The sequence below is a fragment of the Amphiura filiformis genome, chromosome 7 (assembly GCF_039555335.1).
Source record: "Amphiura filiformis chromosome 7, Afil_fr2py, whole genome shotgun sequence".
Taxonomy (NCBI): Eukaryota; Metazoa; Echinodermata; class Ophiuroidea; order Amphilepidida; family Amphiuridae; genus Amphiura; species Amphiura filiformis.
The window spans coordinates 48,840,554-48,984,732 of NC_092634.1; the positions used below are offsets into that span (position 1 = coordinate 48,840,554).

General features: G+C 37.7%; 5 protein-coding genes across 5 annotated transcripts in view; 3 read left to right on the plus strand and 2 right to left on the minus strand.

The window, feature by feature from the left end:
* Positions 1-1,219: 1,219 nt before the first annotated feature.
* LOC140157265 (lysosomal amino acid transporter 1 homolog) lies at positions 1,220-29,218 on the minus strand. The gene is made up of 9 exons (XM_072180394.1): positions 29,092-29,218; positions 20,016-20,194; positions 17,634-17,846; positions 13,200-13,329; positions 12,198-12,306; positions 8,933-9,192; positions 7,288-7,374; positions 6,079-6,249; positions 1,220-4,691 (listed from the first exon to the last, which is right to left on the minus strand). The coding sequence occupies exons 3-9, from the start codon at positions 17,804-17,806 to the stop codon at positions 4,560-4,562; spliced, it is 1,062 nt and encodes a 353-aa protein (XP_072036495.1). The 5' UTR covers positions 17,807-17,846; positions 20,016-20,194; positions 29,092-29,218; the 3' UTR covers positions 1,220-4,559.
* Positions 29,219-32,132: 2,914 nt separating this feature from the next.
* On the plus strand, positions 32,133-64,293 carry LOC140157909 (uncharacterized). Its single transcript, XM_072181156.1, has 6 exons — positions 32,133-32,530; positions 56,419-56,668; positions 57,867-58,094; positions 60,285-60,399; positions 61,026-61,300; positions 64,230-64,293. The coding sequence occupies exons 1-6, from the start codon at positions 32,133-32,135 to the stop codon at positions 64,284-64,286; spliced, it is 1,323 nt and encodes a 440-aa protein (XP_072037257.1). The 3' UTR covers positions 64,287-64,293.
* A 178-nt stretch (positions 64,294-64,471) lies between these two features.
* LOC140157261 (eukaryotic translation initiation factor 4 gamma 1-like) lies at positions 64,472-117,045 on the plus strand. The gene is given in 23 exon segments (XM_072180390.1): positions 64,472-65,141; positions 78,263-78,366; positions 78,792-79,221; positions 81,309-81,436; positions 83,779-83,907; positions 84,638-84,832; positions 95,748-95,945; positions 96,615-96,755; positions 97,305-97,373; positions 98,377-98,550; positions 99,137-99,241; positions 99,926-100,183; positions 101,008-101,186; positions 102,144-102,520; positions 103,418-103,539; positions 107,183-107,355; positions 108,107-108,311; positions 109,873-109,971; positions 110,538-110,657; positions 111,016-111,097; positions 111,793-111,933; positions 113,055-113,086; positions 113,088-117,045. Coding segments are annotated over 23 exon segments (4,125 nt in total). The 5' UTR covers positions 64,472-64,621; the 3' UTR covers positions 113,232-117,045.
* Positions 117,046-131,797: 14,752 nt separating this feature from the next.
* Positions 131,798-133,021, minus strand: LOC140157267 (uncharacterized). Its single transcript, XM_072180395.1, has one exon. The coding sequence runs from the start codon at positions 132,968-132,970 to the stop codon at positions 131,993-131,995; it is 978 nt and encodes a 325-aa protein (XP_072036496.1). The 5' UTR covers positions 132,971-133,021; the 3' UTR covers positions 131,798-131,992.
* A 1,944-nt stretch (positions 133,022-134,965) lies between these two features.
* The window catches only part of LOC140157263 (cationic amino acid transporter 2-like), a 174,442-nt gene continuing 165,228 nt past the window's right edge, over positions 134,966-144,179 (plus strand). Inside the window, exons 1-2 of the mRNA XM_072180392.1 lie at positions 134,966-135,251; positions 136,444-136,941. Of these exons, the coding sequence (XP_072036493.1) occupies positions 136,713-136,941 (229 nt within the window). The 5' untranslated portion in view covers positions 134,966-135,251; positions 136,444-136,712. The remainder of the gene's footprint in view (positions 135,252-136,443; positions 136,942-144,179) is intronic.

Consider the following 144,179-nt stretch of genomic DNA (forward strand, 5'->3'; position numbering starts at 1 on the left):
ACATGCCAACTCATATACCTAATTGACCACATGCACTTGTAATATGTAATATACATGTTGTAAGTAAAAATTAGTAAAATTAGTTCCAACTTGCTTTCAACATTTTGTAATCACTAATGTCTGAATATTTCTACTCATCAGGTGGTTGTCTGTGTTAGACTCTTGCTCTGATACAAGGAACAGAAGTTGCGTAGTTTAAAATCATAAAAATCAATGTATACAATATGTATACAATACACACTGCACATTGCACTTGTATCCATACAGAGAAGAGAGGTCCTTACTTAATAAATCATAACAGTAACAAGCTATCAGTGAAATAAAAAGATATAAAAATAAAAACCTATGGAGGTAACACGATATATAAAATTATGCCAATACCATTTTTTTACATTTATTATAGGAGTAAAATATAACTAAATTTGGAGAATTAGAAAAAGCAAAACCTATGTTAATAAAAATTCCTTTCACCAGATATACATATATTCAGCATGATGCTTTGTATCATCTAGCAAAGCTGACTCTCTGCTTATATCATGACATGTGATCAGTTGGCTTAGTCCTAAATGCCCATAGACATTCTGAGCAGTTTTAGCAGTGATGCAGCCAGGGGGTAGCAAATTTCCCCCACCCCTATTTTTTTTGGATAAAATGTGGATTACTAGTAAAAATGGGATTAAAGTTTGAAAAATCATACAAAAATGTGGCAAATGGGGACAAACATTTGAACAATCAGGACGTACAGATCCCCTCATACTATGCTGCTGAGTTTTAGTCTCAATCTGTAGACAGTTTGTGACTCCTTTTGTCACCCAGTTCATTAAGGCAACAACGGAGTTACAAGCTGCTGGGATAAGAATAATGAATAAGCCCCCAAAGTTGAATGACCCCATTGTCACATTTTTGTATCATCAAAAATCAGACCTTAAGCAGCTCAGTGTACACCAGTGTGCCTCAGCCTAGCGAACGGAGTGTCGTATCTCATTATTTCATGACATACCAGCCAGCTGACAAGCATGATACAGTGCATGCATATGTTTGGTAAAAGAAATTTTGATAAACACTCTGAAACAAATACAAACATAACCATATATGAAATGAAGGCAGCATATGTACAGGACTGTAACCTTTAAAAAACATATTCATAAAACATAATTCCAACTTATAAACAAAGTTAGTTAAAAGTTCCTCCCATTACTTGTTTTTATATTTGTAAATACTGTGAAGTATTTCTAAATTTTAAACCAGTGCATTATTTGAAATGATAAGAATATATACAGAACAATTTTAATATAAATAAAAACTTTCCTTTTTACAAAAGATCCTTTCTCTATTATTGCATGCCCTGTTTCAAAGTCAACAATACTTTTTTTTCAAAGAATTACAATGAACATATATTAAATTTGGAACCCATTCTTCAATGGTTGTCTTAAGGGTAGACAAGGTATTGTTGGTCAAAGCAGCCAAAAAATATAGATTTTCATTATGTAAATCGATATATTATTGAAAAACAACACTTTGATGTTTTGCAAAAGTTCATTCTACAAACCATATACTTTCAAACCTTGCTTGACTTATCGTTGTTAATGAGTTATGTTTGTTTATGTAAGTGTTGCAGGCGTTTCAGCCCTTCTGCAACATAACTCAAGAACCGCAGGACCTACAAAAGTATATCTGTGATATTTGAATTCCTCTACACACTCGCTATGAAATGAGCAATGCGATTTTTGCCAAAGCTGACTACCATTCGCAAAATGCTGTGAACTACCAAATCGCAACACTTTAAAATAGTGTCAAACCTTAAAAACATGCACAGTTGTAGCTATACATGTCCATCGCTAAAAAGAATGATATTTTTAATGTTACCACCAATCACTCAAAATTCAAAAACGTGTGTACAACACTAAAGTATTGAAAATATTCAATGGCAGAAATATGCTTTAGCACTAAATTATTTAAAATATATATGATAAAAATATATGTACTGTACTAATTTATCAAAAGTTAAACAGTTACAATCATTAGTTTCTTCTGTACATGTATTGGGCTAATGAAAGTCGATTCCTTGTTTCCCGTTACCCTACTCCACTCAAAACAATTTGCTGGCCAAATATTTCATTATTTTGAATAAAATGTTGATTTCTAAAACTTTAACATACAAATAAATAATTGTGGTTTTAAATAATCATAAATCTCTTTCTGTTGATTTTCAGGGATTTTCTTTGCAGAAGCATGGTATATGGTTAATAATGAATTTATATAATGAATACCTACTCAATTCTCTGTCCACATTTTTTGATCTGCTTTGATCTCATCTCATAAAAAATATTGTGAAACTTTGATAAATTGTACAATCACCTTCATATGGTTGTAAACTACATCTGTAAACTACATATTGTGATTTATCACATGTATACATGGGTAGTTATTGGTTTACACCTGTAACAGATGCAATAATGAAATGGTAATGTATAAAATAATGAATAATGAATAATGAAATAGTCACCTTCACAGTCATGAAAAATTATGTAACAAGAAACAAGGAATCGACTTTCATAAGCCTTATACCCTTATGTTACGGAAAACCATACAACCTCAAAAGTAGCAAGCTACAATTCTGAAAACATGTTCTTGAAACTTGACATCCATCACAAGAAATCAACTGCTCAGTGCCAGAAGTGGGTAAGCGCAATAGCTGCCTTGTATAGCAGCCATGTGCAGATGAGTACAATATACTATGTGTAAATTGCCAAATGTTCACAGGGCAGCCATTGTACTTACCCACTTCAGGCACTGAGCCGTTGAAATGATTTCATATGTCTGGTTTGACGTTCATGTAAGCATCACAAAATGTTTATATCCCTAACCCTAATTACTCAACTTCGAATTGATAATGCTTACATAAAGGTAGAACCGATATGTCTATAATATTTGTGATTAAAACTGGATTTGGTAATGAAGACATTTGAAAACAACTTAAAATACTGGTAGAAAAAGCATGTCCTTATAGTTGCTACTCATGCTATCTACCATATTTCGTCAAATAGTCGCCCCCCCCTCAAATAAACGTCCCCACCACTTTTTTCAACCAAGATGTTTCAAAAATGCCGATATTTCCATGCTATCTTGTGTAAGCTTACCAAATTGCCCACATGGTCGATAATAGCGTCAATAATCGAATCTGGATTGGAAACCCGGAAGTGAACCAGAAGTCAGTGTAGTTCTAGTTCGTCATTTTAGCGTGAGTTTTAAGTTTTCCTAATGATTTTAACAGGAATTATCGTTCTAAAATTGACCTTGAATAAACGCCCCCCTTGGGAAAATGTAACGCCCCGGGAGCGTTTATTTGACGAAATACGGTATGATATACTCCTTAGCTACCAGCAGCATGTACTTAGTCTATGGTTGGTAATAATATACAATAAGATACAGTAAAAGAAATTACACATCACTGTTAAAAAAGAAAGATAAAGACATATATTTACAACAAAAAACCCATATATTTATATATATATCAAATAGCTTTGAGCCTTGAAACCACTGCAGAATATAGGGAAGACTGGGTCCAATCAGTCTTGTTGGTAATCTGAATATCACAACAATGAATGCATGAAGCTGATTCACACACAATACACAGAAAATATTGCTGAAGTATTTTGTCTCTGTGGTCTACATTGGGGTATGCGCAACAATAACGGCAAATCACAAGTATGTGGTAACAAGTAATAAATTATGCAAGGGTGAAAATAAGATTTTTTCTACCAGTTTGGAAAAAAAGTAAGTGCTGTTTCACCTGAATTTAGTCAGGACCAGGACTTTTTGGTCCAAACAGAATTCACCTTTTCCAGTAACAGTCAGAATTAAAGCCAAAATGGTCTACTATCCTACTTTTAATAACAATACCTCAAATACTGACCTCACATTGCAGAGTTAACTGGCCAATAATTCATATGACTTCAATTGTAACGGAAAGAAAATCATTTGATGACTTTCAGTAGCAAATATATGGTTGGTGATAACAAGTGCATTTCTTCCTGTACAACCTGTTCAAATTGTTCTTCTGAGTAACAAATACCCAAACAAATACCCAAAGGTTGTGGCCCTAGGGGTGACTGAACTGAACAGCAAACAGCATAATAATATGCTGGTAAATCATATAAATTAAACCTCCACCACCACCAAAATTCCACATAAAATCACTTCAATTTGTATAAAGAAGAAATGCACCTTGTCATCTAAAAATAATACTTTTCACATCTGAATTAAAAAACATTTTACACAATCACTTTAACTGTGCTGCCATATTTACAAAGACAAAGTATATGCAAGTTTAAATAAAATTTCCAAAAATACCCCTCATCATCAACTCTCAACCACCCATGTATTCTCTGTCCGTACTGCCTTGAGTTAGATGTCATACTAGCCCAATATGATGGTGTTCACAGCTTTCACACAGTATAGTAGAAGTAATGAGGTAGTCTCAACACAAGATGTATAAAATTACACAATGTGTGAACACATCTTTAGAGTCTCTTCAATCAGTTTTTGCAATCTCGTTTCTAGCTATAGATGGCCGAGTTAATTGACTCGGAAGGCACACCTGAATTCAGCAATCTTCTAGCCTCTTCCTCATCTTCAGTTTCTTCTTTCACATATCTATTGCCATGATATAACGCAAATTGAACAAGAAGCTGTGAGACAACTAGTCAAGGACAAATTAACATAATTTTCATTAATTTGTAATGTTGTATCTAAATATTCAACTGTTATGTCCCACTTTGATGATAAACATCGTTCTTTTCAGATTCAACAGATACTAATGGTCTACATCCACTAGTCATAAGATTTGCTAATCTAAGGTGGGCTAGTCGGAAATGCTTGCTGGTACCCTAACCCTAAACCTGACACTAAACCGTACCCTAACTTTCGGACCAGCAAACTTGTTTAAGTTTCGGATTAGTGAACCATGTTTTCAGACTATACCAGACGCTGCATAGATGCGTAAGCGAAACATTTGCTTTCAGACTAGTAACCTTAGGACTTAGTACCTGCACACCCACTAAATATCCCTCTTTCAACTTCTTTTTCAAAAGAAACAAACTACCGCCCCTGGCCAGAAAATAATACAAAATGAAAATTAACCCTCATATGGAAACAGATTTGCTTTTTACAAAGTTTTGAAGATGGCAATATGAGAATAATAATGATGTTCAACAGCGTTGGTTTAGCTGCAGATATATGCAGCCATGCCACCTATGCAACAATTTGTTCCAGGGATATACAGCCTAGTATGGTCCTTGCATGAATAGAGATTTCGTATATCTGATGATAGATTACATGGTGCAGAACCATCATCAATTCATTGATAAATGCAAAACAATCTTAAATTAACCCAATGGCAGACAGGGAGCCAATGAAGCTTTAGCAAACAGTCTACCCTCATGGCCATATTTCTGACAGCAAACCCATTTGCTCTAAAAATTGAGGACCTTTCCCTACCCTTAGAATTAGATTATCACTCGATTTCAGATAAGTTTCTTATTAGTTTTTTATTTGAACAAATCAATTTTGAATCATGATTGGGCTATTCCATTTAAAATCCACACTATCCCTGTGGTAGATTTAGCTAAAGCCTTCCACAGAGGGAGTAGGAGTTTTGAATATATTAAACATTTGGGTAACTTCCATTTGAAATACTCACTCCAGTTGTGGAAAATATAGGTAAAACCATAATACAGGGGAGTATGGGTTTCAAAATGATTAACCCTGACCAATTACATTTGAAAAACATACTCTCTGTGTAAGATATTTCCAAAATCTTCCACAGGGGTAGTGTGGATTTCAACTGGAATAGCCCATTTTGTGTTAGTCTGAAGGTCTAAAAGTTGACTGGCCTGAAGATTTACATCTTCTTTTGTATTCAAAGACCGATATACATGTATACATTCTTTTAGTCCTATATAAATGCACCTTGATTTGTACAGGAAACATAATTATTTATTATTTTTATTTATTTATTTTTAAGCTTTAGCAGAAATATTTCAAAAATAATGACCATTCATTGCAAGAAAAGGATACACAGCAGTCAAAGGTAAGCGTTCCTATACTGCCAATGAGCCAAGGCATATGAGCCACAATGAAGACAGGTTGTAGGTCCTCCATCAGTATAGACATCCCATATAATGTGTTACCTAGCACCGTTAAGATGAACATCAACAATGATAGTCCTTCTACTGATTTACGCTGAAACTAAACATGCAAATGCATAGATAATTATTATACAAGCTTGTTAGAAAAGGAAGTAAATTAATTATTATGGCAAGATTTTGTAGGATTTCAATCATTTAAAAAAAAAAAAACTTTTGATTTTTAGTATTCTTTTTTAACACTTACATATGTACAAGACAGTGTCTTAAAAGACACTGCCTTGTAAGTGTTTTGTGTAAGCAAAAACAGATTACTGAGGGAGATGTTTCCATGGTTTATAATCCAAATGCCTTAGTTAGCCACATGTCCACCTGCCAGTTTGCTCCATGGACAGACAGTATAAATGTCTTTGAAATATATGCTTAATTAGAATAACAGTTATTGCAACAGTTTTACTGAGAAGGACCTCGACTATTGGGAAGAAGAGCTCAGTTTTGCCAAGTTTTGAGGCTGCCAGGCCGCTGCTCAGCAAAGCTGCTTGCCACCGAGCCTCACTACTTAGTTGTTAACCTCAGCTGAGAATCTTCTTGAAGGAGTAAACTCAAGAGTAGATAGTAGATAAATTCATAAATGAGGGCCATAGTAATGCATATGTACATCCATATCAAAAGGATGCACTTGTCAGCTGCTACACCTGTCTCTTTTTACATAACAGGTAGTAATGAATACCAGACTCATCTCAAGTGCAGGTCACTTCAAATCACCCCCATGTCATGATTTAGGAATACAGAGAACACTCCTAAACCAGCATGTGACTTGAGGACGATTTTAAGTGATATTTACTTGAGATAAGTTTGGTATTTTATTCCTAGCTATTATGTAAAAAGGGACACATGTAGCAGCCGACAAGTTCATCATATTGATATAGATGTACACATATTTGAACTTAATGATCCCCATTAGTCTACCAAAGTCTGATTAATGTTTTAATGTTCATTTACTTTCAACTTTATTTAAATATTTTCTCATCGATGGAGAAACATAACAGTGGATCTTAAATCATCGACAACTTCTTAAAAGAAAGTAAAACCTTTAATTCCTCAAAGTTAGCTATAAAACATTAAATACATTTATACTCACATTTCTGATAATTTGTGGAAGACGTGATCCTAAATAAAATAATCCTGAAAAACTGCCGATGCAATATCCTATAAGCTCAATCTCATCCTGGGGATAAACATAAATCACAACAGATTACATTTAAATGCTTTCATTAAGGCCTAAAAAAATTGTTTGATTGGCGTAACAAAAAAAAAAATTAGGGTCGGTCGGCAATTTTTTTTTACACACATTTTATGCTGTAAATTGCTTCTTTTTTTTCTTTTTTTAAATTTTAAGTTTTTTGGTTTTTTTTCAAATTTAATTTTTTGGCAAACAAATAAGAAAAAAAGTCTAGGGTCGGGCCTATTTTTAGGGTCAGTCGGGTTACGCCAATCAAACAATTTTTTTAGGCCTAATTATGTATCATATCCTCACAAGGTGTAAGTTCAAAAATTTATCACATCGTTATCACATAAGTAGCCAGTTGGTAAAGTTATGAGTACTGTACTCCTTATGCATCATAACTTACCATGCTATAATACTTGAGAATTGTGACATGTCGTCAGTGTTAAAGAAACACACCCCAGGTTTCTAACCTAATAGTAATGATAGTATATATTTCAGGGCTTCATGAAGACACTTTTTTAATGGATGTGTCTTTAGATGTATTAATGGCACTTCATAATGAATGCAATTCTAAATGCCTGGTGATTAAAACAATATCTCTTTTTACGAATACCCAGGCAATCAAAACAGGTGGTGGTCAGTACAATAATACCACATGGGTAAATAAAGCTGCCAAACCCAACAAGTGTAGGCCCCTACTCAACACAAAAAGTAAATAACCATGATTGTTTCAAATATCGCGGAATAAGATTTTTTTTCAAACTCCAGCCTGGACCTAGCTTATAAACTCATTCTGTAGCTCACATTTATGTGACATGTCATGTCAAAAACAGACACTTTTGAGCAGGTTATCAATTTTGAGGGTTTTACATATCTTAAATACAGGGATATTTGCTCCACAACACCGTTTTCCCGCAATGAAATCAGACATTCCTAAGGGAAGATATTGAGCTCGTAAGTTATGGTATCATAAAATTGGAAATTGAGATATTGGCCTTTAAAATATTATTGACAATGTTGAGAGTAGGAATTACTTTGAAAAATGTCTCAAAAAATACAATATGCCAGTTATATTCCGGTCTGAAACTATCAGACAATATTTTAAACATTAATAGCATCACAAATTCGCAACAAACCCAAATTGTGAAAAAATCACCCCAGCAGAAATTTTTTGGCTATTTCTCCATTAACGATCCTGCCCCCAGTGTATGCTTTCGATATGCCATGTCACATATAAGGCCAAAAAAAAAAGGTTTGTCTCAAAGCTCACGAGAAATTTAAAAACAAATGCGAAATGCAATTTTTTAAATTTTTTTTTTCCCGACTTTTTTTCATGGTATTTTGAGAAAAAATTCTGATTTTCGCCGATTTAAAAAAAAAAAAAACTATAAAAATTTTTTTTTTTGAAATAAAAAAAATGTCCGCATTTGTTTTTTGTCAAATCGTGGGATTTTACAAACGCGCGCGCAAGTTTTGAGATGAACCTTTTTTTTTTTGCCTAATGTTTGTGCTGCTCATACTTATAAGAATCTCATTTTCAATCTTAACAAAACCTCACCTGAAATAGACACTCCCCAGTATCACCAAAGTAAACTCTACAATCTTCATCACCTGCTGAAGGCCCCTGAGTTACTGATAATAAAGACCGTCCAACTGATCTACTACTATGCAACTCAGTTTTAGACGATCCAAATGATTGCACTGAATATAAACATGTGAATAGGTATAGTCCCCCAACACAGTATACTACATGGTTTGGTTCTTTTCTGGCAGGAATTGAATTATAATCTTTTGGTGTTGGTGCTGATCCATTTGAAACTGCAAAAAAAAAAGTCAAAAACAAGGAAACACAGAGGTTTGTTATTTACCTCTACCAAAGAGATATACTTAAGGGGTGGGGTATGAACGTTTGGACAGTATTTATGGTGGGGCATTAGAGCACATCAGACATATCGAATTGCATTCTGAATACGAAGAATGTCCTTCTGATATCAAATAATTTTGATTTTTTTTTTAAATTCGCAATGTAATACACATTTTAGGCAAATGATTAAAAATTGATATTTTTGATATTTAACAGTACTCGAAGTAAACTTTATACATCTGATGATTTATACTTAAAGTGTATGTAGGTGGGATGAAAATCCGACGATCAATTGAAAATTTTGACCTTTCGTATTGAAGATATGGATTTTTTACCCCCAAACACCAGAAAAAATTAGGTCTTTTGGGGAAAAAATCCATATCTTGAATATGAAAGGTCAAATTTTCAATTGATCGCTGGCTTTTCCTCCCAGCTACATACACTTTAAGAATATATCATTAGATTTATAAAATTTACCTCGAGGGCTGTTATATATCAAAAATGTGTAAAATATCAAATTTTAATAATTTGTCATAAAATTTGTATTATATCGTGATTTTCAAAAAATGAAAATTATTTGATATCAGAAAGACATTCTTCGTATTCAGGAGGCAATTCGATATGTCTGATGTGCTCAAACAGTACCCAAAATTGTAAGGTGTGTAAGGAAAAGCCATTATTTTGGTTTGTCCCTCATAGTGGGCAAAATGGTGTACCTCCAGCATTTTTTGGCAACAGCCCGAACTGAATGTAAATTTGCATCTTTAAGCTCGAGTGTTACAAATATTTGCGTACTCAGATCTTTGCGCATAGTTCTGGCACAATACGGTATATGCAAAGTGCAAACAACAACTCATTATGAATCTAAGTCTGCCAAGCACATAGTGAAATTATCTGTAAGTACACTATTTGCCCTCTATGAGAACACGCAAACATGGTGGAAGTGCTACTCTTTGCTGCTACCTCCTTGACCTCTACAATTTAGGACTGGCACATTTATATCACTTGTTAAAGGCCATAACTTGGGCAAACTAGTGATGGGTAGGTAGAGTTGACTGGGCAAACTTGTGATGATCCTCTTATATCAAATTTATATTCTGCCTTAATGGTTAAGGCACAGGTCTCTCAACCCTGAGGTCCTGGGGTTGATTCTTCGATAGGATCAATTTTCTTGTTTTCTCTTTTAAAAATATGCTACAACAGTGAAATTATTGAAATTGCATCATTTAAAGTTTAAAATTGTTGTTATCATGTTGATCTGTTATGTATAAGAAACTGTGCAGAGAATATTTTTAGTGATAATTTTGTTATAAAAACAGCAAAAAATCATGTGTTTTTTTTCTGCTTGTGTTGAAATAGTTTAATGAATGTGTATTACTTGTTGCACGAGAAATTAGACAAAATAATGCACTTGCACTAATGTTGATGTGTCTAATGCACGAGCCCCCGAAGCATGCATGCATTATTTTGTCTAATTTCTCTCCCAACAAATAATGTGTTCATCAGCGTATAAATATTACTTGGGAAAATATATGTTATGTGGCAAACAACTCATTCTGCTTGATTGCATAGCAAATGTTTTATATTTTGGTGGTATTATTTTTCAGATTTTCACAGTTCTCAACCGTTTCAGTGTGTATTCACTTCCAGCATTAATGAGCTACATATGTGACCATCCTCCACAACTGAGCCCGGATGTCGCCAGTGCCACTATTGAGATATGCTCCACTGAACTTAACAATAAACAATAGGAAACAAAGGATTTATTGAATGTTTTATTGATTTTTCACTACTTAAATGTCAAGTACTATAGACATGATATACATCATTTTAAAGCTAATTTCAAGCAGAATATTTTGGTTGAATATCTCAAAAATGATGATTGGCGACTTCAGGGCTCAGTTGTGCTGGATGGTCACATATTATTCCCTTTGCATCAGAAAAATTTTTGCCAGTTTTTAAGTTCTGAATTTAACTACAAAAAGTGTTTTACCGCTACTGAACAATTACTACAGCAACATTGCTGCTGTGTTTGTTCCAACGGCAAAATGCACACAAGACGTCAAGACTTTATATAATACTCTCCTTAATTTCAAACCACACTAACTTTCAGAGAAGAACAGCACTCTCTTGTCCGTGGTGAGGGAATACAGCTTGAATATGGAAGTAGGGGTCTGACCTAGACTAATTCCAATCAGCCGTCTACACTTCGCATGTACTGTGTATGCTTCGTAGTGACGACTGATTATCTTACAGGCCATATCATGACGGACTTCTGAAAACTATTCAATGCGACTTTGGTTGTGCGCCAGAAGCGCGACTGACTAGCGGCGCCCGTGTACCGCGTCGCTGTACTGCGCCCGCTGTGACAAGATCGCGCTCTGAACTTCTAAAAACAACAAACTCGGTCAAAAGGTCAATTTGGACACAACTAAGATGCTCTATGCCACAGGAATCCTGTTGCAAAATCCGTCACTTTTTTTCCATGTAGTTTTCTCAGTCGTCAATCCAGACGGTTGACGACTGAGGGCAGCAGTCTAGGTCTGACCCGGGGGATCTGATTGGGTCTGAATGGCAGATCCAATCATGTCCAGTAGCATTACATGTTAAAGCCGAGTTCAGCGCAGAGTGCTGCTCATGAAGGCCATGTGTATGTTGTTCATTAACAGGGGTGAGTGTGTCAACCTGTGCAAGAGAGTGCCAACGTTCTGTTCTGAAAGCTAGTGTAGTACCGTAAATGTTCGCCTAATGGCGCACCTGGGCTCCTTTACCTTGGAGTAAAATTTCATGTACAAATAGAGGCCCCTCCTCTAAAAATCCCAACAAGAATTAAGGGTATGTGCCCTTATTTGCTGATGGGAATTTTATGGGAGGGCACTTTTAGTTTATGTCTAAAATTCCAGTTATGTCAAGGGAGCCCATAGCGCCATTAGGCGAACATTTACGGTATATTACTTACCAACTGAATCCAGCCGTAATCTCCTCTTCCTCCTATTTGTGATAACATAATATAAATACTGCATTAAGATAAGGACATCCATGACTATATAATAATAAGCGGTGGCAATCTGAAAAAGAAACACCAGACATGATGTTATTATGACTACTAGTCAAAAGCCTTATCGTTTTGACATAAATCAGTGAATCCTTTTTGCAAAATGAGATCCACAAGAATAGAATTAGAGCTATAAGAATCTAAAATTTCAAGCTGATGAGTACATGTAAGCAAGAAGCCAATCAGATTGGAGAGATCTCCAAATAATGAGGGTTAGAGTCAATCAGTCAATATTGAGTAAGCAACCACCAGACTGGAGTTACATTCAAACAACCTGGATGAAAGGGTTTTTTTCAGTTTGGAAAGACAGGATTACAACTGTCTAGCTTCTAATGTACTAACCCATGTTCCAAGCTGATCACCAGGATTAGCTAAAATTAAAAACCTGTCTACTAACCATACCAAGTTCCAAGCTGATGAGTCAACAAACAGCTACTGTAATCTGATTGGAGCGATCTCCTAGTAACCATAAATAACTTGGTTTAGAACTGTCTACTAACCTTAAACCTGAGTTCCAAGCTGAAAAGAGAGCTAACAATATGATTGGAAATATCTCATAACTAGGATTAGGGCTGTCTAATAACCCAAGTTCCAAGCTGATGAGTGTGCAAACAGCAATTTGGATTGGAGAAATCTCCTCACCAGATTTAACTAGGTTCAGAACTGTCTTCTAACCAGAGTTCCAACCTGATGCGTGAGCAAACTGCCAATCAGACTGGAGAGATCTCCTAAAAAGTGTAAAGTGTTCTGAGGCTTGTGGATTAACATCACTTTTTTTAAACATGGATTAACTATGTTTAAAACTGTCTACTAACCCGAGTTCCAAGCTAATGAGTGAGCAAACAGCCAATCAAACTTGAGAGACCTAATAACATGGATTACCTAGGTTTAGAACTGTCTACTAACCTGAGTTCCAAGCTGATGAGTGAGTAAACAGCCAATCAAATTGGAGAGATCTCCAAGTAACCATGATATAAGAAAGAATGGAGAAACTGCATCATCCAGATTACCACTTCGAAAACTCAGGACAAATTGTCTGTAATGAACAAAAGTTCAAATTTAATTGGGTAAAAATGTTGAAGTTTAACCTTACCTTCTACTTCTACCAAAAACCAAGAAATCTATATTATTTTCCTTTATTCCTGCATTTTGTATAAAATAATGAATATAAATTTATTATGAATGATCACAATATAGATATTATCCTTTACAGCCATAATGTATGATTTCTGTCAGTGGCGATTGAACACGGGCCTCACAATTACTTTTTGTGTTTGAAAAATTTAAATGTTGTCAAGTTACTGAAAATGATGAAATTTATTAGTAATAACTGTCAGGAAGGTTTTCTGATCACTTTAAGCTGAAAAGAATTGGGTAAAGTGAAAGAAAACACACTGACTATCTTTGGAGTTTAACATGGAACTCTACATGTATGGGAGATTTATCCAGCAAACACAACACATTTTAGCTGATTATTATTATTATAGTTGGGACATGTGTAAATATTACAAATAAGCCACAAAAATTAGGTTTTGAAAAAAGATATCACAAGGTTTCCTACAAGTGATAGTGTCCAGGAACAATGGAAGGTCACAGGGGTCATGAAAACTATTTCTCTGAATCACCACCGATATTGTGTGAAGTCTTGATGTCCCAACCTCATTGCCCAAGCTCTTCTACAGTAGGCCTACTAAATAAAACAACTTCCAAATCTGTTGAGCAATTATCAGGTTAATTTCATGAACGTTTCATTTTAAATCAATATCCCTACATCTACATGATCATGATCATAATTTTTTTTTTCCCTCGAGTCAGCCATTCCTCGAGTCAGCCAAGGAAGAAACATTTTAATCCTTGCCAAGGATTTTAACTTCCTGTCTTAGTCACCACAGTTTTTCTAATTAATTTTCTAGTAAAAAAAAATTGGAACTTTTGGCCTATAGTTAAAACTACCATTACATTTCTATGGCACTGGCTTTGTGACCAGGGCTTTGTCACGGATAACAAAAATCTTGGCTCACTGACAGGTAAGAGTTATTCACCTCCTAAAAGTATTAACACTTCACTAATTGCAACATCCTTACACCATCATTAACATTCAAATATTTTGATCACCCTGTACATGTATGTACTGCTGGTAATCTTGACCAGATATAACCCTGCTATTGTATTTGTTTGAAGGTTGACTGATAACCCACTAATCTAAAGTTATGTTACACATAAGCTTCCCCTGACCTTGCAACAAATACTACTGTCAAAAAAAATAGTATCACCACACAATAGGGCAAACTGTGTTGGCTACCCGGGGTTGGCTATAAGCCGAACCCGGGGCGTGAGGGGGTGATAGGCCGTAGCTAGTACCAGGGGGAAAATAGTGATCCTACATGTATATCCCTGAAAATACATAGTTTGAATGACACCAGTTCCTAACATTTAATAAACAAAACCCGGGGGAGGGGGGGGGGGTACTCAAGTTTGCTTTTGGTAGTGATGACGTCAAATTCTCAGCGGATTTGAAAGTGGACCCATAAATATACAATTTTTCGAAATTTTGACCCATTGATATACCAAAAGTCAGGCCGCGACAAATTTTATTTTTTAGCTTGCCCGATCGGGCAGGCAATATCAAAAATTGGTTGCCGAAATTGCCCGAAATTAACCCATATTCCGGCAACAATTGTTGACAAAGTCACATACCGTACTCATCATGCAGTGCAGTGCATAGTACCGTAAGTGTGCGAATTTGGCAGTTTCATTCTTACGGAAATCAATACTTTTCTCAGTTAAGTTGATAAATAAATGAGTATTCATGAAATGCATAAAAAATGAACATTTCATTCAATTATTTCACTCTTTGTTTCTTACATGTGGAAAATAATGTGTATTTTATGTGAAATTTTGTCAGTAAAGTCACGGCGATTTACGTATTTCGCCAACCACTAGTACATCTCAATCTCAATTATATGCAAATACATGGCCAGCTGACGTCATTGACGTCATGATATTTGCACGAAACAGGTTCTATAATTGGCCAAACTTCCAATACGTCACGTAACGGCATGATGTTCATTAGCATATGGTCATTTTCACAGTAAAGGGTGTAACATTTGATTTTTAGGGTCAAAATTTCAAACCACTTAAATATGTTTCTGTTTACTGATATCATGCATAGAAGCAACTTAAATTCCAGTAAAATAATGTTTCAAGGCTTAAACCTTTTGATTTCTAATAAAAAAATTGACATTTCCATAACATTTTGGTTAAAATCCAAGAAAAATGTATTTTACATAACCTCAGAAAATTATGACATGAAAGCTGGAATACATGTGAAATCCCATTCCAAAGTAAGTCAACAGATATAAGTTAAATTTTATACCATGTTTTGCTATGTTTGTAATTGCAGTTTTGAAAATTTTTAACATCAAGTGTCATTTACAATGGAAATTTCCAAACCTTAAACATATTTTTTAAGTTTTATTGGGTTCCTAAAATAATTTGAATGTCTAACTTCATGTACAAATACTACTTGATGAAAGGAACCTCCCAGCCAAGTTTCACAGAAATTGGAGTTATTTTTAGAATTGGCAATTCAAGCGATTTGTGTTTCGGAGGCTTCAGTTAACAACACAGGTGATCATTAAGTAAAATATTTGGCTAACTACTACAAGTTGACATAAAAAAATAGGTAAAAAATATCACAATTACCAATTTTCATGCTTTGCTTCTAAGTATTGAATTTCACTTGTGACAAAAATTAAATTATCACAGCAAGTCATTTTTTTTTGTTTGGAGGCTTCATGTTAACAATTGTTAAACATTGCAGAAGTAGTTTTTTTGAAAACAACAGTGTTGGGATCATCTAAGCTGTTATTTTCTTGTGTGTATTGAATCAATGATTCTATGCGGCAGATATTGGAGATTTATCACATGTTAATTTTTTCACCCATTTGTTAAGTATGGTGTTTTTTGCATGTGAAGCCTCCGAAACAGGCCTTTTTGGGTATCAGCATATTTTTCAGCCATTAACCATAATGTCAAAATATTTTTTAATTTATGACATTCTGCACATATCAAGTAATAATTACAATGCAGATATCAGTATGAAACACACCAATTTAGATATGCATAGATGATAATTAATCTTCTTGTTGTTTCGGAGGCTTCACTTGTTTCGGAGGCTTCAATTGTTAACGGAAAGTTTGTACTGGGTCCCATTTTCAAACAGTGATATATATCTCCACGATTTAAAAACATGTGACTTGAGGATCTACTTTGCTACATTTTGATAAATAGATTGGATGAGCTCTTTTATTTATATTTGCACAAGCTTGCTGAACAGTTTGTTTGGAGGCTTCAAAAAGTTAACGGAAAAACGGCTCTTTGAAGTCAAGATTTTATAAAAAATTTTAAAAGCTTGCAAATCGACTAATTTTTGTTACCCATTTCAAGTTAAGATAACAACTGTTATGAATCAAGAAGAAGTGAAGAAATAACCAAGAATTATGAACCAAAGCTACACCCACAAAGTTTGTTAACAATTGTTAACGGAAAATGAAACCTCCGAAACAACAAATATCGAAGTCTGGTTCTCAAAAATACAGGGCTGTTCACAATTAAATCTAATGTGGCAGTGTTTACTGAACATATGACTGTACTTTCAGGATAAGAAAAATTATCCATGAACTAACTGAAGAAAACACAGAGTTTTACAAAAAATGTTACTGTTTTTTATAGTTTTTCAAAATGGCAATATTAAGTACATTTAAGCCTGCTAAAACTAAGCGCAGTAACTCCCAAAGCTGATTATGCTACCCAAGGTAGCTGCTAACTAGATGACTTATGTGGCCAAAAATCATGGAATTCTGTGGCTTTATTAGAATACTACGGATCAAAATGTTAAAAATCCAAAGTTACACCCTTTACCGTGAAAATGACCATATATACATGTATATGTCTGCAAGTCTGGTGTGGGATACGAGTGCCTAGCGAAATTTGAGTTCCATTTCAAGAAGTTTTCTACTTTGTTTTGGCGTTTTTTACTTCTGTGAACACGCCAAGTTGGACAGAAATACTCCATTTTAAATCATCAAGCTTTAATTGGTTTAACTTTAGACTTGCCCGATCGGGCACAGCTCTTCAGAGTTTTAATTGCCCGACAAAAATGTGATTGCCCGGGCTATCGGACAGGCGATTTGTCGCAGCCTGCCAAAAGTCAAAATTTTCGGCCGAATTTAACCAAAATTGTCAAAGGGGTCATTGATATACCATATTTGCGGCACGTCCCGTATGGTCATTTGTACTGAGTACCCCGGAAACAAAATGTTATGTTGTTCAACTTACGGTATGAATACAAACATCCAACAGAGAATTGAGAGCAGACCCAGCATAAATCCTGCATACTGTACATTATCTGTCACACACTCATGGAAGATATCCCATGCCCAGTCTACATGGTCCATGGAGCAGTTGCCCGACTCAGAATGGTGGCCTGGATGATGAAAATGACTAGCCATGATGAAATAAAGGGCGCTTTAGACAGTCAATTGCTTACACCTGAAATAAAACAAGACAAGTGTTTGCATTAAAATCTAGCATATGGTGTAGATTGGTGGCCTTCATGGTTAACAGGTGCCTATGCCAATAAAAAAAACCTTTAGAAGGGTTAAGCATGTGTCAAGGGGTTATCTTTGAAATGTTGGAAACTGTGATGATTCAGTTTTTTGGGGGAGGGGGGGTGGGGAGATTGACTTTATGAGGTATACAAACCAAAGCAATAACGTGTTGTCATGAATGTTAAGTTTGTTAGGATTCATGGTTTATCTTGTTTAGGGTTTCTGTACACTTTTTAAAAACTGCAACAAGGTGTTTAATTTTTCATTTACACATAAAAGTATATAGGACACCTAACACCAAAGTAAACACAAAGTAAACACAGAGTAAACACATGAGAGTATTTAGATTCTAAACATTCAACATGTTTACTTTCATATTGTTTGGAAAGTAAATGCACAATGTGTTTACTTTGTAAACATTTGGTCGGTTTAATTTCTAAACAATTTTGAAAGTAAACATGTTGAATGTTTAGAATCTAAATACTCTCATACCGTAAAACCTTGTCTACAAGCATATGCCTCTAAACGAGGTTGTTTTTGACGAAAGAGACGAGAGGCAGACACTCTCTACAAAAACATTATTTTGGAGTTTCAACAACTATATTACTGATATAGGCGCCTGTAAAACACGTATTATAAGACCGATCTATTGTAATGTGTTTGTGGAGGTTATCTGCCTTTCATCTCTGCCTCGTCAAAAAAAAACCTCGTTTAGAGGCACATATGCTTGTAGACGGAATTACACGGTATATCATGTATGTGTACTCCTTTTGCTTATGTGTTTACTTTGGTGTTTATGTGTTTATGTGTCCTATACCTTTACTGTGTAAATGAACAATTAAACACCTTGCCGTGTTTAAAAAGTGTTAGAGAAACCATAAACAATTGGATTTACAGCGTATGTTTTAACCGAAATGTTGGGTATTTAGGTTTGTGTTACATAAACACTGCTTGAAGTGGAAGTAAATAAGTTAAGGTATAGGCCTATACTGTAAGAACACTTTTTAGTTTACAAAGTAATTGAACACAGAAATTGTACTTCGTATGATTTTATTTGGTGGAATAATATAACGTTCATATGTATGCCTACATATAACAATATTAGTTACTTGCAAAAATAAGTCTGTGTTGAAAGGTTACATGAAATCTGGTTATAAGTTAAAAGTTCAACGGTGACGGGCGCCTATGTTGAAAATAAGTGCTCTGCATTAACTTGAGTCAAACACACTCATAGAGTTTGCATGCTTTGACTAAAAACAAAATCCACAGATTTGTAACTTTGAACAATGATTGCAATTGGTTGAAAACAGAGCATACAAGTAGCTTTAGATCAAACGAGATACAGTATTTCCTAAAAAGCAAAATACTAACCCAGTATTTTAAAATTAATGACAGTATTTAAATATACTATAACATACATTTTGTAATCACTCGCACAAAGAAGAAGAACTCCATACATAAATACCACGGATAAATACATGCAGTTATCATTTAGCAAAATGGATATTTAGCCACAATTCATGTACATGCATGTATCAAATATTCCGGGGGGGGGGGCACTCCAACTTTGGAGGTGATGTGTATGTACATGTAGGGCTGTTAAGACCCCCTTTTTCAGCATCGCTGTCACCCAAAGACCCCATATTTTTTTACAAACACATGCTCTGTCACCCAAAGACCCCATATTTTTCCATTTGATCTGTCACCCAAAGACCCTTACAAGTTCAATTTGTACAGCAACTTCCATTTATCACTGATTTTGTTACTTATTTTGAAAAAACAAAGAAATTTGAAGCCATTTATAACTAGAAATTCGATTTTCGAGGTCTCTGTGGCACTGTTTCGGCTGTCACCCAAAGATTCTATTGAAAAAAAGGGTCATGTTCTCACCCAATGACCCCATATTTTTGACATTTTGCTCTCACCGAATGCCAAAAATCATGCTCTCACCAATGAACCATACTTTTTACATTTTGCTCTCACCGAAAGCCCCTTAGTACGAAAGTGCCAGCCCTACACCTATATCCATTTCATATTGAAGTGCCCCCAGGTAAATATTGTACATAGTATGTACGGTACACCTTTGTAAAATATTAATAAAGAATCTTACCAGAGATTAACGCTCCACCATGTGCTACACCCCTCCTGAATGAACCAGCGGCTAGCAACCAGCATACAACAACCAGTACAGTGAATGTTAATCTTACTATTGGTACACTCTAATCAATGCCAAGGACCTGTTGTAGTGGTTCCAAGGGTCAAAATAGATACAATCACTGTGTCACCAACCTGCAAAATGGAAAACAATGGATACCAGTATAATCTCAATCAGCTGAATTTCATAATATCAGTAGTTTTGCAACATTGAACTTGGTTTAACCAATTCATTCCATTGTACTTACTACTTTATAGGATATGATAAACATGTTGTGATTGCAAAATGGGTATAAGGGAGGTGTGTCACTCATCTGATAAGCTGACAAACTTTTTTTTTTATTTGTTTGTGTGATTTGTTCAGGTTTTGACAACCCTGGACAACCCAAGAAAGCCTCTATTGAAGCTTATTTCCATTGGGCCATTTGAGCACCAGGACAGGTTGGGAACAGTCAGGGTTTTTAAAAGTTCCGGTTAACACCCTACTCTTTTTTAAACTGGCTGTGAGATACATACAGGTATTGCTTTCTGTACATGGGACCGACGGCTTAACATCCCTTCCAAAGGACAGAGTACTTTCATGATGATTCATTTCCCAATTCTAAATGAACCATGGCAGGGGTTATTTTAGGCGGAAAAACTGCACATTAATTGGTATAAAGTGCAGTGGGCTTTGGAGGGGGGGTCGAAATTTCTGATCAAAAGTTGTAGTATTTATGTGCGAGCTGCTTACCGCGAAGCGTTAAATGGGTGGGGCCCAGGGCCCGCCTTAGTGCCCCTGGTGGGGTCCAGGGGCAAAGCCCTGATGGAGTTTCAGGGTAGCACAGGCTCTGTGCTATACTCTGATACCTTACAGTATGATGGTCCAAGATATTCCCCTAATAGCTATTGCGATTTGTGAACGGGCTAGTTCTAGTGGCATATTACAAGCTAAAAAATAAGTGTTTCAGAGTACAAATTTCACAATGAAAGTATAGTATAGATTTGTTTGAAGCTGCACTAACATTTTTACAACAGTTATCTTCCCTCTTTTTCTTTCCTTTCTCTTCTTCCTTCCCATTTCCTTTTTCCTTCTTCTCCCTTTTTAATTTCCCTTTCTCTTCTTCCCTCCCTTTTTTGTCTTCTCCCTTCCCCTTTTTTTCTTTCCTCTTTTTCTCTCCTTCCCCCTTTTTCTCCTTTCCTATGTTTTGCTCTTCTTCCCAGTTTTTTTTTGTGTACTGGTTACACCACTGAGCCGGGGTCGAGGAAGTAGTCCCCCTCAGAACAATTTTAATGAATGCAGAGTTAATAAAAACCATTCGTGGACATGTTTTCACTTTTATTGTTTTTAGCTATTGCTTTTTAAGTGAAAAGGAGGACAATTTATCAAAATTGGTGCTTAAAATACAAATGTGCCCCACCATGACACATGTTCCCCATGGCCCCTATGTATCAACTATCATGTGCAATGCACCCACTGGTAAAACATGTATCAATCAATAAAATCAATCAATCAATAAATAAATATGTATTTTTTTAATTTGAAGTCTGGCTGAACCAAAAGTAAGGGACCGTTCACAAACACTTGTAAGGGGGGGGGGGGGGGGTTGAGGCAAAAAGGGGGGAGGGGCGGAAAAGGTTGACCCTCCTAAGGGGGGGGCCTGAAAAAATGACCATAAATTTTCCTGGAAAAATTAAGTTTATAATAATATGCTTTTCTATGGGGTTGACCCATAATTTTCATGTCAAAAAGGGGGCCCTGAAATTTTTGAGGTCTGTTTGTGAGCGGTCCCTAAGACCAATACAAGCCAAATTGATTCCATCCACTTCACTTGACTTGATGAGAGTGCCCTCTTGTGTAATACTTCTTCCTAGAATTGTGACTGTATCGACTAATCCAACATTCATGACTTCATGTGCATTGTGCATTCATCCAATTTTCAGCTTATTGGTCTTATCATGGAATTTCCATGGTCTTAAAATTTGAACAATTGCTTTTGCATCAGCAGCACTCATCTACCCTATGATGCGTTCACACTGTATTTGAGCTTCTTTTTAAATTGGTCTCCTTCTTTTGAGTGTTTTCTGTTGTCAGCCACTAATCCCAAATTCAACCAGGGTATTAAAATAATAAAGATGTTTCCCATTCAAGACATTATATAGAAGAATGGATTTTGTATAATTTTATAAACCAGCTTACCTGGCAAGAGCACTATTGAGCAGCCTGGTTGAGCAGTCACTAATTGCACATTATTTACATGCATTAAATGCTGGCACATTCCCTTGCTTTTTTTTTTGTGTGTGTTTATTTTTTTGTAACACTTTGGGTTGGTAAACTGTTCATTCTTTCTTTAAAAATATATTCAGTTTCTTCTTGTAGCGAGCAATCGTTCCCCATTGTGTTTATTTGTTCTTGTGCAGGATGCATATCCCTATTACCTACTTTACTTGCATTATATTACCTTATTTTAGATGTATCATAAAGACCACTTGACATCATTGTTTATCATTCATAACCTCATTAATTATACGTGAAACCTGTGATCCAATCAAAAAAAATTGATTGCCCGACCACGCACTAATTGCGAGGTCATTAATAACTCACAATGACTCCTGACGTGCTACAATGACTTCTGCCCGCGCGTGCGTGTATAAAGCTAAGCGTTATTGCAACGCACGCGCCTACGCGATGCCGCCGCGTTTCTGTGATTGGTAGCTTTTGTTGTCGGCGCGAATGTTAAATTCGCCTGGTCGATTTTTTGTAGGGTAGGTTACAATAATAATTAAACTGGTTATATTTTAACAACGTTTTAAGGCATAAAATAACATAAAATGCTATTTTGATTTGTTCAAATTATTAAATACGACGGTAATGAATGACAATAATAACTTTGCACCATCTATTTTGAGTTCATTGTGTGAAATTAGCCGGGTTTTGTTTTGGGCCTCGGTATTTTTCCTCGGGAGCTACGTACGCTCCCTCGGAAAAAATACCTCAGCCCAAAACAAAACCCTCCGATTTCACACAATGACCTCAAAATAGATGGTGCGCAGTTATTATTATCTAAACAAAGGCGAGGGACTCGTCTAACGATATGCTCGAACGAACCACTACACTATTCAATGCACTAGGGACCACAATAGCCTCATCCCAATGGCATAGTTCAATAAGGCCCTTCGCATTTGATTATTAGTTTCCTGTTTACCGCCCGCGTCCAAAATTGAAAATCTCAAAATAATTAATTATTTTATTTTTATTTCTAATTTTCTCCTTTAAAATAACTTTCAACTACTTCTACTTGCCATTTCCTGACTTTAATAATATCAACAATAATGATGAATGAACAAAGAGTACAACTCCACCTTCACTTATTTATAAAATCAAATATTGTTGTGAAATAATTAAATGCCCGCTCTAGTCAAAACGAGTCAATAGTTGCTTGTAATAGTTCAAATTAAATTAAAAAATAAAAGATAATTAATAATTAAAAGTCATCTCGTCCCTTTTTCAAAATAAAACAGGAAACTAATAATCAAGTGCGAAGGGCCTAACCTCAATAGTGCAAAATTTGACCTCAAGTTGCAGACTATGAGTTTTTGTACTCAAATTTTCAAAGGTCATTCAATGAATGTGCAAATGTATTGGGGTTAAATAACCGTGCCATGATAGATGAGCATGTTGTGGATCCTAGTGATGTATTCATCATCAGTTGACTTTTCACCATGTCAAATTCTAGACAATATTGTGAACCACATTTAAATTTAAATTAGATAGCTATATGTAAATTCAATATAACGCCTATTTGTCTAACCGTTTAAACGGCCCAAAATCCGGTCGGTTAACCGTGTAAAGGTACATGTAAAAAAATGTTTTAAGTTTTCAGGGACTGAGCTTTGAGGCATGTGAGTGCTACCGCATTATGAGAAGTGCGATTAATCATACATGGCGCTCACGGCTGTTTGATGTATATAGAATTGGCTTCATTATTAACTAAATGCAAACTATAGATGGCGCTACTTATCCTAAATGATATTTCTTTATTTGCAAGGGGTAGGTGATTAATACTGCCATTAAAACAGCTGGAATAGGTGAAACAAGCAACAATGAAATTTTATAAACATATTTTATCAAACAATAAAAGGAGTTGTTTGTATTAAAAGCTTGAAAGATCAATTTCCAGTAACTAAATAGCGCCACCATTTTTGTCATTCATAGATACATTTTGTATCCGAAAAAGCTATAAAGATGTTATAAAAGTGAATAATTTTGCAAAAGAGGGAAAATTAAAGTTGAGAATGACTCAAAAGCATCTGTATACATTAGCATGATATCACATTAGCTGTTCAGGCCTAAAATTTGGTTGTACATGATGTTTTGTTTGAAAAACTAATAAATGATCCCATCAAACAACCGTGCGCTGTATCTGGCTTCGTTGTATGTAATTCCATGATGCTACACAAATTTTCTACATTAAAATGTGCACACACGTGCAGCGTGTATCTCTCTCTATGTACTGTACACTTTTGAGGTACGTGAGAAAGGTCAAATGGTGTTGTCGTCACCGTGTCGTCAAGACTATTGATCAGCCAATCAGCGTGATTGTTTATTGGCATTGCTTTTGCGTTTACGCTCGTGTACGTGATACGCACAGGCACGACCACGGAAGTTTAAAGAAAACAACTTTAGGTGTGTGCGAATTCTCATAACTGGTGCAGATATCATGTTTTGGAATGTAAACAACTTTGACAGCTTGTCCACCTTATATCTTACTTTGGTGATATGCTTCGCAAGTCCTACTGGTACTGACGTATGACTTGCCCACACTGGGTATATTTATGGCAAGCCACATCATTCATAAATGCGAGTTTTGCCCGCTATACTGGTCGAGGAGCCCGCTATACTGGTCGAGGAGCCCGCTATACTGGTCGAGGAGCACGCTATACTGGTCGAGCAACACGCTATACTGGTCGAGCAGCACGCTATACTGGTCGAGTTTCACCACGCCGAACGGCAAGTTTTCACTACGCCGAACGACGAGTTTTCACCACGCCGAACGGCGAGTTTTTCTTACGTCAATCTAAAATATTCACGTAGTATAATAATAATAGGCCTACACGTAGTATAATAATGTTTATAACAATTTTTCAATATGAAGGCAATATCGTGTTTTACAATCCACTGTTTTTGGCTCCAAAGTTGGACTCACTAGCTTAGGGGAAGGTGGGGCATAACGGAACACTTAACTTTGAGGATGCTCTGTGACGTCACCATAAGTAATATGACTGTAAAAATTATATGTTCAGTTGAAGTTTGTATTTACCTTTAATATACCATTAACCAATATAACTTGAATCTTTTCAACAAAAAAAATCCGTTTTGCCCCACTATCGGGGCAAAAGCGGAACCACTATGGGGCAAAAGCGGAACCCTGGGTGCAAACTTATATCAGTTGTTCCATCGGTAGGCCCTAGGCCTAGTTATATGTAGGCCTATATTCAGTTACAATATTAAGTGGGCCTACCATCTCTGTAGAGTGAGTGGTTAACTTCTTATAGGCCTAGTAGGCCTATAATATGTATGACCAATATTTGATTAGAAAGAAATGTTAAGTAGGCCTACCACCTCTGCCATAATTAATTCTATCTGTAGGTCTAGTTATATGTCTATGTTTCAGCGAAGTGTTTACCATGCTCAAGTAGGCCCCTAGATAACGCCTGCATTTCCTTGAGTGAAGACGCGTTATGTCCAATTGGGGCACAGCGGAACCCATCTGTGGGACAAAGCGCCCGGGGCAAAAGCGGAACCCTGTTCCGTTATGCCCCACACCTAGGGGTCCGTTTTGCCCCATACCCGATTTTGTAGAAATAGTGTGCATGCACAATACATCTTAGCATATAGGCCATGCAGTACATACAGCTCAAAGCTAGTACCTTCATGTTTACAATATACACAATTATTTGGGAATCCGATATTAATGAAGTAAAATTTCAGCACATTAAACATCTACATATCTTACACCAGACGGGTAGTAATTTTTTGACTCGATCTAGCTCAAATGTCAGTGGATTGTTTCAGATAAAATTTTTGTTGTAAATCCTCGTAGCCATACTGGTATTCCTCAATATAATTTGCATAGACGGCAGTATTGCCAAGGCCTATTTTTCCGTGTGGTTCCGTTTTGCCCCGAGGGTCCGTTATGCCCCACCTTCCCCTACTGAAAATTGGTCGCTCTATGAAAAATAGAATAGGCCCTACAAGTAGCCTACAACCAAACATTTTTTTGTGGTCTTTGAATGCGGCTTTCCTTGTAATGCTGCAGTACTATCCGGGAAAAGACTAAAACCATGGGTGCACATCCCGTATACATGTGAGTACCGAAGTGTTTAAAGGGCAAAATAGTGCGCACAAAAAATGAACACATTTCAGAGAATACCGGTTGACACTTAACCCGATCTTCAATAAATAACATTAATAAATAACCTGACTGATTGAATTTGCAACTAACATTGAATTAGGGGTTCATTCATAGGATTTCGAGCATGATCGCTTAAACACTCGTATAAATCAACGATCATGCCCGAAATCCTATGAGGCCATGCGTTTTGAGTTGGGCCAGTAAATAGGTGGAGATGTTACATGCGCGCGGCATTTTAGGGTTCATCTTTTTAATTTTCTCCATTAATATGCAGCCTATGCAGTTAAATTTGGTGTCAAATTAAAGCTTGTGATGAGACCAATACAGTAAACCTTAAAAAAGTTGTAAAAAGTTATTAACATTTGAATAATTTGCATCTAATTAGCATAATGTGCGGGGTGGAGGAGGATCAGGAGGAGGAGGAGGATCAGGAGGAGCAAATTTAATAAATGTGACCCCTAGGGGTCATATGATGCAAGAGGTGCATTTCTTTTTCACATTTTTACAATTCACTTTAAACTGCATACTATAACACCATACAATCATATTCCAGGTAATTTAATTTGCTTTGAGAAGCAATTTTGCATATTTTATTTTCCGTTCGGTTACACATTGAAGTCAATGGGAAAATATGACTTGGAAGAGGCTGGCGCAAAATCATTTTAATTTTATTGAACCCTATGATGTTATATATGTATTTAAAGCTCTGACTGAGAGGAATTCAAATATGGAACTTTTAATTATGTGGGGTGAAGCTAACTTTTTTTTTTAATTTGTCAAATTTTACATTTTTTCCCTAAAATATTTGGTATTTCATAAATCCTTAGTGTTACACCCTGTGTCATTTTAAAGGGCATTTGTGGATTCATTGGTTCATTTGCAGCCAGAAAATGTATACTTTTATATATGTTGGGTATAATATGTGAAACATATTCATATCTAAACGAAAAACATGCAATTTTCATCGCGAGTAAACATGTAACGCATTACCGGCCCAACTCAAAACGCATGGCCATGAATGAACCCCGTTCATACAACATTCTGAACATTGTTCAAGTAGCAATACAAATAATACATGCGTGTGTAGGCCTACGCAAAACTAGCAAATCGTGGATCGCGTTAATTGGGTTAAAATTCTGCGTGGCGCAGCTTGTTTAAATGCCCTGTGTAGGCTTAACGGCTTAAGTCCAATCAGAAACGAGAGCAAGAGAACCCCGCTTTTAAAACTTCCGGGCACATTGATTCGTTTTATAAGAGATATACCGAAAAAACTATATAAAAGATCCACCCCCGAAAAAAGTTTACCAAAATTGTTTTTAAACATTATTATAATCCTACATAGTATAAGTATGCTAGGTGAATTCAAATTTGCCATCAAACTGCATCATTTTACATATCAAATTAAAGCCCTTGAGTTATTCAGAAAGCCAAAACTGAAAACATTTTTGTCATAGCACTTTCCGTAACAAAGTTACATCTTGTCAAAGATTGACTTTCATCAAAAAGATTCTGCTAGCAAAATTCCCCAAAACGGCATGTAGGGGTGTTTCTAGATCTTAGTCTCATGGCGATAGCAGCTTTTTTAATGGAACTGCTATCAAAATCCCTCTAAAATTCCATGTGCGACTTGATTATCACCATAAAAAATCATATATTTGGGTCAGGTGAAGTATAGAAAACATATTTATGTAGGTTTCCTTCACCAGCCTATTCTCAAAAAAAATTCAAATTTCTATGTAAATATGCATTGTGTTTGGGCTCCGGTCTCGGCGAATTTTGCTGACTAGTAAATGTGTTAACTAAGGTTTGCCTGGGATACCTACATAGTAGTATTTTTTCGTGAACTATAAGTATTTTAGATCGACGTCAGAAAAACTCGCCATTCGGCGTTGTGAAACTCGCCATTCAGGCGTGGTGAAAACTTCGCCGTTCGGCGTTAATGAAACTCGCCGTTCGGTGTGGTGAAACTTCGACCAGTATAGCGTGCTGCTCGACCAGTAGATAGCGGGCGCGGGCTCCTCGACCAGTATAGCGGGCTCTTCGACCAGTATAGCGGGCAAAACTCGCATTTATGAATGATGTGGCTTGCCATATATATTATCATGATTGTATTGTGTCGGTCGAACATCCGGGCTATCTCTAGTCTCGGGCCCAAACTGCATGTGGCCCACGGTTTGTTATGAACAACAGAAACCGACTGTGAAGGAGGCTACATAGCGATGTTGTTGGAGTGACGTTCAATTTCGGAAAAAACGACACTCGACCATGCCCATGGAATTTAATTTTAAGTTTGTCAGTATATAAACGGTAAATCAAGTAAGTTTCTTCCACTCTGGAGACTTAGAAACGGTTGTTTGATTCTACTGACTATTTGCGATCGAAATTTACATAACACCAATGACAGAAATCATCAACAAAAATCGAATCAGGGACTTGTTTTCACTCGACCGTGAGTCGCATCATCAACAGTCCGAGAGTGACGTAGCACGGACCGACAGAATATACACTACTAGCACATTCAGACGTCATTGGTACATGAGATCAGGTATAATTCAGACATTGACATTCATGAATTTAAGCTTTTTGTTTTCTAGAATTTATAAGTAAGAAAACAAGTATAAACACGTATTGATCTACCTGCTAATATGCTCCCATGTTGCTGCTTGCTTGAAATACTGTCACTGGTTGCAGGTAAAAACATAAGCTTATTCATGTACATTTACTTCGAAATTTGTAGCAGCTTAGCAAAACACAAACACTCCACTGCACTGTTGTTGACTGTAAATATTTATTTCATGATTTTCATCAGCTGTCCGCCCTATAGGGTAAATATTTTCTAAATTGTAAGCATACGCATACCGAATTAATCGCAAGTATTCAATGCACATGGTCTCTATGTCACAAGGCATAGGCTACCATAGTTTTAGTTTTTCTAGAATTACACTAATTGTTTTTTCCCTTTAGTATTATATAAATATTAACCTAAAGCTGCTGACATATTAAATACCGTTCCTCGTAAACCGTGTATATATAGGAGTGGTCTTTATTTAATACAACATCTGTGGTTTGATTCTAAATAATTAAAAATATAACTTTCAATTAAGAAATTGCAAAATTTCCTCTGTAAAAAATGTTGTCACGTGAAAAAAGTCACATGACATACAGCATCTAGGGCACTGAAGGGCGTAAACCACCAAATAACTTCTCCATTGAAAAGCACGTAAAAATCAACTTTTTCAAACGGTGATTTCTACCAGGCGTGACAATATTTTTCACTTTTTACGTCATCCCTGTATTAATTAAGGACTGAAATTTTATTTAAGCTTCAATTTTGGGGAACTTTATAGAATCAGTTTTTTTTTAAAAAATGTTGAAAAGCGACGCCGCTATTTCAACACCAAAACTAGCATTAAAACTTGTTCCGTTAGCAGTAATTCGGACAGGGCCTACTTTTCTTGTGAAATCGATTTGTATAATTTCATATCTATTTTAGTCATTAATAGGTTACTATCTTTCATTTAAATCAGAACATGCCAACCTCACGAAGAACATGGTCCCTAAGGACACCACATTGTCTCATGTAGCCATATACGTTTAACCGGAACTCATCACCATTGCACCTTTCGCGCAGTGATTTAGTGTAATACGCCCTTGAACCGCACAAGAGGTTTCAATTTTTTTGAACTTTTCTCTATTTTTGGAAACAATAAACTATACTAAGAAAAAGTGTCATTTCTTTAATTCGTACATTACACCAATCTGCTATAAGGGTTCTCTAAACAATTTTTGATACATTAAAAAAAACCGCCATTTTGGGTACTTTTGACCATTATGGATATAAGCAGAGTTTATAGCAGGTTTTATCATCTTTAAATACAATTATGACATCATAATAGTTAAAACTTTAACAACAGTGAGTCAAATAACTTCAGTTGCACATTACATAAGCAAAATGCACAAATGTTTCTGCCCCCCCCCCCTCCCCCATGACAAGCATCATCTCATTGCACGAGTATATGCCTAGGTCGAAAACGTTAGGGGTAGGGGTATAAAGACACGCCACCCCCCCCCCCCTTGCGCGCATATTTTCTCCCAATGTCTGATAATATTACAATATCTTCAATCAAAGAAACTCGTCACAAACTTGGTTAATCAATTTCCCTCTAGAGAATTGAAAACGGCCGCATTGTAACTAATAACGCCATATACCGACCAAATTTCGTTAAAATTGAGAGGAAAATAGAAACGTCACCTTAAAACGCTATTGATAAGGCAGTTGGAGGTACTTGGATACCTTTGATGGGATAAATGTTTCCGAGAGTATCTTATAAACGCATTTCATGTTATACGTTTTTCAATTATTGTACCATTTTCTTAAACAAAAATTTTAAAAGTTGAATGGTTATTCGATTCTAAGCTCAAAATGGTATATCTGAACAAACATGGCCGCCATTGCCAGCTTTGGTACCAAACCCTGTTTCCAACGAATTTTCCAGAAATTTATACTCTAAAATCTTGTTTGAAAGCTTCGGGATTATAAAATAGAATATTCTCATATCAAAATAAATCAGTTTGAGGGGAAAACTTTCTTTAATAACTTTAAATTCCGAATTTTATAGCTCATTCCACCATTTTTAACATGCTTTCAAGGGCGTAAACCACCAAATAACTTCTCCATTGAAAAGCACGTAAAAATCAACTTTTTCAAACGGTGATTTCTACCAGGCGTGAAAATATTTTTCACTTTTTTACGTCATCCCTGTATTAATTAAGGACTGAAATTTTATTTAAGCTTCAATTTTGGGGAACTTTATAGAATCAGTTTTTATTAAAAATGTTGAAAAGCGACGCCGCTATTTCAACACCAAAACTAGCATTAAAACTTGTTCCGTTAGCAGTAATTCGGACAGGGCCTACTTTTCTTGTGAAATCGATTTGTATAATTTCATATCTATTTTAGTCATTAATAGGTTACTATCTTTCATTTAAATCAGAACATGCCAACCTCACGAAGAACATGGTCCCTAAGGACACCACATTGTCTCATGTAGCCATATACGTTTAACCGGAACTCATCACCATTGCACCTTTCGCGCAGTGATTTAGTGTAATACGCCCTGAAGTCTATTTAACAAATTGTATTTAATATCACTGATCTAGGGTGATTCAATAAAGAGCATACCTGCAAGCTTCTGCATGCATTTAATATTTTTAGGGAGTGTTCATTAATACTTTGGTAGGGGGGGCTGGTCTTCCTCACTTTTTTCGCCCGAAACTTTTTGACCCCCCCTCGATGGACCGCTAAACTTTTTGACCCCCTCTTTTGACAGACAAAACTTTTTGACACCCCCCCATTATCGCACACCGACACCGCCTGGCTAATAATTAGGCCTATTTGGTGCAGCAGAGACATTAAAATGAATACACGGGATCGATACACGTGAATTGCTATGCACGATTTAATAATAATAATAAATAATAATAAAACGAGATTTCTAAAAGGCGCACTAATACACGCAAATGCGGCCTCTAAGCGCCAGAATACAATAAAATATAACGAACTGAATTGGCAAGAAAAATACAAGCAATATAATATACACATTATGAAACAATTTAAAACAGATATAAAAACATATAATATAATAGGTTAAAAATAGAAACTTGATTTAAAAACTAAGATGAGAGAGACTCTAGAGCGACACGCCTTGATGAAGATTACAGAGCAAAAACACAAAGAACCGCAAAAACCAGACATCGGGCGTGTCGCTCCCAAGTCCTCAATGGCAGAAACATTTCTCACTGCTCCAAGACATGAATGCAAAATGAGAAACAACGACACTGGAATGCAAAGAGCGAAAAACAAAGCAGACAGGCTGTGGAGCAGAGAGAAAGAATCAGATTTGAAACATAATAAAAACATGAATATTGCAGGCAAAAATATACACAATGATAAGCAAGAAACTGAGCCTTCAAAAACATGCATAATGCAAGCAAAAATATACACAATTATAAGCAACAAACTGAGTTCAGGAAAAACTGAAATGCAAGAGTACCAACAAAACCTAGCAACCATATAGTATTGTCTGAAAAGGTAGCTCTTGATAGCTGTTTTGAATTGTTCGATTGAGATGATATTTCTGATGTTACCAGGAATGCTGTTCCATAAAGTAGGTGCGGCTGCCGCGAATGCTCTGTCTCCATAAGACACGGTACGTGGCCTTACAGTTTGGTGTTGAAGCAAGTTCTGTTGTGCCGATCGAAGACGAAAATCTTCGGATACCGGGTTAGAAAATGATGAATATCTCCCGTAAATGAATTTTTCTCAAGAAACCAGATGTGGTCTCATACACTTGAAAATACGTGTTGAACAGATATGATGGTCGCTAGAATGCGCTTTGAAAATTGGCCGTGCGCTTTGAACTCAAAATCGGACCAAAACTCTAATTTTATATTGCGTTGGACCTGTATTGGCCAGAACACATGGAACGCGTTCATTAATGTAACGGTTTTTTAACACATGACACGTGTTCAACTTATTTAGAGAACACTAGTGTTAAAGTAGAGAACACAGGTGTTATTACCCCAGAACACTAGTGTAACATGTTCTAATCCTTTAAACTCTGGTGTTCAAAATTACTATCTATGAACACCTCGGACACATGAAAGAAATGTAACGGTTTTTTAACACATGACACGTGTTCAAACATTGATTTTCAGAATGCTGGTGTTCAACCTTTATTTATACATAAACAAGATAATGGCGGTGTTCCGAAGAATTCCGATGAAATCAGAGAGTTTTCACCTAAGGCAAGCCCAAGGCTCGAGCCGAAACAGATGAAATAAAACCGTCGCCGGTCCCAGACCAGGGCCTTGAGGAATACAGAAAGTTACATCATGCACACCATGCATTAGGCCTACACATATCGCATCATAAAACTTTTAAAAAGCACTTAAAATGCTGTCTAAAAATTGTAAAATGATGCCCTTAAAGCGCGGCGCATCTGGGGTGTCTGATGTGCCCACACCCCCCTCAGAATTGTGCAATAAGTAAATATTTTTTTTTACAAAAACGTTTTAGATAAACCGATATTTAAATTTATTGCTTTTATTTGTTCTTGTATACCGAAGTATTTCTGAACGCTCCCTTACCAGCAAAATTAAACGTATACCATACTGCAGTTACTGTCCGTTTTCCTATAGGCCTACATAATACACAGTGCTCTTTCCCATTGACGCGTGACCTCTACAAATAGCCTACGTAAAAAGTATGGGGATATGCCTAGTTAACGTCGCTGTGTGAAAAATAACCGGCCAATATTAAAAGTACTCTTCTAAAGTTCTAGAAAATATAGTTTTGTAACATGTCCTAAATTTTTAGCTAATTTAGATGTTTGGAAATATTCGCACTTTGGTGTTTTAGGAAGGATATGTAAACGACAGATAACACCAAAAATATGAAGAAATTATTTCCAAACCGTGTTAAGTCTGCAAACCACCATGTTTCTCATTTTCAAGAACGCTGGTTAACAATAAGCACGTATTGTCTCATTTCGTAAACAAAGCCCACACACAATTGTTCTCAGCGCTCGCTTTATAATCGTTCACCCAACTGAAAGGATAATCCCAGCGCATTGCTCCATTGTATACGTGTAAAAGCAGAAACATATGATGTGTGTATTTAACCAGAGAAGATATGATTTAATCAGTTGAGCTGTTTTCAATGAGTGTTATCTTGGTTTAATAGCTTTTAATGGGGTTTAAGTCCTGCAAAGGTCGAATTGAATTCTACTGTAGACATGACTGCATCATGCGACCTATTCGACATTTTCGCCAGCCCATTCGGGGCTGGTACCTGTTTCAGGTTTGGGGTCAGTTTACTCAAGAGATTATATTTTAGTGGTATTGGAATGATTTTTTTTTTACTTTTTGTGGTTAAATTTTTTTAAATATTTTAATTCGATTTGTTAGGAAAAGTAAGTATGTTTTGCCGTTTCAACGAACGAAAACGAGTGAGTATTACCAAAGTTATGTTTGAATTAATATGACTTTAAAAGTTTTAGGTATAGGCCTAAAATGTAACAATAATAGTTAATATACAGCATCATATGGTCAGCAGAAGAAAAGTATGTCATTTCAGTGTCTTTGACCCGGGGTCCTTGACCACTGAACAGCGTGATATCATGTTGATAACATATCTAAGAATCAAAATCTTCATCATATGGACCATATTGATGTCAAAGTAATTATCTATCATATCCTGTGTCGTTTTATGGATAAAAATGACTCAAAATGCTATTGATGAAATAGTTGCTATCATGAACATCAGTTTTGCCTTTTCAACGGGAAAAATCCGATGCAAAATAAAGTTTTTAGGGCCTAGCTATAATATGGGCATAATTTATGCATGTAGGCCTATAGTATTGAACAATGTACCCATTTGACATGCACTTATATATAAATAAATTGTCTTACTTTATTAATTTAATAACTTCTATGTTATAAATAAAATGACACATAACGTAAGTGAAGCTACTTTCTATCTTTTTATTTGATTCATAAACTTACAGTCAAGACACACAAGAGTGAAGATTGCAGTGAGTAATCAGTCCTTTATAAATGTTCTTGCCACCATCTATCATATAGTAAACTATACATTGCGAATTAATATCAAATTATTTTAAAATAAAAATGTACATGTAAGGTGAGTTTATATTATGTTATATGGCGAATTTAAGAGAGTATTTCGTGATCCTAGCATCCTCTTTTTATGACATTTTTCAGTAGATATCCACAAAAAAGCTTATTCTAAAAAATTTCAGTTGATTCCGATTTTGCCTTTACGAGTTATGCATGGTTATGTTCAAATTTCACGATTACTTTGCTAACGAATTAATCTGCAAGAAATATTTTGTACATAAACATTATGTAGCCAGAGGTTTCCAGTGATATAAAAATCTCAACGTTTTTTGAGAAAAGTTAGGGGATGATGCTGTGGATCACGAAATGCCCTTTTAACTAAAACCTGCAGTCAGTGCAGTGTAGTATTTGTGACGTGGTATATCGAAAGCAGACACTTTTGGGCAGGATCGTAAATGGAGAAATAGCCAAAAATCTACCCGGGGTGATTTTTTCACGATTTGGGTTTATGATGTTATTAATGTTTAAAATATTGTCTGATCGTTTCAGACCGGAATATAACTGGCATGTTGTATTTTTGAGACATTTTTCAAGGTAATTCCTACTCTCAACATTGTCAATAATATTTTTAAAGGCAGCTTATCTATTATTAATATTAAAGGCCCATTCAGTGATTTGCTCATCCGGACGATCGTAAAAATCATCAAAATTTTGGTACCGTACCTTTGTTATTACATAGATGTGCTAAGTCTGCGAATGGTTCAGCCAAAAGCCGTGTAGGCCTATTTAAGACAAAATAAGACATTTTACACGAATCTGTATTTTTAGATACTGACAGTATCTAAAATTAGCTACAAGTATTTGAATGGCGGGGCTTGAACTTCGTCAGTACTGCTGTTTTCTTCATTTTTTGCCAAATTTGGCATTTCAAAAATACCAAATGACAATTTGAATGACTTAGGCCTATCCTTCTCTTTTAAGCAATTTATAAACAATTTTAATTTTTTTACTCTTGCACTGGGATCACTGAATGGGTCTTTAAGAAATATGGTGTATCATGTCAAAAACAGACATCTTTTGGACAACTTATAAATTTGGAGGCTTTCACATAAAGAGCTATTTTGCTCCACAACGCCGTTTTCCCCAATAAAATCGGACATTCCTAAGCGAAGAAATTGAGTTCGTAAGTTATGGTATTAAAAATTGGAAATTGAAATATCGTGGGTAAAAAGCTGAAAAGACAAATAAAACCAGAACAGAACAATTTAGAGAACAATAATGAATTAATAATAATGAACAATAATGAATTAAAGAGTTGACAGGAGATTAGGAGTTAATGTTTTCTGCAGTTTCAGTGTACATCTTCTCACCGTTGATGGTTTGGTGGACTGTCATGTAACATGGATGTAGTAAGCCGTGATCCTAAAAATGCCTTTCACATTGACCAAAACTAATTACAAGACCTCTTCTACATTGAGGCTGGCTTTCCCTTTTAGAGGGAATTTTTATTCACAGAAGGGTTAAAAGTGCCATAGGAGTAGCTCTCGGACCTCTTGCTGTGCCAGTGGTTTTTGTTTGTTTATTTACTTAATAATAATAATAGGCCTAATAATAGTAATAATAATAATAACAATAATAATAATAGTAATAATAATAATAATAATAGTAATAATAATAGTAATAATAATAATAAATCAAAACCCGCTTATATAGCGCTTTCAGTACGTCCGAAGACCTCAAATTAAGCGCTTTACAAAACAACAAAATATTAAAAACATCTACAGATCTCCAAACAACAGCAGAAACAGAACGAAGCGACCGGAGCTGGTTGATGGAGATCTGTAGGCGACAACAAACTTTTTTAAACTACAACAAAATATAAACTGGGCCATATGGAAGAACAGGGGAATACTTAAATTTTCCCCTGAATATGGACCCAGTATAAAGAAGAAATAAACAAACAAATAAAGCACCAAAATATGTATAATTAAGCATACGCATCAAAATCAATAACAAAATTGCACAAAAAAAGGTACTTTGCCTTATGTTATTTAAACGTTTTTACCAAAACCCAAACCCAAACCCTAAAAGTTAAAAATCTTTTCTATAAAAAAGATTTTGCTGGGTAGCTTCCCAGGTAGCTTCCATTCATACAATTTTTGGGGTCAAAAAGTTTGTTGCTGCAATTTTTGGTCAAAATTCAGGTTAGGCCCCTATTGCTCGCAGTGCATGTAGGCCTACGTGAGTGCTAGTGATGATGATGAATCAAGATTGTGTGGCCCCACAAAAATCATATAGGCCTAGATCTATTTACTCAATGAGTCAATTTTGAGTAAATTTCAGCCAGTTTTATTAAAATAGCTTAAAATTGAGCAAAGTGCCGTGGTTTTTTAGTTCAGAGTTCCTCATCTGAGCAAGAACCCTGACTGAGCGAAAAAAATCACCTGCTTGCTGCCCGCTTTCATAAAGTTCTGTCCAATTTAGTGACGTCATCGAAACCCGAAGTTTAATTTATGCACGATCATTGCCGAAAGGCCGATGTTTTTCTACTTTTTGTCTCCTTTGCGGATGCCCGCAATCAAGGTAAAACATGTGTAACATAGTGAAAAATCTGTGTTCATCAGTCATCCCTGCAATGAATATGTAACCTGAAAACGGTATTTATTGAAAGAAGATATATTAAACTTTTAATTCATGTGGGTATTTTTGTCATTTAATAGGAGATTCCGCCTGGAAACAGCGGCAAACGGCGAGTCCTGCCATAGGACTACCGTGTAAAGTTCACGTTGCAATGAGCTATCAAGCTCATCCAAAGACGAAACCAGTAGGTGTGCCACAACCTCAAGCTTACCAACAAACCAGGCATAGCTCGTATCCTTTTTATGAATGATATCAATGTGATCAAGTTCATGCTTGTAACCTGTGAACGGTAAGCTCAAACCTTTTTTTCGTGTGTTCGAAATTAGAATTAACATGTACCGGCATCTCACAACAACCTGGTGTTCGCCATTGCGATCCAATATGGATTCCACCGGTATGCGCCATCTGGCTCGTGTCTACACACGTGTGATTGCAAAATCACGCTTCTAACTCTTGTTTATAAATGCCTTGATTGCAATTCTAACCATGATAGGTTTTAAAAATGATATATTTATCCATACAAGTTATTAAATCCAGTTGTAGTGTTTGTTTACATTGATTTTTCAAGTGACAAAATGTGGGTGTGTATACTGTTTACCTGTGCAATGCTGTATGCAGCTCAGTGTATCTACTCATCATGACGTGGACATGCATGCATGATCATAAATCCACATCAGCATCCAGCAATATGGTACATTTCTTAATGTTTATGTTTATTTTTTATCAAATAATTAGATGATAATAATTATATGAATAATTTTTGATAATGATACATTGCATTGGCAAGTTTCATTGATGCAGGGCCAGACAGGAGTATAAATTCTGCATAAAACCGGGCAACGTTATTTCTATACTGCTGCGCATTCAAATTGCATTGACATTGTATTGCATCGTAATTTCATTTGTGTCTATGCTAATTATGTTTACACAACATGAACTCACGTGTTTTCAAGCAAATTCGCCGATAATAGGTGATCAAAAGCGATCGGAATGTTACAAAAGTGCAGATCGCATGACCAGCTTACTTCATATGATGAGATGATCTTTGGAAAAATACGGCATAATTTGTCTTGGTGTTTGCGGAATGCCATGCAGTAAAATATTAATACGTTGCGGCAATTCATGATTGACAACTAACAATCGTCGTGTCTTTCGTATCCTCCACTGTCAATTTCTTATCCACTCACTAATAATCCTCACAAAAGCTTTGTGTTGATTACGTAATGTGTGGAGGCAAATTGCAATAAGTACAATGAAATAATGAGTAGGGCGGGCTCTGAGGCGGGTTTCTTCTTCATCTTACGTAACAGTATTGTTCTCCAAAAAAACCGGAAGCTTGTCGTTTGGAGCTCTAGCTGAAATACAGCAAGATAATGTAAGATAGTAAATGTAAACCTGTATTTTAGCTAGAGTATCTCGAGCTATGCAGGGCCATGAATGGTTAATGGTATGTCTGACCGAATTGACAAATTTAATCATGCAATGAATTGAATCATTGAATGGCTGTGATAATTTTGCTTGCTTTTGCTATTAAAGGTCTCTCCTGGGAGGAACATTGGAGCACTACCATGCTACTCTTCCATCTTCATGCCCCCTCGATCCCGCCAACATTGTGATGATTGTATGCAGCAAGTTACTTTGAATTTACTCGAGAACTCGAGCTTTGATTTTGCACGATATTTACCGGTACACATTTGATACTACGGTACTCTAGAGTATGTTGCTATCGTAATTGTTTTTCAGTCGGACAGGCTGACCCCTGACAGCGTCAAGTCGACATAGATGACAATGACATTTTTTTGCATCAGATGTTATTCTGTTATTTTGAAATTTGGATGGAAGTTATTTCAAGTGAAATTTGCCCATTTTGAAAAGTCTAAAATCATGAAAATTACATGTATGTTTAATTTAAGTGCAATTTTATTTAAAAGCAACATTTTTGATATGATCGCCCGTCGTGATCGGTGAGCAAATTCGTCAAGACTTCTTGACCAACTTCATATTTGAGTTAATACGCGTGCATTTGACTTCACTCAATTGCTTACATTTTTTGGTCGTTCAGCATTGACCTTTTTTGCAATGGATATGTGTTACTCATGTACTTATTCTGTTAATATTGAAATTTGGATGAGTTATTTTGACTGAGTCAGTATTCAATCAGGGGAAGTACAGCACTATATAGCAGCAAAACTACACAACTGAAAGTCTGAAACCCTAGATGCCATTTGTTTTGTGCATGTTAAACCCTTGTAAATCAAGCCTTGCTCGAGAAGTCTAGCCAAGAATTTGCTCACCGATAGCTTCATGTTCTAGGTTTAGAGACCATTGCATCCAAAATCTAGTCGGGATTCGCTGAGCATTGACACTGTGTAAAAGCAATGGAAGTTCAGAAGTAAACACAGCCGACCACAACAGGCGATTGCATCAAAAATGTTGCTAATTAAAATTACACTTCAGCCAAATTTTAATACTGTCCAAAATAGGCAAATCGTGCTCAGGAGATACAGTTGACTCATCGTAATATCTTTCATCCAAACATTTAGAACAGAAACAGAATAAATAACCTCCGGTGCAAAAAAATTGCACCGCTGTTCGACCGAAAAACCATACCAATGCACTCTAGCATCAAACGCGTAAAGTTTAGCGTGTGCAAATTCGAGAGTTCTCGAGTAAATCAAGCCTTGACTGTATCTTTTATTTATAGTAAAGACCAATTTGAACAATCCAAAATATTGCAATTTTAGCAATGTTTTTGATGTGATCGGCTGTTGTTTTCTGCTGTGTTTACTTCTTAACTTCCATTGCTGAGCCTGTGGTTCATTCGAGCATTGAAGATTGAAGTGCTTGCAACTTTTGTACTGGTTCGTTCTTGAAAGCATTCCACAGTTTTTCAACATGCAGGGGCTCTGGCCCAAGAAAAGGGAAAATGGTTACTATGGACAATTGGAATTCTAGAATTATGTCGAGTGCATTACTATATTAGTGATGAACCGATCCACCCTAGATCGGAAATTGCCGATCCCCGATCCAAAAAATTTCAGATCGGCCCCATCCCGATCCAGATCCGATCCACGTTAGGGCTATTTTCCGACTCGGAATGAATGACGACTGTGACACATTTAACACTTCCATGTATGCTCAGTAGCTCTCGGTAGTACAGTACATATATGTAGTATTTTACCTTGAAAGAATTACTTGATATCCTACGAAATAACTCATTTAAATGCGGACTTGCGTAGTTGTAAACAAACATGTGTACCAATTTAATCAACTATGCATACAGCATGTGTAGCACACAATTCTAAGCTAGCGACGCGGCGCTAATCTGGCAAATTCTAGCTTGCTTCTCAAAGTTCGTTAACCTGTGTACCATGAACTTGTGAACCTGCGCAGACATGGTGCACAGTGGCATGCTTACGATAACAACAAGCGCACAGCGCTGCAGCATAAAATGCGGAAGTATATGTGACGTGTCATGTCAAAAGGAGACACTTTTGGACAGGATCGTAAATGGAGAAATAGCCAAAAATCTGCCCGGAGTGATTTTTTTCACAATTTGCGTTTGTTGCGAATTTGTGATGTAATCAATGTTTAAAATACAAGTCTGATAGTTTCAGACCCAAATATAACTGGCATCTTGTATTTTTTGAGACATTTTTCAAGGTAATTCCTACCCTCAACATTGTCAATAATATTTTTTAAAGCCGATATCTCAATTTCCAATTTTATAATACCATAACTTACAAACTCAATATCTTCGCTTAGAAATGTCGGATTACATTGGGGAAAACGGCATTGTGGAGCAAAATATCTAAAAGATACCCGGTATGTAAAAACCTCAAAATTGATAACCTGCCCAAAAGTGTCTCCTTTTGACATGACACGTCACATATAGGCCTATGTACAGTCATGTACGAGGCATTATGTGATATAACTAGAGGTTGATCATTTCTTGAACTTTGTAACTATCGTGGGAACACATCATGTACGGTACTTCAGTATTTATTAATTTCATCGTTTTTAACATCGTTCAGGTCGGAATATATCTTTTTTATCAAACAATGTTGGATCGGTTCACAGGATCTGTAATTGAGTGGATTTTTACCGATCCCGATCCACATCCGATCTGGCCAATATCGGGCCGATCCAGATCGACCGTCAGATCGGTTCGTCACTAATTACTATTACAATGCAATCCGACTCTGAATTCACAGTCAAACTCCCAGCCCACCCTTTTTAATTTTCCCCCATGCTTTTTAGCCAGACACCCTTTTTATCAGGGATTGACCCCACCCCCCTTTTGTGACCAAAACTTACAGCATTGTAGTTGTTGAATTTGGGGGACTGAAAATCGTACCTATCACAAATTTGGGTCATTTCCAAAGCAAAATTTCAACGTCCAGTTGCTTATTCTCTTTCGTACATAATGCACTATAATGGGCAGAAACGATATATTCTTATAACAAAATGTGCTTTTGCTGCGGGCTATTGCATGAGCGTGGAGCGAATAAATAAAGAATTTATTGAAACTTGGTGTTTTACTCGTTTAAGTTTTTAAAACCAAAATGCCAACTGCAGTAAAACTTAAAAACATTTGATTTAAAAAGAGTGGAATCTCTGGCATGTTTATGGGTACATTGCTGTTACTAGGGATGGCTCCACAAATGTTGACCTCGAAGATTTGGTATGAGGTCATTTGTGTAGGAACACCTCATGTTATTTGTCGAGATCCCATATCAAAGGAATCGCACGCGCTCAGAATCGTGCGCTCAGAATCGCACCCCAAAAGCACACCTCAGCTTAACCTGGTGTGCAGTTAGCAGCACACCAGGTTTTTTCAAAACTCAGTCCCTGACATCACCATTCTTCAACCCACTATTAAAGGAGTATTTCGTGATCCTAGCATCCTATTTATGTCATTTGTCGTTAGATATCCACGAAAAAAACCTATTAAAATTTAAGTTGATTCCGATTTTTGCGTTCGCGAGTTATGCATGATTATGTGTATTACACTGCTCCATAGACAAAGCGTTGTAATTTCGCTCTGGTGCACCAGAACGAAATTCAAATTTCACGATATCTTTGCTAAACGAATTAATCTGCAAGAAATATTTTGTACATAAACATTATGTAGCCAGAGGTTTCCAGTGATATAAAAATCTCAACTTTTTTTGAGAAAAGTGGGGAATGAGGCTGTGGATCACAAAATGCCCTTTAAGTGTAACTGTTTTGTTTATAAAGTAGGCACAGGGGAATTAATTTGAAATAGGCCTACCCCTAGTTAGGTCACACTTGACTGAAGAATAACCCAATTTGGGTATTTGGCATGGGGTTTTTTTTAGCCAGAATGTTCAGGAGTTTGCTTAAATTTATTTGATTTTAAAATGAAGAACATTGAACAACATTTTGCGACATGTATCGATCGATATACAATCACTGACATTGGATCAATTTTTTTAAGGACAACACAGAATTTAGAATTTGTTTATTGCATTGGCTTGGCTAAGATTTTATTTAGATCTGGTTGGTTGCTAAGACCTGTAAAACCTTAAAGCCATTATGCACATTTTCCATCAAATTTTGTATCCTTTTAAATACGGTACGGTACCAAAAATGAACAGAAGGATTTCTGTCCATTTTAGACCAAAAAGGTTGTAAATTTGGTAAAATGAAATAACCCCACTGGCTATCTTGGCTGTCTATCATGGAACTCTCTGGGGGATTTAATTGTATGGTACATTATGACTTTAAATAGAGACTGTTTGTACTCTGTAAGCGTTAAAAGCAATGACCATGCTGTAGGTAGGTGTTCACATAATCGAAATAAATAAATATTCTTAGTTACTGGGAGTGGTCTAGTTCGTAAACACATAATCTGATCATTGGACAATTGCATGATTTCAGGTGCTGTCTATCAGGCCGTAGATGCCCCCACTTCATCATGAGTGTTAATAACACATAACACATGTGAGGTGCGCGTATACATGTATCAAATTGTATGCGTAGACTAGTGCGGAATACACACACACGCTAGCAGCACACAAAACAGAATATGTGAAGTTGTAAACAAGTTTGGTTCATTTTATTTTATGTTTTTATGACAGTAACTTTTTTTGCTTACAAAAATAGTTAGTTATTGCTGAACCATGAAATGGTATCAGCCTATATGAGTAAATGTTACTAGCTTACTTACTAGCTTACTAGCTTACTGACTAACCATTTGGTCTGAAATGGACATATCTCTAAATGTTACGAAGGTATGACCCCATGAGTGGTGTCATATGAAAGAGGAAAACATAAAGAATATAATAAAAATATTTCCAAACGTCAGAGGTCATCCAGGGGTCAGAGGGGTCAAAAAAGGTCATTTTAACCGAAAATGCTCCGATTGAGCTTAAATTTAAATGCAATGATCCTTATGACATTCTAAACATGTTTAAAACATTAAAAAATTATTTAAGGTCATTAAGGGGTCATAAAGGGGTCAAAGGTCAAGGTTTTCAAAATGCTCCAATTGAGCTGAAATTTAAATGCAATGATCCTTATGATATTCTAAACATGTTTAAAATATTTTAAAATTCATTTAAGGTAAGGGGCAATAAAGGGGTCAAATGTCAAGTTTTCAAAATGCTTCAATTGAGCTGAAATTTAAATGCAATGATGACAGTGGTAGGCCTACCACAATATACTGCCGAAGCCACATGGTTCAGCTATGGTGCGGTTATCGCTCTAGTTTTTATATTTATCTGAGAGGAAACAATAGGAATCTTTGTTTTTACTATTCTCTAGCTATGTATGATAGATGACAGGCAGCTCCAATATTTTTTATCGTAGTGGATGCCGGCGCACTCAAAATATTGGACCTGTCTCATCTATCACGGTAGAGGATAGTAAACACAAAAATTTCCTATCATTCTCTTTTTAAAAAAGTGTCCCATGTTCTCAAAAAATATTTTATAGGCTACATAAATTTTATAAAAGATTATAAATTCACTTCCAACATACACATTGTTTACATGTAGTACCCCAGTTTGAATTTTAATTGGGATACACTGGTGATTTTGACAATGCACTTTTGGGTATGGATTTCTGTATGGATTCATTGCTTTGTATTCATGATTTAATATTGATCAATGTGTGTGTAAAATGAATCCATAAACATTGATGTCAAGGACACTACTGTCGGTGTCAATGATGCTTGCCTTTGTTGTTGTTTATAACAGATGATTATTTCAACTGATTAGTAAGCCTATTCTGTGATTTCTATCCATCCACAGTTCCACACTATTTCCATGCAAGTGCTTGTAAGTCAATTCTTTTCTAAGGTTTCAAAAAGCCTTGAAAATAGTTAATTTACTCTTCATATTTTTCATTTAAAAGTTGATGAAACAAATGTTTATTGCAAAATATTCTTAGTAATGTATGTACACAGTTTTCTGAGAAAAGATGACTGTTTGATTTCGCAAACATCTTTTTTTCCCTGGTGATATTGTTACCACACAAAACACAAAACACAGTGCTCATCACTTTTGGCACTGGACCAAAACAGGCCTTTTGAAGTACGAAAAGATTTGATAAAGGATTTTGTTGCATGCATGCATAGTCTGATGGACATGGAATACAATCTGCTGTAAATTGACCACTTAAAGTCCAATGATTGAAAGAGAAATTGGTTGTTAAATTAAACAAGTAGATTTGGTGTGTATTTTGATTGCTTGGATCATGGAAGTACTGCTTGGATTCAGTTTGGTACTTTTCCTCATTTGAGGCAGACACAGAAATGTGACAGACTTCACAAATAAGGTAGGGACTGAGTCCCGAATTAGAGTCCCGCCTGGGCAGGAAGTTCCATGCCCGGCACCAAATCCCCATTTTTTTTTTTTTTCAATTTCGGTACCCGCTCGAAAAATAAACGGGTACCCGGACACAAAATTACCCGAAAATCCCAACCCTATTCACAAATCATGGAGCAGAGAATTATTTCATAACATAGCCCTTGTGACGAAAATTTCAATAGACTGCACAGATTTTGTATAATTTTCCTGCATGTTATTGAACCCCCTTTTTTTTTAAGTGGATTGATTTTTACAATCACAAAAAATGATTTTGCATTTATTTACAAATGTTTGTGATTTGTGAGGGTTATTTAAGACATTAAAAAAAGACCCACAAATACATCTGGAGTGTATTTTGTTTGCCGATTTACCCAAAATATAGAACGGTTTTGTAACCCCTATATGTACGATTTCAAAGTAAGTCTGGGGGTGGGGGCTGTTTTTGTTAGCACAAAATCCCCATGTAGTTTAAAGTCTGAATTGTTAAAATTATCTGATTGTCAAAATTGTTTTTTAATTCTAAAAAAAATGTAGATATTTTATGCATGGAACATTTTGTTTTGCTCTTAACTTACGGTAGTTAGATTTCATGAATGAAAATCTGATTATTGACTGGAAATACCCTTGAACATGCTTGCAGATTAGCCTTTCGCTATTAATGACATCATGAAGTAAAACACTACGTTAGTAGATGGGCAATTTGATAAGGAGCAAATCAAAATAATCAAGATTTATTCATTAAAACCATTTAAAAGTACTACACCCCTGGCCAATTTGTGCCTATTTTGCATTTTCTCAAAAATTATAGCGCATTGGGGACAAGTAAGATATGTATATTATAGGGCAAGGACTACAACTTCTGCACTGGAAATTTTATTTCAGCACAGACAACAGTTGTGGAGTTACAGTCAAAAATGAGGGAAACCCAATATTTGATCAATAAATCAATAACTACTTGCTTTGAGTTGCTGAATTTTCAGTACAGTAGTTGTAGTTCTTGCCCTATAATATACATATCTTACTTGTCACCAATGCGCTATAATTTTTGGAGAAAAATGCAAAAATAGGCAATAAAATTGGCCAGGTGTAGTACCCCTTTAAAAGCAGCATCACCAAGAAAGATTGGTCATTCTAGTACTGACTCAAATAGAGGAAAACAAACAATTCTACTTCAAAAGAATCTGGAGGAAGTATTAAGCCGGGTTTAAAAACCAGAAATTGAAATCAATACTATTTTGCTGTCCTATACTAAAGCTCTCAATGCCTGTCCATGCTGCTCATGTAATATGCAAGAGCGACCCTAGGGAAGTGGAAAATGTAGACTTGTGAACAAATTGTCTGAAGATGCGACGGCGAATGGCAAGGAAATGTAAACTTAGCCAGTCGGTGACGGCTCTCGCAAGCTAGGAAGATTAAAATTGAAGATGTCTCCTACTTTATAGGCTTTTTCCCTCCAATGATACATGATATGGGTGTTACACAGTGCTGTGTGGGTGCCCTGTTATAGTTCTGTACCCCATGAACATGAATGATGCATATATTTAGCTAGCCGGGCTGCCGATTTCTGTCATGCCTTGCATCCCGGACACCCAGACTATTTTCAGGTAAGAAGAAGTCAAGGAAGCAATTGTTCAGGTGTGTGGAAATTTCACAAGCTAGTGCCAAGGAGTGTGGATCTGCGAAATCTTAATGAATGTTCTCAAAATGTTTGTTTTTCTGTGTATCAATTTGGACACAACTTGCCACACAAATTTGGGTTCTAACTTCTTTCCTAATTTCACAAAAATATTTGGCACTATCACTAAAATAATTTGTTTTGTTTCTTTGTCAGCTTTTCACTGACTTCATACTTCTAAAACCATTGAATTTGTAACAAAGATAGAATAGAGAAGTATGGCACCAACTTTGTCTGTGAAGCCAATTTAAGTGGCTGTGTTTTAATGTCAGTTTCAACTGACAGCAACATTATTTTGCAGGCTAAAAGCTCCAGAGAAATTCATGAAATTATGATTGTTGTTGAAAATTAAGCATATTTAACAATTTACATTTGGGAGTAGTAACTACATGTATGTGTTTCAAGAAAGTCAAATGTGGATTTGATGAACAGCTCTGCAGTCAGCACACCTATACCTAGACTCTGTTGTACGAAATCACTAGGAATTAATGTTTTCGAAATTGTGGGGTGCCTCACACAGCAAACAGTAATCACCCCGAGGTCTGCACGGCAAGCTTCAGTGATGTTATAAATTGAATGAAAAAAATGTCAGGTTCAAATGATGTTCTGTGCTATTTATCATATTTTATTTCCAACTAATTAGTGCCCACTGCTCCTTTCCCCAATAAGTGCACCCTGTCGACATTTCCCTTTAAAACCTCTATTGTGTATACATCATGTATATGGGAGGGAATCAATGAAAATATGACTCTTTTGCTAGAATCAAAATGTTTTTTTTCATGATATAGAATATTATGAGCCCAGGTTCCTGCAGAACGTTTTCCAGCTGAAGAATGAAAACAAACCTCACTGATATTCGAAAGGGAATCCTTTAGATTTTGGCTTTCAAGAAAATATATAGACTTTCTTGCTATTTTACAAGTATTATTTTTTAGGGTGTGGTAATATTATATTTTATTTTCAGACCATTCAAGTTTCCCCCCTGGTATTAAATATTTTCGTCACTATTTTACAGATGCTTCCTCCTGCTGATTAAATTCTAGTATTACAAATGTGCATGCATAATTGCTCTGTTGTGTTGATAGAGGATGCCATGCCCATGGCCTTGATATGTTAACAATGTATTGGAGGTCTTCGACAGGGTGTGGTCCAACTATAAAATCAAAATCTCATGGTGAGATGCATTTGAGCACAGGTACACACTGTGTCTACAAACTCTTTAGATTTTGAGATGAGCACTTGAAATAATCATAACAGTTAGGCATGTAAATAATCATGAAACACAAGTTAGAAATTGGCAGATATCATGCATTATGTAATTTTTTCTAAAATACAATGAAAATGTTGTTTAAAGTTGAAATCATAAAATGACCTTTGATTATATGTTTACAAGCAAGTTTAATGTATGGACTGAGTGATAAGCACAGCAGTACAGGGAAATGGTAAAGGGGATTTTTGTTGTTGATGAAATTGGGAAATGTAGGCCTAGTATGGGTTTTGGTTTCACCCATGTAAAATTATCCTGTCCAGGTGTCAAAGTCAATCAGGTAAACTCGCACAACTATTCTAGTTAGTATGAAAATTGCAGAGAAGTTGTGTAAAGAGTAAATAACCATGTGCCCTAATTTTGCTATGTAGATATTTTCATAATATAAATTTTGGAGAAAATGTATGAAGTTTGCTCATCTTATCTAATAAGGCTGTCAATATTAAATGTCTAAATGTCTGGGATCCATTTAGAAAAATGGCTTGACATTAAGAAAAAGAAATGGCCAAAAAACCAACAAGGTCCAAAACAAGTTAAGGGGTGGGGTTTAGACAGTATTTTTGTGGGACATGAGAGCACATCAGACATATCGAATTGCATTCTGAATACGAAGAATGTCCTGATATCAAATAATTCTGAGTTATTGGAAGTCGTAGAGTAATACATATTTTATGGCAAATGATTAAAATTTATATTTTTGATATTTAATAGTCCTCAAGTAAACTTTATAAATCTAATGATATGTACTTTAAGTTTATGTAGTTGGATAAAGCGACGATCAATTGAAAATTTTGACCTTTCGTATTGAAGATATGGATTTTTTCCCCAAAACACAAAAAAAAAATTGGTCTTTTTGGGAAAAAAATGTATATCTTCAATATGAAAGGTCAAAATTTTCAATTGATCGTCAGCTTTTCATCCCAGCTACATACACTTTCAGAGCATATCATTAGATTGGTAAAGTTTACTTCGAGGACTGTTTGTTTTAAAATATCAAACATTTGAAAAATATCAAAATTTAATATTTTGCCATAAAATTTGTATTATATCACAAATTTCAAAAATCAAAATTATTTGATATCAGAAGGACATTCCTTGTATTCAGAATGCAATTCGATATGCCTGGTGTACAAAATGTACTCTCAGCTCCCACAAAAAAATATGTGAAAACATCGCTAAACGTTAATATCAGATCCCTTAACAATGGTTGATAACAAAGGCAGGATCCTCTTAATAAAACAATTATTTAAAAAAAAAAAGTGCACACTAAAATTGAAAGATGCACACCATATTTTACGGGATTGTCTGTATTTAATTTGTTTAAACTTTTGACCTATTTTTTTACGTTTAATTGACAATGTAGGTTTTAAAATACTGTTGCTTTGAACAAAAATGTGTAGATTGATTGATGGATAAATTTTCATGCACAGGAATATTTCATTTTTATTTTTTTAGTGAATGGCTCAGTTCAATAGTTGACAGTTGTGGGGTGTCCCTAGTAAGGATATAATCTATTGCATGAATGAGTATCAACAAAAGTCGCAGGCAATCCAGATAAAAAGTGATTCAGTTTAGGAGTTGGCCCAGAGGTCAAAATACATAATAGTCACATGGCAATTGCTTTATTACATGGTGCTTCTCTGTACCACTACCAGTATGTATGATTTCTGGCTGCCTTACAATTGTTCTGCCCTATTTGCAAATAAGAATAAGAAAAATAGTGCATATAATTGTTGTGATGATTTAATTTTGTTAACTTATCATGCCTGTAAATTGCTTTGTCATGATTCAGTCAGAATCATTCCTTTCTGCATGTTTTATTGGACAGCATGTATGTGATCACAGCAGTGGTGTTGAAATAAAGACTTCATCATGTTGCTCATGGGCACAGACCTTTATAACGATGATAACTGCTGCCAAACAAATTGAACATGGAAGTTGGTCACTAGCCATGACTCCACAGAATTGCGTTACTTTTCCAGGAAATTTACAAGTGTAACTGTAAGCATGTCCGATTTAGGTGATCCTCTGAAAGCTGAACATTGACGTGGATGTAAAATCCTCTTACATCCCAATACAGGCAATCAGAGATTTAGCATAATATTTTACTTGGAATTAAATAGGGAAAACAGTTTTGAGTAAAAGCTACTTTTCAAAAGCTATCCGGTGACATACTTGAAATTGAAGAGCTTGCCTACATACAGTGTGTATTTGAAATATGAAGCTTGATACATTATTGTTGGTGGAATTACGCAGGTGTTTTCAGAGAATAGATTTTTAACTAACTTCCCAACAGAATAAAAGGATTTCTAGATATTGCCCAAACATTCCAAAACGAATCGAAGAAAAGTAACAAAATACAAGAACAAACAAAATAAATTAAGCAAACCCTCAACAAACCAAACAAGCAAACAAAAGAAAAACAAAGCAAAAATTGTAACATTAGTTGCAATAATGATTGACAAACTGTTTTTACTCTGGATATGATTTCAACATTCTGTGCATGACAAAGTCTTGATCATATAGTGAGAATTAGAAATGATGCCAGATTCAGGGTTGCATTTCAGGATTGCTGGGTGGGTGCTTATAGGGACATGGGCAGTTAAAAATGGAATGAATATGGTACCTCTGAAGAATACTTTCTAATTGCCCAAAATATGAAAACTGAAACTTGGAAAATTGAAGAACAATTGTTGTTGTTTTTGGGTGCAACCGTGCAAGACAAACAAAGAAGTCTTTGTACATGACATAATTCCGGCACTGTGTACAGGAAGGGGAAACCCCCTAAGTTGCACAATATGGACATAGGTAAACAGATCACTGATCAGTATCAGTACTGGGCAACTAAAAGTATGTTTGTTTCAGCAATTTGGAAACTTTTTCACTTAAATTTAACTCCCCAATTGATGTGTACTGCTAATGTAGATAATATAGATTTTATTTACATAGAAGCTGAGAAGAATGCACAAATGCAAATTTATGTTCCAGTGCTGAAATAGAAGGTACAACTTACACTGCAGTGTAGGTAACTCGCAAGCATAAAAATGGTGGGTGTGACTTATATTTTTAGTGCAGCACATTTCTTGCTTTCCTGTCTGATATTTAAATGTTTCTTATAGACCCTGTGTAAATATAAAATATTGTATTTTTTTACAGAAAATATTTGTGATGGGTTTGGATTTGGTAGTCAAGGGCTCAGTGTTGTGAATAATAGATTTAAGATTATAAATGTTGCCGAGGATACAGAATAGAAGATCTAGAGAGAAACCCATAGGGTAAATTTGAGTAGTAATCAAAAATATCATTTGATTTTGAGGTTACTTTTACTCAAGTAGTGACACCATTATCATATCCTGTTGAGATTTGAACTTGTCATTACCTCACCATAACAAGATATTGGACTGGTATTGTCCTATTTTTAGTGTGGTTTCCGATAATATACTAGGAAGACAACATTTGAGGAAAAAAAAACCCCAATTTTATAAGAATGCCACAAATTTATGTTTTTATTGTCTAGCACGAAGATATAGCTAGGCCTACAATTTTTATGCATTATTGAAACTTCAACAGTACTTGTTTATTTTCGCTTACCGGGAGCACTTTCGAGGAATTTCCTCATCAGCCGATGTTGTTAGCTCTGATCAATGTATTTCTTGGAAATGGCTAGAGAGAAACCTGATCAGACGAGGAAGATGACGAGGAAGTTCCTTGAAAGCACTCCCGGTAAGAGAAAATAAACGAGTAGTGTTGAAGTTTAAATTAAGGTGGTACTACACCCCTTGATAAATTTGTCACTATTTTTGCATTTTTCTCAGAAAATAATAACACACTGGTAACAAAAGTTATGCACAGAGGCTCCGGAAGATTTTCAATATCGGGGGAGGGGGGAGGGCCAATGGCACCTGGCAAAAATTATTGGGGGCCCAATTGTACTTTTCCATAGCCACAAAATTATTGGGGGCCGGGCCCCCCGGTTCCAGAGCCACTGCAGTATATTTATAGGGGCAAGGAATCCAGTTACTACACTGGAATTTCATGACCCAAGACAAGCAGTACTCTATTTATGATAAGAAAAGCTCGGTACTGCCAGAATGTACGAATTGGTTTTTATTAAGTTATTTCACATGGATAATATTTTGCAATTATTAATTTAAAAATTGTTTTGACTGCAATAGTTTCTTTCTTTTCAATAACATTGTGTGGACCAAAGGAACAGAATGCAAGATTTTAAGTATGGTTTAAGAATTGTAATCTCAATTTATATCATTGACATACAATGTATTTACCCTTAAGTAATGTTAACATAATGCCAACATCACCCACTCTTTTGAGCCCTCTTGTATGCTCTATCTACATTCCCTGATCATAGGTTTTAACTTGTTCAGAACACGACCGACCGTGTACTTCAACATGAACCAGACTCTGAACATGAACTGAATGCATGGCAGTCAATGGCCATCTGCTCACGCACTTGATGTACGGTACAGAACTTGTATTCTAACCACAATATGCAGTACTTTATGTACATGTATATCATGACATACCAGATTTAATATAATACTGTACAATGTAAGCAAGCAATGAAATGTTCAAGTGAATGAAATTTTCACGAATTTAGTGAGTGCAGTTGATGTGCCAAATTTTCACAATCCTACATGTACAAATTCGCACAAAAAATTGTCAGCCACATGGATTCTCTCAAAAGCATGACATTTTCATGCTGCAAAAATATCATGCTTTACAGTTAGCTCAATGTCCAATCAACAACCTGTACCCCATCAAACCAGGAGATTTCTTAGCAGTCCGTATATATTTTCACAGCTATCTGCATTGCATTTTGAAACCTATAATAAGCAAGTAAACTTGACCAGACAGGAACCATGCTTAGGTCATTTCGTTATGTTGTGTGATAGCAAATTATGTCGATACACAGTGTTCGAAATAAGCACTTATCCTCTTGTCCTCTTGTCCAAAAATCACTGGGGACAACCATATTGAGCTATGTACTTATCCCCTAGACAACCACTTTTGGATTCTTTGCACTTAAAAACATGATATATTTTGGGGACAACCAAAATGTTTTGAGGACAAGCAGAATTCAAGCTTTAGTTGTCCTCGGGACAACCTCCATATTTTCCTTATTTCGGACACTGAGACCAGTTGTTACAGTGCAGCTTAGAACTACTAAGTGTACAATGCACTAAGCAGTGCTTGAAACCACTCAATTATTCGTGCATCACTGATTTGAAACTTTACCTGTTTAATATCATTTTCAGAGTTTCATAAATTAACCTACGGGTTAATATTTGCATTTTTACACTTCTCATACAAAATTTTCAGTTGACCTTTAACGAAGGAAGCCGGGCAGCACCTCTTGGCTTGTCCACTCGCAGACAAAGTCAAGATGTACACAGACATGCAAATGAGCTTTAGAAAATAGATGCCGATTTATTTATAGAAACACCTGTCTGTTAGAGTGCATATAATATTGAGTCTGAATACAAATTAAATCGCTGGTCAGGGAGGGTACTGTGATGGTGTTCAGATGTCACAGCTGTTTAATAAGACTTTACACGATTTGCATCGGTGCACACAATTGTGTAATTTGTAATGTGAAAAATCTGCAGGGTTGAAATATATTGCTTTGTAAGTGGAGAGATAATAAATGCTGCACGCACTGCACTGCAGCAAGCAAGCAAAAAGGCAGATTTAAGCGTGGTAAATGGAAATGACATGTGGTGAGTTATTGCGCAATACCCATGCTTCATTTGTTGGAGGCTTGCTACATGTTACCGTTGTACGTACGCAGTGGGGAATAGCAGGAAATAGAGAGTTGTAGTGGCGCAGTACATAACAAGGGCACAAAGCTGATTTGTATCGTGATTGAGCAGGCCTATTACATGTTCAAGGGGAAATTCTGATGACAATTGTGATAAACGCTTAAACCAAAATAGAAAATTACTCATCACTTCCAGGTCTAGTTATATTTGTGTCATAATTTGTACACTGGATTGGAACAGGTTTGTAGGTAATGATTATTCATTGTGGTATGCAATATGGTGACACTAAAAAACAAGATTTGATTCTGAAGAATACCATATGGTTATTTGTATTGACTGATAATCAAGTTTTTGTAATACTGTGAATGTCATTATCATGCTAGGTCATTATAGGTGTGTCCTTTCTTCTAGTGCATCATGAAGCTACCTTCATTTTTTTAAAAAGTTTTCTACAAGGCATAAATATTGTTTTGATTAGCATAACCCTGACTGACCCTAAAATAATCTGACTTGAACCTTCTAAGTTTTAACATATTGTGTGTATGTTTTCGCATTTCTGTCTACCAGTACTTGGTTTGTTTGTATAGACCACTTGACATCACTGTTTATCAACAAAGGCGAGGGACTCGTCTATCGATATGCTTGAACGAGCCGCTGCACTGTTCAATGGCTTTCTTGTACTATATGAAATGTGGAGGGCGATTTAAAATGCACGTGCCCTTAGCAAACTATGATGCGTACGCACACTGCAGGGCAAAGAACAATGGAAATTGTCATAATTCGCGCGCATACTGCCGGGCAATGACGTCACATGCCAAGTGGTCTATACACACCTATTTTTGTCTACCCCTTACATTCAGTGCAAAAAAATACCCAGATTTTTTGTCTGATGATTTTCTCTCTTGAAAGGGACAGTCAGTTGGATTTGCACTTACCTCCTGAGAGTTGTGATTAAGAGCTGGAATAGTAATTGATGCTTACCATGTCTATTTATTTGTCATTCATTATTTGTTATGTAGGAATATTTGTTTTCCTTAACTTGCCATATTCTTCAGTGCACCTAGGCATCAACAACAATATAGAGGTCAACATCCACAAGCCAGAGACAACAGATACAACATAAGCCAGGTATGTTTTAGAGCCTCAAATTTGGTAAGACGAAATCTTCTCCCAAACTTGCAAGAATCAGAATTGATTCCCCAAAATCATACACATTCTGCACATGGTACGAAAGTCATGATTATCAGTTTAATTTCACATGACTGTCGTTGGACAACCTTGTGAGAATCAATTTTGATTCACGCAATGTGCAATGCAATTGAGTCCATGATGTTGATTTTGCTCCTGTTGAGAGGTTTATTCTATGAAGTCATGTTTCCAGGAAGCAATTTGAGAGAGAGTTTCGGCCAGAATCTATTGCCATAGATTGAAAAGACTTCCAGGAATCAATGTGATGAAAATGGGCTAAAAGTTTATTTATTACATTCGCTAAAAAGCATAAAGTGCTCAGAAAGTTTGCAAGATCCACAGGGCCTAGATTTCGACGAGAATCGCGGAATCAATTTTCGTAGTGATTCTCGTAAGATTCGATTGCGAGAATCAACTTTTCTCATTGTAGCATACAGTAATTGCAGTGACTATGATGGACTTCGATTCTCGCAAACCAAGACGAAATCTAGGCCCGGATCCAATAAGAATTGGACAAAACTTGCTACATGGTAAATTATGTTAACCCCTGAGCACTACCTGCCGATCTAACATTGCCTCTGATTGGTCAATTACATGATATTTTCACTTTAAACACCAATCAGAATGGAGCTTTTGCAAATAATTCACCCCAATGTTTTTGCGAGGTAAAATTATTCTAACAATGTTGCTGATTGGGCCAATTGATAATGAAAACTTCTTTTTGGCCAATCGGCAGGTAGTTCTCATGGGATTAATATTGGGATCGAATAATTTTGACAGGTTAACATTTACAATTATAATGGGGAAAAAAATCCTGAGTAGAGCGTTGTATGGGCAAATTGCATCGGAATACATAGAACATATTTCAATTACAAAGGCAGAGGACTTAAATATTGTATGTTAAATATTTGTGACAATTTCTCACTCATTCTCTTTTTGCAGCCACCACGGCACCCAAGTCCAATTTCCGGTCAACCACAGGTTCCATCACCGCTCTGCGTCACCGGCGCAGTCCCATCAAGAGCCGCCTCGACAGGATTGGGGACTGGCGCCTCATGACATGAATAAGCAAGGGGCCCCTAACAGGCCAGCTTTAGCACCATCCCCTGTCCAGCAGGGTACTATATTACAGGGACAACAAGTTTTATTAAACCCCGCACAAATCATGTATCAACAACCAAATATGGCTAGGGTGAGTACCTGTATTGGATGCTGAAAATGAAACAATATATAGTTGCGCCATCAAGATGCATTCGCCGTCGAAGTTATGTAATAATCGGATAAACTACCATAGCAATAGATGAATACAATTTTTGAATAAGATCGCCCTGCACTACAAGCATGTTGCACTCACCATCTGGGTATGTCTGCAGTCTGCAATCATAGATTGAATACAATACCGCTCTTTTCAAAGATACTAATCTTACACATGCGAGTGATTAGCATTTCTTTGACATCTATAGCTCATTGCATAGGTAATTGATCCTGTTATATCATCACTTCGACGGCGTATTGGCAACCAAGGTTGACAGGTACAACTTAGGATCGTTTACATTTTTTCAATTTCTTGACGACCACACAGAAACAAATCAATTGATCAGTGAAGCCTGATAGACTTGCCAACTACAGTCAAAATGCCAAGTGAATGAACATGGTGTGGCAAACATAAATGGCATAACGCAGAAATGAATCCAACTCGCTGCTGATTGGTTGGCATTTCGATGTCTTTTGATTGGGTTGATCAGTATTATCCACCCATGTTTTGGCCACATTTTGTCAATCATTTCTTATTTTGACTCAAAGCTGTTAATGAAATACATGTACAAAGTGGAACAAAACAAAAGATGTTTCTGAGGAGGTTACAGGTATGAGAAGTGTATGTAATCTCAGGCATGAGAATTTTCTGGTTTAAACCTGAATTCAGACTTTTATTCTCCAAATACCCGCACTTTCTTTTAATTTCAGCCAGTTTTTTGGCCTTTCTAAGCCCAATTTCACACACTTTTTCAAACACTTCAAGTTTTTTCATGGATGATCATTCTCATGCCTGTAATCAACATTTTTACCCTGACCCTAGAAAAACTAGTTGTAGGGCTGTAGGCAGGCCTCAAGTTCAAGAAGGTCATGGCTTCTGTTGCCCTTTAGGCTTGACCTTGGCCTTGGTTCTCTCAGGGAAGGAACATTTTTTATAAGACTATAAGATTCATACTTCTAAATGTAGTTGCTGAACAGAGAAGTAAATGATTACAATCAAGGAGAATAATGTGTGCAATTTCAGCAGGCTCAATTGTTGTGCAACAATGTTCACACATACTAAGACTGGAGAGTGTAAAGCAAGCAAGTAATAAAAGTAAGTGACCTATTATGATTGTTTTATTTCCTTGTTACAGCACCAACAAGCAGCTATGTACGTGCCCCTCCAACCTGGCCAGAGGGGTAATCCCAGGATGCCAATGAGCAATATGACACAGACACAGCAAGGTGGTCAGCCGCAGACCAGCTATCAACAACTGACGATGTCAGCTCCACCATTTATACCGAGCTCGCATCACAATGCACAGCAACAGCAACCGGCACAGTTCGTAATGCCACCGATGATGATGCCAAACACACCAATGGTAAGAAAATTTGACACTCGTATCATATTGGAAGGTGTCTGGAAAGGTTTGTGAGAATCGTCTTGACACAAATCCGTTAATTGTTATCCACACCTGTTGTGTATCGCTGTGATACACAGCAGGTGTTGATAACAATTAACTACCACATTACCCTGATAGGGTGGAGCAGGTAGAGTGTCGTCCTTTATTGTTATATACGAAAAAATCAAACTTGGTAGAGAATAGTGTCTGACCGAGCATGTCCTTATCTGAATTGGCCGATCAATTCCCTCTTTGATCTGCCGATTCGATCACTGATCACCAATTACCAATGCCCCAATTGTAAACAATGGCTGCCATCGCCGGGAGTACATTTCACCAGTATGTTGAAAGGGTGCTTGTACGCAAAGTATAACCATAATTATGTATGCTCTGAGCAAAAAAACACACTCCCGTATTCATTTAAAATACTTAATTTGACCATGATTATTCTAAGTTCAATTTACCTTTTCCCCCTGATGTCCGAGTCCATCTAATCATTCGATCGCCCCATTTTAATATTGTGTTTACGTTCAAGTCAGTGTGAGTTTTGCACACAGCCCGTAGCTCTCTCCAATCTGACACGCACATGTTTAACCCGGAAGTAACTACAATTACGTACGGCGTACATACATGAGTGTGAGTTTTGCACATGGCCCGTAGCTCTCTCCAATCTGACACGCACATGTTTAACCCGGAAGTAACTACAATTACGTACGGCGTACGTACATGTAGATGCGGGGAATTACGTGATTATCTTAGCTGCGTGTCTGAATCAGTGAATCCCGGTATGATTATAGGTTTATCGCCTAGAAAGCTTGTTTTTTTGCTCAATTTCGCTTGATTTAACTTGTCTAATTCGAAGAAACATACCAATAAATGAATACTTGTTAAGCTTCAACAATTACTTTCATGATATTGGGTGATCGGTGCATTACATCGGCGGATGAAGGAAAAATCGGCCGATGCAGATCACTACCGATAAGCTAATAATCGGTCCGATTCGGAAGCTACCGATCTGATCGGTCAGTCTCTAGTAGAGAATCCTTGCAGAGCTCTTCTGCAGTTGAGCTTGGATCTTTTGAAAAACAAAGCACATTCCGTAGTACATTGTTTTGTATCCACAGCAAATTTGTAACAATTCATGCATTGTTGGATTGGCCTGTTAGAAATTGTTGCAATTCCTGGAAACTGGCAAAGGTTGCACAAATGCACCTGTTACTAAATAATTTCTCAGAGCACCATTTATTATATATCCAAGTGCCTCAATTGGGGCCTCACAAATTGTTTACAAGCAAATTGAGAAACCAGATCTGCGCACAAGAGTTTATGAATTAATTTTAATAAATCTCACCTGATATGCTCATAAGTAGAAGAGAAAGTATAGCTCTTCTTTGAAGTATCCTGCCACTTGTTTACTCAAAAGAGTTAGTAAATAAATAGCCATGTACACAATGGAGATTACCTAATTATGATATTTACATAATTTCTCTCCAACAAACGTATGTTTCAAAATGGATAGTGAACGCTGAATAAGGACTCAACTACTAGAAAGGTCACAAACAAATTTGTTGGATTGTTGTGTATTTTGTTGAGATGAATTTACAGATTAGGCAAGGTGACTCTGATATTATTTGAAATCTTTTGGAAATTAACATGGGTGTTTTTTCACTTGCACTGGTGGATTTTATGTAAAATTTGAAATTTCTGTGCACTTTGGGTAGATTTTACCTGTATTTTTTGCCCAGTATATTATTTATAGATATCATACCAGTCCAAAATGATGCACAGATCATAAATTGAAATATCTTGGGACTTCATTAGTTACTGGTCTCTGATACCCACTGTATTTGACTTCTTATGTCCAATATTTGTCCTATATTTTCATTCAAAATAATCCTATTTAACTCTATTTTTCCTGTATTTTTGCAAGGACTGGCTTGAAAAATGTTTCCCCTACTTGATCACAAAATTTGCAATATTACAACTGTAAAATTCATGTCTATGCCTTGGCAGTGGTAGTTACCCTCATGGCCCATTATTGACAATCATGTACTGTGATATGTCAAAATGCGCCATGTGCGCCAGTAAAGCATGTACCATTATACACTGAATTTATGAGCGTAATCAGTTTGCCTCACTCTCTGTCTGATTATTTGTTTTATTTCACAGTATGCACCAAGACAACAGATGCAGCAAGTACAATACCAGCATGCTCCTTATCTGCAGCAACCCAACACACCGCCTTTCTACTCGAGTTCGCCGCCAGTCAGTGCATCAACTGGTGGTAAGAACTAACATACTTCAAACGATCATGATCCGAAGGTCCCAGGTTCAAATCCTGGATGGTCAGTGACATTTTCTCACTGGCTGTCATGGGAGACTTCTGTTAAAAACCTTTCTCATATTTAAACGATTATGTTTTGAAATAGGAAGAACTGCCTGCAAGTTTTAATTTGGTAGATTTTCAACTAGTCATAGGCAATTCCGCACAATTTAGGGATACATGATTTGCACTGAAAAAAAAAGTTCCGCGCAATTTGCTATTTTTTTCCGCGCAAATCGCCTGTCCCTGGTCATAGACTATGGGCAAAAACATAAAATGTGGAAAAAAAGAAGTTATTTTTGCTAAGCAGAATAAGCCATATTTCTGGATCATGGTTGTCAACCTTTTTCAATGTTGTGTTAGCTTTTATTACTATTATTGATTCCATGTTACATTGGAGCGTTTGAAAAAGAGCATTGGACCTCGACCATTTTCCGAAATATGTAACGGAATTAAATACTATTGATCTCTTCCTAAATGTATAGTGTGGAATCAGTGAGGCTGTCAATTGAAAAATAAAGGTTACTCCAAACAGTTGTGGAACGTATAATAACAACTATTCCCTTCCTCTTTTTTGCATTGTACAGCATTTTTCCCACAAAACCCTCAGACCTTGGTCGCCACACAGCCGCCGCAGTTGCGATCCCAGGGTCCCACAATATTACAACAACAGTCAACACAACAGCAGCAACAACAGCAGCAGAGACTACCACCAAGAGAGCGCACAATAATCCGCATAGTGGATCCCACATCGAATCAAGATATCACGGATGCGTTAATGAGAGAAGTCGGGGGTACGAGCAGTACGGGAACGACACCGACTCATTCAGGTCGTTCCAGTGCATCTTCCACACCTCCAGCTGTGAGTATGAATCTGGTTGGGGCAAGTACAAGGTTAGAGGAGAAGTGGCAAGGCGAAGTTTTTTTCTGAAATCTACATCATAGATAATTAGTGAGGATCATATGATTCCTTTGCAGAAATCAAGATTGATTCTTTATTCATTCCCTGCAAGTGGTTAACACCTGCCAGTTATGTTGCTCGCATTTCAATTGGAAGATGAGCAGCTTGTTTTGTCAATCCAACCTCTTTTATACGGATTTTCCTGTTATTCGGCCATGCTTGGTCCCATCATGGCTGGATAAAAGAGGTTGGATTGAAAATGAGGATAATACTGTGCAGGATGTTTAGAGGTGGAGGATATTGTTTTTTTTCTGGCTCTACTAAGTAGTACTGGGTGAAAAGAAACAGAAAAGTGCTCTCTGAGTTAACAAGACTGGAATGATTTTTATATCAATGTCAAGCTTATCACAATTGTGGAAATTTGGCTTGTGATTCTATTGTAGTGTTTTTTAATGCAAGCCCATTGACCCAATCGAGATTTGCAGAACGTAGAACTTGAGGCTTTTTTTTGTTCTTTCGGCTGTTTCTGTTTCAAACAAGGGCAGTTAGTTTGTAGTGTGTTTCTGAGAATCAATTTTGAAAATCAAAATAAATTCCAGCAAAATCTTGTTTTCTGAAGATCTATGTGATAAGGATTGGTCTTCCTAAATCTGTGCGTTGTGCGCAGTCTTGTTGATAGTTACAGTTAACTTTTAATTGGTAATTGTTGCACGAGACATGTTTCAGTGTAAAGTTTTGTGGAGAGCTCAAAATCAGTTTGCAAGTTGCTTGCATCTCAATTGTAACCTTGCTTAAGTTTGCTAAAGGTGCATAACATGGTATTAGTGGAAACTTGATAATCTTGGTGCAGCACTAGTTTGGAATTGTGTGTCTGTGTGGTGGTGTAGGGAATGAGTGGAAGGGAAAGCATCGTTGAATCCACTCTTTGAAGTTGGCAAAAAAAGGCAGTGATTAGAGTCGCACACTGTACATGGTGATCATATTTGGTGCACTGTGCTGTTACTTTTTCATTTTATCGTGACTGCGGTTTCTGAAAGTAGTTTATTGTGACTGCAGTTTCTGACAAAATGCCTTTTGTTGGCTCAAATCACAATTTTATGATACGAGGTTAACTTCACAGTGGAATCATACATTGTACCCAGAAGGGCAGTGTGCATGCTTTGTGTCTATCGATTATTGTCGGTTGGAGTCTATTAAGGTTGTGATCCATTTAATGTTCGTATGATGATGCATGGATGAAAGCACCATATTTGTTGGCTTAAATCACAATGCTCTGTCAACTTCAAAAGTGGAATGATACATTGTACCCAGATGGGCAGCGTGCATGATGAATGCTCTGTATCCATAAATTATAGTTGGTTGTGGTCTAATAACACTTCATAAGCTTGCCTATATCTAGATTAAAAGCATAGTAAACTTTGCTTGAGGTACCGGTAGATGATATAAAACTGCCCATGAGATCAGGGTGGCATGGTGTAGCATAGTTGTGGGATTTCAGTGGAAGCTGCAATACCAGTTTAAAAATAAAATAGGAATTGCTGTTCTTGTTCCAATAAGCGTCCACTTTAGCGATTTTTCACAGACGTTTTGTAAAAGCTTACATACACAATGTATTTTCACTGGAAAAATACCTAAACTGTTGGCTAAAATGCCATCAATGATACTTGGGAGTGGAGATTCCACTTGCATAATATAATATTACAATATTTAATTTTTCACGTCCAAATGCACCTAACAATGGTGACATCTGTGGGCCACTTAACAGCTTTTTTCGATGGGAATAAGCAAACTATGATGCAATGGAGGAAATAGAAAGAGTGATCCCGCCCGGGAATTGAACCCAGGACCTCTGGTTTACGAGACCAGTGGCTTAACCACCTGGCCACGGGAGCTTCATGATTAGGCAGACTGGGAATTCAACCTGTAAGAGGTCACTTCAGGAGGGGATCATTTCCCTATTTCCTCCTTTAATCATTGCTCGACGGTGAAACTGATAAAATTCAATTGTATCATAGTTTGCAACATTCCTTGCCAAGAGATGGCGCACTAATAAACTAAAAACTAATAGCATCCAGATAGTGATGGAGAAACTTATTGGAATGAATATGGTATATTCAAGTAAATTGCAACAAAATTCATCACATGGAGGGGTAGCAAGCTTGTGTTTTTTAGACAGCATTGTATTGCAGTGTTTAGTAAACATGCCTCTATCACACTAAAATCTGTGGAAATGTTTGCACATGTTTGACTAGCTGTTGCTAACGTAGAAAGGTGTAAATTTCTGAATGTGAAGTTGTGACCAAATATGGCCAGAACTACCTAATTGACAGTCTTTGAGAAGCTATACTGTTCATGTCATTTTAAAGATCAAAGCATGACTTCATAAGGTGTATGCTGAATCAAACTTATTATCATACTGTTGTACAGTATTCATAGCACCATCATTGTGTTGAAGTCTTGCACACTGTTGAAAATAGTGAAAATACAAGTGAGTTTGTGTTATTTTCCAGGTTTGCTCAATGTGCATGTTATAGAGTTTCTGGTTTGATGTATTATACAATCGTAATTGCCTCATTCAAGTTATACACTTTAAGACTATAAATTTAGTGCACATAATAAACTTAATTTATATGTCCCCTATCAGTGGATGCATAATTTCAATCAAAGGAAAACAAAAGGATCCAAGTGCTTATCAATTTCAAAAATTAACATGCTGTAACTGGAATATAAAAAGAAATGTTGGTGAACCAGAAACTCGGCAGGTTCTTTTGTGCAAGCCTTTGATGTTTATTACCTACTCACCTACTTCCATGCATTTCTGTGCCTTGCTAGATATGCTGTAGCTTGCTGCATTTCTGTATTGTGCTATCTTGATATCTAACTTTTTCAGTCTGGTCCACCGCCTTCTACACAGCAAAACCCGCAGCTCAAGACAAGACAAGGCTAGGGCTATCAAGCCCTTCGCAAGAGGTGGCCCTTCTTGCCGCTGATACCTCTGTTAAAGCACAAGTCAATCAGCAGACCAACAACTCACAACGGCAGCAACCTCCACCAACACAACCACCACCACCAACGCAACAAGCGGTACCACAAATTGTTCACACACCGCAGGCAGTTAGGCCACCAGCGCCAATTCAAGGAACTGTTGTTGCAGGCCCAGAGCCTCGTCCAAATATCCCTGGTGTACAACCAAGTGTGATTATAGACAACACAGGTGGTGCTCCTGTGCCAATTACTATAGCTTCCGAAGTTCAAAAACAACCCCCTTTACCGATCAGACCCATGGAGACTACAATTGCTCCTACCCAACCGGTCGTCATGTCCCACAAAGCCCCTATACCTGCTCCAGTGCCTGCCCCAGCAGTGCCAAAACCAGGTGCGTCGGACACTAAACAATCCTCAGAGGCAGAGTCCAACTCTGCTGCTTCGGAGTCATCAAAAGATGAACCGGAGGTTGAAGAAACAAAGACATCTAAAAGTGAAGAGCAGGAAGCACCTGTAAAAAGTGCTGATGAAACACCTGCTGAATCAGATAAAAGTACAGAAAAAACAAACTCAAAACCAAAAGAGGAAGCTCAAGCTTCCAAAGAGGTTACTAGTGCTGTCAAAGAGGAGCCTGCCACAACAGAGAAACTGCCTGCAGAGGAACTTCCTAAGACAGAGAAGACCGAATTGCCAGTGGAAACTGCCAAGGAGGAAAAAGAGCCGGAAACATTACCTCAGGAAAAGGTTGTGGAGAAGACTAGCTCAACAAAAGAAGTTGCGCCACAGAAAAAGGAGGCTCCATCAGATGCAAAACAAGGTGAGTCAATCAAGACCATCTGTGAGTTAGCGGGAGATGTGTGTGGATGTGGTTGTCGTGCGCACATAGAGGGCAGTTTCTGGTAATTGGCTGTGTGAGAATTGCAAAGCCTTTTTTTAAAGGGAGTCTCCGTCAATCATAATATTATGTCTTATATTTTGGAAAAATAATTATCAAGAACGAATCACATGAATTTAACTTGTATTGACCATAAAAGCGAATAAAAACAGTCAGCTCTCAACACGCGATATTCAAATATCCCACGCCGAAATTGTCAAAGTGTTATGACGTAATGGTTATTTGTGTTCAATTGTCGTCGGCCCTCACTCATGCGTGACTTCTAACAAAAGGCGCTGATTCCCGTAGTATTCCTCATTCAAACGACCTCGGAGTTACCTGCATGACTTTGGCGGGCTATTTTGAAGCAGTCATGGTTGCACATGTAGGTACTTCTTTTGAAAGTCCTAAACAAGGTATGATAGCAGTCGCTGATAGGATATGCAACTTATAGAACACGAATAACCTCTATTGTATTACTGGGACGTTATTGTACTCGACAATTTAGACGCCCGGGAATTTTGAATATCGCGTGTTGAGAGACGGATGTTTTTATTTGTTTTTATGGTCACTATGAGTTTTAAATAAAACCATGCGATTCTTGCTTGATAATTATTTTTCTTACATATAAGGCACAATGTTGTGATTGCCGGAGACTTCCTTTAATATGAAAACCTGGTGCCGTGATTGGCGACAATATCCAAAACACGTTTTGCCTGCAGTATACTTAGAAATTCATTTGAATGAACACTGCCATTTTAGAGGTGTTGCTATTCCATGGTATGCCTCTGCTGCATCCCATAACCACCCTATGGGTGTGTTGTACTAGCTGTGTTGCAGAAATGCGGGCATTTGTCATGTTGTGTTCATTCAATTGAATATTCAAGTATAATGATTTTAAGTGTGTGGGGGTGTAGGTGTGACATGGTAAGATGTGTCAAATGTGTGCATATCCCCTTTCTGCAATATTGTAGCAGTTGGGGTAGTGAGGTACCATCCTTCACTGGTTACCGTATTACTCAAGGTTGCCGTTTCATTATCCCAATGTTAACATGCAACGATTACTTCAGACCTGCGGTCTCTTGTGTGGGCTTATACCGCCCAATACTTGATGTCTGACTATTTGTTCTGTTTTTGTATCTTTCATGTATTATTTTATTTCCACTTGACCTTATAATTAGTAGGTCTTTATGAGTTAATGGTGCTACCATGCTTTTAACTGGATAGCAACGTTTGCACAGTATTTTTGTGGGACCTGAGAGCACATCAGACATATCGAATTGCATTCTGAATACAAGGGATGTCCTGATATCTAGTAAATTTGATTTTTTTTTTAAATTTGCGATATCTAATACAAATTTTATGGCAAATTATTAAAATTGGATATTTTTGATATTTAATAGTCCTCAAAGTAAACTTTATTGTACATGTATGTAGCTGGGATGAAAAGCTAACCATCAATTGAAAATGTTGACCTTTCATATTGAAGATAGATTTTTTTTCCAAAAACCTGAAATTTTTTGTATGTCTTGTTGGGAAAGAGATCTATATCTTCATTGCAAAAAGTCAAAATTTTCATATGATGGATGGCTTTTCATCCAAGGTACATACAATTTAAGTACATGTCATTCATTAGATTTATACAAGTTACTTTACGAGGACTGTTAAATTTCAAAAATATCAATTTTTAATCATAAGGTTGAGGGATCTCCTCAACTTGCAGCATATTAAGTGTGTATGGGTGAGGGCCGGGGTGGGGTGTGTGTGTATCTGTCCGTTTGTCTCTGAATACTAGTTCTGTCATCGCGATACAATTAGGTTGGTATGTTGTTGACAAGAGACAATGTGCCAATCAGATTATAATGGATATTTGTACAAGATTGTTCATGGAAGACAATAGACAATGTACTGCGTACTCTCTTTTTTTTAAACTCTGGAGTGGAAAGATTAAACTGGAGATTATATTATTGCTAATGCATTTAAAAATTAGGTTAGTTTCAATACACAGGGGCATACTTATTATTAATTGTATTTTTTTATATAACAATATATTACCACATACCGTATTTCGTCGAATAGTTGCCCCCCCCTCAAATAAACGCCCCCCCACCACTTTTTTCAACCAAGATGTTTAAAAATTCCGATATTTCCATGCTATCTTGTGTACGTAAGCTTACCAAGTTGCTCACATGGTCAATAATAGCAGCAATAAGTGGCGAAAATCTGCATCCGAACCCGGAAGTGAACCAAAAGTTGGTGTCAAAAGGTCATAGTTCGTCATTTTAGCGTGACTTTTAAGCTTACCTAATCATTTTAACGGGAATTGTCGTGCTAAAAATGACCTCTAATAAACGCCCCCCCCTTGGGAAAATGCAACACCCCCGGGGACGTTTATTCGACGAAATACGGTACTTGTGTCGGGTGCCATCACTATCATGACAAGATGTATATGAAACTTGAAAGCTCTGAATAGTTTTAACTTGAACAGCACTACCAGTACACTATTTTTATTCTCTCATTGGGAACTTTTTCGCTAGGTTGACTAAGACTAGTGTCTTCAGTGGATGGTGATGTTGTGATGATATCTTATCAATTACTGGGTTACCGTATCCGACATAATTAGTGCACCGAGCACTTCAGTCGGTTCAACTCGGTTGTATTCAAATTCAAAGGCCTGTTAAAATTATGAAATGAATGTTGCAAATGTGAATTAACATGCATAAACATTACAAATACAGTATGTCCAAATAATTTTAACTGGAAGGTATCTAGAAGGTAATGTTTGATGAGACATTTGGTGGAGTTTAGTTGTACCAGGTACATTGGAAAGGGGCAATTTGATGGAATTAAGTTGGCACAGGTACATTGAAAAGGGGCGCTTTTAAGCAGCTCTCGGTCAAAAGACTCTAGGGACGCGTATTAGGGGAGGAAGACAAATTAGGTCATATGTAGTACTTTTTGATGATGACATGATTAACAGAATTCTGGCAATCGTATGTCATCAGAAAGAACTATCCCAATTGTAGACCAGATAGTATCAGAGCATCACCGTCTGCTTACGACACTAGTTGACTTGGCGAAAATGTTACACAGTGTAGTGTTTAAAATTTAAATTCAACTCCACTCATTTCATATACCCCCCGGTCCCAGCACTCCGTGCATCCGCGGGTATTCATGCTCGTCGAAAATGTCGCGAAATAAGGGGCGTTTTCAGATGAAGAAACGCGATTCGCGAAACACACAAAAAAGGGGTGTTTTTTGAAACCGTGTGTTCGCGAAATTGAAAAAAAAGGTATTTTCATCGAGCAGCCTACGCGTTTCTGCCAGAAAAGGGTATTATTAGAAATATTGTTCGCGTTTTAGCGAAAATAGGGTATTGTCGAAGGGCAAATAATTCGCAAATCGCTGAAAAAGGGCGTTTTGCCCCTAAAACTTCGCGAAATGAGATGCAAAAGGGGTGTTTTAAAGTTCACCGACAAGCATGAATACCTGCGGATGCACGGAGTGCGGGGACCGGGATATACCCCCACACCACGTACATACATCCACTTGTATTTAAGCTCTGAATTGCTACAAATTTGTGTTTATTGCCGTATCATAATGAAAACGTACTATAATGGCGAAATGGTGATGGGTAATTTTACTGTCTAATAATTTGATGATAAAAAAAGCACTGTTATGAAATCACAATATCTGGGAATTTATGTGGAATCCAGGAAGCTTTTTTCAGAGAAATTTGGCATTTGGAAATATTACTAGTACTTTGTGGGAAGTTTGACTGTCTTCCAGGAAATAAAAACAATGTCTAGTGAGTCCTAGAAATCATGTTATCCTGATATGGCTCACAGGAATTAAATTATTGGTCAGAGTGAGCCAGTGTTTTGTTGGGCCAAGATATTTTCTGTTTTGGCTTTACATATCATCAAATGGATGTGCCTTAAATAATGGGTTTTATTTTTGTGCCTCTGGTATTAATAATGGCCAATTAGGTCAATTTTGGTATAATTTTTGATGTAGTTCTGGAGCCCAAATTTCCATTTTTAAATTCTGTATTATTAAACAATTTGCAATATTGTTTTGCATGACAAAAAAATATGGGCAAGAGCTATAGGCCCTATGTGTCAAATTGTCTGGATTTTTTCTGATATATTCATATCTGTGCACAGAAGTAGAAAAATCAACATAATTGTTATCATAAATGCCCCTTCAAAATTTCTGTAAAAAAACCCGGAAAATGATGTTTCAAGGTAAATGAATAATCTACTAATGAAAATTATGCCACAGAGTCACAAAAATGTATTTTTAGGTGAATTCTGTAATGGAAGTTGCTAGAGTGGGGTTGCCAAAATTGGAACCTAGTTGTGTATAAATTTTCAACGAGATAATATTCAAATTCTCACTGATAAAATCAGAACCCTCTGCGAAATGTCAGGGGGTCCCCACACATATTAAATAATCCACAGGCCAATTTGATTTTGTTGGTCTCAAAAATATCTAAAAAGTCTTTATGCAGGTGTGGCCAAAAACCCTATGTGTGTTAATAAAAAAATAAATAACTAGACTCCTTTGGCTACAATTATACATGAAAGAGATACACAAATAATTTGGCCTATATTGTTATTAAATTCATGATGAATAATGTGCCCATTTGTTTGAAGTACAACTTTTTAAAACTTTTTTAAAAAGAACTATACAAAAGAACTTTTGTCATGGAAGTAGAATCAAAATTGCTCCTTCCCAAGGAAAAGGCTCCCACCTAAAGTTGATAGAGAACATGTAGGCTATGTCCCATAAATACAAGCAATTGATGTAGAGCTATGTAGTTCTGCTTTCAGGACTTGTACCCTTTGCACAGCAATGAATTGACTAGTGTCAACACTGTACTGTAGATAAAACTAGATTATATGTTGAGTCATTCTTGACCCATTAACCTGTAATTTGACACTAGGAATAAAATAAGATTTATACAACTTTATTTCATTTACATGTAGGCTAGAACTCTCTGGAAATAAAATCAATAGGGTTACTTCTAAAATTGTGTTTGTATAAATTAAATATAAATAAATATATTTTAAGCCTCAAACATGTTTTGACTGCATTTGGAGATTACAAAATGAGGTCACAGCTGTGGAATGTGACGTGTAGACAAACAAATGATAGTTTTCCTCTGGCCAGGCAGGCTGTGTAATCTGATTATCTTTGCTAGAGCAGTTCAAGTAGGAAGTGCTATTCAGGGTTGCCAGACTCGATCATTGGTAGCCCAATTGAGCAAATTTTGAATACTTTCCCCTTGCCATTTTACTATATCCTGTCCCATTGATCCAATGTTCAAGAAAAAATTGGGGACTTTTTGACAATGTTGGTGTACACAACTTTCTGTAGTTAGTGTCCCATAGAAATGAACCTAGTTATGGACAAATTGGGTGACTTCTTGATTATATGACCCAAGATTCCAGCTGAAAATTTTTGGCAACCCTGGTGCTATGTTGCAACAGTTAGGCAAGCAGTGCAAATTTCTTGTGGGAGGCCCAACCGGTTTAGCTACAGGCACCAGGCACATGTGTTCATAGGGAAATACATGCAGTATCACAACATTTACTGCCTACAGTAGTAGATTTCTTGCATTGGTTCTTGCACACGCCTAGGCATCGATCGACTTGTCTGGAATTTTACTATGGAATATTGTATGAAATAGTTGGAGGTCAGCTTTGGAATGTTCATGGGGAGTAATATTGTCTAGTCAGCTATGTATTAGTGCATTATCTTCCGGTTTATCAAGTAATAATGCCATCGCGAAAGAGAAGATCACGAAGTGCAAGTAGCTCACGCAGTAGGTCAAAATCACGGGACGCCAACAAGCCTACCAGCAATGGTGGTAAGTGATTGCCTACACATAAGGGTTTATAACTGCTCCAGTTTTTGTGACACATCAACTTTGATGTATGAATTTCCTTGCTGCTGCAGTTATATGTCACTCTAAAATATGTAACTTGCAAGCTACTACTTTAAATTCAGGTCTTGAAATTTTTCAAAAGAAAATTATGTAGTTTAGCCGTCATAAAGTACACATAGGCCTTGAGACACTCGAACAATATATAGGCCTATTATTATAAATAATATTAACTCCAAACTGAAGGCTGAAGTAGTTTGTTGCCTATATAGTCTACAGTGTTAAAAACAAGTTTTTATACCAAGTAAGCAATTTGGGTATTATACCATAAGGCCTATGATTATACATGGTTCACATGTAAACTATTGAGCAATTGTCCATGACCCCGTTGAACTAACTCTCGTTTGAACCTGAAATACCTGGACAGGATAGGTAGTACATCAATATCTGAAACTCACAGAAAAAATTATGTTATCCGACAATGAAAAAGCAGTTTATCTAGCTGTTTGACAAGCTGTTCCACAATCTTAACCTGACATTTTGTGTACATGTGTGTGTTTACATTGTATGGGAGGTGAAGGTCAAGCGGTGTTATTTTTCAAGTTTTGTTTATTTGTGGAATACATATTTATGTTTTTTTTTAAATTTCAAGATGGGTATAGCCCTAGATGAATATCAACCCGTCAATTTTGTATTATTTTGGCAATTTTATGATAATTAGCATGTGTAGCGCTGGAATCAAAAATATTAATGCATGGTGCACCTGGAGCATAGTATATTATTGTTTTGAGGCAATTAATTCAAAATTACAAAATTGTCACAATTTAATATTGTATGATAGGATCCAACTTCAGAGGCTAAAATAACTGCATTTTTTTAAAATAAATTTTTGAAGCAAAAAACCCAAAAAAAACTTGTACTTTTAGGAAGATGAAAATAAGAGACCATTTACAATTGATTAATTGAGTAAAAGAATTGTAAAGTTCACTGGGAAAGGTTAGTAATCTAGGATGACGTCTGTACTGGCTACTCATTACAGTGATTTCTAAAGTATTGGTACATTCATGTTGTGGTATATTTAATGCTGTCAGACTGGTATGTCTAGACCATATATTAGTTGTATATAACAGGAGGGTCTACGTGTTTGTATTCATGATGATGACACCCATGTTTAATAGCCAGCCCAACAAGCCAATTTATGTTATAGTCCTAGGAAAAACAAAGCAACATCAACAACAATAAACAAAAAAAGATAACATGACTATCTCATGCAACGCTTCAGATGCCATCATCAAAACCAAATTTGACTTAAGGTTAAACAAAGTGTTGAAGGGCTTTACCTCCAGAAAAAATATATTATTACCTTATACGTAAGAAAATATGTCTACTTATCATGTGAAATAAAAAATCCGGAAAAAATGTGTGAAAATGTGTTTTTAGCCTATTTTTTTAGCTCTTGTCAAGCACTATTATTCGATTTGTTTACAAGCGCCAAGCAACTGTCGTCTAGGAGAGTGATTGACATCTTTATTATTAGAGAAGAATGGAATCTGTATAGTTCATGAATATTCATGTAGTATTTATACAACCTGTATCCCAGCCATTTTGCTTAGCTATCATAATCGTTCATATAAGACGCCCATATGATCCATGGTGTTAAACTGATATTCAGCAACTTTATATCTCTCGATCTTTGCGATCCGAAATAATGAATTTCAACTTTAGGCACATCTCTAGCAAGATAATTAAATACCTGTCACAAATATAGGTCTTGAAATGTTACTTGCAACGTTAAAAATGTGAATAGAGAACAAATCGGGTTCAAACATGCTTCAAAAATATGAAAGTAATTGTCAACGCCTACTACCAGAATAGCCGGAAGAGGGCAGACTTCATAAGGGAGTGTTCATAATATATTTTAGTGGGGACAAAGAATTTGAAACTTATTTCGGGAAATTTCCTGGGTTTTTGGTTTTGTTTTTTTATTTTATCTTCCTGTTCGGGTGTTTCGGTTGGCACATTTTCGGGGTCATTTTCATGTACTTCACAGGAGTTTTTTCGTGGCTTCTCTGTAGCTGTCGGGTGTCTTTGTCCCCACGTACAGGGTAGGGATATAAATAATAAATGAATAATAATATATGAAAAAAAGAATCTGGAACTTCAACGTCAAAAAACAAAACAAAAACAAGACAAACTGTACCCTGCTAAAAATATCAACCCCTATCCTCTCTGAGAATAAAAATAATAAGACTCCAACCTCACCTGCAAAAAAAAAATTTTCGGGGGATAATTTGGGATAAGTTCGGGCCTATTTTATTGCGACAATCTATAAGGTGAAATACGTGTCGTGGGGATGTGCGGCAGATTTGGGGTGCATTTTCAGCCATTTAGTTTAGACTCTGTTGCATTTTTAGCCATGATTTTATTGACCCTCAGTGTCTTGAAAATTAGGTTTAAGAATGGTATTTTTCAATGATTTTCTCGAAAAAGTAAAAATTTGCGAAAACTTTCAGTCCAAAAGTTGATACAATTTTGGGTCTGTTTTATTCAAATTTGGTTTAAAATCGCACCGTAGTTTTTCGGAGTCACAGCCTCACATCCTTACCCAAACCAACTTGAGAAGGTTCCCCGGGGTGTGTGCAAATTTGCAATTTATAGGCCTACACTCATCATTTAAGCCTAAAATCAAAGTGTTAATACCATTAACACTACCATGGCCCGTTTTGTCGTGATGACCGGCTTCCAAAATGTAGGCCTATTTTAAATTATAAATCTGGTCCCGCTTAGAGGTGTGTTTTTACCCATGGAGGTCTCTCCCTCGGGTTCGTGGATGTGCCACAGTTTTGGAGTAGGCCTACCTTTTCAACGACTATGATGGGTGGGTTTACAGCGAAGACCAACTTTTGGGCGCATTTTGGCAAAAGTGCCCTTAAAAAGCGCCAAATTAGGCCAAATGTGGGTGACTTTGATCCCCATGGTACAAATGTTTTGAAGAGACCACGCCCGAGGTGTTATAAAAAAATGGTCGGGCCTGCTAACCTCCTGGAATCAAGCATGGGTAGGCATACCAAAATGCCTTGAGACCCCCCCCCCCCAACCCAGCGCCGGGACCTCCATGACATGATATTCTCCGCGAGTCCACCAGAAAATATAAAAATATAACATATTTTGATAGGCCTACTAGACCTAGGCCTATATTTGTCTGTAAACCTTTCTTGTAGTTGTAGGCTACAGCAGTATGTTCTACCGTGATGACAGTAAGCGTAGCTGCCGGGGGGCAATTGCAAAATTGCCTATTTGGGCCCCCCCCTAGTGCAAGGAAAAAAAAGAGGGAAAGGGGGGGGGGGGAAAAAAAAAAGAGAGGGTGAGAGGAGGGGCAGAGAGATGGGGAATCCAAACGATATGCAATACAGCTCAATAGGCCTACCATATACGATTATTATCAATAAGCCTGGCAAAATTGTCTATTTGGGCCCCGCCCCAGTGGGAAATTTGGTGGATTTGGGCCCCTCAAAAATCCCAGCTATACGCCGCCTGCGTGATGATGTTGCAAAGTTGCGGAAGTTCATTCATAAATTTCCCATTTCCACCGACAACAACCCGGGACAACAACAGGCCAGCACGCATGGCGCTGCAGTAGCTAATCCCCGAGCTAATCAGAGACATGTGCGTTTCTCTTTCAATGTACGCTTCAAATAATTATGCTCTCGGCGCCGAAAGTATGATAATGGAAAATATTTATAATGAACACTCCTTATTTAGCCACACCTCAGTTCCTTTCTCGGGTTGCCTGGTATATCAGCAAAATCCTACACCTATCGCCTTCCCTTGGTAAAATCCCTGATAAAACTCGTGATATTGAAATTGAATTTCCGCAGCGCCAGAACTTCCGTCATTCTAGCATCATGGATGGATATGCAGTGGCGCCGCTTAGGGGAGGGCAGTATTTCCACCAATATTTTTTCTTTCCCACCCAGTTTTTAGGCAAAATCCCCACAATTATGTAATTTTCCACTTTTTATGCAATTTAGTGCAAAATGATGATTTCCAAGTGCCCGTCTCAAATTCACTTCCCCCATGCACCGCTTGAAAAAATTCTGGTTCCGCCACTACGGGTATATGGCCATAGCTAGGGGGCTTTCCCACCCACCCCCAGTTGCCCTTGGTTATGCTGGACGTATGAGAAATTTAGAGCTTGTTCAATTCCACCAATTTTAGAAATACAGTGTATATAGGATCACAGTCAAATAAAATATCGTAGGCCTAATAATTTTACCAATGGCATTTATTGAGCTGCTCCTATGGTTTAATATTGATATTATATAATTGAGCTCCTTGTCAAGCTCCTGAGTACAGTGACTAACTGAGCTCCCGCTATTTTCAGAAATGAAGGCCTGGCCTTAAATGAATAGGCCCTAATTAGGATTGAGGCAGCCTTTTGTTTCATTTTACAGAACTTTTTTTTAATCCCCCAAAATTAGTGGGTTTTTTTAATGGGGAGTAGGCTTTTAAAACGAAATTCAAATTGGGCAATATTTTCCATTGCTTAACGAATTGATCTGCGTGAAAATGCCTAAACATGTGGCCAGAGCGGGATGAGTGGTATAAAAATCTTAACTTGTGAGAAAGTACATAGGCCTATGGGGTTGTATGAGGTTGTGGATCACGAAATGCCCCTTTAATGTGTGCTAGGTAAAGTCATTCTTCCTCCCTTCGACATGCCAAAATTTATTCCCTCCCCGGCCCCGGCTTGACAAAAATTGCTTTCTCGAAGGCTGTGCAATCAGTAGGCCTACCGGTATTAGCCTACTAATTATAAATAAAATTTCAAGCGACTCGCTCAAAATCGCTTGCCTCCGTCTCGCCAGCCAAAAATCGCTTGTCCGCACCCCCTGGACTGCCAAATTTTGTGGCCCCTCCCCTTGGCCTGCCAAAACTGTGCCCCACCCCTTTGCATAGGCCTAGGCCTATATGCCAATTTTTGGGATCCCCAATTTCCATACCCATACCTTAAACCTGTTGCAAGCGCAGCAAGCATGAAAATGTGCACATTTTTTTCATACCTAACTACCCCCCACATTTTCCCTCCCATGCACCAGGTTCATTGGCGCTAGATTTTAAGCTAGAAAATACCTAAATATTTTAAAATCCAAACTCGGCAACACCACTTTATCGGGCAAATAGAGCCCGTCAGATCACGTAAAAAAGCGTGTTTAAAAAAAAATGAGAGTGTCACTTTTGTCCAAAAAATTTCGAATTTTGGCCTTGAGCAGCGACAATCAGAGGTAAGAAAAACACAGTATGACGCAGCTTGAAATATAGAATCACTATATCAATTTTGAAGTTTGTACTTCAAAGCACGAGCCGAAACGAGGTGAAATGGTTCTAAAAAAAAATTGATTTCGCTGTATCTTTTTATCGCGAAACTAGACAATTTGACAGCAGCAAGTCAAAAAAATAGCAAATATCTCAATTTTCTGCTATCGAAATAAAAATTTAAATAGCACCTGCATATAGAAGAGGGTTTATAGAAATAATGTAGGTCAGAATTTTGTCTATGAAATCGTGTAACGGAATTGTTATTACTGGTTACAAAACGACATACAAGTGGAGGCCATTTTACTTCAAATTCGCAAACATGTAAGCTTACTAAAACAAATCGAGACAAGCAATATCAAGAATGAATATGCACATTCTTTTATTGACTTGTTTGTAATGTCGTCGTAGTTCCCAACAAAATCGCCACTTCCACTGAGAAATTATGGCCGTGTTCCCAAAAATCTTGATGCTCGGATATTGAAAAAAATTGAAATGTTTGAAAAGTACATTTCTTTTTGAGCCAAGTGGAAAATTCAAGCATAATAATAACCCTTACACTTTCAGCTTTTAGACGTAGTTTATGTTTTCTCTCTCGATATTTATTTCCAGAAATAGATAATTTTAAAGGGGGCTACATGCAGTCTCATTCTGGATCGATCATTACAAAGTTTAGTATAACCTTAATAGATGTTATACATTGTACAAGCTCAGTGTCCTGATATGAAAAATTGCCCTGATATGAAAAATTGCCCTGATATGAAAAATTGCCCTTAAATAAAATGGGTTTCAGTAGAATTTTGATTCACCTTGGGACAGCATTTTACAATAATCTCTAGATTTTAACCCCCATTGTAATGTGTCTTAGGATGAGCAAAAATCAAAGGATAATCTCAACAAGAATGTATTCTTGGATTCGCACCACTGGCAGGTTCTTTCTGCCAGCGGTAGATCCAAAGTAAGCTATGAAAATGAGCTGAATTAAGGGGGTACTACACCCATTGCATTTTCTTTTTTGCATTTTGTGAAGAAATGATAAAAAAATGGACAAAGCTTCCCGTTTTACTGGTGGCATCGGTATCAATGTTGCTGTTAAAGGTAGAAGCCAAGAAGTACATCAGTGATGTACCACTTTTTGGCCTCTACCTTTAAAAGCATGTAACTAGCTACATTGATATCGATGCCACCAATAGAACGAGAAGATTTGCCCCTTCATTTTGCATACCACTTTGTCCAATTTTTTTTCTCATTTCTTGACAAATCGCAAAAAAATTCAATAGGTGTAGTACCCCTCAATATACTTGAAAGTAGGATCTTATTAATTATTATTAATCAATACATTCACAACAGGATGAAGCACTTGACTCATCAGTGCTCTCGGTGAAATGTTTGAGTCTCAAATTCCTCCAACTTTCCAGCTTACCTTGGTCTTCATGTACTTTCAGCTTGTTGAGATCCTTTGATTGGAGTGCCAACTCTTTTCAGTCACTGGATTAAAAAGAAGGACTTTTCCAACTCTTGATCCCCTTCCATTTGTAATTGTGTATTGGTGAAAAAGTGTTGGCTTTCACAATTTCAAAGTTTGAGATTCTTAATTTCTTATCTTCATTGTTGCATCTTAGTTAATCTGAAGTTCTACCAAATGCCACATTATACCACAGGCTGATTGCCCTCTCCCCTTTAGGGATAGGCAACATGTAGGGCACCCCCACCCCCACCCCAAACAACCCTGCAGCATTATGATTGTTAATCTTCCTCAAACTTGTATTATCAAGTTGAACTTCTGAAGTTGTAAGTGTTCTGTTAGTATTTAGCAATGCTTGGTTAAAACTTATTTTACCGTTTCTTTAACCTACAGCACCAGCGGCAAAAGAGAACAAAAAGAAAAATCAGAAGAAACGACTTCAAGATTTAGACAAGAAAGAAACTAAAACTGATGACTTGGATGCTTACAAAGATAAGGTAAGAGTGTGATAAAATGGTGAAATACAATATACCTAATAAGTGTGTGAATAAAATGAAAGTGAAATACAAAGAGTGTATTTTAAATTATTATCATGTTTAAAATTAATTGAAAGATTATCTAGATAGAAATTATACCAGTCCATAAGAAAACATCTTAGAGGTGACGATACATGTTTCATCACAAAATATGATAATATTAAATTGCCAAATGAATGACTTTAACTAATTTGCAGGAACTTCGTAATAACAAGGCATATGTAGCTGTCCTTTCATTTGATCAGTTACGTGTGTATGTAAATTAGCCAGCAATTGACGTTAATAATCGGAGATAAGGACAATGACAGAATGGGAAGCCAACAGATGCAATTATTCTCACAATATAAATAGAATTTAACATGTTGATGTTTCAATTCTAATAATAGGACACATCAGAAAGTGCACCACCTGCTCCAGTGCCATCAGAAAAAGAAAAGAAACCAGAACCTAAAGAAGATGTCAAACCTGCAATAGAAAAGCCAAAAGAAGAACAACAGAAGGCCCCTGTTCCGGCTCAAGATCCGGCTCCGGCTCCTGCTCCGGAAAAGGCACCTGTTAAAGAGGAGCCTAAAACAGAACTCTCATCGACAAAGCCGGAGGAAACTAAGCCGGATGTGGAGAGCGAGGAGTTGTCCAAGGAGAAGAAGGACATCCCTAAAATAGAAGTGGCTGTTGTGGACAGTGTAGATAAGAAGGAAAGGGATAAAGTAGAAGCTGAAAATGCAAAGAATAAAGAGTCTATGGACAATGAAGATGAATCTAATAAACCAGGTCCTAAGGATAATAAAATACAACTGAAGTACACATACAGGGAAGGTGAGTAGTAGTGGAAGGCAATGAATGCCAAGTAAAATCAATTGAAAATGAAGATTGAAAAATGAAGTGCCCAAGTGCAAAATAATGATTTCTAAGAAAATAATAGGTCATCCTGAAATAAAAATGGGATCGGAAACTCTGTTTGATAGGAGCAGTCCTTGTGTCACACATTTCATTCATGCAAACAAACTTGTGTTTTGAAACATGAATGTTTGTGACCTACAAAATATTTGAAAAGATACTTGACCATTTTATTGATAGAAATGTTTTTGATCACTTCCACACTTCTTCGGGCTACAGTCTTCACGTTCTCTTACCAGGGGCACATCTATCCATGGTGTGGGGTATTCCAAAAGTCTGCGTGTTACAAAAGTCTTGTCATGTATTACGCTTGGGGTATCCCAAAGGTATCTTTACCATACATGTACAAACTACACACTTCCTGCTGCCGAGTTGAGATGGCTTGTGAATCACACTAGTGGGGGTTATGAATCGATCTTCCTCGATAATGGCTTGAGATGATATACCTGTATGCTTGATAAGTTCCAGATGCTGTAAGTCATGACAAACCAGCACAACAGCATTTGACATGTTTGCCGGTCATTGGCCTACAACATTTTGGTTGGGCCGGTAACTTTGCGAACTAGCAGTCAGGCAGCAAGCCCGGCTGGCAAAGCAACGCATCGCAAATGCGGTGGTAGTATGAACGGACCTTTAGTCTGTACATGTAAGTGTTGTTAATGGCCATGCTATTTGCTTGGGTGTTGAGAAGGCCTATCCTCCCATTTGTGTCGAAGATGCAGTAGGTCTGTTTTGGCCAGTTACTGTCACTCTGTGATTTGAGGAGGGAAATCAAATTAAGCACAGTTGTACTCCCCAGTAGCATTTGGCATGCATATGTATGGCTACTGGGGCTTCCTAACTGATTGCTACATTTATGGTAGACATGAGTGACCCATCACATCAATTTTCCACAAATGTCTGGTGATATGCCACTTCGAAGGGCCATAAAACAATTAATGACCCGTTTAAGGCAATGTACAGTGCCGACTAGAATAATATGTGTACATCCATACCAAAAGGATGCACATGTCAGATGCTACATGTGTCTCTTTTTACCTTTTATGGCTAGGAATAAATCCCAGACTCGTCTCAAATGGAGGGTTTTTCAAATCATCCCCAAGTCAAATCGTATAGGAATACACAGAACATTCTCAAACCAGGTGACTTGTGACATGCTCAAACCATATGACCTCTGCAGCCAACAAGTGCATCGTTTTGATATGAATGTAAAGAGAGACTTATGTAGCAGCCAACAAGTGCATCGTTTTGACATGGATGTAAAAAGAGACACATGTAGCAGCCAACAAGTGCATCGTTTTGATATGAATGTAAAGAGAGACTTATGTAGCAGCCAACAAGTGCATCGTTTTGACATGGATGTAAAGAGAGACACATGTAGCAGCCAACAAGTGCATCGTTTTGATATGAATGTAAAGAGAGACACATGTAGCAGCCAACAAGTGCATCGTTTTGATATGAATGTAAAGAGAGACATGTGTAGCAGCCAACAAGTGCATCGTTTTGATATGAATGTAAAGAGAGACACATGTAGCAGCCAACAAGTGCATCGTTTTGATATGAATGTAAAGAGAGACACATGTAGCAGCCAACAAGTGCATCGTTTTGACATGGATGTAAAGAGAGACACATGTAGCAGCCAACAAGTGCATCGTTTTGATATGAATGTACACTAATGTGACAATGTCCTTTGTAAAAAAATACAAACATATTATTATGCATTCACCCAGGCATGTAATTTTTCAGAGTTACAGGCCCGGATGGCCAGTAACTTTTTGAGGTTTGAGGCATATTTCTAACACTACAGCACAGCGCTACATGTATTTCCTATTTTCGCAAATCTCAGTCAATGGCGAGTAAAGGATGTTTGTAACACAACAGCATTTTCTGTACTTGTATTATTACAATTTACCTTTACTTCACAAGTTGCCATCCAGATCTTTAGTTCTGCTGTTAATTTCACTCCCAAGATTTTGAAAACTGAAAACTTTTTTTTTAAAATACAGATCAGTGGAGTCCGGTAAATCCGGAAGGCAAGAAACAGTATGGCCGTGACTTTCTCCTACAGTTCCAGCCAGAGTGTAAGGACAAACCAGACGGGCTTCCACACATTCCTGATATCGTCCTGGACAAGGTACGGATATTGAGTATTTTATGGAATATGGATGCATCAGAACTTACAAAAGACGGATATGTTCATCTTTCTCCTGTTTTGCACCACACATTATAATGAAAGACAGATAAAAAGACTAGTTCGCTTTTGAAATTCTGACAACAAGACAGAAAGTGCCGTACTGCGCAAGTCGGCAACCAATCATGGCGCGCCTTTGCCCCGATGTCAGACGTGAATTTTTCTTTTTTATGTCTGTCTGTCAATATAGCTCTATTCAATCTTTTATAGCATTTTGTAATTTTCTTTTGGGCTATTCTAGTTGAAATCCACATACCTCCTGTGGAAGACATGACCTACAGGGATTTCAAACGAGGTTGCCTGAATGGGTGACTCGATTTGAAATCTACATCCACTGTGTGGGAGAATATTGTTTTTGGGTCATGCCTTCCATTGAGGTGAAAGGATTTCAACTGGAATAGCCTATAGTGACGTATCAGATTTGATAAGGCCAAAAAAAATAAAAGGTTTGTCTCAAAGCTTGAATTTTTCAAATGCACACGATTTGAAAAATAAAATGCAGAAATTTTTTTTTTCTGGATATATTCGGCGAAAAGACCTCAAAAGACCATAAAAATACCACTCGTGAGCTTTCAGACAAACCTTTTTTTTATTATTTGGCCTAAACAAGCCTGATGGCTCTATTATGAAAAATTTAGAAGGGATTTTCAGAAGGTGCTAGACCAGTTCATTTGAGCTGGCCCAGTTACTTTAAGTGTGGTCAGTGGCCCAGTTACTGTAAGTGTGGTCAGTGGCCATGATATGTGTGGTGGTGAATAGGCCTACATCCTCCCATTTGTGTCGAAGATGCAGTAGGCCTCTTTGGCCAGTTACTGTCACTCTGTGATTTGAGGAGGGAAATCAAATTCAGCACAGTTGTACTCCCCAGTAGCATTTGGCATGCATATGTATGGCTACTGGGGCTTCCTAACTGATTGCTACATTGCTTTATGATGTGTGACCCATCATCACATGAAAATGAGACAGTTGTCTTGTCTTTTCACTAGGATCCACCACATGCTCATCTATCAGGGCACAGTTCTTAAACCCCAATACATTTGTACATTCATTGAATGACCTTTGAAAAGTTGAGTACAAAAACTCATACTCTGCAACTTGAGGTCAAATTTTGCGCTATGATTATTTAACTGAGGTTATTGAACTATGCCATTGTGGTCCATAGTGTCTGAAATGAAAATTTAGCTTTCTTTCAAGCAAAAGATGCTCAAGATTTTGCTTGAAAATGACATCTCGCACATTGATGTTGGATGCAAAATACAAATTCCTTATACTTTCATTAAATTTTTCTATGCATTTTCGTTAATATCTCGAAATGGGGTTTACGACATCAGATGGGTCACATATGGTGTATAATAAGGCTCCCTTACTTGCTTGTGATCACCACACCCATACATAGCACACATTTTGGATGGAAGCAATATTGGCACATTCTGTTCCCCCCCCCCCCCAATATATTAACAATTTTCCTCCTGACCAAATTAATGTTAAAATCTTGCCATGCATTTTTCTACAGTCATGAAAATGAAATTCCGTAGAAAAAAAGTAGTATCAAATTTACCTTGAGTTATATGATCTGCCATAGTTATGGCAGATGGCCAAAGTTTATACTGTAGGATTCATAAGGTGTACATTCATTTTAAATGTCAATGCATGTGGTGGTTTCTAATTCATGACCTCACATTCAAAACATCTGTATACTAGTCTAGTTGAACCGTAACCTTAAAGTGAGGATTCAACAAAATATGTATAGATATTTTCATACGACTTGTTAATTCCCTAGAGTTTGTCGTGCTCCTAACTATATGGGGGTTCTTAAAAGGCGGGTCTGACTGGAGACAAATAAAGCTGACGCAAAAGAGGAATAGTATGGGTTCTGTAAAGGAGATCCCAAAGGCTTTGATATAAGGGGTGTCATTTCCACCCTATGCAGGAGGGGAAAATACCCAAAACTTCAGTTCAAAAACTGCAATACTATGAATGTGATTAATGGCTTCCTTGACTTATCTCCTTAGTCTGCTGTTTTTTAGTTAAATGGCTAACAGGAAAATACAGAGCTTCTGCTATTCCACATTAAAAATTGTATGAAACTTATTTAGTTTGTAAGTTTTTATAGACACTGTAAATTACCAATGTTAAAATTACTGCTGTTTTAGTAGTTGTACAACTTCAATTAACATGTAAACAAAGGTGTATAGATATTGATATTATTGCTTTGAGTAACCAGGTCTCAGAACAGAGTTTACTGAATGTGAAGTAAAACTTTTGTTGTACGCCTTTGTTTGCAGGCTGATATAAGGCCAATTTCAGGAGTAGCGGATCCACGCCTAGCAACACAACGGGGCGGCGGCGGGGGCAGAGCAGGTGGTGGGGTGGACTTCATGCCTGATTATATGCGGTCTCCAAGAGGAAGTGGGGTGAGTTCAAATCAATATAGTTTGGCAGATATTTCATGAATAACATTTTCCAAGGTATGGAGGTGGAATATCATTTTGGGGTGGGGGAGAAGGGAGCACACAAGATACTCATTGCTCATTGTTTTACCTGAAGGAGTTTTTGTTGTTTTGCATGAAATGCAACTCATTTTGGGGTGGGGAGAAGGGAGCACACAAGATACTCATTACTCATTGTTTTACCTGAAGGAGTTTTTGTTGTTTTGCATGAAATGCAACTCATTTTGGGGTGGGGAGAAGGAGCACACAAGATACTCATTACTCATTGTTTTACCTGAAGGAGTTTTTGTTGTTTTGCATGAAATGCAACTTTACATGTTTGTATCAAATTTCAAAAGTGCACCCAACAAGTAGGCTAGATGATTTATACCATTAATCTGATCAAATTTCCAATCTCTGGTCCAAAAACTAACAAATTCCAGGTGGAAGGGGACTTTCTTCCAGACAGACAGGACACCCTCCTGTATTGAGTGAATATGGGCAGGTCAGATAGACCAAATAAGATCTCCAACATTGTATTGAAAAGAGACGCATGTAACCAATTGATATTCAATTCAACTAATGACAAAATATCAAGTACATGTAGCATGAATTTCATGTCCAATCCCAGGTTTAGGAAGTGTGTTACTCATAGAAAATGCTAATGATGAAACTCAAAAAAATTCTATACATCGTTCTCTTTTCCGCAATACAGCAAGCACCACCACAGTTCCCACAAATGGGCCCTGGTGGCAGGAGGTCGTCGAGAGAACCAAAGAAGGTGATTGCCAGGGATTCCAAGAGTCAGGAGGTTAACTTGAAAAAGGCTGAAAATGCCTGGAAACCAGGAGTGAGTAAAGAAAAAGAGAAGAAGAAGCAGACTGGGACGGATGAGGAGCAAAAGACAGAGGTAAGATGAAATGTCATTTATCACGGATGTAAATCTTCAGGAAATTTCCTGATTTCAGGAAATTTTGCTTGGATCTTCCCTGTTCAATGTAAGCAGTTTCAGGAAATTATGTCAGTGCTTGTTTTCATCCCTGAAGTTTCCAGTCGAAAAGGCAATTTGATAATTTGATTGATCCATGTGCATTCTTAACAACTTCTTATGGTTAAACAGAATTAACACCAGCTTTTTCCTAGTATATCTGTCAAACTTCGTCAGCTGTATTCCATAGTGGCGTATTGTTGGACGTCGTGAGTAAACAACTTTTTGTGAAAATCAAGTTTGAGTTTGAAGAAATGCTGATAAAATCGAGTTGTGTAAATCAGGCATTCATTTTGTAATGAATGTGAAATTTCTGATGTAAATTAAATAGATTTTATATTTATAAAGACACATTGTTACTGGCAAATTCAGTGCAAAAAAGTACAAAATGATACATCACTATGGAAAACATGCAAAACGCAATACCTATCCTTTTCTTAACTCTGCGCCACCTCGGTCGCCATGTAATCCCTATGGTATTAGTCCAATACGCCACTACAGAATGCAGCGAGGTGATACGCCATGACATGCAATGTTTTTCATTTTGCCAATATTTCTTAGGTTGTTTACTATTATTAATAATGTGTATGAAAAGTGGCATATGTTCGATACGCCACTGCAAAAAATTTAATTTTGTAACAATACACCAAATTTAATTATTAAAGGTGAACCTCATTGAAAATAAAGTTATATATCAATGAAAAGCTTATGATGCCAGGAAGCAGAAAAGAATATTTTTTATTTGCCTAACGCACCAGGATAGACATAATCTCCATGCAAAGATTGGATATTGGCACCCCCTAAATTACAAAAGCGAAATCGTTCAAATTGGGTGCTTTTCGATGATGGCGTCAGCACGGGGACACACAGTTACTTCGGGTTTGATTGTAAACACAATGTCCGTGTATTACTGTGGCATGCATCGGGCCAATGCACAATTCAGTCATTGTCAACTTACTTTACATGAAAAATATCTTCAATAAAATAAGAATAACATGAAGGAAATATCATGATCAAATCAAGAATGAAGTTCCTGAATAAAGTGTGTGGATTTAAAAATGGGAAAAGTGCTGGCCGGGGTGATTTGGGATAGGCCAAGCCATCCACGATATTACAGTAAAACACGAAGAAGCGAAGATTAGCGAATGAAAACAGATTGCAAAAATAACTGCTAGTGCTACCAGTTCAGATCGTCACACCAAGTTGAGATGAACTTATCACAATGAGAAAATGAAGGCATAGAATAAGGTACATGTACAGGATTTTTTAATTATTTCTTAGCTTTACAACCGGTCATAGCCGGTCATGTATGATAAGCGAACTTCGTATATACGGGATGAGCTCAGCTCAGTGACTGACTGAGTCTCACTACGCCGAGTGTTCAGTATCCGCGACTGTACCCCGGTGGGTTCAGTTTGTATTTAAAGGTAGGACGTATGACCGTTCCAGGATTTAAAATGACCCTATTTCACGGGGAATCGAGGACATTTGCAGCAATTTTACCCCCTATTTTGCGTGAAATCAAGGAAAATTTGCCCCCAAATACCTCCCCTATTTTAATCATTTTGATGACGCATTTTCATTTCACCGCCTTATCACGAGGAATCGGACATTTTCCCGAAATAAATACCCCTGACTCAGTACACCGGTCGATCTTACCGTTTCCGATGTTGATTAAGAAACTTACTGCATCGAGCCAGAGAAAAGGAAAAAAACCAATAGTCATTTTGTCCCACATAAATGAATAAATAACAAAAACCCCCCGATCCCCCGGTGGACTCACCCAAAAGGTGACGTCACACCATATGATCGTCCCTTATCCTCCTTGGTCTCCGACTGACACAGCCGTGCCTATCGCTTGTTCATAGCACTGTGTATCAATTTCTCGACCAAAAGGCGAGATATACGGTTGTAGTTTCACACCTTAGGTAAAACCAAACCGGTATTGTTCGGCTGAGGATAGTTTTGGCGGCATTTTCTGGCGAAAAAGTGACAAAAAGCGATCCAAAACTTAGCTACATATCGTGCCTCCGTTTGTATCACGGGACACACGAGCAATTCAAAATGGCGCTCGTTGGCGCCATTCATTTTGTTTCCCACGTAAAACAACCATTGCAGCCTGTAAGTTACAATAGATGTTTGTACATACACATTGTATTTCATGTACGGTAGGTTATTGTTGCTATGTTAGGGTGATTACTCTATCGTTATGTCTTCATTACCGTCCAATAAAAGGCAGAGTTAATCAGATATTCATACGGTGGGGATTGGTAGGGACCCGTCTGACATTTTAGTAATAAAGTTAGCCAGTCCTTACTTTACCACTAACGTTAGCGACCAGCCTCCGTGCTCAGGTTTGCTTACTGGGCTTGAGTCGCGTGTTGGGGGGTAGTGCCCCCTCCCTTTTCTCCTCGCCGCCTCGGCCCTGTCGGGCTTGCCCTTCCCTGGTGACGGGCGGGACCCACACCCGCTCTGTTTCACCCACAGGGAGTGCTCACGATCTTCTAGATGTCTTTCTTTTGCTTAGGACTCTCCGAGTTCCAGCTTGACGATTGGGATAGGCTCCGTCATCGCCATAAGGCGAAGAAGAAATCTACCAAGGGCACTGGTAAGGTCGTCACGGTGGATTCTGCTGTGACAGCCCCTATGGGTCATGGCAGGTCTGCTTTAAGGGGCTCCGGTCCCCGGACAAGCAAGGCGGTTCCTTCGAGGACTGCTAAGCGCGTCCAAAGGCTCAGCAGCCAGCGAAAGCACTGACTATACGTCGGAGCAAAGTAGCAGGCAGCAGAGCGGTAACCACCAGCGAAAACCCTAAGCGGGTTTTGCAGCAGGAGGATACCAGTCGATCGGTAGATTCTGCTGTGACAGCCCCTATGGGTCATGGCAGGTCTGCTTAAGGGGCTCCGGTCCCCGGACAAGCAAGCGGTTCCTTCGAGGGACTGCTAAGCGGCGTCCAAAGGCTCAGCAGCCAGCGAAAGCACTGACTATACGTCGGAGCAAAGTAGCAGGCAGCAGAGCGGTAACCACCAGCGAAAACCCTAGCGGGTTTTGTAGCAGGAGGATACCAGTCCTCTAGCGAAAATCCTCACGGGTTTTTAGCAGGAGGACACCCGTCTGTTGCAGGCATATCTACGGGCTCAAACAGCCACAGTAGTAGCCAGCGACGGGCAGCATGCAAAGGTACCCGGGCTTGCCTGGGTTGAACCCTAGCATGCATGGGTTCAGCAGAGAGCGATACCGCGGCTAACGCTGTGGGTGTAGTCTTAGCAGAACCAACTGGGGTTGTCACACTGCAGCGTTCCATGGCGGGACCGCCGAGTGCTACCCTGGGCCCTAGAATAGCTGCTGGCTGTCCACAGGGACTGGCTGGCGATTATTCAGGGGTTGGGCTCATGCAGTCTCTCACGGGACAGCGACCCAGGTGCATTCGGTGGCAGCTACAAAGGCGAGCTACGGCTTGACTTCAGTGGTATCCGCTATGCACCCGCCCATAGCTGCCGTGAGTGGTCCGCCACACACAGCGACCTTGGGCGAAGCTCTAGAGGGTACAGTAAGTAGCTTGAACAGCCTAGCTGATCAACAACCCACTTATGTCCTCGAGAGCCAGCGGGCGTGGGTGATCCATTACCGTCAATGGGTCAATTACCCTCTCTTGATCGATCACTGTCAAATCAACAGGGCATAGCTCCATTGATTGGCGCTGCCTATTCAGGTGGCGAGGTGATTGATCGGGGTATCTGCACGCTCAGCTACCCGTGGTACTAGGCAAGCTCCCTCTAGCCAAGGGACAGCCGGTATAGCGGGTACCCATACATGCGGCTTGATCCCCTTGCGGGGGCGCAGTGAGGCATGGGTACAGTGGTACACAGCCGGGAGCCCTCACGGTACCCATGCTAGTACCGGCGCCGGTACCACGCCAGCACACAGCTTGATCCCCAAACAGGGGAGCGCGGTGTGGCGAGGGTACAGCGGTCCACAGTTGGGAACCCTCACGGTACCCACGCTGATACCGCACCGGTACCGCAGCACCGCCTTAGTCGCCACAGTCTCTGTGGCAGTCGCCACAGTCTCTGTGGCAACAAGGGGGGGGGAGGCGGTGCTGGTACTGCAGTACCATGGGGTTACCCTGGTGGCGGATCCTTTCAGGGTCAGCTGCCGGCTGGGTATGCCCGTGGTACCCGCCGCAAGGTGTTTCTTCCACGGCCTAGCACCGTGGCAAGTGTCGCCTAGCGATGGCCACGCAGTACCAACATCAGCTGTTGACCAGGCCAGCCGGCATGGGGCTAACCCAGATCTTGATCAGGGTAGGCCCGTGCTGCTAAGCGCTAGGGACGACGGCTGCGCGAGCATGCGGACCCAGTGGTGCCATGGCGGATACCTCAGGGTCTTGCGGAGTACTCCCTCTTCTGCTGGCAGGTAGTCGGCGAGCCACACAGTGGTTATGCCTTCTTACCCGCTTTCAGATGCCCGTCCTCAGTTACCGTCATCATCGGACGCATGATACGGATACTGTGAAGCGAGGAAAGAGTCGGAAGCTGAGTCCGGTAGTGACATCACTACAATCTCCTTCCCCGCTGCCTTTGGGAAACAACAAGCACTGATCTTCCTCCGGACACCCCCTAAGGGGAGTCCATGGAGGAGGACCAGGATCCTTTCAGTAGGATGCTCAGCTGCTGCTTCCTCACAGGGGGCGCCTGCACTCTCATTCCCGGCATACCTCACGGGTAGATATCGTGGGGCTGTCGAGCTCAGTAGAGCTATGGCGCGCGTGCTTTGCACGCTTCCTCTGCGTGTAACAGCGGGAGGACCACGGGACCTACCTGAGGGGATCCGAGAGGGACCCAGATGTAGTCAAGCGTATCACGCTCAGACAACATCTGAGCTCTGCCGCGCGGTGAGCCTATTGGCGGTGCTAACAGCTAGCCTCAACGAGAGCTCCATGGGCCTAGCCCATAGGGTGTCCACTCAGCGCCGGGGGGGGGCCTGCCACTCAATCGCTCCGCTCAGCGATGGAAAGGCAGGGTCCTTTTCTCTTTGGATGCTTCTGCGCTACGGTTGAGGACCGTGCAAAGAAGCTACCAACGGGAGCACTCTGAAGAGGTCGGAAACTGCCCTTACCATGGGTAGGAGCTCCGACTTCAGCAGGCCGTGCACCACCAACAGTACCCGAGCCCACTACCTCTGCAGCACCCATTTCTGGGAGGCGCAAGGGTAGCACAGGAACAGCTGGCAAGCCCGAAGAAGAGCAAGCGCTCTTCCAAGGGAAGCTAGGCAGAGCATTCCTGGGGGGCTCAGCAGTTTTTCCACAGGGGATCTCCCAGTGGGACGACCGCTTATGGCTTTCACCCAGAGGTGGGAAACCATCTCTTTGAGCGCCTGGGTATGGTCAGTGGTGAGTGGGGGTTACAGACTGGCAACCCAGTCTCCCCACATTCGTCTGCACATTTCAGAGGTCCACAGTAGTGCCGTCGACGGCCCCCAGCGTCGGGCACTACTGACAGGGATCACACAGCTTCTCACGAAGCGGGCGATTGTCCCGGTCTACGCCCCGTGCTGCGGGTGATCTTGGGGCCATTGGCTCCAAGGGAGACCGGCGACGGGAGCCCCCTCCGGAACCGCAGGCTGTTGAACACGTTCTTCAGGCCCAAGAGGTTCAGAATGGGGACTCTCGCCTCGGTGCTAGCCTGCCCCATCAGGGGCATGGGACAGCATCGCTAGATCTCTCGGACGCCTATCTGCATATGCCAATCGCCTCTCAAGATCGGAGGCATCTGCGCTTCTAGGTACAGGATCAAAATTACCAGTTTTGATACCGGCCATCCGCCTGTCCATCTCTCCCAGGGTGTTTAACACTCTTGGTCAGAGCGGTGGCAGCGTACCTGAAGCACAGGGGTGTCAACATCAGTTGCTACCTGGACGTTTGGCTCATATACGGACGCACTCCACTGAAGACTACGGGTCTCATGGGGTTGATAGTCCGTGGGGTGCGAGACCCTGGATTTTTGATCAGCTCAAAAAAGTCCAGCGTGGTCCCACGCATGACACCACTATTTGTAGGGGCCCAGATCACCCTCACGGAGGGGTTCGCGGTGCTCTCACCCGGCGGGTGGCGAACATGGTGCGGTGTGCCTGACTCTTGGCGAGTCTCGGGCAAAACCCGCTGTGGAATGGATGAAGGTGGTAGGCCTAATGGCCAGTATGGTAGACCTCGTACTGTACTGCCGTTTCTACGTTAGGCTTACCCAACTACACCTTCTAGCCTGCTTGCAGGCCCAGTCGTCACCCAATATCCCTCGCGGTTCCGTTGTCTGAGATCTCGCGAGAGGAACTCTGGTGGTGGACCCATCAGCCCAATTTGACCCAGGGTGTCAGGTTTCCTGCACCCCGGTATGTCACGTAGTGGCGACCATAGCGTCAAAAGCGGGGCTGGGGGTCCACATCCCTGAGACTCCGTCTCGGGCCTATGGGGCCATAGAGACAGAGTTTCACATCAACCTCCCTCGCTTACGAGGAGGTGATCGTGGAATCACATACCGTTGTCCTGACGGATAACACAACCGTGGTAGCCTACCCCAACAGACAAGGGGACTCCGGGCCACCACGATTGAGCCTGCATGCACGACACCTGATAGGGTGGTGCAAGTTCAGGCAGATTACGATGAGAGCGATACACATCGCGGGCTTATGCAGTCCCTCCGATCTCACTACTCATGAGGGTGGTGGCCAAGATCGGGTGGGAAGACTGCATTGTCATTCTGCTAGCGGCAAGGCGCTGGCACTCCCAGTACCAGATCTACTCCGGATGCCCGGGCGGAGGTACCAGTCTATCACTAGAGCACCTGCAGTTAGCTGCATGGCCCTTACCAGGAACACGCAGCGGAGGATACTTTTCATCAGAAGCTGTTTTTTCTCATCGCCGGGGCTAGCGGAAGTCTACCCTCCGTCACGTATAGCCAGAGTCTGGCTCCATACTACGCTTGGTGCAATGAGACAAATAGCTCTCCCGCTAGAACCTCTGTGCTGCTAGTTCCGGAGTTTCTGACAGAAAAGTTCCAAGCAAGACTTCAGCGGGCCACTGGGGCCAGCTATAAGTCAGCTGTCCTCTCCATTCACCGAGGTTTCGAGGCGGTCGACTATCATAGCCGATGGTTACCTTATTAGTCTACGCCTCGACGGTATGTTCAGCGAGTGTCTACCAAAAGGAAAGTGATCCTCCTAAGGGATCCCAACACAGTCTTAGATTACTTTAAGGGTCACCCTTTTGACCTTCCGTCCAAAAGCGGCAGCTTAAATACGTAACTCTCAAGATGGCTTTCCGGTTTGGCGTTGGCTTCGGGACGGCGGTGCTGAGTTGCACACGGTCTCGAGGTTAGCTTCCGTGTTCACAAACACTGGAGCGACACTGTTTCGGCGCTCTGTTCTCGTGACTACGACGGGCGCGGTGCATACCGACATTCGTCCCTCTCCAATCCCCAGGGTTGGGCAAGGTTCGGCTGAAGCCAAAGATAGGCTGGGGTGTCCGATAAGGCGCTGCAGCACTATTTCTTCGAACACAAGCCTTGCGAGGACTCACGACCGCATTCATCACCCTTACAGAGCCTTTCGGTCCAGCCGCTGTCGCAATGGCTGGTCCAGGTGTTGGTGGGGTCCGGGGGATCGCGAAGGTTTCGCGTCCCACGACCCACTCGACACGAGCTATCTCATCATCTTGGGTATACCGTTCGGTTGTCCCTTGAGGAGATCTAGCAGGCGGTGTCCCGGAAGCCACCTTCGCCCTTCTCTACGATACTTCCGTTTACGTTAGTAATCAGAGGCAGGCGGGAGGTTTACCGGGACATTGTTGGCGATCATAATACGGTGGTGTACGGGTACCAGGTTTTCAGACTATACAGAATACTCAGCATGGTAAGAACCAGTGTCGCTATTCTTAACCACCAAACTTATTAAGTAAGGAGGTTTATGTCTGTGATCGCGTGGTCTTTTTGTTTCCCGACCGTTGGGGAAAATATTTTCTGACCTCGCGAAAACCATCGTTACCGCTCCCGATCCCTGATCAGATGCTGACCAATCTTGTACCTCCATCCGTCGGTTACTTGCTAGATCGATCTTTCAGATGTTGATGCAAGAAGTATCTTAATCAACATCGAAGCGGTAAGATCGACCGGTGTACTGAGTCTAGTCCCAAACAGAAATGTTTGGTAGACTCATAACGGTGCGATCTTACCTTTCGATGTTGATTATCCCGGACCCGCCACCCCCTACAAGTTTGGTCCGAGTAGGGGATCCCAAGTCGGATAAGGGGCGATCATATGGTGTGACGTCACCTTTTGGGTGAGTCCACCGGGGGATCATGGGGTTTTTGTTATTTATTCATTTATGTGGGACAAAATGACTATTGGTTTTTTTCCGCATCTCGGGATCGATGCAAGAAGTATCTTAATCAACATCGGAAAGGTAAGATCGCACGGTTATGAGTCTACCAAACATTTCTGTTTGGGACTAATTTTTACCATTTCAAGGACGCTTTTGAATTTGTCCCCCTATTTCATGGGGAAATGAAGACAATAATGAAAACTGTAGCGGTAAAATACACCCTATTTTTCATATCAAGGACAAATTTGCTCCAAAACACCCCTAATTTGGACAATCGCGAACAATTTTGTCCTCGAAAATTCCGCGGACATTTCTTGAAAAGTACCCCTAATTGGAACCATCATGCGTACACATTGTCAGTGAAGACTGAACCCACCGGGGACTGTACTGTACTTGCAGACAAAATGACCGATTTGATATTCACATTCTGATATTTCCAACTTATTGCTACTTCATCAGCAAAATTTATTCCTGTAAATGTTCCAAATATAAGGGAACGCTTGATCAAAATCTCCTGACAGCGCAAGTGCTACGAGGACGAAGCCCCGAACCGAGTCGCTGTGTTTGTGCATATCCGTCCCTGCCATTTCTTCAGCATCCAGCAGCAATTTACGCATCGTGTTCGGTAATCCATAAAACATGAATGTTTCACTTTTTCAGTACCATACACTGATTGTACTATCATTAAAGAATCGTGACACAAGTGACAATATTTTAATTTTATTCAGATTTCAGAATTCCATCAAATAACGGTCTACTAAGAGCTACTAAGCCTAAATTGTATTTATTTTATAATAAAGTATCTGCCGAGTATCTGTTTCTTTCAATCGCGATTGTGTGGAAAGAATGTATTACCGCAATGCGCTAAATATGAAAACCTTCATATGGGCTGGATTTGATGAAATCAGCGCTTTTTTTTTTATTATTTTTTGATTACTTCAAGGCGATATTTTTTAAAATCAGATATTTTAAAATGAATCAAGAATAGGGAATGTCACAAACAAGTATTTAATTTGTTATTCGATCATGTTTATTCAGTCCATGACATGAGCGGTAGCAGCAAGCATTTGTGCATGGGATTGATCCCAGCGCGAAATTCAAACTCAATTACCCAGTTATACCATGGGACGTACTAAATTTAATGCGTCCATGGTTCTACCCAGAGTTATGACTGATTTTGTCAAAAGTTACGGAAAATTTATGTGTTGACAATAATTCTATTATTTCTAATATATATAGAAGGAACTAGCAACTTGAAGATTCCTCTAATTTCAAGCTTTATTGTCAAAATCAGACTTGCCAGGCAGCTTGCAAACTACAGGAAGCAAGTCTTGTTTACATGTTTCCGAGTAGGATCACATGACTGCGAACCCTGAGCTTACGTCACGAGCATTCTCAAGGTCATAGGCGATTGATTTGGGTGCTTTTGGCGCCTTTAAAAAGACCAAAAATTCAATCATTTTTTTAATTTTTCAGCTTTATTGGCCATAAAAAAAATCAGAAAAAATAATTTTTAGTATCCTGACATCATAAGCTTTCCATTGATATATAACTTTATTTTCAATGAGGTTCACCTTTAATTAGCTAATTTTGACTGCTGAGACTTGGCAAAATGAAAGAGAACATCATTACAAACAAATGTGCCAATTTTCAAATTTTTTTCTAACAATCACTATGGAATATAGCCGTCGACTTGTTCTATTCATGGAAGTACAAAGCAGCCAAAACCCAGTAGAAAGCCCTTGAATCTTGGCTAGTAATTCACTGATAAGAAACGCATTGCACATGACCCATACTCGACTTTGGACAAATTTGCATATATGACAGGTATCAAACATAATGGTATTTAGCCTATAGTTTTAACCATATTAAGCATATCCTCGGCCTACTAAAAGGAACAAAAATGAACAGGAAAAACAAGTTTTCTCGGCCACACAAGCTCCAGCACGTCCAGGTATCCACTATGATGCACACAAGCTACAGCTGACTCGTGTGATGCAATTGTGCAGTTAGCAGAGCCCACATATGGCATGGAAACAGAGTCGTCCTGGTCAACACCTGTAGCTTGGGGATTTGGGCCGCATATTCTGGATTTTTTTTGGGTGATGGGGTTTTCAGAACCCCTGCTAGTTTTAACTCAAGTGCTATCCATGGCCATGAATTTTTGTGGGGGTTAAGGGGTTTTCAGAACCCCTGCTGGTTTTAAACTCTAGTGCTATCCCTGGTCTTGAAATGCTTTGAAACATTGACACCCCATTTGTATCCAAGCCGCATAGCATTGTGTGATGCTGACATGATCCTGTTCTTTTTATGCGATAAACAGTGCACATGTCAGCCAGTGTCATTCTTTACTGGTAGCATACATTTGTGTATACATAATTTGTTGTATTTCAAGCAAAAGTGTTTGATGTCAATTCATCGCAACTATTTAAAATTGTTCCTTATTTTTGTTTTTTGTTCACAGGAATTAATCAGGTCATTTAAGAGTATTTTGAATAAATTGACGCCTCAGAATTTCCAGACACTTATGTCCAGAACGCTACAGCTTCCAATAGACAATGAAGAAAGACTAACAGCAATCATAGACTTGGTTTTTGAAAAGGCAATCTCAGAGTCAGCTTTCAGCAAAGCCTATGCCAACATGTGTAGAGTTCTATCTCAGGTGAGTGTTACTGACCCCCAGTATAAAGATGAACCCTTTGGGGGCAATTATTGAAAACGAGAAATAAGGTGGATCCCTTTCTGGTGTTATGTAAAAACAAGAAATCTGAAATTAACAAATCCATTGAAGGTTTTGAATTACAAAAAGCTTCACAATTAAATTCGCACTAGATGACAGATAAGCGCAAATAAAAATGGCTTTTTGTTCTGTGTGTTGTGCTTTTTTCAGACTTTGGAGGCCTCCAATACCTTGCAATTTTTAAGTCCTTTATAGCTTTTAATTTGTGAAGAAGTATGAATTTTAAAATTTACGGATCCTAAAACATGTCCAGTCACAAAGTTGCCTGAAATCAGGCTGTACAGTGAGGGTGCTTTTTCAGCATAGACACCAGATGGAGGAGTTCAAACCTGCAACCTCACTATCACTCTTTAAAACCAGTCAGGCATGAGAATTTTCCTGCTTTTGCAGGATTTCCTGCTTTTTTGTGGTCCAAATTTCCACACTTTCTTTTAATTTCAGCCCGTTTTCATGTTTTTTCATGGATGATCATTCTCATGCCTGAAACCTGAACCGCTGTGACATACTGTACTGTGCCTTAGTTTTGCAACAGCTAATTGATACTTGCGTGATTTGCCTCCTGTTGATCAAGTTCTTGTTTGTATTTTACAGATCAAAGTACCGGCATCCAATGCATCTGGTATAGTACAGTTTAGAACTGTTCTCATCAACAGATGCCAGCGAGCCTTTGAAGCTGAGAAAACGGAGGAAGCCCATATGTCAGAGATGAGGAAAGAAATCGATGCCATGCCGGTGAGTTTTATTCCTTGCAAAACGTCACTTTCAAGTTAGAGAGGTAGTGTTGTACTTTTAGTGGCGTTGCATGGCAAGCATGACAAACCGTCTGTGTATCTATATGTACCTACATCACTATGACACTCAAGGTGAAACAAGAGTATAGAGCTGCTTAAAGAGCAGTTAATACACACCGACCCTATATTAACTGATTTTACTATACTGATAAGGCGAAAGTGATTATTCATTAAATCGACCTGTTACCCCGTTATCAGAGAAGATATCTGACCCTTCCCAGAATTCTTTAGCAACATCATCTCAATACATCAAGTGATAATCCTATTGCTTTGTACATGGATCAATAGTCATGAAATAAATATATTTAACAAGATCTGAATGATTTTTTTAAATATCTGACACTATCTACCCATGTTGCACTAGAAAGCAAATCAGTACAGAAAATTGAAATGTAAGAAATGCATCGTGGGAAGTGTAAGATATCTTCGCCCAGTTATATCTCTTTCGCATTGTAATCGGATTTGATTGTGTTATTTGTTCATCTTGTAGGAGGGATCTACAGCAAGGCAAAAACAGGAAGAGGAGCTTTTCATTTTACATGTGAAGTCCAAAGGAAAGGTAGGTTATCACATACACAATAAGTTGTTTATTTATAGATGAGTTGACCTCAATGTTTATCAACAAAGGCAAGGGACTGGTATATCGATATGCTTGAGTGAACCCCATGCAACCACTACATTGTGGCAGGAGTTTTAAAAACACGAGCCCTGACCAAAATATTATGTGTGCGCATACTGCCAGGCATTGACGTCAGAAGTCAACTCATCTATTATATTACATAGTTTATAAGCAGTGTCTGAAATAAGGAAAAAATAGAGGCCGTCTTGTAGACAACCTTAGCATGGACTCTGCTTGTCTTTCAAATATTGATGTGCCAAAAATGAGTGATATATTTTTGGGTGCGAAATTTAATTTTTGACTTTTTTACTCTGGAAAATCTGTAGCTAAGAATTTGAAAATTTGTTCATGTTTCACATACAAGCTTTTAGATCTGAGACCCAAGAAGACCAGGGCCATGCGTAGAGTAATGACGCCAGATGAAAAGAAATTAAAAACCAAGAAGCATTAGCGAATAGAGAGACAAAATGCAAATATGCTGCGAAGGAATAAATTTATACAGAACCGCAAACCGTTTTAGCGCTCAAGCTTAATTAATTATCGTTCCATTTTGGGCTTTAGTTGATAATCGACGGATGTACACCTTGCCCTCATGAACAATAAACCAATATCGCGAGTAACCATAGCATTACATGCAGTTGAAATTTGAGTTCTGGGATATTAACAACTTTAAGTCTATAGGTGTTGGCCAGTACGAATTTGCTAATAATGGAAAGTGTTAATTGTCACAGCAAGGATTGCCAAAAGATAACAAATACACTTGCATGTAATTTGCTGTTCCTCAAGGAAACATTCTAGTTTGCAAAAATTAATATTTTACAATTTACTTAGTTTGTGTAGAAATAAACTGAAATGTTCACATTTAAAAGCCATATTTGTAATTCAGACTGCCAAACCATTACTACTGTTATATAATAGCCATGTATTTTTTTTCTAAATGCAGGTGCTAGGAAATATGCGCTTTATAGGTGAGCTCTTCAAGTTACGCATGCTAACAGAGAATATTATGCACGATTGCATCTTCAAGCTTCTACGAGCGAAAGATGATGAATCATTAGAATGTATGAGCCAGTTGATGAACACAGTTGGCAAGGACTTGGACCATGAACGTGCCAAGGTATGTACAATAAAGCACAGTTAACATTGCAGAGATGCCACTTCTCAGGTTTTGGCATGAATTCAGGTTTTTTTTAGTCTAAATTCCCACATTTTTATTCATTTACAGCCTGTTTTAGGGCTTTTTGGACTGCATTCACAGGCTTTTTCAGATTTTTCTCACCAGTTTCGGGTTTTTTGAGTGAAACTGAGTGCCATCTCTGAGATTGGTAGTCAATGTCGAGCAGCAGAGGATGATTAAAGCACTTCCCAAAACTCAACTATGTGGCTAGCACAGTTCTGTGACCAAGACAAGCCAAGGTCCAAGACGCACTTCAGACACTTTTTGGCTTACAAATATGAACAAAACATCTGTTATCCCTAATATTTTGCAGAGTCCATTCTGATGAAGTAAGTCGGGAGATGGAGTTGTTTTTATTGGGCCATCCTCCATTAAATGATTTATTGGGCCTTGCAACACATGCACAACGTTGATTGTATTTGGCTTCACTACCTATTTGCTCACAGCCCTGTGTAACATATGTTTGATACTTGTAAAGAGGCAGCCTTTAGATGTAACTACTGTTATTTCTTATTTGTTTCCACAGAACCGTATGGATCAGTACTTCACACAAATAGGAAAAATTATTTCTAATAAGAAAATATCTGCAAGAATCAGGTTTATGCTTCAAGATGTGCAAGATTTAAGAAAGGTGAGTGGATCAAGTTATCCTTGAATTTGAGAGCAACAGCAAGTGAATCTTCCTCACAAATAACATCTTGACTTGTCGGAAGTCACCATGTATAAGCCTTTGGTAATTATTTAAAAAAAGATTTCGAATAGAACACTTGGGCTGATGGGAAGCGCTGTTTGTTGGTCAGCAGAATGATCCAGTTCGTCGATCGATTTTGAGATTTGTGACGTCAGAACTGGATTGTAGACTTGATAAATGGTAGTGACCCCTGACCTTATTCAAAGGTTTCCTTGGGTTTTTTAGTCAATAAAATGTGAAGCTAAAGTGGTTTGGATGTTTGCCTCAAGTAAATTTTTTTATTCTTCCCAAATTCTGGATATGCGTAGAGGCAAAGTCTCTGCCCCTTCTATGTGCCAATGACTATTTATCAGCCAATCGGTGATATGTGCATTTCTGTGTTTACATCCGTATTGACGCACAGAATAAACAGATTTACTGAAGCATGCAGAGAGTCGCTGGTGGGCAGTTCTCTGATCTATAGGCAGTTTGGGCTGTCAGTTGTTAATTGTTTTGATTGTCTCGGATAACTTTGTCTGCTGATATCAACATATTGTATGCTATTTCCCACTTTAAAGAGCCATTTAGAGCTGGCTTGAACTGGCCACAGAATTTGACAATTTAATGGGTTTTTTTTTACCACAGTGCAACTGGATACCAAGAAGGGATGACAACGCCCCCAAGACAATAGCACAAATTCATCAAGAAGCCAAGCAGGAGGAGACTCAGAAGAGGATGGAATCACAAATAGCAATCCATGCAAGCAAATCACGAGAGAAGCCTCGTAGCGGTGGCCGACCTGGACCACCACAGCCAGACAGTGACTGGCACACTGTGTCCGCTACAAATAAGGGCAGACCGCAGATAGATCCTTCAAAATTAATTAATTTGGGCAGAAATAGGGTAAGGCAACTTGTAGATGATATATGTCATATGGTTACTCTGGTATAATTTAACACCTGAAATATGTTTCGTTTAGATGTGTAAACAAAAAGGTGGTGAATTGTGGGTACCACACCCGGTAGTATGTAGCATTGTTAACACGTTTTTGCTTTTCGTTTCAAAAACATACTGTTTCAGTAGTTGGCCTTAATGTAAGATAGAAAACAGAACATGAAAAAATAGTAAGGCCGGCGTCGACAGGTCCTCTGTCGGAATCCTGTCGACAAAGTGAATTATGTCAACATATCGACAGAACTTCGTCCATGGCGATATAGTGCTCAGGCAATGGCACAGTAAAACTTCGTCATGCAAGCTCATTTTCACTCAAAATATTGGCCATTTCCAATGTATTTTCAACAAAATGCAATGCCAAATCTTATCTTTTATCTACTATTTCGCCAACTTTTCATGTTATTTGCCCTCAGGGGTCATACTTTTGGCAGTATTTTGCCTTGTTTTCCGGTGCAAATTATGCACTTTATGGCTATGTGCTCGCTATGAAGACGACCATCTTGAATTTTGCTGAAATTGCCGACGGTGTTTTTAGATATTTTTAGGTTAAAATTTTTAGAATATTACTAAAATAATGAAAAAAAAAAAAAGTCTGAACCTAAATGTATGTCGACACACTGTCGACGTCAAGATACAAGATATGTCGACATCAAAAAACGGTGTCGACACCGGCCCTAAAAAATAGTACAACACCTCTTTTAACTTATTGATAAACTTGCCAATGTGGCATTATTGTTTAAAATGTAAGCATTATTTTTCTGTTCTTGTTGCAGCCTGACAATGATAATGTGCAACTAGGACCCGGTGGAAGACCGGGTGCATTTGGTAGCTGGGGTCGAGGCAGTAGTGGAGGTACTACTGCTAAGATGCAGTCACCATCTGCTGAGGTGGATCTCAGACCTGCAGCTGGCAATAATAGATACGCAATTCTCTCTGGTCAAGGGGGAGGAAGGTGAGTGTCTGGGCGAGTGTAGGAATTGATTCATTTTTTGTGCGCGCAAGGTCAATTTTTATCAAAGTCTTATTTTTACTCAATTGATGTACCTTAATGTCTTAGTTAACCAGGGGCAAGGAGTTTACAATAAAAGAGTCAACACGGAAACATTGGCAAGGTTCTGAATACATACGTTGGGCCCATTTATCGATTATCGAAAGTATTGATAGTCAGAAAAGTCATAGACTTCCGACATGTTGGTACACTCAATGGTAGAATTGATACACAAACGATATGGCACATATGGTTAGATTATCCCTAATTACTGTCTCCCGAATTCCAAGCTGAGCCATCATGTCATCTAAAACCCCTCTTAGCAGATCCCCAAAAAGAGTGTGAAGTTACTTTGCATGATCGTTTTGTTATGTTGGGGGCCTATTCTGTTGTACTATTAAAACATTGAAAGTTCCATCTTGAAAATGTGTCATATCGATACTGTATCGATATGTTGTATAATTTGCTTCCGATATATCGACTTCAAAAAATTGTATCGATAACAGGCCTAACATTCATTTAAATTTTTTTAATGTGGGCTCCTCATGAAATTCATAAAATTGAAAAGCTTGTGAAATAGTTTTAAATTTCATGATGTGTAAATGTTTACTTGCACATTATCAGACATGCCAAAAATTAGTACGGTTTCACATTGTGAAGGGAAGGAGAGACATTCATACTGCATGATGCACATCATTTGGTTTGGATTTCACCATTGCACATGGTGGGCATGCGACATTGATGGTAAAAAAGTACAAATTTAAAAGATGCAGTTTGCTGGTGCAAATTTGGATTTTGGTCTTCTGAGTACGTAAATCTTTATTTCAAAGTCACATACTTGCTTTCTTTCTAAACTTCATAAAATTGTTTCAGAAATTAACGTCAATAATAACATATATTTCATGTATATCTTCATTTCAGGCCTGGTATGGGTCCCCCAACAAGAGATTCCAAGGGCAGGCCCACTGGGACAATGCCAGCAAGGAGATCAAGAGAAATGGAAGACGACAGGAGAGGAAACAGGCAAGATAGCCAAAATAGAGAAAGAAGAGACCTATTGGATGAGGTTTCAAGAACTGTCGGTGGCGCCAGATCAATGGATAGGAGACCGAGTAAAGAAAGAGGGAGCAGAGACGGTGGTAGTAGAGGAAGCAGAGACGGTGGTAGTAGAGGAAGCAGAGACGGTGGTAGTAGAGGGAGCAGAGATGGTGGTAGTAGAGGGAGCAGAGACGGTGGTAGTAGAGACAGAGGGAGCAGAGAAAGAGGAGGCAGCAGAGACAGGGGCAGCAGGGAACAAGGTAAGTGTAACAGAGGTCAAATACAATCTTACAACATTAACTTTTAAAGCACAGGCTTTCGGCAGATCTAGACTAGCAGCCCTTGGACCTTAAACTTGGTAGGGTGATAGTGTGTGGACGTTACAAAAACTTCCCTACCAACATTTGTTATCATGCAAGATTTGAATGTGTAATATGTAATCATGCAATGTTTGTTGCATGTTTACTCCTATGAGTCGTAGTGAATTGAGGATGATTATGCAATACGATTTTGTGTTTCACTTGTCTGATCTTGGATCATGCACAACCTGCACCATTGATCACCATAAATGTTTGCTCAACTTGGTTATTGTTTCGAATGTGGCAAAAGCAGACAAAAAGAGCGGCAAAAGAGGGAAGGACTGCCTTGGTGGTAGTCATCGGGGGGCTTCAAGGAGGTTAGATAAAAACATGACAGTAATTACAGGGAGGTTCTACTAGATTTCAAATGGTGGTAGCCTATTTCAAGTTCACCCTCCCTGTGTGGAAGATAAGGCTATGTCTTCCATATATAGGTGTATGGATTTCAACTGAAATATCCTATTTTCAGTCCTCAGTGATACTGCATATTTTAGTCAAAAGTATTCAAAAACAGTTATTGGCTTTCTTACTGCAGTCATCATTTTGCTTTCAAGATCAGGGACTGCCTTTTGAGGAGAGCGAGAAATCACTCTCCTTAAATCTGATATAGGAGAGTGAGTTTTGGCTCTCTTTAGTTGTCCTTAGTTGACCATTCTCTCCTTGCATTATATTGTAAATGCTCTAAACAGCTCTCCCTGAAGGCTCCAGAAGAGCTTAGAGCTATTTAATGCTCTCCCACAAATTTCAAAAGACAGTCCCTGCAAGATGTGATTACAGCTTTTCTTTTCTTCCTTATAGCTACACCTTCACCTACAATGGGTAAAGTTGGTAAGGCTGCAGCACCTGAAATGTCCGATGAAGAATTTGAAAGCAAGGGCAGGGCGACACTAGACGAGTATCTGAATATTAGGGATATGAAGGTAGGTGATGGTGACACTACTGAATTCTGTTAGACTTGGAACAAAGTGATTTATACAATAAATTAAAACACTTAAATCAGCTAGCCAATGTGTGGAGTGAATAGAAAATGTCTAAGGGCACTCCATGTACTATGTGCAGTGTTATTGAAGTTGTACACATCATGTAGGATCCATTCTTTTGGCTTTGAGGCGGGAAGCAGTGGCTTGCATGTAAACTGAGCTCAAAAAGAAACTTATAATTTTTACAACTTGTGAATCACAAGGTCATATCTTAAAATACTGTCAATCAAAATGAACCAAAATTACACACAGGATTACCTTAATACTCTACTCAAAAACAAGCATTAACCAAGCAGTTGTCCAACTGACACAACAGCAAAATGCACTGTCATGGGACAGCTTCCTGGACTTCCTTCACTTTCACAGCCCAACATTTGGCACCCAGGACAAAAAATCTGTGAGAATGCACACAAGATCCTTGCACAGATGATAAAACGGTGCTGCTTTCTGCTTTTCATACACTTTTTTCATGAAACAGGGCTGGACTGTGAATGTGGTCCAGAAAGCTGTCCCATGTCAGTGCATTTTGCTGTTGTGTCAGTTGGATAACTGCTTGGTTACTGGCATGTGTTAAGAGTAGAGTATTGAAGTAAATCTGTGTGTAATTTTAGTTCAATTTTAGTTCAATTTGATGGACAGGATTTCAAGATATGACCTTGTGAAAAATTATAAGTTTCTTTTTGAACTCAGTTTATTTTCCAATAATAAGAGTGAAAAAATTCTCAAAACTTCAAACAACAAGTTTGAAGTTTTGAGAATTTTGTGTATTATCAATTATCATTTTTCACCCTGATGTGGCAGTGATCATGGTGATGTTGAGGCAGGTATTTCAAGCGCGGATCTATGCAGCATCTTTGAGCGAATAGTAGGGATTTGAAGTTACGGCCAATGAAATACACACTGACATCACTAACCACATCAGGGTGAAAAATGGAATAGGTTTAAACTAACTTCTTCCTCGAGATATTAGACAAATCTATTTCTTCTGGTGTGCATAGTCTTGGCATCAGTGATCATAATCTTATTTACTTAGTAAGAAAACAGAAAAAGATCAAGCATGCTCCAAAAATAATTAAAGCTAGGTCTTTTAGGAACTTTGATGAAAACTAATTTATTTCTGATATCAAAAATATAAACTGGAATGTTATTGAAAATTATGAAAATGTTGATGTTGCATGGGATGTTTGGAAATCTCTATTTGATCAAGTTTGTAATACTCATGCTCCAATTCAAGACAAAAAAATTAAGAGTCATAAGCCTGATTGGATAACTGATGATTTTATAAAATTAAGTAAGGATAGAGATTATTATTTTAAGAAAGCTCACAAAACTAATGACCCTAGTGACTGGGAAATGGCAAAAGCACCGTAATAAATGTAATATTAAGTAACAGATATCTTAAAAAGAAACACTGTACTGATGCCATTAATGATAATATAAATGATCCCAAAAAGTTATGGCAAGCAATTAAGAAAGTTGTTCCAAGTAAAGTTAAAGTACATGTCGCTAATATCCAAAAGAATGGGACAAGTTTAAATGCTACAGATACTGCGAATGAATTTAACACTTATTTCACAGCAGTTGGCACTACTCTTGCAAGTAATTTTGATGACATTAATGAAGACATAGGTGAATCATGCTTGGCGTCTTCTGAGGTTAATTTCAATTTCAGTACAATTACCTCCGACTTTGTTCATGAACAAATTTGTAAGTTCTCAAATGATAAAGCAACAGGTCTTGATGGTTTCCATATCAAACTTCTCAAGTTAGCCTCTCCTATTATTTGTGAATCTATTGCTTACATTTGTAACCTCTCACTTTATTCATCAACATTTCCAACTGATTGGAAGAGAGCCAAGGTAACACCGATATACAAAGATGGCGATAAAGGTGATGTTGGCAACTATCGCCCTATATCAGTTCTACCTATCATTTCAAAAATTATTGAGCGTGCAATTCATAACCAACTTTATGACTATCTCAGTGTCAAAGGCATTCTTTCCCCAAGTCAATCTGGTTTTCGTCCTAATCATTCTTGTGCCACTACCTTACTTGATGTTCAAGATTATATTTTGAAAAATATGAATAATAAATCGTGCTGTAGGTGCTATTTTTCTTGACTTGAAGAAAGCCTTTGACACTGTGAATCATAATCTACTTTTAAATAGACTTTGTATGTATGGTGTTAATGGATATGAACTTGAATGGTTCAAATCTTATTTGAGTAATAGAAATCAGTGTGTAAATATTAACTCGGTTCTTTCTGACTTTAAACCTGTAAATATAGGTATACCTCAAGGGTCTATCTTAGGACCACTTCTCTTCATAATTTTTGTAAATACTTTACCACAAAGTGTATCATGTAAATCTGTGATGTATGCTGATGATACTACCCTTCTTTGTTCTTCAGAAACTGCATCTCAACTTCAAACTGATCTTGAAAATAATTTGAATGATATTGCTGATTGGTTTCAAAAAAACCACTTAACTTTGAATATCAAAAAGACTAAATTTATGATATTTGGTACATGGCATGTTCTATCTAAATTTGATGATATTAAGTTAAGTTATTGTGATCAAACCATTGAAAAGGTTGACCAGTTTAAATACCTTGGTGTTATATTTGATTCAAACTTAACATGGTCTAACCATATCAATTATGTTTCTAAAAATATTTCTAAAAGATGTGGTGTCATAAATCGTATTAAGTATTATCTTCCAGAGTCAACTCTGACCATGCTGGCAAATGCTCTCGCTCTACCCCATTTTGATTATTGCAGCCCTGTATGGTCAAATTGTTCTGGAGAACTTGCAAACTCTCTCCAAATCCTCCAGAACAGACTTGCAAGAATTATTTTGTCAGCTGATATTAGAACACCAACAGATGAAATGATGGATAAGTTAAATTGGATTAAGCTTGACAAAAGGTGGTACAATCATTTGTTAGTTATTGTTTTAAAATGTATTAAAGATCAAGCGCCTTCATACTTATCATCTAACTTTACATTTACACATTCTGTACATAATGTTGCAACCAGAGGCCAAATTTCAAATATGCTTTATCAACCAAAATGGAGCTCTAACTCTGGTAAGCGTACTTTTAATGTTAGAGCTGTTAAAATATGGAATGATCTTCCATCTAACATTCGTAGTAACTATAATACAATGAGTCTCTCCATGCTTAAGAATGCTACATTGTGCACCTCAACCAAGATAATTTAATTCATAATGTACTCATAATTATTTCATATTCAAATATGTATATTTTTCCTCATGTACATGTACTACTATAAATATTATTTAAGTTGTATTTTAATTTGTAAATGTACGGCTCTTGCAGGGCCCCCAGGAAGATCAGTGTTTTCATTGATGGGATTACCCTGCTTAAAGAAAGTATAAATAAATATGCATTTAATACTAAAAAGTTGATGCCTGTCCAATGCAATCTTCCCTGCGGAGGCTTACAGTGCAAGTGGCATGGCAACATCTCGGTGCAAGTTCACTGATTTGTGTGCATCAGTACTTTTAATGTCTTACACAGTTAATAATATTCTTTTCTACATTTTATTTTTCCTGTGTACAGGAGGCTTGTGAGTGTATATCAGAGCTTGGCTCACCAGAAAGAATGCACTTATTTGTACGGCTATCAATAGAACATGTATTAGAAATGGACTCCAAGTCACGGCTAGCAACCGGATCGTTATTCCACAAGCTAATTAAAGAAAATCTTCTGTCCGTCCAGCAATATTTGCAAGGGTGAGTATATCCTTTCTACGTGTGATTGACAATACATGAAGCAGTGTTTCCATACCTGTTTTTGGAACGCAATTAACTTAAAAAGTGGGACCGCTTGTTGTATTTGTGGCTACACTTATTGTATAGGAGGACATTTTATCGCCATGTTACCCATTCTTAGCAGCTTTGCTGTGTCTTGTATTCATGATTTTAAAGAGCTACACATAGAAGCCTTTAGGTAAAATATATTTTCCCATGATTTTAAATCTGTGGTCTAAAATAAAGCCTGAAAATACAAACCTCACAAAATTTTCTTGCTGTACAGTTATTGAAGAGAGAACCTTCTTTTTTTGCAGTAGAATATGAGCAACAAAAGCACCCTGACAATACAGATTCTCAGCCGGTTTGGTGCCGTAATGATAACAATTGCTTGATAATATAAAGTGTTTCACAAGCAAGAAGTGACATTTGTAAAGTAGAGGTCATATTTTCCTCTTGTCGGATGCAACTAAACAATCAGTTCCTGTCATGAACCACCAAGGATTGGTAGTCAACATAATACCTGGAACTTTGGTTTGACCTTCGGAAGTCAAATTGACCAAAATTCTTCCCAGCAATAGGCCTATTACCATGTGGGAAGGAATTACGGGACAAATCGACTTCCGATCGAAAAAACCACTAACAGTTACAGTTGGACAATTATTATTTGCACAAGCTTTTGTTTTAATGTTTTGACTAATCATGTATACCATTTTTTTTTCTTCCCTTCCAGTTTAAATGAAGTTTTAGAATTTGCCGATGACATGGCAATAGATATCCCTCTGATCTGGGAATACCTAGGCGAACTCATGGGCTCAATGATTCAAGATAAAAGGCAATCAATAGACTACCTAGGCAAAGCTCTGGAACCAGTGAAACCTTCAGGAAAGGCTGGCGTATTACTAGCGAATATTTTGAGGACGGCTGAGAAAAATATTGTGAGTACTGACATTAATCGTGTGTTTCCACTGGGCACACCATATTTCTTACTGGGTAACACCCGCTAATTGATTAACTGTTTGATAGCCAACCACCACATTTCCAATGTCGCGCTACCTGGTAGACGATCGTGTGATCTGGTGTAGGGCGGAAGTACTGTATTTGGTTTCATTACCTTGGTTTGTCCTGTGTCACACGGCATGCATTGCATCCATTTACTGTCACCTTGCAAGGTTGACTTCTGGTACACCCTTGAACTGTCACACCGAACGTGTTTAAGACTGAGGAAAATTCCCAGTGTTACACTGCATGATCTACCCGTACCGCCAGAGCTGGACCACGGTTGCCGGGTGTCCACACTGCATCACTCCGAACCGATCTGTTTCCACTGAGGGCATTAACCGGTAACACTCAAAACTAAACGCATTACCCGCTAACCTTTCCCCAGTAAAAATATGCAGTAAAATAGAAGTTGAATTCCCCATAAGATTCACACAGCAAAGAACTATTACAGGTATGTGTCCAGATCGACAGTGTCATCCCCCATTTTTCCTAGTCAAAACTTGATCAGAAAGCTCACATAACACACTGCAAGGAGATGGTTGTGTTGTCCGAGTGGTGATGAATTTGTGAATAGGCTAACTTACTGAAACACAGGTGTTGAGGAATGGAGAATTACAGGGCCAACATGTTGAACTTGTATTTGATTTCTGCTGTCACTGCAGGTTTTCAGACATTTGCACATTACACTTACACACTACACACCCCCACCCGTCTATTCAAATGCAGACGTCTGAAATCGCATTCAATCGACAAACTGAAGATGTTTTTCAACATTTTTTGTGTGTATGTGTACGATATGCAATTTCACCTGAAAAAAAAAAAAAGAAGAAAAAAGCGCAGTGATTTATAGTGCGCTACGCACAGGCACAACGCCTAGACGTTGATCCACAAGCCTCAGCACACTTTACAGGTTGTCGCTGACCACTACGGCCCCACATCATTCCATAAACCATTTACCAACAAATCGGGGACTTTTTGCAGCTACAAGAGCGCACACCCTAGACATTCCACAAATAACCATCGCAACCAGGATCAGCTCCCCGAGTGTCGTACGGGTTACAACGAGACAATTAGCAGCAAGTTCCTTGTCCAGGGGAATTTCAAGCTCAATTTTTCCACGTGAGCATACTAGGCACCACCAGGGTTCGAACCCGCAACCTCTCGCACCATAGTCGAACGCCTTAACGATTGAGCTAACTTGACCTAACTTGACCTAGCAACTGCGGACTGTATATTTAATGCACAATCAAGGTTGTTATCTCGCAAATGCATTATACATGCAATTGTGGTCATTTGCAGACCTCCAAAACTGATGATGGTCCCTCTTTGCAGAGCGGTCCACAGGTTAAATGTGATGTGAAATGTATATGTGTGTCCTTGTTTGTCGGTAAACACATACGCACTCCACACTCTTTAGAATTTCATACAATACACCACAAGGCAGTGGATATAATCGTTTTAAATGTGTACCGATATATGTTCTTCTTTTGTATCCAGGGTGCTGAGGACTTAAATGATTTATGGCAATCAACTGGCTTAACATGGGATCAGTTCGTACCCAGTGATGAAAATGTATTAGATTTCGTAAAAAGTAAGGTAAGAATCCCCCTTTTGACACTTGAACAAGAAAGAAGTATATATGAGTAAGTTCCGAATGATTGGGACCTAATGAAATAATGCTAATATTTTTATACCTCACAGTCACAGCAATATTAATCATCACATCAGGACGTTTCGATTTTGAAATGTAATTGCAATGCTGTTACAATGACACTTTGTACTTAACATAAGATGATAAAATATTTTAAAAAACTACACCTATTTGCAAAGACCTTTCGCATTGCCCGATTTGGCACAGTTTACGGTGTGAACATGAAGTCTGGTTGGGATTTGCAAAGACCTTTCGCATTGCCCGATTTAGCGCAGGTTATGGTGTGAACATGAAGTCTGGTTCTGATTAGCTAATTGAATCCTGTCATCATCACATCAGCACCTCATTCATCGATCAATCTGTATAGCATCTCGTGATTTGGCTTTAAGTGCAATTAGAAGACCATAGGCATCAGAACATAGAAACTAACAACATTTTGCAATGTCTGTCTTGTTTGTTTTTGTCATGCTTCAATATTTAACTACGTTTTTTTGTCATTTTGTATTTACAGAAATTAGAATATACACTACGTAAGAGTAAGGCGGATCCAATTGCCTTAATGATGAAAGAATTAGGTTTCATGCTAGCACAAGGGAAGTGTGATAATGATCATATCTTCGATTGGATAAAGGTGAGTAGGTGGTGATTGTACCTCAAGATGAGAAACAGAGTATTTGTATTTTGTATTTGTTTTACCCCTAAAATTTGTACTGACCCACTCATTTATTTAGCTTTTCAATTGGGTAAAGCAAGGCATTCTTTGTGTGGATCTTTGCAATTTTGTCATTAGGCAAAAATAAAATGTTTTAAAAGATGATGTCTAAATTAAAGTGGCATTTTGGCACATTTACTTATTTTCTTCTGGTTTCGAAGGTTTTGTGTTATTAGTCGGGACTAAAATGAAGAAATTCAGTCTGAGACTTGTGTGTGCCTTACCTTCAATACTTACCCTTGATAAATGTGTAATACCTTTTTTTTTAACTTTGCAGAAAAACACTGATCCCGAGTTGACCAAACAGAAAGATTTCATCCGTGCCTTAGTTACTGTTGTATGCCAGAGCACAATAGAAGGTGAGAAAAAGATTGTTTTATGATATACAGGGGAAAGAAGAATTACGCATCGCACACTAGCACATTTGATCTCGTACGTTAGTTTGTAATGTTTGAATATTTCCTTGTTCCAGTGTATGATGCGTAAGCATCTTCCTCTGTTTGTTTTACGATACATGTAGTCACAATTAAAAACAGATTAATATTAAAAATATTCTAGCAGGAGGTACAGAAGGAAAGTAACCCTAATCTTGCAAATATTTGAGGAGTGTTCTCTCATAAAAAGTTGTACAAGTAACAATTGTTGGAAGTTTCATACCAATGGAACGTGTGTCATTGGCGTATGAAGGGGGAGGGAAGGTAACAAAATTCCCGGTGTGTATTATCTTGGCCCGGTATGTACACTGGCATACAATATACATTTTTAGAGGGTCACTCAAGTCTTGACGCTGACCTACTCCAAACGTGTATATATATAATATATATTGGGACAATTACGCAGTTTTACATTATTTTGGCTCGTACGTTGAATTTTGGTGTAAAGGAGTGCAAACAAAATGAAGATTGCATTATTAGTCAATTTTATGCCTGGTAGGTGAGGTGGCCAGCCTGGTGAAAGCTATCGGATGCTAAGTACTACACTATTTGGTCTAGATGATTGGCTAAATCAAGTATAAGTAAAATAATCATGACCATACTTCTGTTTACATTTGCAGGTGAAAGTATTCGATGTGACCCTGAGCTTCTGAAGTTCCGGGCAAAATGTCTACTAAGATATATTGATGGTGACGTAGATAGAGAACTCCAAGCCTTGTTTGCAGTGCAAGCCTTGAACCACAAATTAGTTAACCCACCAGGTAGGTACTTCTACAAATATGTGAGCATCCATCCACCACAGAGGGGCTGTAATGTTGGCACAATTAGTTTGGAGATATGGTCCATTGAAATAGAAATCAAAGGATTTATTCAAACTTAATTATTGATATGTTGCTACCTTACTCGCAACTAGCAATATGGACATGCAAACTAAAGGTTATTTTGAGGTGAATTTGCCTGTTCAGTATCTTGAAAAGTGAAAATGCCGATTTTACATCCCATTTGTGGTGGACTGTTGCATTATGCAACTCATTGTGTATTGCTTGTTGACACTTTTCATTGACTCTGTCTACACATGCATGGACCCCATTGGAAATAAGTTGGCATATTTAGCCAACTTTATGGGTTATCCTGGCTCATTGACTTGGTTGTGTGTTTCTTGTGTTGATGATTGATTGCTTATTATTATTATTATTTGTTATTTTCTGTATTGTTGTCAATTTTGCCAAATAAATCGCCAATAAATAAATATGTACTAAAACTATTATACCTATTTGAAAACTCTGTTCCCAAACTTTTGGTTTCTGTATTTGGCAGGAACATAAACAACTTATGATGCATTACACTGTTCAGTTATCCTATTTTACATTAGCAACAAATGTCAGTTGCTCGAGTCATAAACTGCAAACTAAAAGTAATGTATCACTCAAAGACCGGCAATTTCAGAGTTCTATGGATATGTCAGTTGTTTTGTGTATTTTGATACCTTGTCAACTTAATACCTTAGATTTGTATCCATTTAATTGACAAAAAGTAGTTTAAAGAATGATGTCATTTCCATTTACGTAACATCACACATAATGAAGACAATGCAAAGCCATCACACAGTTGTGAGCCCATTTCATATGGGGCAGAAAAGTACCTGGAGTAATTTGTGAAATTGTACCTAAAAAAAAAAAAAAAAATAAAGCCGCGTAAAACTAATTTCATCATGAAACTTACTATTTTCTCATTTAGTGTTGAGATCAAGAAATTTCTTGTATATTATGAGGTAACCAAAGTACATATGATTAAGGTCTTGAGGTCCTGATAACGATAACAACAATGTAGTAAGAATATTTGAAAAGTGTATTTATTTTGAAAACACCTTTTATCTTTGCAGGATTTTTACGAATAATATTTGACGTCTTGTACGCGAGGACGTGATATCGAGGAAACTTTCTATGCATGGCAGAACAGCAAAGACCCTGCGGAGCAGAACGGCAAGGGTGTTGCACTCAAATCTGTCACTAGCTTCTTTGCCTGGCTCGGCGAAGCCGAGGAGGAAACTCCAAGCTAAACGAAACTAGACTTTCACTCGATAATAAAACAGGTGCTTTCCATTGATAAAAGGAGAGCTACATATGGCTCTCCTGGAGTCAGTTTTTGCAAGCTAAAACTGGGAGAGCTTTTAATATAGAAGATTATGTGAAAAGATAATAAGTCATTACACCCGTATTTAACTGAAACTGCTACTAATAGCATGATTGATGTGAGAGCTTTTTTCAAGGATAAATTGCAAAAGCCTTTATCATGATGCAGAAAAAAAACCATTTCACAATGTGGTGCAAAATAATACTGCAGTCATATCACCGAGCTGTATTTTCATGACATGCTTGATTTGAGGCTACTGAGCGGAAGTATTGATACTACGATTTATTCCGTAAATATAATATTGATGAGCCATGTGCATAAGTTGTGCATAGTCTATTTATGCATGCTAGTAGTAGCAGTCTCGGTACAATTGGTGTGTAATGCCTAGATCCCAAGAGGAGTGACAGGTCACCCTCGCATGGTGATAGGGAGAGTTTGATTCTGAAAATGCTCTGCCTACTCCTACAATGCTCTCATTGTCAAGAGATAGTACCTGTTCAAAATAATGATAAACACAGAAGAATATATCAATTAAAATGAGATTATTTTGTACTGCCTTTTTTTGTTTATTACTGAAAAGATTTGCTGGACTATTGAAAATATATTATTATTGTTATTATTATTAATATTATTATTAATGACTGTTAGTCATAATAATGACTACAGAAATAGTCACCACGATGTGACTAAAGAGATATTATGTGTAAACACTTAGTAAAAGCTTACTCAGCAATGGTTACCATTGTAACTATTGCAGATGGGTAGGAGATGTTAACACAGGAGTCAATCATACATGATCATGTCCCAGGCAAGCAAAGAAGCAGTGGAAAGGAGTTGTACAATGTTCTTGGACAAAGCGGCAAGTTCCAGGTTCAATTGGTGCAATTCCTGCCAGACGTCATTTTGGTATCGTATGTGGGACTTTATCTCTATGGTGTCGGCTCCCTGCAATGCAGCCTGTAGGACTGTATTGGAGTAAATTTGATTGATGTTGTAATATTATTGCAACCTGATTGATTGCAAATCCCCATTATCCTCTTTCTTCAATAGAAGAAATATATGAAATAATGATACTGTAATATGAAAGTGCCACTTGAAATGATGTAGACTGTATCTAAAAATGACCCGTTAAAATTTTCATTACGATTTTCAAGAAGTTGTATCTTTGCACTGATCCACACAATTACTGCATTTTGAAATCACACAATTTGACCCTTTCAGTGGAAGGAATCCATATGCATTTGATTAGGAGACATTCACACAGCGAGTACTGAAATCTTTGACATGTACATAAGTGTGATCTACCATAGTGAATAGTGAGTGCCAAGTGATCAACTTTTCACCACAATGTTGGTGGAGGCTTGAGTATGTCGCTTAATATTAAAGGAGACAGATCACTCATCTTCTTACATGCTCCTTCATGTACTAGAAATTTGAATAACAGTGCAAGTTGGTGGATCTTGAGGATACAAATTTTTCTGCTCTCCTTGCCACATATTCCCCAAAACCAATACTCTCTAAGGGGACAGAATGTTTAAAACAGTTGTGTATATAAATCCATTTTAAAATTAAGCAACTTAAAAACCTGAGAAGCTTGAACAGGTTATGTGACAAAATTATATGAGAATAATTATTCCACAGAAATGTGGAAATGCCTTTTTGTGCTTTTTACCATGGCAGAAAAATATCAAAAGAAAGCTCATAGCAGGAGAAAGATTGAACACTATTGTCAAAATTCAATACACTTTGCAAATTTTTTCAGGGAATATTTTCTTTGTTTTTCGGCATTTGTTTTTCTGCCAACGTACAAAAAAGGTGTGTCTTTGTCTGTGAAAAAATAAAATAATTATATATACAAAATCTGTTTGTATTTATCTTTCAAAGATACTTTCATGTTACAAACTTATAATAACTGAACTATTCAGTCTTTTGTATGATATGGGGATATCCAAGAAAAAAAATCAATTTGTGCTATTTTCATGAATGAATAAAAAGAGACTATTTATAAAGTTCTCTTTAAAAAAAATCAAGTGATGTAAAGCTGTTGACATAAGATGCCAATACATGTAATTTCAATACATAAAATGTGTTCCATGGGCAAGCAAGTTTGGCTGGCCTGACTTTCAATACCTTTAATAAGTTTTCATAACCTTGTGATGAATGTTTGCATAAATAACTTATATTTTTCCCCTGTATTACTTTGTTTCTCCTCTTTCAAAGGGTGTAGAGGGTTAGGTTAGCTGTGGATGAGATTCTTGTTTGTCCAAAATTGCATTTCAATACTTCAAATTTTCTTTTAAAAAAGTGGAGCTTCCTGGAATGGATGTACACAGTAGAAACTGTTGATAATTGAATGGTGCGTAATATACAGACTGAGGGTTTCCACAGGTTCGCCTTTGTGGTTGGAAAAGTACGGAAATTGGTTTTCGTCCGTATTAATATGTCAAATGACTGGTACAGTAACGGATTTGCTGTTGTTGGGAGGTTAAAAAAAGCAAGTAGATATTCAAAGATGACAGGTACACAGTAACCAATTTGGTGGTGTTGAGGAGAAAATGAACTTGGGTATATGGGCGATTCCAGTTACGGAAGACATGACCTTAATTTCCCACACGGGAGGTGTCGATTTCAAATGTAGTCGCCAATTCAGGTAACCCCATTTGAAATTCACACCCCCTGTATGGAAGATTAAGGCCATGTGTTCCATAGAGGGCATTTGAGTTATAACTGGAATAGTCCATTGTTTGAAAGCAAACATGGGTTTGTTTGAAATTGATGTTATCTGTTACAGTGCTAGTGACACCTCATGCATATTGTCCTGGGTAAGATGTGTTCACTGTAGGGGCACGTGTTAATAATGTTAATACATCAAGAGGTCCAAGGAAATCCAAGGTGTCACTGGAGCTAGAACAGATGACCGTTTCAAATTAAACATGATATGAGCGATTAATTGATGAATGGAACCATTTCTATTGATATGTGTATCTTATTGTAAAATGGCAGTGTCTTGATTGGTAATATTTTATGCTGCAGAGAAGAGATACTTTCTTGAGATTTTGTGTTCAGCTGATCTCTCTAAATTCACTTTGCTGTGGTCTATTGTACCTTGTGTAAAAAGAAGTATACAAAACAGAAGGAAGTTTGTAAGATGTAATTAATGTGTATGGAATGAGAAGATTTATCGATGTCTAGAGATCTACAATGATATTAACGAAATGCATTTTATTTTTATTTTTGTTTTCGGTGTCTGGGATAAGAGTGTTTAATGTTCATTTGTAAATGTTTCACCAAGAGTTATCGGGTGATTAATTATAAACTTGAGGGAGAATTCGGCAGCTGCACATTAAACACTCGCACGTAGGGTTATTTAATTTTATCACACACTGCAACAATGTTGATGAAGAATTTGACTGTATAATGGTGATTGAAGCATATGCAAGACAACCATGTTAAATTCTTGGCTTACAATAAATTAATGATGAAAAAAAAGTTGAATTGAAGAGATGTGAAGATTCATTACAATGGGGGTGTTGAAGAGATGTGAAGTAAAAAAAAAATCTATTACAATGGGGTGATTTTAACCATTGTGCTTTTTTACATTGGTATTATGAAAACGACATAAATACCAATGTGAGTGAATGAGTGAGTGAATTACAGAAAATAAGCAACATGGAAGTTGGAAAATAAGAATATTGTTGCAACAAGGAAAAGATGAATTAAAACACTCAGAAGATATTGTATATCATGTGTTGTGTCTTTATTATACAATTGCTTTGCTCCTTTATTCTTTGGTAGATGCCTGTTATAAGGGTCGAGTTATACCTCATGTTTGATATGTGGTGCAACCAACAAGTTGCAAATGAACTGTACCCAACATTACCCATTTTTTATATATATTTGCGGAGATTGTACATATCAAAAAACTATCATAGAAAGTAGTGATAAGTGTTCTGTGGTAGAAATTTTGATAAGTGGTTTTAGTCAGAAGATATCTCATTTTCAATTTATCATCTAGTGAGGCGGATATGTGACATTAGATTGGATGAGATGTTCACTTTTGGCAGAAATCATGAAAATGGGTTTTTAGGGGGTTGAAGGTGTGCTGATTTCAAAAAGCTACGTATACAAATAATCGGAGCAGCCGTTTGGCCGCCATCTTGGAATTCAAAATGGCCGCCATTTGAATATATAGTATGTTAAATTTCTCCGCTTGTGAAGGTCACAGGTTGCTAAAATCAGTGGCAATACCCATATTTGTATTGCAAAGGGCCCCATAAAAAGTACTTTTAAACATGCGAACTGTTACCTTAAGGGACCAGCTTGGATTTCAAAATGGCCGCCATTTAAACATTGAATGTTGAATATCTTGGCCTGTGAAGATCACAGTATGCTAAATATGGTGGCAATACCCATATTTGTAATGTCAAGGGTCCAATAAAAATTATTTTAAACATGAGAACTGACCTTAAGGTACCAGCTTGGATTTCAAAATGGCCGCCATTTAAACATAGTATGTTGAATATCATGGCCTGTGAAGACCACAGGATGCTAAAATTGGTGGCAATACCCATATTTGTCAGTGGCGTAACTTTGGTTCAGGGTGCCCGGGGGCGAAAGTAGATTGGGTGCCCCTAACCAATGGTGTGCATGGTACAAAGCCCCCCCACCCGGACAAAAAAATGAAAGAGAAAAGTGCTCTTCCGACAAAAATTGAAAGAGAAAATCGGGAACGCAAAGGAAAAGAAAAGGGACAAGAAGCCCGTTTTCCACGATCATGGGCCAAAATAGTGCAAAATACAAAAGATTTGCCCGCTGCTCGCGCGCACAATGTCCCTATTATACTTTGATCAGCTCGTAATAGGCGGGACTTGTTAGGCTTTTACCACTACGCCAAAAGTAGACCCACATTAAGAGAGCCATTATTTGACCTGTCCGGCCTATATTTTGTGTGTTAAAGAAAGTAGACAAAGTACAGGACTTGCATTAGTAATTTGTGATGCTTCTGGAGAGGTATGACAAAACAATTCTCAAAGTAAAATATTTTGATATTAATCCGCGATGTTATAAGGCCCGCCGATTAGGAGCTGATCAAAGTATAAGCCCTTTCCACCCAGATCATGGGCCCAAATAGTGTAAAATACAAACATTTTACTCGCTACGCCCGCACATTGTCTCAATAAAGCCTTTTTGGGAAGATCAAAGATTTAAATGTACATACTCTCTCTAAGAAAACCGGTATATGTATAATTCCCTCTGAAAATACCGGGTCAAAATTATGCAAGCGCAAAATTGCTTTCGTTTTTGCCCTAAAATATTACCCCCCCCCCCCCGACCAAGAAAGCTTGCTATGCCCGTGATTGAAAGCCATATATACCTACCGAATAAAAAAAAAAAAAATAGTGTTTCCGATCAAATTAATTTCATCTTTCAATGAACTTCATGTTAACAAAAATGTTTTCATCTTCTCCAATGGCTTTACTTTTCAAGATTTATCACTAGCTGCAGTGACGTAGCTAGAGGTTGTGGCGCCGGGAGCAAGAGTACAAAATACCCCTTCTTCCTAAGACAATTGCGCGCCCGCGCGAAATGTCAGACTTAAATACCACTAATTTGGTATAATCAAGTTGAATTTTGGTCTTTCAAATGACAAGTTAAGGTGCACTGCGCGCGAAGCGCGCGACAATTTTGTGTTGAGGGGGGCACCCAAATGAAGATTAATTCTCTCCATGGTAGGTAAAGGTGTCCACTTCGTTCCTATAACAAAGTATTATCGTGTCGAAATGCATGTGTATCCAGGCCTGGCCAGGGTGCCCCTTAGCCCGGGTGCCCGGGGGCGCGGCCCCCCAGAGCCCATAGGAGTTACGCCACTGATATTTGTAATGTCAAGAGTCCCATATATATTATTATTCATAATACCTGCTGCCGTCATTATTTTAAAATGTGACTCCGTTATGAAGATGGCACATAACAAAACAATCAGCAGTGCTGTCTCTTCTTTGACGCAGCTTATTATGTTCAACACAGTGAAGCCATGCAGGGCCGAGAGCCACTTTGTCGAGAGCCATACTGCACTGTGGAACGAGAAACACTTCTGCCTATGTACTTGGGCCTTCTGATTCACAACAAAACGAGAAATCGTGGTCTCATCGAAGATAAGGGCATTTCTGTCTTGTGTTGCAAGGTCATAGACATTATTTATGATCATAATGAGGTTGTTTATCCAACATATATGAGCTAGTTTGTATACCACTGGCAACCTGGACAACATAGATCACAACCCAACGTCAACTTTAGCATGTGCTGCATTCCATGGTACCACACTGTCTCTCACCCAGCATTTGTATTCAGAAGAGACTGGTACTCCACTCCAGGACAATAGAATAGTTCTAGATAATGCAGCCATTCCTAAATCCAAACACATCAAGCCATTGCCTGAGACCTACACTTTCATACCTCCACAAGGCCTGCCTAACACCATGCCACAACCCCCTAAAATATAATCAGTTGTGTGATTCCTGAATCACCAATACTCATTTCAGATGAAATGCAAACTAAGTGGATGACCAGCTTGGTCAGCTTACTTTGTTTACAAGATTCAGTTCCTCTACCACCAGCAAGAATTGGACAGCTACCGTTGTTTAGAGATATAGCGCATTCAGTTGCTATGGTTAGGCATGGTATGGATGTCATCAGACAAGCAACTACTCATGTAAATCCTGGTCAGGTGCCAGTGGTGACGGAGGACCAGCCTTTGTATGCAATTGCCAAGAAGATGCAGTGGTCCTAGCCCAGCAGTGGTCCTAGCCCAGTGGTCCTAGCAGCTATAGCGAGGACAAGTATGTTGTACTAATGTGTGGTTTTCATATAGAAATGGAAACGCTGAAAGTAATTCATACTGCAGTTACTGTCCGTTTTCCTATACACAATACACAGTGCTCTCACCATTGACGCGCGACCTTTACAAATAGTGTATGAAGAAGTATATTGCATTTGCCTAGTTAACATCACTGTGTGAAAAATAACCGGCCAATATTTTAACTATTCTCCAAACTTCTAGCAAATATATTTCTCTAACATGACCTAAAATTACAGCTAGGTTAGATGTTCAGAAGGGGTCGCACTTTCGTAGAATATGAGTGAGGGCAAAGCATAGCTAGCTCATAGCTAGCCAACTCCCCGTGTTAATTGAATGGAGATATGACCGAAAATATTGAGCTATATTGGTAACGGACCGCTCCGTTCTGAAGGATGCCACAAAAAAACGGTACAAGCTACATTTAAACTATTCTATGAAATTCTAGAAAATATAGTTTTGTAACATGTCCTAAAATTTTAGCTAATTTAGGTGTTTGGAGAGGGTCGCACTTTTGTGTTTTAGGAAGGATATGTAAACGACAGATAACACCAAAAATATGAAGAAATTATTTCCAAACCGTGTTAAGTCAACAATCTTTATGTTGCTCATTTTCAAGAATGCTGGTTAACAAAAAGCAGGGCATTGTCTCATTTCGTGAACAAAGGTGCACATACCATTGTTTCCTTCCGTTTCCTTTATAATCGGTTACCCAACTGAAGCTGTAATACCAGCTTTATTGCGATATCGCACATTGAAAACAGACACATGTGCACAACCAGAGAAGATCCGATTTAATCAGTTGAGCTGTTTCAATGAGTGTTATCTTGGTTTAATAGCTTTTAATGGGGTTTAAGTCCTGCAAAGGTCGAGATGAATTCTACTGTAGACATGACTGCATCATGTGGAAACTGATAGGATGGTAGTGGTTGGATTACCGTGTTGGCTACCGCAAATGTCACAACAAAAGGAAGAGCTGGCAGTCTTCAGAAGGGATCTCACACATCAAGAGCACAATGGGCACAATGGGCACATCAAGTTACCACTGCAGTCAACATGCAGGGAAACGCATACAAAACACATCAAGAAAGTACAACTCGGTCAGAAAGACTTCTTTCTCCGAGTGGTGTCATCATATGGAAGTCAATCATCAGCAATTCAGCTATTTGAGTACAACACTGCAACTGGAACCACTCTTCCTCCAATTCGTGAGGGCACAGCGTTAGGCAAATTTCCCGCTGTATGTAGAAACACTTTACAACGGGAAAATTATTCCATGGATCTTTGCTATGGATCACTACCACTACGCAAAATGGCTTTCAGTCCTTGTCAGAGATCTTATGCAGCTTCACGCTCAGTGTCCTGGTGCTTTTGTTCAATTCTTAAAAGGCAACTGTGTTACACAGGTCGGGCAAAAATAAATCCTCAAAGTCCAAGATGAAGATCACAGGTATGAAAAGTAATGTACAGCTGTTTTCAAGAATGTATATATCATGTCAGGCCAGAGATGGAAACACTGATTCTTTCTTTGAACATGAGAACCATGCTGGCCACCTTCATTTGCTGAAAACAACATGATGCGGCAGTGTAACAAGACTGGTTTACTTGGATACTTGGAAGATTTGGTACCACGCCCAAAAGAACGCCACAAGTGAAAATCATTTTCACGTCTACTTGTGGCGTTCTTAATCATTGATGGTGCTGCACTGGTGCACATGCTTGACGCCAAGAAATCACCAACTATAAAGTCATGACATTTAAGGTTATTAATTATTTTAAACTGTTGTGATTTGGTAGTTCACAGCATCTTACGAATGGTAGTGAGCTTTGGCAAAAACTGCATTGCTCAATTCATAGCGAGTGTGGAGAAGCATTAAAATATCACAGATATACTTTTGTAGGTGCTGCGGTTCTTGAGTTCCGTTGTGAAGAGGGCTATAACAACAACAATTTTGTAAACCGCACCTAACTACTGATCAACCATAAGTTAAGCAAGTTTGCAAAGTTTACGATTTGTAGAATGAACTTTTGCAAACCATCAAGGTGTTATTTTTCAATAATATATTGATCTAGATAATGAAAATAGATTTTTAGGTTGCTTCGACCAACAATACCTTGTCTACCCTTAATGACTATGCACACCAAGTGTTCCTTCCATACCTAGCGAAGTGAGAAGATTGGCTGTGATATGGGATACATACAAACCTGACAAAGTCTCAAGTCATATGCAAGGCAGTATCGTGGTGATAGCCAAGCAATTCGTGTTGCTGACAACACAAGAATCTCAAGAAACTGGAACTTTTTCTCCGTGAGGATTCCAATAAAGCAGGTATTGTTTCTCGCTTCTGAAGCAACAGTCTCGGTACCAGAAGGTAAATTGCTCGTGACAACCAATAAAGAACGTATTCTTTCAAACCCACCATCAGAAGTATCTGAACTAAAACCTAATTGTAATCATGAAGAGCCCGACTACAGGATGCTGCTGCGTGCTATGCATGTCCTTCATGGAGACTACGAGTAAGCAATGATACTTGCCACAGATACAGACGTGCTTGTATTAGTCATGGCAACAGCAAGTGTTTGCTCGGGTGTGAACTATGGCTGGCATTTAGACATGGATCCAAATTTAGATATATCGGCACACGGTATTGCCAATCAGCTACGCACAGATTGTTCATGGAGCCTTCTATTCATGCATGCTGTTTGTGGATGTGATACCATATCATCGTTTACTGGGATTGGTAAGAGGACTGCCTGGAAAGTTTGAACATCGTTGACACAACTAAAGCTAGTCTTCAAACGCCTATCTCAAGCTCCACAAACTTTAACAGATATGATGATATGGATGAGCTAGAGAGGTATGCTCCAATATAACAGAACATCCTCTCTGGTTAAAATGAACGAAGCAAGGAAACACCTATATATTTGATTATGGGAACCGTCATCTTGAGAACGTTCCTCCAACTAGGTCTACACTTGTCCAGCATGTCAAGGGAGCTGTAATCCAGGCAGGTTGCATGCATTTGCGGACAATCACTAATACTTCCAATCCAAGAATTCACTCTCCTTCCAATTGGTGATGGGTAAAAGAAGACGACATAGCACACTGGGCTCTTGTTTAAACAACACTTCCAGAAGCATCCAAAGCATGTAGGGGAATGGTCAAATGTGACTGCAAGAGGAACTGTCATCACATGGAAGGTGTAAATACTATAATGCAAATCGAAATGTACACAGTTTGTTCGGCTTATATAAGGCGGAAACTATTCGGCTTTTGTTACTGCTCGCGTCAATAAAGTCCCAACTCAGGCTCGCGTAAATTCACGCAAGTGTGCGCCAGTCACACATTACGCAACGCACAACTCGCGTAAGCATTAATGCGCCCAACTGTGTTCATGTCATTCTATATTAATACATATGAGGGAGCCAAACAAACTTTAGTACCGTTTTACTTGTGTTGCTCACCAGTAGCGTAGCAAGCAGGGGGGGGCAGGGGGGGCAAAAAATGAAAGAAAAAGTGCCCTCTGACAAAAAAAATGAAAGAGAAAATCAGGAGGGCAAAGGAAAAGAAAAGGGCAAGGAGACCCTTTTCTAGCAAAATTCAGGGCCAAAATAGTGTAAAATACAAAATTTTTCCGCGCAACGCGCGCAGATTGCACAATAAGGCCCTTTTTAGCCGGATAATGGGTGAAAATAGTGTAAAATACCATTTTTTTCGCGCTACGCGCGCACATCATCCCAATAAGGCCCTTTTTGGGAAGCTCGAAGACATACAGTCTCTATGTATTGTATGATGCAACTGCATTTTTTTCGTCTGTGCCCCCAAAAATTTTTCCCCCCCTGTCCAAGAAAGCTGCCTACGCCCCTGTTGCTCACGTCACAAATAACAAAGGATATACTATTGTCATGGACGTAAAAGATAACAGACAGCAAAAAAATGAAAGAAAAAGTGCCCCTCTGACAAAAAATGAAAGAGAAAATCAGGAGGGCAAAGGAAAAGAAAAAGGGCAAGGAGACCCTTTTCTAGCAAAATTCAGGGCCAAAATAGTGTAAAATACAAAATTTTTCCGCGCAACGCGCGCAGATTGCACAATAAGGCCCTTTTAGCCGGATAATGGGTGAAAATAGTGTAAAATACCATTTTTTTTTTGCGCTACGCGCGCACATCATCCCAATAAGGCCCTTTTGGGAAGCTCGAAGACATACAGTCTCTATGTATTGTATGATGCAACTGCATTTTTTTCGTCTGTGCCCCCAAAAAATTTTTCCCCCCCTGTCCAAGAAAGCTGGCTACGCCCCTGTTGCTCACGTCACAAATAACAAAGGATATACTATTGTCATGGACGTAAAAGATAACAGACAGCGTACAAGCAATCACAAATTTCAAAGTCTCAGCATCACCCAATAATGAGGGCTGATTCTTCCATGAAATGCGGCAGGCAAAATGGCTACGCATTTTTTTACAGTATCGCGTGATCGCTAAGGCACGCAACGCACGAAGGCACAAAACGCTGGCGTGATTGTTTATAATATAGAAACGGCACGATCGAACAATCGGCCCTCATGAATATGTGAGAATTCACAGCATACAATGCACGTGGACTTTAACTGTTGATACATGGTCTGTAGTAGTCTGTGACTATTGTACTTAAATGGCGGCCATTTTGAAATCAAATATGTCTGCTTAAGATAGCATTTCTCATGTTTGTAATAATATATAATTATTGGACCCTTGGCATTGCAAATATGGGTATTGCCACCAATTTTAGCATCCTGTGACCTTCACAGGCCAATCTATTCAACATACTGTGTTGAAATGGCGGCCATTTTAACATCTAAGCTGGTCCCTTAAGGTAACAGTTCTCATGTTTAAAAATACTTTTTATGGGTCCCTTAGCAATACAAATATGGGTATTGACACCATTTTTAGCATCATGTGACCTTCACAGGCTGATATATTGAATATTCTATCTATTTCAAGGGCGGCCATTTTGAAATCCAAGATGGCCGCCAAACGGATACTCGTATCATTTGTATCCGTAGATTTTTGAAATCAGCATACTTCAGAACCCCCAAGTACCAATTTCTATGATTTCTGCCAGAAGTGAACATCTATTTCACATATCCGCCTCACTAATCCCATTTTTAGACCAAGACATATCCGTGTTCTCTACCGCAGTAACAAAATTGGTGTGTTTTAAAAATGTACTTTTCTTCAAAACCATTAGAGGTAAAGACACGATTTTTTCACCAATAATATTAATAGGAAACATACTATCCTGTTATAGCTTACAAACACAAATTATTTGTATGTCGGTAAGTATTTTATTTGAATTTTTTAATTTGGGTACAGTTCATTTTAAATCACCCTGTATCTTCAAAAAAATGATTGTTGATGAAAAATTAATTATTTGACATTGATTATTTGGTGGAAATACATTTTGTTAGGAGTTCTAGAAATAGATGGAATAACGAATATTTGTTGCATCAAATATTTGACGTTTAATAAACAGTATAAAACAGCCTTAAGGGGTGGGGTATGATGAACGTTTGGACAGTATATATTGTAGGACATTAGAGCACATCAGACATCGAATTGCATTCTGAATTACGAAGAATGTCCTGATATCAAATAATTTTGATTTTTTGAAATTCGCAATGTAATACACATTTTATGGGAAATGATTAAAAATTGATATTTTTGATATTTAACGGTACTCGAAGTAAGCTTTATAAATTTGATGATTTGTACTTAAAGTGTATGTAGGTGGGATGAAAAGCCGATGATCAATTGAAAATTTTGACCTTTCATATTGAAGATATGGATTTTTTCCAAAACACCAAAAAAAATTTGTGGGAAAAAAATCCATATCTGCAATATGAAAGGTCAAAATTTTCAATTGATCGTCGACTTTTCCTCCCAGCTACATACACTTTAAGAATATATCATTAGATTTATAAAAATTTACTTCGAGGACTGCTATATATCAAAAGTGTGAAAAATATCAAGTTTTAATAATTTGTCATAAAATTTGTTTTATATCGTGAAATTCCCGCCAAATTAAAATTATTTGATATCAGAAAGACATTCTTCGTATTCAGAATGCAATTCGATATGTCAGATGTGCTCTCATGTCCCACAAAAATACTGTCAAAACGCTCATTCCAGATCCCTTAATCCACTTATTCAAGTTAAGTTTTATCAATTCTTAATGACTAGTATAATTACGATTACAGACCTGTAGGAATCGCATAAAACAACTTTACAAGATCAGATGTACAATATAATAATAATAGAGGGTTCTTAGTAGGCGCACGATCTTCAATATAAGTGAAAGGCTTAAAAGCAGACTTTCTTTATTTCCGCAAAAAAAAAATGGATAAATACTAAACTCCTCAACAAAAGTTTGGAAAGTTTTTTCAAGCATCTATAGACGAATCCAATTTCACGCATTCATATACCTTAATGGCTGCCAAAGTTGGGTCCCCGACTCAATCTTACCTAAAATGTGACATAATGCGACCTTGGAGGGTATTTTAAACTGCATTCTATCACCCGTGTTACACGTAGACAAAAGAATGATGACAGTTTACAACACAAAAGAATCTAACATCGATTTTTAAGCTGCTTTTTGGTGTTGCGGGGACCCAAAGATCAGTGGCGTAGCCAGGATTTTGGAACCGAGGGGGCACAACTTGTAAATGTACCGACGGAAATATTTTTTACCGACGGAAGTTGTGATTTGCGCTACTAACATAAAAACACATACTTTTTATGTGCAATTGTCAATTTTTCATCATTTTCGTTACAATTCTCCTAATTTTTCTGTCCCCCTGGATGGAAAATAGTATATTGTTAACCCAATTTTTTTTTTCAACAACGCCTTCCGCCTACCGACGGCCTTACATGAACCGACGCCCATGACGAGCGGGGGGGGACGCCACTGCCAAAGATGGCCGACCAAATCCTGACCATGATTTGGCTCGTTGGATTCGTCTATATCTCAGATTATTTGTGATATGTTCATATCATGTTGCATATAAATGATAGCTATTTTATTCCCCTTTACAATGACATCGCCCTTTTCGCGTCTGAGTATGTGCCAAATTGACCGTTATTCTGTGCAAGAAGCTGCAATCCCATATCTTCACAATCTGGGACCTAATGCAATCCTCCAAGATGACAAAGCTCGTCCCCACAGAGCCAGGGTATAGTCAAAGACTACCTACAGAATATGAAAGTAGAGAGAATGGAATTGCCTGACATCAACCCAGACCTTAACCCGATTGAACATACACTTGTGGGACCAGCTTGGTCGTGTTGTGCGTGTCAGAGTAGCCAATGCAACCACGATGAATGACCTGCGACTGAATCCTGATTGAAGAATGGAATGCCATCCCACAGCAATGTGTGAACAGGCTGGTGAGCAGCATTGTAGCATCATGGGCAGAAGGTGCCTGGCTGTTGTGTGGCTGTGATGGCTTTTCCACCCGTTATTGAGGTTAGTGTATCGATGTAATTGCTTTATAATGTTTTTAAATGTGTTTACTATAATTAATTTGTATTGGTTGTATTATGCCTAATAGAATATGTACTTTTGTAGTTTTTGCATAATGTATTTGTAAGTTTAGTTCTCTGTTCAGCGCATTGAGGCCTGGCATAATGCGCTATATAAATTACTTTATTTATTTATTTATTTATTTATTTAGTGACTAGTGTTGTCTGAGCACAGAATAATGGTCCATTTGGCACATTCTGTTTGAGAGCCCACAACATTCACAAGACGTGTACTCAACCGTGAAAAAGGTGATTGTTTCGAATGTGTGTCGTTGTAAAGAGGAATAAAGTAGCTATCCATTGATATACAACACGTATATATTTGTAGCCCTTGCCCCTATAATATACATATCTTTAATACTTATCACCAATGCGCTATAATTTTTGAGAAAAATGCAAAAATAGGCACACAATTGGGCAGCGGTGTAGTACCCCCTTAATGTAATAGCCAGGGTATGCAAAATGGGCAAATGGACTACGGAGAAGTCAACTTGCATGTTGGCAATATCTTAAATTTGTTCTATACACCTATCCGACTTCGCCATTACTGCGGTGTCCCCGATGTAAAACTGCGGTGTCCCGAGGTCGGGGGTTCCATCCATTATTTATTTTGTGCTATATAGTATTGTACCCGGGAATTGTATACAACAGTGATATTCAATACACAATCATGAGTATTGAATTACGAATTAAATCTCCCGCTCTGGTACATCTGTGTTGCCGTCAATAGAGGGCCAAATACAGTAAACGCTTCTCGGATTGGTGTATACAGATGCAAGATGCCTTATCACTAAAGTAAACAAATTACACAGCTAGTCTTGGTCTTGCTAGCTTTTGTCAGGGATATTTGTCTCATACTTAGCCCTGCTTTTATGATCACCAATTATTATTTTGTAACAGGAAATATATTATACAGGTTTATACACACATTGCTGGGTTATTACAAGAGTCAATAGGCCTAAACATTCAATTAACTATAGATAAAATTAATGGACTTAGTTTTGTGCAATGTAGTTTTCTGAAGTAAATCGCCCATTGCATAGTATTCTATACAGATAGACCTAATCACAAAGTAAACATTCAGTATCTGACCATGACCTGCCTACCTAGCTTTGATTAACCAATCAGTTATGCGTATTGTCAGCATGTGATGGCTATAAGCCAATTGCAAACATGTTTATAAAAAAAGGCTAAACAATTCCTACACTAAAGAGACTCACTACCAAATTTAAGGGCTAAATTTAGTCCTTGTCATGTGGGGCAGGATTAGACTTGGTCTAACTTGTTTTGTACATACGGAACTAAGAGTCTCTAAAATATAATTTTTTAATCTATTCTATAACTAGCTATAACTCTGTGTGTAAAACAATCTGAAAAAAAAGACAGCTCTAAGAAAAAAAGCTTAAAAGAAGTACAGCAATGTTTCCATCATAATACACCTGGGCCTTTGCACACGATGCAGTAAGTGGTGTACTAGTAATACATTGCCCATAGTGGTGTAGAGGAACGGATTGATTACTGAATTGATTGGTAAAGCAAATGCAGTTATCCATGGAAATACTTTACTCCTTTACTCCTGTTTGAGCCAGAACGCCGATAACAATGATCGGCAACCAAGACATCAGATCAGTCAATGCGATAGTACCCATTTTGATAGCCATTTTAATATTAGTCTTGAATAAGGTGTGTCGTGATGTTACAATGCGCAAGAACAACAGCATATAACAAAGAGTAATTGTTAAGCATAATAGAAAGTTAAATCCTAGAAAAGTGCCAATTGCAAAATAGTTTCCTACATGCTTACCACTTTGTACTACAGTTTGCAATTGAAGAGGAATAGCTATCGGACCTGAATAATAAGTAATTAATAAAGTAATGTTTTCATAGTGTATCTCACATAATAAACTTCTAGTCATAGGAAGACCAATACATATATATATCTGAAAATTGATACAGTGTGTCACCCTTCAAAAGTATTGTTGTAATGCTTAATGCTAGAGCCGTGGCCCATACAGTCAGTGAAAGTAGCATCTGTGTTTTTCTACCAAAAAGTTTGTAAGTAATGAAAATCTTTCTAAATGCCCAAACCCTATCCACAGCAATAAGAACTAAGAACAGCAAAGATCCTTCACTTGAAAGAACTGAGAGCATTCCTGCCAACTTACACAATGTACTTCTTCGCCAGGGTGCAGCATAAGAAGGATAATACTCATTGTAGTATTGATCAGCTGAAGCAATTATGATCAAATACAGACCCATCAAGATGTCTGCTAAAGCCAAATTTGTTATAAAAATGATTTGTTTTTCACGAACTGGTTTCGAATATATCTTTCGACAATTCCATACAACTACCATTGAGTTTGCAAGTAGTGCACAAATGCCAAAAATCCATGTGAAACATTTTACTAAATTTGTTGGCAAAAGCTGCTCACATCTTAAATATGGTGATTTCTTATTTTTTGGAATACACTGAGACTGACTTAAAGTTTCCAAAAAACAACATGTTGAGGGCATGTCTACAGTTATGTAACTATCTTCTATCAAATTTAATCCGATGAAGGAAATTTTGGTAATTTTTTCCAATGAATTACTCGAAAGATTTATGTATGATAAATTTGTCAGACCAAAGAACTGTGGGCCTTTGATTTCAGTAATTGCGTTATTTGCCAGGAATAGCGTTTGTAAGTTTCCTAAGCCATGAAACAGATCAGCTGTTAGTACAGATAACTTATTATTATCCAATTGTAATATTTGTAATTCAGAAAGATTTTTGAATATATCTGGCTGTAATGACTCAAGGCTATTGTTACTCAGATAAAGGACAATCAGATGAGAAAGATTTCTAAATACATCTAATGGTAATGATTCGAGACTATTGTTACTCAAGAGAAGGGTTTCCAATTGAGAAAGATTTTTGAATACATCTGATGGCAATGACTCCAGCCTATTGTTTAACAGGTAAAGGTATTTCAATTGTGAAAGATCTCTGAATACATCTGATGGTAATAACTGAAGGCTATTGTTATACAGGTGCAGGGTATCCAGTTGAAAAAGATTTCTAAATACATCTGATGGCAATGACTCGAAGCTATTGTTAAACAGGTCAAGCCAATACAATTGAGAAAGATTTCTGAATACTTCTGATGGTAATGACTCAAGCCTATTGTTATTCAAGGTCAGGCTTTCCAATTGAAAAAGATTTCTGAATACATTTGATGGTAATGACTCAAGCCTATTGCTACCCATATCAAGGTTTCCCAATTGACAGAGATTTCTGAATATCGCTCATTCTACAAAATCCGGTGCCAATCCACTAAAAAAAATTGAAAAAATAAAAGTTGTTCAAAAAGACCTGCTTTTTGTGTTTTTTAAAAGTAAATGTATCACTACTTTCAGATGTAAAAAATTGCCAACACCACTTGCATATTTTTCTTTCAGGAAGTCATGATGTTTTTTAACACTAAAACTCAATGTAATGTGAGCTACGTTACCGACTATAAAATGGGCTGGTTTTACTCAATCCAAGGTCATAAAAAGCAAATTAAAGATCACTTGAGTGAAATGTAAAACAGATTTAACCATTTCATAGAAGTTTTGAAGATGCTTAAATGAGTGTGTAACGTAGCTCACAGTAACGTAGTTCACTGGTTTTTAATGTTTTTAATGTGATTTGCGAACGTTAGAACATTATGTCGGTTAATTCTAATATAAATGGGGTTCGACCACTGGTAGCTTTCACATATTATTAGGAAGTACATGTAATACAAGTGCATACTATAGAATCCTGGTAACGTAGCTCACCAATCTTAACATGGTCGGTCGAAATTTCAATGTTTACAACATTTCTGTGCCAAAAATGCTACAGCATCACGATTTTTACTGTGATTTTTAAAAACCTATGAGTGTTTCCTTTCAAAAAACGCAAATTACATTGATACCTCTGTTTTACTTCTTTCCAATAACGTGTGTTAAAAAGGGGTAACGTAGCTCACAGCGTTTTGGTGGAAAGTGCAATTTATTTTAGAATTACACAAAGACATTTTAATCACTAAAAATAATGTTGATAAACAATATGATGGTGCGTTATCTAATTAAAAAACAACAAATATGTAAAGAAATCGCATTTATTCAAAGAAAATATTCAGGTTTAGATGTGACACTTGAGCTGTGGAAACGCATTTTTAGCGATTTTTGAGCCTTTGCAAGGGTTAATCAGGCTGAAGAAAGCATTTAAAGTATGGAAAACTATATATGTCCGTGTAGATCTCGTTGAGTTCTACCAGAAAAACAACATATTTGATGCCCTAAATGCTCGACAAAGTTTTTGTGGACCAAAGAATGGAAAAAAGGCTATTGGCACCGGATTTTGTAGAATGAGCGATATATCGGATGGTAATGACTCAAGCCTATTGCCATACAGAGAAAGGATTTCCAATTGAAAGAGATTTCTGAATACATTTGACGGTAATGACTCAAGCCTATTGGCATTCAGGTAGAGGGATGTCAATTGAGAAAGACTGCTGAATACATTTAATGGTAATGACTCAAGCCTATTGCTACTCAGGTCAAGTTCATACAATTGGAAAAGATTGCTGAATACATTTGATGGTAATAACTCAAGCCTATTGCTATTCATGTCTAGGGTTTCCAATTGAGAAAGATTTCTGAATACATTTGATGGTAATGACTCAAGCCTATTGCTACTCATATCTAGGGTTTTCAATTGAAAAAGATTTCTGAACACATTTGATGATAACGACTCAAGGCTGTTATTATACATAGAAAGCATTACCAATTGACACATATTTCTGAATAAACCTGACTGTAACGACTCAAGCTGATTATTATTCAGGTCCAAGATAAGCATATTTTCCAATCCACTGAAAGTTCCCAGTTCCAAGTCTCTTAGCTTGTTGTGGTTCAGTAACAGACAAGAGGCATCCGTCAGATTGGCGAAGCTGTGAGGTTCTAAGTGCACAAGTTGACGGTTAGACAAATCAATTGCAAGAGGGAAATCGGGAATTCCAGTATCTGCGCCATAGATGAGCAGGGTCTTTTGGAGTTGAGATGCATCTGGACAGTCTGCGAGAAACCGTTGAAAATCAAGGGTGCAAAAGCATCTTGCAGAGCACTTGGGAAGTTCAGCCACTTTTACCGGAATATCAGGGTCAAAGGGTAGTTTGTATTGAAAAAAATATGGATTGAACTCTCTAAACATCTCAAATGACATTATGGTATATGGAATAGTATACATCACGTCAAAGGTGGCGAAGTCTTCGCATTCGTTGAAATTGCTGCTATTAGATATTAATTCTCTTCACGCGGGTGTTGACTGCAGACGACATGTTTCAAATTTTTTCATAAAAATTCAAAAATTTCAGAAATGTAAATTTTCATGACCATATTAAGGGAATCAGTATGAAAGATGCATTAAAATGAGTACAAACAAGCCTAGTATTGGTTCAGTAGTTCTTAAGATAGCTCTTGATATTTTGAGAAAATATTTCAAAACTTGAACTTTTTCCGTTGAAGCGCATGGCTAGCACGCAGAGCATTAGGCCTAACTGCTCAAATGGAAGTTGAGCTCGCTCGGTCAGAATTGTTCTCACTCTTTAATGGAAACACACGCGTCAGCTGAAGGGTAGTTGAGGAGTTGACGTTGAATTGTAGAGTATCACAAACAAAAGACAGTGTGCATGATTTGCCTTGTAATCCAGTCAGAGCGATAGTGCGATTTAAACAATCTTGTCCAACTTCATACAGTATGAAATAGTCATATATTGACCGATAGAATGGTTTCAAAATATCAACACGAATCCCATAGCCACCGGCACCTGATGATACCACAGTAAAGTTGCAAGCTTCATCTTCAGATATCCATCTCATGATAGTCTCATTCTTCAGCGTGGCGTTTTTACAGCTAATGCTTTGGCTCTCAGATAGCGTCACATCCACAAAGCTCATCATAAGTGGGGAACACAATAGGAAGAAGTCAAGCTTGGTCCCCATTATTATGAAATGATCGCTACAAATTATAATGTTTGAATTCAAAATATTCAAGTGACTGCACCTGGACAGGTTCACTATATGCGGCTATTTACTGCACTTAGGTGCGGCTGCAAGCGTGTGTTTCATCTACCTATCTTTCTATAATATATTGACATATTGTGTAACCAAACCATTCACATGTCTAGTGGCTTCCTTGTTATTCGTGCATATTATTGTTGAAAACTAAACCAAAATATGTCTTTGTATTTCGGTAATGCATTGCCATTTCTATTCATATTTTGTGGGAATCCCCGTAAATTCTCCCTCGGTTTTTATTATGATACTATCAAACCAAAACGTGTGTTTTGTACAGGGGTTGGGAATTCTCACCCGATCCGAATTTCCATCAGAATTCTGTTGCAAGCAAATTTTAAACTTCTATCTTCCGTGTTGACTTGACCTTGATTTTCTTTTCTACAATCAACCAACAAAAACCAACAAAAACCAAAAATGCCGGTTTTCTTTGCTCGTTTTGAGGCCTTTTGTACGCTTTTTGAAATATTTATGATTCGTCGTATTCAAAATGCAATTCGATATGTCTGATGTGCTCTCAGGTCACATAAAAATGCACGAAAACGTCGCTATCCGAGCCCTTAAGAACTTGTTTTAGAACCAAAAAGTTTTACATGCATTTCAGAGAACCAAGAAGTGCTTCAAAGTGCCAAAGATTCTTTTATCCTTTTTATAATTTTAAAAACCAAGAGAGGACAAATATGTTCCTTTTCTAGTTGGTAGCACACTAAAATATTATAGAGTCCCAACATTTTCGCGCATGGTTACAGATGAACCTAACACAATGCTATAATGTTAATATAAAGATTGGTATATTTTAATAGCAAGCAAAATTAAAGAACAGAAGGTCAACGCTCGTCACTCGAAAATAGTCATATATTTTTGATTAAAATTACAAATTTTATGACATTGCAAAGGAATTGTTTAACAATAGAATCGTATGTCGTTGACTGTTGAAAAAATATGTACAACGAGAAGAAATTGAAACGGTCGATTGCAAACTTAACAATGCTGCTGTAATACAACGTATGGTTCTGTGGCAACTCACAAGCAAATTCAACACTGCCAGCATGCGTTACGTTTTGCCAATCAAAGCGAAATGTACATCATTCAAAATTTCTACAACATCGCGTATTTCATCCACACACTGATCAGCAGTAGATAGCATTACACACAATAGTATATACCACGCCACGGCGCTTGGCTTTGAAACTCGCCAAATCCGCTATATTCGATAGGAATTTGATCGTGTGTTACTACCGTATCACCTATTGATGTGGTGGTTGGATTTTCAATCCAGGAATCTTTAAAGATTGGAATTATATATTGTTGGCAATTTCACGTGCTTGGATCATATTGCAGTGTTTTAAATTCACGCTTGATTGCAGCAACGGAGGAAAGGATTTTAAGGTGATATATTTGAGAGTAAGATTACACTCTCCGTATAATTTGAAAAATATTTGATTACCAATAAGGTATGTCAGCTTAAAGAATTCGTTCTTTTTCCTCTTTTTCTTTCTTTCTTCTCCTCTCTCTTTCTTTCTTTCTTTTTCTTTCTTTCTTTCTTTCTTTCTTTCTTTCTTTCTTTCTTTCTTTCTTTCTTTCTTTCTTTCTTTCTTTCTTTCTTTCTTTCTTTCTTTCTTTCTTTCTTTCTTTCTTTCTTTTTAGTCATCTATCGGTTTCTAGATGTTTTAGATACTTTTATACAGTCGTTGTTTATAAATAACATTTGAAACGCCGCCAAAAGTCTTTAAAAATATGTGGATCATAGGACAAGCAAACTGAACACACTGTATGTCCACCTTTATCTCTAAGCATTAAAATAATTCGTCAGTTGCGTCCGTTTCTTGTGCAGAGCAGAATGACAACTATCCAAACTAGTTCACGGGTTTAGAAAAGTAGAATAGGAGCAGCTAGCAGAACCTACAGAAAAGGTTACCAATTCCATCTCAATAGATCATCAATTGAAAACAGCCATGTCAACAAAAGCTTGTCGACAGAGCAGTCTTATAGTTTCTTTATACACAAACAGGAACGTGGTTTAACCAGTATTTTTTTAAGTGAAAGATGTTGTCAACACAATCTTCCTGAACTCTAGCACGATTCGGCACTTTAATTTGGAGTTTAACGCATGCAATGCTAAGCAGATCCACTGTTACATTGGAATTGTGTTTTGTTGTGGGATTTATGTCCACTATGCGAGAACGGAACGCGTGGTTAAGAACCACTTGTTCAATATTGTTGATGTTTACTTGAATACAATATTTTGTGTGTTTCCTAAAATAAAACCGTTTATTATCATCGTACTTTTTGGCCCAATTAACCACCTGATTGTTTTCTCTTTATATAGCGTTAGCTTTGGTGCGTGCTAGACGTTTGGCTCTTAAATAATTGGCACAAGTAGACCGAGATATCGGTGAAGTAGTAGACAGAAAAAAAATCATCTTTGGACTGCCTTTAAACCACGCAAGCTCAGCCCAATCACAATAACTCGCGCGTTTTTCAGGTAAATTGCAACACACCGCGGGACAATCCATCAGCATATTGCTGCTCAAGTTGCACCATATGCCAACATCCAATTTTTAAATTTATTTTCATCTTTTACTTCCACTCTCTTTACGAACGACTCATCTCATATATTTGCTCATATATTTTCATCTTTTTCAGCATCATCTCCCTCTGGGGTTGATTTCGAAAATCTACCCCAGCGTATCATTCAGCAAGCGACATATCAATGTGTTTCTGCAGCGTGTCAACACGGTATTGGATTACTTAGCACCATCCATATGGAAACATAGGAATTAAAATTCTGCTCGGATTTGATATCTTTTGTTTTGAAACTATATCTTGCAACAACCCATTAAAACTCTCCACGGATTATACCATATTATTTTCTTCCATCTTCTCTTATTGCATCATCTAATTTATTATCAACGATGGCTGGTATATTGAGAAGCCTTGGTCGGATCAAGACTCTTGACTCGGATAAACTGGTCCAAACAGAACTGAAAAGATGTCTTGGTATAGCCGATTTGACGGCTATTGGTGTAGGAAGCACACTTGGTGCTGGTATCTATGTGTTGGCTGGACAGGTGGCTAGAGAAGAAGCTGGTCCTGCTATTGTGCTGAGTTTTCTTATTGCGGCTTGTGTGTCTTTGCTTTCGGGTAAGTCAAGTCTACGCTTATCTTCTATAGTTATGGAGGGGGTCACTGTACAATATTGGGCCAAACTGAAAATACTTGAAGCTAGAGAACATGCATTGAGACCATATTGTCAAAGACACAACCAAGGGCGCATGTAACAGAAGAGTTACAGAGCGAAATGAACTTTCAAAAATATTTCGGGGTAATGAAAATCAATGTTACATCAGCACTCCTCGGATTCTGCTCACCTACCAAAAATGATTTTATGACTACACGAATCAGTATTGAATGTATCAAAAAAAGACGAACAATACATAAATGCTATTCGGAAGAAGCACGACCATTAAAACTTATTACTTTTGTTAATTTAAATGTATCGTAAAAGGGTAACTTTGGCAGGCAAACCACTTTATATAGATATATCAGATATCGATTTACTTTGGAAGGAAAGAATTTTGATTAAAAGAAAATCAATCTCTGATAGATTTATATAAAGTTGAACTTGGTAAAAAAGTGAGCTGCCAAAGTTACACCTGTATGCTAAACTTTTTTTTTACGTCTTATGGTATAGTAGAATAATTATTGTCAATACTACTACATTATAACAAAATACCATGTGAATACTTTAAATGCTTTTTCTCGATTTTACTTAGCCATTGTTAGCTGTCAATTTCTTGTTTTGTTAATATCAGTATAATAGAGATACGTCCCAATATTATTCTGTCAACAACAAAAAAGGGAGTATCTATTGAAATCAGTTTAAAATAACTTTCAGCGTAAAACATGAAAATTAAACCGACCTTGAATTTTCAAAATGTGACACAGCGTCCTCATCAGATTTTGCTACCAACACGTACGAAAAACATGCATCTAGTAACGATTTCGTTGAAACTTTTCATACCAAATGGAAACAGCCCGCAGCGAAGGAAATAATTATGAGCACACCTGTTTCCTAGTAACATTACAGTATAATTCTATCTGAAATAAGTGGGATCTCAATTATCAATTTGTTTGGTTTATATTCGTCACAGAAGATGAAAAAGCATATTTTTATTGACACCAATTGCTGTGCACGATAAGTCATTGAGGGCAATATATCTACTCCGTCTTGACATTTTAATAATGAGCTCAAGCTTTTACATTTGACAAAATCACATACTCAATTAAGAACCGGGCAAATTTTAGGATTGAAAATGCGTAGGAGTATTTTACGATTGAGAAGATATCTCCGAGTCAAAAATCGTTGTAAAATGCTGTTAATGTAATTTATTTATTTACAGTCAATATACACTCGAGAATATGAAAGCTTATGATGGTATTAAGTTTATCTTGTATTTGAAAAACGCAAGCGAAATAGAAATTCACAAATGCGTTTTATTTGCAGAAAATGCAATAGCTTTTGCATTTTCGTTTCTTATTCTATTCTTATATATGGAATATGTTAAGCTGCCTTATGTGATTCAAACGAATTTCCCTTGAGTGTCCAGTATATTCCTTTGCCGAGTACTGGCATACTTCAATGTTGTTATTATGAATTGTGTACTACCATAACGTATGCGTGTTACGAAGAGTTCAAGAGAACCGTTAGTCGGCATACATCTACTTAATTATAAGACTAAGAAAGCATATAGGTGCTTCAACTACAGCCAGCTTAAGTTACTGACCTGTCTATAATGCACCTTATACTATTTCAAACCGTCTTATATATTAGGAGGCTGTGTATGCAGGTATCTCATGTTAATATTAGGCCTATATGCATTTAATGAAAATATCGTGGGGCCAATTCGTGGAAAATGTACAACTTAAATAGGCCTATATACAAAAGTGTGCGAAGTATATGCTCTGGTTATGCCAGAATACTGTACCAGAATAGTATAGTCTTAGAAAATAACAATAAATATAATGATGACGACTTCAACAGCCACGATAATTAATACAATAACTTTATGCCACCGTTGCCGACGCCATACGTATTTGTTTTGTATGGAGCACCAGTGCATGGAAAGACAACCTTGCTTACACACTTGCACAACAGTTGTGTTAAGCAGAAGTAGATCGAAGTAGAAAAACTGTTTATACCATATTGGAAACAGCTCGTATATGAAAATGATTACCCAGCAAACACAAAACGTTTTTGACATTATTTGCAAAAGGTTATAAAAGGTTGTCAGAAAACGTTTAAATGTCGGGATATATAAAGGATATAAAAGGTATAAAACGTTTTCATAACATTCAAAAACATTTTTGATACCCTACTGCAATTAAGTATTTACAAAACATTAGGCAAAAAATGTTCGCAAAAATAGTTTACAATAATATTTTGAAAACATTTCAATAATATTGTTGCAGTGAGTTTTTATACAAAACATTTTAAAACGATTTCATGACCTTTATATAACCCGACATTTAATGTTTTTAAAACGTTTTTACCTAAACCAAAACCCAAAATATAACTTGTTTAAAACGTTTTTTAAAACGTTTTTGTGTTTGCTGGGTATGAACCACATGTTTCCTACTAACATTATAATTACATCTGAACTAACATGACTAAGTTGAAACTGTAATTATCAATCTGTTTGGTATATATTCTTCACAGAAGATGAAAGAGCATATTTTTTTATGACACACATTCATTGCTGTGCACGATCAGTCATTCGGGCATTGTTTTTACTCGTCTTGATATCTTAATAAAGAACTAAAGCTTTTGTATTTGACAATATCACAAAATCACATACTCAATTAAGAAACAGGCACATTTTAGACAAATATGTGGGAGTATTTTACGATTGAGAGCATATCTCCGAGTCAAAATATACTCGAGAATATGAATGATTATGATGCTATTAAGTTTGCCTCATATTTGGAGAACGTAGGCGAAACAGAAATTCCTCAAATGCATAGATTTGCAGAAAATTAGATTATCTACTTGATAATGTGTTCTAAACTCTCTAATATATTAAGCTGCGTTATTTTTGTGATTCAAACAAATTTCCCTTGAGGACCCATTATTCATTTGCCGAGTACTGGCATACTTTAATGCTGTTATTATGAATTGTGTACTACCATAACGTATGCGTGTTACGAAGAGTTCAAGAGAACCGTTAGTCGGCATACATCTACTTAATTATAAGTGTAAGCAAATATATAGGTGCTTCAACCATGTCAACCAACAAAAACAAGTTAGTGATGTCAATATGGGCTATTCCAATTAAAATCCATACTCCCATGGAAGACATCACTTTAATCTATCTTCCATACAGTCAATCGGTAAATATTTACTTAATTATAAGACTAAGAAAGTATATTATACAGGTACTTCAACGATAACATGTTATTGACCTGTCCATATGTGGTTTTGAACGACAAAACAACTTATATAGCAGGAGGCTATTTATTAGCTATAGCATTGCCATGTTCATTTTATTAATCAAAACACCATGGGGCCAGATAGTGAAATAATTACACTGCTTATAACTACCTAATTATGTGAAGGATATGCTCTGGTTATGCAAGAATACTTTTACAAATTAGTATGCCCTGGAAAATGACAATAATAATGATGACGACAACAACAACCACGATTATTAATGCAATAACTTTATTTCACCGTTGCCGACGCCAAACATATATTTTGTATGAACTGCCAGTGCATGGAAAGACAACCTTGCTTACACATTTGAACAACAGCTGTGTTAAGTAGAGGAAGAAGCAACCGAAGAAGAGGATGATGATGAGGAAGAAGAAGAAGAAGAAGAAGAAGAAGACGAAGAAGAAGAAGAAGAAGAAGAAGAAGATAGACGAAGAAGACGAAAAAGAAGAAGAAGATTGGATCACCTGATGATTTTTGGTATTTTACTTTGGGTTTTTTGGTGCATGACAGTATAGATTAACACGATTCTGTATTTTAGAAACACTACAAAATGAATAATAACGAGTTCGTTCAAACTGTTCATACCATAAAACTATTGGAAACACATCGTATGGAAGAAAATGATTATGAACCACCTGTTTCATACCAACATTATGGTTATATCTGAAAGAAGTTGAAACTAATCTGTTTGGTTTATATTCTTCACAGTAGATGAAAGAGCACAGCTTTAATGACACCAATACATTGCTGCGCACGACAATCATTGCGGGCATTATATTAATGTTACTGTGTCTTGATATTTTAATAAAGCACTAAAAGCTTTTGTCTTTGACAACATCGCATACTCAATTAAGAACCGGGAAAAATTTAGGATTGGAAATGTGTGGGAGTATTTTATATTTGTGAAAATATCTCCGAGTCAAAATCGTATATAGTGGTGTTGATGCAATTTATTTATAGTCAATATACACTCGTGAATATGAAAGATTATGATGTATTAAGTTTGTGTCACATTTGAAAACACGTAGGTGAATCAGTATTTGTAGATAATGCAATAACTTTGCATGTTCTTTCTATTTCTATTTGTGAATGTATTCTAAAATCTCTGATATAAAGATGCACATTTTGGATTTTTGTTTGACAAAACCAAGTGAATACTTTACTCACTGTAATATGTCGTCAGGAGAAAGGGCACCAAGACCCTAAACAGAGAGGAGGGCACATACCTCTTAAGTCATGTTTACGATCCACTGCTGAAATATGCAAAAGAGATTATGGAACACCGCACAGTGTCAACACCCTGTATTATAAGTATTTTTCCATACAGCTCTATACTCCGTTAAAATCAATATTCTATTATTGACACAGATAAAGAAAGTTTACATATGCATTGTGTTATAGGACTTGCACCTGGAACTTAACTGAATGGGCTAAACGTGTTCCTTTATACCTATAAAGTATAATTGTAATTCTCAAAATTAAATATATCACAATTTTTACTTTGGATTTCAAAATCTTTACTTATAAAATGCAGTAAAAGATATCCACAGCAAGCTGCAAGGCCCCGCTAATTAGTGTATTGCTTTTCGAGTTAGTGTACTGGAAACAAACCCCTGGTTTTACCTGAAAACAAATCGATTTTTCTTATAATAGAAACATCATATGGGGTACTAGAGCATGCACAAATCGTAATAATGTGTAGAATATAGAAACTCTGTGGTATCTCATATGATAGTCATAGTATGCTTAGCCTGAGTCGCTCGGCCTATCTCGAACAAAATCGCCATGCGTAGCTGTTGAAAAACGAGAGGATTCGCTGTACTATCACAGCAATTTTTGACACGAAGATATAGGGATGATGACGATGTGCACCGGAAACCACTCAAACTTGTTTGCCGGGAAAGTGGATCAGATGACCGTCGGGTATGACGAAATTATTGTAGTGAGTAAAATATTCACTTGCTTTTGTCAAACAAAAATCAAAAATGTTTATTTACGGAACAAACCTGATCCAGCATCAAGAAAATCTTTAGTAGGCATATATCTACTTGTGTAAGCAAATATATACCCAGCAAACACAAAAACGTTTTAAAAACGTTTTTAATAAGTTATATTTTGGCTTTTGGTTTAGAGAAAAACGTTTTTATAACATTAAAATGTCGGGTTATATAATGGTCATGAAAACGTTTTAAAACGTTTTGTATGAAAACACACTACAAGAATATTTTTAAAATGTTTTCAAAATTTTATTGTAAACTATTTTTGCTAACATATTTTGCCAAATAGGCATATTCAAATAACATTCAAATAACATTATGTTAAAATATTTGCACCCAGCAAACACAGAAATGTTCTTAAAATGTCTTTTTCAAAACAAACATTTAAATGTCGGGTTATATAAAGGTCATGAAAACGTGTATAAAACGTTATTGCAAATATTTTGGGCAAACATTTTTCGGAAAATATTTTTTCAACCCCAAAATAACATTCTGTTTAGAATGTTTTGTATCAAGTTTTCGTAAATGTTTTTAGAATGTTATTAAAACGTTTTATACCCTTTATACAACCCGACATTTAAACGTTTTCTGTAAAACATTTTGCGATTGCTGGGCAGTAGGTTATCAAAAATGTTTTTTAATGTTATGAAAACGTTTTATACCCTTAATATACCCTTTATATAACCCGACATTTATATGTTTTCTGACAACCTTTTATAACCTATTGCGAATGATGTCGAAAACGTTTTGTGTTTGCTGGATAGGTGCTTCAACCATGTCAACCAACAAAAACAAGTTAGTGATCTGTCAATATGGGCTATTCTAGTTGAAATCCATATCCCCTTATGGAAGACGTCACCATCACCTTAATCCTGAGACTAATATACAATGAGTATTAGGAAAGGCTACTTGTGTGGTGTCAGTTAATCCAGAGAAGATGGTTAATCAAACCCCTGCCATGTGGAAAAAGTCGTGAAACCTGTACGACTTCTAACTATTTAAGTTATGACAAGCGTAATGATGTGTATGAGTATGTCAAAATACCATACAAAATGATAACGATAACAACAACAAGCACAACGATCATCAATACAATAACTTTATTTCACCGCGTTGCCAACTCCAGACGTGTTTATTTTGTATATCGTCAGCCTGCTACGCTAAATTCCAAAGTCATTTTTACATGTTTCTCATTTGCAATTTTGATTTTCCGAGTAATAAACCCATAATTCATCAAATTTCCAGCGGCATTTTTCATTAACTTGTGGAATACATCTCTTTGATGACGATATACGAGCGTAGATGGAACCCAGTGCATGGAAAGATAACCTTGCTTCTCCATTAGAGCGCATACTGACGATCTTGTTGAAACTTTTTGTACCTAACCATAATGATGCGTTGTATGGTAGCAATGAAAATAGCCTGCAGTGTGAAAGAAATGATTTCAACCCCACCTGTTCCCTACCTATCATGGAAGAAGATGAAAATATAATTAAACGGTAGATCTATTTATTTTGCATGGAGCCTCATGTGCATGATACAACCTTGCTTGCACACTTGAACAGCGACAAAATGGCTGGGTTAAACGGAAGCAGGGAAAGAAGAGGAAGAGGGAAAAGGAGAACATGAAATATACCAATTAGTGAAACGGTATATCTGTTGATATATAAAATGGCAAGACATTCGTGTCATTTATTTGATTATTTTATATCACCAACTGTATTGGTTTCTTGTTCTGTAATTACATGTAAAGCAAAAAATAAAATTCAACATTATTTTGTTAAAAGTCAAAGTGAATAGTGTCGATTTTGCTGAAACTTTTCATGACATTGTGTTTTTACTTGTGGTATAGTAGCGATGGAAACGACCCGCAGCATGAACATGATGTGAGG

Excerpts from the sequence above, each read along its gene's own strand:
- LOC140157909 (XM_072181156.1), top strand. The coding sequence starts at position 32,133 with ATGAGAGAGACTCTAGAGCGACACGCCTTGATGAAGATTACAGAGCAA. Across the intron at positions 32,531-56,418 it reads CAAAACCTAGCAACCATATA|CCACCACGGCACCCAAGTCC; the intron begins GTATTGTCTGAA and ends CTCTTTTTGCAG. Across the intron at positions 56,669-57,866 it reads AACAACCAAATATGGCTAGG|CACCAACAAGCAGCTATGTA; the intron begins GTGAGTACCTGT and ends TCCTTGTTACAG.
- LOC140157265 (XM_072180394.1), bottom strand. The coding sequence starts at position 17,806 with ATGGCTAGTCATTTTCATCATCCAGGCCACCATTCTGAGTCGGGCAAC. Across the intron at positions 7,375-8,932 it reads CTGGGGAGTGTCTATTTCAG|GATGAGATTGAGCTTATAGG; the intron begins GTGAGGTTTTGT and ends GTTTATCCCCAG. Across the intron at positions 6,250-7,287 it reads TTCCACAAATTATCAGAAAT|TTTCAGCGTAAATCAGTAGA; the intron begins GTGAGTATAAAT and ends TTGCATGTTTAG.
- LOC140157267 (XM_072180395.1), bottom strand. The coding sequence starts at position 132,970 with ATGTATACTATTCCATATACCATAATGTCATTTGAGATGTTTAGAGAG.